The sequence below is a fragment of the Scleropages formosus genome, chromosome 7, assembly GCF_900964775.1.
Source record: "Scleropages formosus chromosome 7, fSclFor1.1, whole genome shotgun sequence".
Taxonomy (NCBI): Eukaryota; Metazoa; Chordata; class Actinopteri; order Osteoglossiformes; family Osteoglossidae; genus Scleropages; species Scleropages formosus.
Genome location: NC_041812.1, coordinates 27,428,371 through 27,555,309, shown reverse-complemented (window position 1 = coordinate 27,555,309; position 126,939 = coordinate 27,428,371). Strand labels below are relative to the sequence as shown.

General features: G+C 47.1%; 3 protein-coding genes and 1 pseudogene across 9 annotated transcripts; all 4 read right to left on the bottom strand.

Moving 5' to 3' along the window:
- Window positions 1-35,206: 35,206 nt before the first annotated feature.
- Window positions 35,207-78,145, bottom strand: LOC108931151 (immunoglobulin superfamily DCC subclass member 3-like). Its single transcript, XM_029253651.1, has 14 exons — window positions 78,027-78,145; window positions 73,117-73,422; window positions 51,369-51,513; window positions 51,071-51,201; window positions 50,772-50,909; window positions 47,352-47,510; window positions 44,391-44,556; window positions 40,611-40,858; window positions 39,581-39,745; window positions 38,997-39,185; window positions 38,170-38,274; window positions 37,917-38,052; window positions 37,539-37,746; window positions 35,207-37,071 (listed from the first exon to the last, which is right to left on the bottom strand). Exons 1-14 carry the CDS (start codon window positions 78,061-78,063, stop codon window positions 36,919-36,921), a joined length of 2,286 nt encoding a protein of 761 aa, XP_029109484.1. The 5' UTR covers window positions 78,064-78,145; the 3' UTR covers window positions 35,207-36,918.
- Window positions 78,146-81,652: 3,507 nt separating this feature from the next.
- Window positions 81,653-103,614, bottom strand: LOC108931152 (immunoglobulin superfamily DCC subclass member 4-like). The gene is made up of 19 exons (XM_018746761.2): window positions 103,359-103,614; window positions 96,849-97,142; window positions 96,616-96,757; window positions 93,643-93,776; window positions 92,009-92,146; window positions 91,752-91,904; window positions 91,209-91,619; window positions 89,638-89,802; window positions 89,373-89,510; window positions 88,852-89,025; window positions 86,310-86,501; window positions 85,958-86,065; window positions 85,676-85,862; window positions 85,052-85,179; window positions 84,122-84,292; window positions 83,895-84,029; window positions 83,504-83,606; window positions 82,991-83,210; window positions 81,653-82,114 (listed from the first exon to the last, which is right to left on the bottom strand). Exons 1-19 carry the CDS (start codon window positions 103,423-103,425, stop codon window positions 81,653-81,655), a joined length of 3,522 nt encoding a protein of 1,173 aa, XP_018602277.2. The 5' UTR covers window positions 103,426-103,614.
- A 4,733-nt stretch (window positions 103,615-108,347) lies between these two features.
- Window positions 108,348-119,260, bottom strand: LOC108931155 (dipeptidyl peptidase 8-like). 7 transcript variants are annotated; one of them, XM_018746769.2, is made up of 20 exons: window positions 119,232-119,260; window positions 118,146-118,413; window positions 117,652-117,764; window positions 117,095-117,265; window positions 116,773-116,941; window positions 116,294-116,404; window positions 115,806-115,934; window positions 115,648-115,709; window positions 115,329-115,429; window positions 114,448-114,610; window positions 113,598-113,757; window positions 113,239-113,318; window positions 112,756-112,908; window positions 112,276-112,411; window positions 111,993-112,138; window positions 111,707-111,853; window positions 111,291-111,443; window positions 110,786-110,928; window positions 109,776-109,887; window positions 108,348-109,393 (listed from the first exon to the last, which is right to left on the bottom strand). In XM_018746769.2, exons 2-20 carry the CDS (start codon window positions 118,399-118,401, stop codon window positions 109,268-109,270), a joined length of 2,631 nt encoding a protein of 876 aa, XP_018602285.1. In that variant the 5' UTR covers window positions 118,402-118,413; window positions 119,232-119,260; the 3' UTR covers window positions 108,348-109,267. The 7 variants fall into 7 exon arrangements, with proteins under 7 accessions (XP_018602285.1, XP_018602281.1, XP_018602286.1 ...); XM_018746765.2 differs by lacking the exon at window positions 119,232-119,260 and adding an exon at window positions 119,027-119,193; XM_018746770.2 differs by lacking the exon at window positions 119,232-119,260 and adding an exon at window positions 119,027-119,193 and having other exon boundaries at window positions 118,146-118,408.
- Window positions 119,261-123,093: 3,833 nt separating this feature from the next.
- On the bottom strand, window positions 123,094-124,581 carry LOC108931156 (UDP-glucuronosyltransferase 2A2 pseudogene; annotated as a pseudogene).
- Window positions 124,582-126,939: the final 2,358 nt, after the last annotated feature.

The window sequence follows — 126,939 nt, the reverse complement described above, 5'->3', positions numbered from 1 at the left end:
ACCTCCCTTCCCCTGTTTTTTAAAAAATTAAACATTACAAGAGCACTATTCAAATTTCTGTCTCCCAACACTGCAAGAACTGTGCTTCTGTTGACATCTTACCCTATGTTTGTGATTAATAAGTTTTTATTCATTCATTTATTTTTCTTTGTCATATTCCCTCTTATATAATTTGTTGTAATATCTGAATCTGGTTCCTTGTTCTGTTGAGGGTCATAACTTTTGAAAATTCCTGTTTAAAAAAGAGAAAAAAAAACAAAAAAAAACTGTTCCTAGAACTTTTGCAGAAGTTATGATCGATTAAGTTAAAGACATTTATCCAAACAACAATATAAGTTACTGCCCTGCCTTCAGAGTTCAGTTATTGGGGGGGGGGGAATTGCTTGTTTTATTCTTTGCCACGTTTGCGAATTTCTTGCAAGATATGGGTCTGAATGTAACAACTGACCCGAGCAAACTTTTTCCAGAGTGCATACCATTGTCTGCAATGCATGGACATCAGAATTAGTGAAAACAAATCATTAATCTGTAAACCTTCTTTGTGCTTCATCTGTGCCAAGTGATTTGTGGCCCAAGTGGTGGCATAGCTTAAGTCTGATTAAAGGGCGGCCACTTGCTAATACTGCACTGTACTGTCCAGTCCTGTCTTGTACTGCACTGTACTGTCTTGTTCTACACTGTTTACATTTACATTTATTCATTTAGCAGACGCTTTTCTCCAAAGTGATGTACATCTCAGCAAAAATACAATTTGTACATTACATTAAGAGAAAAAGACATGGCTGCAGACATGTGATTCTTAAGTAAACCTAGTTTGTTACCAGCCACTTGATGCACCGATGTTCATCGATCGAGTAGGTGCATAAAACGCAGGATAGATGAATCCTGATGACCTCCTACCAATTTTTTTTTGTTCTATCCTGTCCTGTACTGCACTGCACTGCACTGTACTTGTCCAGTCCTGCACGGCACTGTCAATAGCTGGAGAGCTGTAGTTGAAGCGACCCTCCGGTAGGGGGCGCTGCGTAACAGCAGTGAGAGGAGACAGTCGTCGCAGCCAATGAAGGTATAATGGTAAGTAGAGCCTGTGTAGCCAGTGAATTTAATGCCATTGTTTGATGACAACACATGAGTCTAAATAGAAGTTCCGTAAAAGCAGTTATGTGTGGAAGTAAATCACACAACCGAGAACAAATCATTTTAAAAAATAAACAGCATGTTCATAAACTGAACGCATTACACAAATCTGTCATTTAACCCCATTAACATGCATATTTTCCAAGGGCACAAAAACAGAACAATGCAATGCAATATCTACAACCGCTTGTCCCCCGCAGCACAGGGCGCAGGGCCGAAGAGGGAGGGGACACACCATGGGCGGAACACCAGTCCATCGCAAAGCACCCCAAGCAGGACTCGAACCCCAGACCTGCCACACAGCGGGTACAGGCGAAACCCACCGTACCCCGAAATACAGAACAGCCCTTGTTTAAATATCAGTTTTCCTAAATAACGGTACGCTATTTAGTGAGACCAGGTTTGGTTGGTAATTCAGTGCAAAAGCAGCTGTGTGCACATCCTCATACCAAAGGGAAGAGCCCAGCAAGCGTGGAAATGCTTCTGCTCTGGGTGATTCACCTGTGGAACAACAGACGGAGGAAGCTCGACACGTGTTTCTGCGTTTCTGACACAGGCATGTCAACTCAGAGGCCACCGAACCGACCCCAGGACCCAACGCCACATTCTGTGGAAATTTGTTTAGATGTTGTCAGGTTGACTAAAGTGGGACTGTTGAACTCAATTCTTCATGGACTGAAAGAGCTTATTGCTGTTGGGTAACCACGACAGCACTACCACTTACAGTTCGATCTCTCTAATAGAAGAAAATTAGAAGGAAGTGAATTCAATAACAACTTCATCTAGTAGTGAAACCTTCAGAAATATAGTGGCTGTAAAAAAAAAAAATCAATATGTGTAGAGTGTTATTACATTTGGTCTTCACATACACATTTTAAAATGACATTTCAATCTCTTAAAAACGGATGTGCACCATATTAAAAAAAGAATACATATTAGCTGCTAGTCATTTGGCTGTTTCAATGGTGAATTAGTGCTCCTTTATAATTTCTGGAAATGAAACAGAAATAAGATAGAGTATAATTTAAGAGCCTTTTGACTGATATTTAACACGCTGTGTGTATAACCTTCTCTCTAGTATCCTACATGGAAGTGCTTTTCTACTCTGACTTCTATGATGGAGATAACTAACAATAACTTACTTTCAATTTTGTGTGGCCACTGAACCTGCTGAGCAAAACTGCACTTAACACTCCAGCCATTTCAATGTGTTATTCCACCTTTTTGTACAGAGAGAGTGCAAGAAATGAGCAGTTTTATAAGATTTATGAGCTGTGATGTAGCACTAGTATGGGTGCCCTCTTCACGACAGCTTTCCACACCCATGTGGTTCCCACTTCAAATGGCATGGTCTCAATTGGCCTAATTACCCAATTAGCAGCACTTTAGCAGTTTTTGTGTCTTGCCCGTGGTCAAACAATGTGGCTTCTCTATAATGGCACTGGAGGACTGAAGTTGGACTGTACAGCAGAGCCCTGTGTCCCGCTGTGGTGATGGTGGTGCACTGCCTGACCCAAAAGGTATGAACGTGAGCCGGGGACAGGGACCACACCTGGGGCCGTGACAGCACACGCTCGAGTGGAGTGCACACAGGACCCGGGATGCCAGGCTTTGAATGTATGTGTGGGAGATCGAGAACCAGGGTTGCAGGCACATGATGGGCTCACCAAGGTCATCTACTCTGCTGCTATAAACCCAGTGAATGACAGTGCTGATGATGGTGTCGCAACAACAGCGGACCTTGGTTCATGCTAAAGATTTGGGAAATGTCAGTAAACGAGTCACAAACAGAGCACTACTGCATCCAAAAAAAGAGAAAAGGAAAGGAAAAAGAAAAGATGATGCAGTTAAAATTCCTCTCTAACAGAAACCAACACAACCCAGTGTGCAGCTGATCTATGCTTGCAACACAGGTTTGAGGTACACAGAAAAAAAACCACCAGCGTGTTAGAGATCAGTGCTGCTTTTTTGTCTACAGGGGAAGGAGGGAGCGCTTGGCCCTGCTGTGGCTATTGCCTGCAATCCAAGGCGCTGCATGTCGGAGATAATGAAACGATGGGCTGTAAGGGGGGTGCGGGCTCTCGCACCCCTGGCTTTCTCTCGAGATTTTCTGCAGGCGCATGAGATCGGATGCTACGGGGGGGTCGTCTTTCCTTGTTACAGCTGTATGTTTTCTGTGGGGAAAGGAAGCCAAGCGCACACTGGAGTGGCACGGGGTCTCCCCCCTCTCCTTAGTGCCCATCCCACTCCTGAAACCGTGCGCCAGTTTTACACAAACAAATAAAAAATACTCGGATAAGATGCCAAATGAAATTCTGGCTGACCCCACGCTGGATGGCTTTGCCTGCCCGCCTTGATAGACCCTCTCTTGCGCTTGCATTATTTATTAATTCTTTGATTTCCCCCTCCAGGCAGTGCCCGTCTCCAAAGGCGAGCGCCGGGAGCGTGGAGGAGCTGGAACACTGAGTGAAAAGGAGCCTTTTGTTTGCGTGAAAGCACGGCTTCTATTCCCGCGGATGGCAACACACTGTTAGGGAATGAAAGGAGGCGGTGCGCACAAACACGCGGCTCGGAAGCACACTCCTGTTAGCGTGCTGTGGCCCTCTGCTCCGAAGCGTGTCTTGCTGTGCTGCGGGGGCCAACTCAAACAGACCCTGAGAGCCGATCGGCTCGTCCTTTCCCGTCTGACTGAGAACGCAATGGGCCAAGTCACACTCAAGTGACGTTGCCCCAGTGATGGAAGTGCCAGGCTCCTCGTTTCCAGATTTTCATAGTGCCGAAAAAGCTGGTGCCCCTCTCTCACTCGCTCCTCTCCTTTCTCCTGTCCATCCATCAGCAGCAGAGGAAAAATGAAGAAGATGAAGATGCTTATGTGGAACAAGAATATCCAGATGGACGAGGCCCAACTCTGGACCCATGTTCAGTGCCTGTGACCCTGAGGGCCCGACTTCCTCCGTTGTGGCGACAGTACAGCGGTTCTGCACTGCTTTGAATTTTAAGACAGAAAGGAATGGTGGTGGAGATCCCCTTGTAAAGACAGATCAGGACCAGTGTTTGGAGCAGGTCCAAGTGTGGATAAAGAAGTCACCCACTGTTTGCCTGCTCTGTGGGGCTGGTTACTAATACTTATCAATACCCCTTCCTGGTTCAGATTGAACCATGGAAGGTGACCCATATGATGGAGGAAAGAGCTTCATCTTCTCAGTGCCACTCCTGCAGAGACAGGACTCTCACGCCACACAAAGGATGGCACTCTGTCCTGGTTGCTTTATTGGCAGGGCACGGTGTGCTGGGAGAGGATGCACTATGCGGGAAAGGCCTTCGTGGGGCGAGTGTAGCACTTCCACTGCACTCATTGTGGAGCACCTTGGTTCTCGGAAACGCTCTCTAGACGAGAGTCTTTCACATTGTTTGGCGCTGTTTTGGGTCGGAAGCGTTGACTCACTCAGGTCCGCAGTTGTGTCTTAGAGCCCTGAAACAAACCCAAGGCATATGAAGAGGGCGTTCTTTGAAAGATGAAGCTGTGAGCTGGAATTGGCTGCCTTGTCTCGGTCTGCCAGTGCTGTCTTCTTCACCGTATGCTTTGCGTAACAGGAGCTGGATCGTATGACGGACCACCACAGCTGATATGTGTTTTTAAATTTTTTTTCAAAAATAGTGTTTTCATTGATGGAGAGCACAGCGTGTTTGGCCTGTGCCTGCTCTCTGGTGGGTCTGGGGTTTGAGTCCTGCTTGGGGTGCCTTGCGACGGACTGGCGTCCCTTTCTGGGTATGTCCCTTGCGCCCTGTGTTGCCGGGTTAGGCTCCAGTTCACCGCGACCCCGCTCAGCATAAATGGTTTCAGACGGTGTGTGCGTGTGTTTGTGTGTGTGTGTTTTCACTGAAATCAGCTTCAGTTAATCCCTGTCTAGAACAGAAGTGCTGCTGGAGAATGAAGCGCCCGGGAGGGAATGCGAGGAACAGGCTGAGAAATGGAGAGAAGTGCCTGTGGACACTGATTGTCTTCACAGCTGACGCTCCTGCGGAATGTGTGTGTTTTCCAGCCGCAGACTCTCCTAACAGAGGGGGATTCGAAACCGCGTTCTCGTGGGAAGAGCCTCAGACAAAGCCCAGACCGTGCTCAACCCAGCGGCGAGCGGTGAGGTTCGCACCACGCTGGCCCTCACCGAGAAGCAGAGCGGCTGTTTGGCTTGCCCCTGGCGCCCCGCTCCGACACCCCTCAGCAACGCGCTCTCGGAGCTCTATTAAATCTGAAATGGCTTTTCATACCACTCCATTCTCTCCTCCTGGCTTTTAAACAGCCTGGGCACACGGGATAATTGAGTCCCTGCAGCTCATCGGCGTCGGGAGCGAGCCACCGTGCGAAACCCATGAAGAGTCTGTGCATCATCCTGCACACAAACCAGCTGCTCCTCATTCATCTCTCTTTCTCCCTCCAGCTCAGCCCACCGCTCACTGTATTCATCTGCATTGTACTCTTTTTTCCCTTCCGATTGCACACTGGCTTGCGTGAGACACCCTACTGAATGTTGCCGGGACCCCGCAGTGACGCACAGTCTCTCTTCAGTCCCAGAGGCCTGGCTGGCATCACACGCAATGACAGCGCACACGCACAAGGCTGCATACACAGCACGCTGCAGAGGATGGGACGGGAAGAGGAAGAGCTGTGTTCTCCCTATGCAGTAGTGCACTTGCCCCACTCCAGCCTCAGAGTTTGCTCATGAACTTAACATGCTTACCCATACAGCGCTTTCTCACCAGCAACAGCACCAGCATCCTCCTCTAACAGCTGCTGACGCAAATTGCGTCTCACTGGGGCTGATCACTGTGGGCAACAGCATCGGCAGAAACAACATGTGTGGGACTGTAGCTGTTCCCCATCCCCGTGCTCATGCCTCGCCTCCCCTCTCATGCGTGTGTTGGTTTTTAGGTTCAGAGCCCAAGAGAGAGAGCAGTGTTTTACCCTTGGGCAGGGTAAGACAGAAATAGCCAGCTGCATACGTGAGGAGAGTGCTAAACCCACAGATGCCACACGAGCCCCTCTGAGTGATGGCACTGGCAACGCAAATAAACAAGATAATAGATTCTGCTAAACGTAAACAGAGACAGAGACACTCATTCTCTTTGCTTCGCCTTTTTAGCACTTGAATATGTGGAGGATCCTCCTAACAGCAACTGAAATGAACAGGTAGGGAATAGGTAAAGCTGTGGTTTCATCAGGATCGCCGTCCTTTTCTCCCAGGAGTCCAGGAACTGACCTGTCATTAGCAGAATCTTTTGAATGAGCATGTGATTAATCCATTTACTCTTCCTTCCACTTTGGATGTTGCCTGTTATTTTTCTAATCGATGCATGTGTCATTTTGCAATAAAGCGAACCTAGTGTTCCCACAACAATGTTATTCCCCCCCCCCGTCAATTGTTGATCAATGGCGGGGTAAAGATCGATTGGTCGAGATGGATTTTCAGCACTGACACAAGCCCCTGTCGCTTTCCTTAATCTGGCCACAAATAGAGAATGTAAAATAATTAAACATGAACTTCATTGGATTACCCAGAATGCACTCCTTGCAGTCAATATTTCAGAAGAGCCGTCGTTTATTTGAAGACGACAGACGTCAGGTACACAACTGATCTGCTGTCAGTGAAGGTTATCGCTAGTGACATCTGAAACCTGATGAGGCCACTTTGGTGGAGCATCGAGTTGAGGAAAAGATAAAAAAAAATTCAAAATCTTCAGAAAAATGGATTTAAATACAGCAGTTCTGCACTTTGCTTCACAACATGTTTCAGACAATCCCAGACTGATTTTTTTTTTTTTATTCCTGGCCACCACACTGTGCTCTATTTTATTTAGATGTCTATAGGTTTGCACACGAGTTCCAAAAAATCATGTTTTTCATTTCATTGATGCGGACTGCATTTTTTCCTTAAATTGGTTTCATCAGATCATTATAGTTCCACGCTGCCAACGTTCTGAAAAAGTAAAAGATTTTTCTCATCTGGGAAATCGTACAATTATTTGTAAAACAATCACACAGTGAAATAATACATCCAAATCTTTTTCTCCTATAAATGAAGGAATAATTTTCAGCGTTCCACATACTGATGCTATGTTATTTTTTCTTTTTTTTTTTTTTAAATAAATCCCTCTGGAAAACGTACCGCAAAGCCCTTTTTGACGAGTTGCTTGTAAAAATGCGTTAAATGAAATAGCCTCGGCCGATGTGCAACTGCACGGTGGGGGCCTCTTCCACTGCAATCTGCATCTCTTTCATAGCAAGGTTCAGTTGCACCACTGGGCTACATGCTGTGCACAGAGCATAGAAGTCCACAGCCTCCATACCGCACGGCCAGGGAATGGTATCACTTGCGTCAAATCGTGTGTGGCACAGCACTTATTGCAATGCAAAGCAGAACGTAATAATGAAATTGCAGTCATCAAATGGTTTTCAATAGTAAACCAGGCTGGCGTGTTCTGCGATGCCTAAATGTATTATCTGCACATTATTGTTTGCTTGGGGGGGAGAAACGCAGAGAAAGATGAGTGACTTGAATAAGTACCAAGACCTGCAATGCTCTAACACACAGTCCCTGCGTGGGCGGTTCTGTGGTCTTATTATTGTTGTTGTTTTCTCAACAAACTGTCTGTTCCTCCTGCACATTATTGTGAATCCAAGTGTGTGTGTGTGTGTGTGATATAATAAATCTTCCACAGATGAGAGCCCTATCGGTGAAGCCTCTTCAGAAAGTAGTACCACAGCCACAGGGAACTGATATTAAGAGACCCCCCCAACTCACAAGTGCAGCTGCAAGAGAAGCACACTCACGAGAACATACACTGGCACCCAAGAACCCATTCACCCAACACCTTTAACCACTTGTCCAAGCCAGGCCATGGTCCGGAGCCTAACCCAGAAGCAGGTACCGCGAGGCAGGGTGCGCCCTGGACAGGATGCTTGCACACCTAAAAACACTGATCACACACCCACACATACTATTTCCAAAGTTACATGCAAATGTGCATTAAGCAGCAACTGCAGGATCACTTAGTCAGGGACCCAGAGAAGCAACTGCTTCAGTGCTGCAGTAGAAATAATAACTGCAGTAAACCGAATGGCTACAACATCGACTGCCAACGCACTTGCATGTTGTCCATGTCAGGTGGGTCACACCTCTTACAGACCTGGGGGAGGCGTCAGAGAGGACACGGCATGAGAAGGACATCATGAATATTCTCGGTGTGCAGGACATCAAATGGGGGGGGGGGGGAGCGCTGATCTGAATTCCACGCTTCCTTTTCTTCCCCATAAGCAATGAGTGAGATATGCATAATGAATAATTCAAGACAGCTGTCTGCAATTTAATGTAGATGGAAGTAATAATTGAATAAAGGTGCCGGGTCGTCATTATGATTGCTGCTGATTGAGGGGAGTGACAATTATTATTTTTATGGCGAATTCTGCTGTATTTCGTTTCATTAAAGGAACATTTTGAGCGAACAATTCTTCATGACTCAGGCAGAATTAACAGAGCGTTGGCTGGCTTCGCTGGGCTTTGTGGACTATTGGAAAGAGCAGAAAAAAGAGCCGGATTTGATTGGAAGAAGGGTGCAAGATTCACTTTGACCTCTGAGCAGCCAAACTTCTCATTAGCGGCACAATGACAACGACATCGCTTCTTGAGATGGCTGTCGGAGATCGAGGGAGGGGGTTGAAGGGGGTACAGAGGAGGGAAATCAGACACGAGCCGCTTGGGCTGTGTGTAAACAGAAAGGCCGAGGACCGCGTCTCCGCGGCAGTTTCCTCTCTAGGGAGACTCGAGCTCCAGGAAAGTGGATCACGGAGTATCGATCTGCCACTGGCGACAGAGAAGCGAGCGAACGTGTGACAGAAACAATTAAATGCAATGACTGAGGTGGGACAAGCTGCCACGCAAATGGATTTGACAGTGTGTGAGTGTGTGTGTGTGTATGTGTGACCTCTTACTAACAACTAAGCCAACTGCAGAATTCAAGAACCATGTCATCATAGAGACGAAATCCACTACTCCCAATGTACATGTATTTGTTTTATTTCAATACTGTTAGGGAATATGTTCCTAAGACATAATAAATAAAAATTATTATAATGACAACAGTGGTGGTGAAGTGTGTGGGGATTGTGGAGTGAGGGCCAGGGCAGTAAGGAGTATTGTGCGGAGTGTGTGTATATGTGAGAGAGAGAGAAAGGGAGAGAGCTGCTCCTGAAGGCAGCACTCCAGCTGCAGAGGAAGAGGAACCCACTCGTGTGCCTGGGAGCAGGTCCTCTCCAGAACAGCGAAACCTGGTTGTACAGAGGGTGGGGGGCAAGGAGCAGGGATGAGACGATGGGGAGGGAGGTCACTTATTGTTCGACTCATACCTGCCTGGAAGAATTCACTATAAATAAATCATGTGTACAAACAGGAGCACCCCCTCTCCCCCAGATCCTGCCATCTAGTGAACATCAGAAAATGGTTAGCGACCACATCCCCGACTTTTTGATGATGTGACTTGAGCAAGACTAGAGCTGCGTGAGGATAACTTTGCAAATATTCGAGTGGACATGGCAACACCAGTAGGATGGTCAGACATGAAGATGGACACAAATGACAAAGTTCAGCCAAGAAATGTCAAAGGAGAGAGAGCAGTGGCAAATGACGGTTCCCTTGACATTCATTCACGTAGCTGATGCTTTTCTACAAATATACTCACAATGGTAAGCTACCCACAACGATTTACCCATTTATACAACTGGGTATTTCTAAGGGAGCGCTTAAGGGTGAGGACCTTGCTCAGGGGTACTACAGCAGTAGGTGGGATTTGAACCTGTCACCGTCTGGTCTCTGCTGCCCCCAGTCTTCAAAGATACTGCAGTCTATACAAATTGAGAAGGGATCAATGGAAATGCTCAGCAGTGAAATATATCTATGGAATTCATGAGTAATGCTCAGTTAAGACACAGTAAAAACAATAGCAGAACTTTGGAGAGAAAAACAGGGGCCGAGCCCCATGAAGCTGGACAGCTCCAGGTGCCATGCCAGGAGCAGCCAGCAGAGGACAGTGTCTTTCTACCATGCCTCCAGGTGAAACAGGCGTACGAGTGCCGACCTCTGTCCTGCAACTGTGTCACCACGACATACACAAACATTCAGGAGGGACAGGGGAGGGGGCAGCTGGAGGGGAGAAAGTGCTACTGCCCATTCGTATGGGGGGTCTCACTGTGTAACCAGGTGGGGGGTTTAGCCAACATCAAAAAGGTGAAGGAAGGAAAAAAGGACTTCTTGACCACTGCAGCTCACACCTGTGCTGTCGGTGATCTGCAGGGCGGTTATTACATTTAATTCTCGTAAGGTCAATGCCACAGTGGGGCAAACAGGGCAGAGTAAGGGGATGAGGGACAGAAAGCAACTTGGAGGTGCCCGAGCAGGAGGGATAAGAGGAGCTCAGCTCGGTCAGTAGACCACCTAAGTCATGTGCCATGTGCCTCCTGTTGCAAAAAGACTCAGTTTTTTGCTCAGAAACTAGTGTCTAAAACATTTATCCATCTTATGATTTAGGGGTAGGTGTCTGCAGCCAGAGAGCCACCTCACTTGGCATGGACCATATGGAGAGCTCCACTCCACCGGCCTGGCCTCCAAATGCCCTTTGACCTCAGTCCTCAAAAGTCACGATGGAATGAGGTGAAGGAAATATCAGCAAGCAGCAAACTCACAGACACCTGTGAGCTTCCACTCCAACACAACGCAACCAGCTATTCCATGGATCCAACCCCACAGAGGCAGTCCTGTTAAATACACATCTACTGTTGTACTCCTTTTCTTCTTTACAGAATCCTCATTGAGTCCAGAGCTTGTCCAAGACTGGGTCAGCTGAACCCAAGGCAGCCCTGATACCGGTGGAGCACGGCCGATGGGGCCAAAGAGCCGCTCTGGTTTCTCAGTAGTAAACACACAGGCTCCTCCTTGAGCCCCCACTTTACCGCAAAACTTGGAAGATCAGGGCTCACCCACTATCCCCGAGAGCCAAAGGCCACACAAGAACCCTTGTTCGCAGAAACTCCTTCGCAGGAAAAGCAAGGTGTGTGAGCAGTTACTGAACTCCAGCTTGCTTAGAAACAGAGATGGCTGAGCAGTTAAGGCAATGAACTGCTGACCCATTGTGCTCTGCCCGCATGGATTCGAATCCCATTCTCGTCGTTTAGGAGCTGTCTGTACACCTACAAACAGCCTGTTTCAACAGTGCTGACTGTCCTTATGAGCAAAACAGCAGTCAAAATGTGCTGTGATTTGTCCCCGTGGCACCCACCAAGGTGGATTATTTAATTAAGTGCTCTCCGAGTAACAACTCAATAATAACTCAATAATAATTGAAAAGGTATATCGGAGAGGAGAGAGGCATTTAATAATTATTAGGGACAAAAACATTTTATGGAGGCTTTTTTGCAACCAGGAGGACTAAGTATATATTTATAAAATATAGTATACACTGTGGGTACATACACACACAGAGAGATAAGCATTGAAAAATTGAATCACCTAGAAATGTTCGTGTTTTTAAAAGAAGTGGAACTTTATCAAGGTACCATTAAACTGATTTAGAAATATAGCCAAGACATCATCACTAATGTTTCAGATGGCTATTACTGCTTGAAATGACTAATTTATAATTTATTATTTATATCTGACTGTAAAGTGGTGTTTTCAGCAGCCATTACTCCAATGTCCTAGTGCTAAACTCTACTGGTAATGGTCCTAATGGTGGAGAAACATTTGTAGTTGCATTAGCACAGCTGAAACCTGCCATTCTGTTCAAGAAATCAAGTAAAATGTCCTTACTTGGGTTGCAAGGTACTGGAATTCCTGAAATTCGTTTCTGGGTTCAAAAGATGGCCAAAATAAAAATTTTCTCATGGAACACACCAGGCTATTGTTGTTTTGCAAAATGAAGGTTATTCCATGCGTCAGAGTAGCAAGAAACCGAAGATTTCATACAAAGGTGTCCACTACTGTCTTGAGAAAAGAGGGCAAACTGGATCTAACCAAGATAGAAAAAGAAGTGGACAGCCCAGATGCACAACTACACAAGAGGATAAGTACATCATAGTCTAATTTGAGAAAGAAACACCTTACAGGTCCTCAGTTGGCTGCTTCCTTAAGTAGTACATACACCAATCAGCCAAAACATTAAAACCACCTGCCTAATATTGTGTAGGTCCCCCCCGTGCCACCAGAACAGCTCTGACCCGTCAAGGCATGGACTCCACAAGACCTCTGAAGGTGTTTTGTGGTATCTGGCACCAAGATGTTAGTAGCACATCCTTTAAATCCTGTAAGTTGCAAGATGGAGCCTCCATGGAGCGGACTTGTTTTTCCAGCACATCTCACAGATGCTCGATTGGATTGAGATCTGGGGAATTTGGAGGCCAAGTCAACACCTTGAACTTTTTAACAATTTTTGCAGTGTGGTAGGGCTCATTATCTTGCTGAAAGAGGCCACTGCCCTCAGGAAATACCGTTGCCATGAAGGGGTGTACATGGTCTGCAACAATCTTTAGGTAGGTGGTATGTGTCAAAGTAACATTCACATGAATGCCAGGACCAAAGGTTTCCCAGCAGAACATTGCCCAGAGCATTACACTGCCTCCGCCAGCTTGCCTTCCTCCCATAGTGCATCCTGCTGTCATCTCTTCCCCAGGTAAATGACGCACATGCACCCGGCCGTTCACATGATCTAAAAGGAAACATGATTCATCAGACCAGGCCACCTTCTTCCACTGCTCTGTGGTCCAGCTCTGACGCTCACGTGCCCATTGTAGGCGCTTTCGGCAATGGACAGGGGTCAGCATGGGCACTCTGACCGGTCTGTGGCTACGCAGCCCCATACACAGAAAGCTGCGATGCACTGTGTTTTGACACCTTTCTATCATGGCCAGCGTTAAGGTTTTCAGCAATTTGTGCTACAGTAGTTCTTCTGTGTGATCGGAACACATGGGCTAGCCTTCGCTCACCACACGCATCAGTGAGCCTTGGGTGCCCATGACCCTGCCGCTGGTTCATGGGTTGTCCTTCCTTAGACCACTTTTGGTAGGTACTAACCACTGCATACCAGGAAAACCCCACAAGACCAGCAGTTTTGGAGATGCCCTGACCCAGTCATCCACCCATCACAATCTGGCCCTGGTCAAAGTCACTCAGATCCTTACACTTGCCATTTTTCCTGCTTCCAACACATGAAATTCAAGAATTGACGGTTCACCTGCTGCCTAATATATCCCACCCCTTGACAGGTGCCATTGTATCAAGATAATCAATGTTATTCACTTCACCTGTCAGTGGTTCTAGTGTTCTGACTGATCGGTGTATAGTTAAAACATAACACTTATTTATAACAATATATTTTATAACAAGTTTATATTAAGCATAGAAAGTAAGACCATCAACATTTCAATGCATTATGGGTTTTCCCTCCCAGAACCCTGGGGTCCAGTGGCAAACGATCTCCCATCCCTGCCTAAGTGCTACAGACTTAAGGAGGGAATCAACAAAATGAGAAAGGCATGGACTGGGGAAGCAGCAGTCCCAAAGGGAGCTGGGAAGGTGGGGGGCAGCACTTTGAAGGGATTACCGTGTCGGTGGAAGAGGAAGGAATTAGAGGGAGGTGACAGCATAGCCAGCGGTGAGGTATGGTGCAGGATAATACAACTGATCCATGGATGTGTATTTCCAACACCAGTCAAACAGACTGCTGCACACCACATCCTTATTATAATTGCTATAAAAACTATACTGGTAATAGTATAATTATAATGTATGCATTTCGGTGATTTTATCTGCATTGATATTTAATGAAGCAATTAACTTCCCTTTGCTGGCTCAGAGACAGAAGAACCTTGGTCTACTTTGCAATCATACTCTTCCCAAAAACCCTTCAAGATTCAATTACATAATTATGTTATGCTAATATTTATGATAGTATCATATATATTTTTCTACTTTTAAAGGACAGCTTATGGTGATCAAGATGAATATGAAACACATTTAAATACAAGCAGAATTGAAGGGATGTGGGCGAGTTCCAGCAGAACCAGCAGCAGCACATGGGGAGAGAGACTGCATCGCCGAGGCAGTGCTCACTTCCTGCTCTGTGTTGAGGCACGGCACAGGGGAAGGTAACCGGGAGAGATCAGAGAGCGCAAACCTTCCCCGGAGCGGGACAATGACTCATTTCCATGAGAACGGCGCCTCCGCACGCGGCACAGCAGCACATCCTCTGCAGGCAGTGGGGGCAAAATGGAGAATGCTCCTTCTGGGGAATGGCAGGAACACAGTGGTGGAGAGCACCCCCACCTCACCTCACCCCACCCCACCCCACCGTCATCATTGCCTTTGCTCACTCCCTCTGTCTGCCTTGGGCAATAACCACCTCTATCTCCCTCTGCGTCGAGTCAGTGGGTTTAGTCATTTACTCTGGCATCTCAGCCCATCAAATGAGAGCCTGAAAAGAGACGGATGCTGTGTTACTGACTTCTTAAAGCACCTTAAGTGTGTTGTAGCCAGGGGCGTGACTATAACCCTAGAGGATTGGACTGATACAGTGAGGGAAAACACACACACACACATTCACAGCTGTCTGTCAAGTGACTGAACTCCTCTACCAGGCGTGGTGCTGACACAGCCTTTCCTACTCTGAGCAAACACCCTCATGCGTGATGCAGTTGGCTCTGTGCTGTTTCCCATAATGCTTTACACATTCAGGTGACCTGCCATGTATGGAGCCTGCTGCCCTTTGCAGTTTGCTTTGAACTCGACTTATGACTAGTCCCCTAACACTGCCACGCCCACACCTTCAGACCAACACGGAACACCTGTGACTCAACGCAGATCGCAGCATAAAAGGCTGCGTCGGACAGCCAGCTGATGCGGAACCTTGATCTGCCTCCTTGTTAGCGACCATCTCCAGCCCTTTACCTGTTCCTGAACGTCTTCCCCGAACCCGTACCTCGTTCCCCCAATCTACTGCCTCCTTTGGATTATCGACCTCTTGCCTGAACACTGACCTCGCCTTTTGGATCCTCCCTGTGACGACGTTCGCACCTCGAAGACCTTTTGCCCGTCCCCTGACCTCCGTTCTTGGATTTCCCCGGAGACACCACGATCAGCGCTCTGCACTTGGGTCCGCCGCCTCCCTCTGACGCGACCATGACAGAAGGTTCCGCCCTCTATACGGATCCAGCGGAGCTGAACTACCTCCAAGCAGAGTTGGACTCGCGTGAAGCGCGCTTGGCAGGTATGGAACAGACGCTGCACAACCTCATCACCTCTTACAACCAGGTGGTAAGCGTGCTGAAGACGTCGCGTGCGCCCACACAACCCATCGAGAAACGCGCAGCCGGTCCTGCAGCGCCTGACTCGTCGAACGCCACTCCTTCTCCTTCACGCGGTTTTCACTTGTCTCCCCCGACCCGCTTTGACGGGACCCCAGCACAATGTGACGGCTTCCTGCTTCAATGTGAGCTTGTTTTTTCCAGTATGCCCCTAGTTTTCAGCACAGAACAGAGCCGGATCACCTACGTCCTCTCTCTGCTCACGGGCAGAGCACTTGAATGGGCGACAGCAGTCTGGACAAATGGCCTCCCCAACACTTATGCACAGCTCAAGAGCCTGTTCCTCGCCGTGTTCGGACTGGCTCAACCGGAGGAACAGCTAAGTGAAAGACTCCTGAATCTTCAGCAAGGTAACCGACCCGTGGCAGATTACGCCCTAGAATTTCGTGTTCTCGCAGCACGCAGCGATTGGGGAGAGAAAGCTTTGTGGGCTAGTTTTCGCCGTGGTCTAAACTCACGCATCCGGAGTGAAATGGTGTTCCGAGGAGAAAGAGGCACCCTTGATCGGTACATAGAAACCGCGGTAACATTAGACAATCAGATCAGAACCCAGGGACCAGCCTCAGAACCGGCTCCAGAAAGATGCGGTCCCAAACAGGAGGAAGCAAAGCCGATGCAGCTGGGGCGCCTGTCCCTTCCCGAACGACAGCGAAGACTACAAAATCGCCTCTGTCTTTACTGTGGTGACCCTAGTCACTTCCGTCTCCAGTGCCCTGTCCGCCCCGAGATCAAGGTGAGTGGCACCCTCAGTTGTAACCGCCTCGCGGTACCTGTAATGTTATCCTGGGGAGATGGACAGGTACAGACGCAAGCACTGGTGGATTCAGGAGCAGCAGGGTGCTTCATGGACATTGGGTTTGCTCGGTCTCATGGCATACCCTCCAAACCCATTGGGGGGCGTCTTCGAGTGACCGCCCTAGATGGCCAGCCCCTCGGGAAGGGTTTTGTGGACCACCAGACAGCCCCTGTAACTGTGAGAGTAGGTGTATGTCACCAGGAAATGTTGAGTTTTTATTTAATTTCGTCTCCGGAGTTGCCCCTGATTCTCGGGTTCCCTTGGCTCTCCAAGCATGACCCAGTGTTCCAGTGGAGTACTGGGGAATTAGTGGCTTGGGGACCCCAATGTGAGAGAACCTGCTTACAGCTACCCTGTCGAGCTACGTCTATAGAAGGCTCAGAATCGGCACGGCCGGTGCCAGTTCCTCCCGAGTATCAGGATCTTGCGGAGGTTTTTAGCAAGAAACGCGCATCCGAGCTCCCACCGCATCGCTCATGGGACTGTGCTATTGATCTCTTGCCGGGTACCACCCTGGGTCATTACGAATACCTGGTTATGCCTTTTGGTCTTGCCAACGCACCCAGTGTATTCCAGGCGTTTGTGAATCATGTGCTCGGGGACCTGGTCCACAAGGGCGTCCTGGTCTATCTTGACGATATCCTGATTTATTCTGATACGTTGTCCAAGCATGTGTTGACTGTCCGACAGGTGCTCCAGAGACTGTTGCAGAACAGGTTATATGTGAAGTTGGAGAAATGTGAGTTCCACAAGCAGAAGGTCTCCTTCTTGGGGTTCATACTTACCCGAGACGGTCTTGCGATGGATCCGGGTAAGGTCCAGACCATCCAGCAATGGCCTCGGCCAACCACAACTAAGGCCCTCCAGCGATTTTTGGGGTTCTCCAATTTTTACCGCCGGTTCATCAGGAACTTCAGCACGATCGTCGCACCCTTGACAACACTTACAGTGAGTAAAACCCCTCGTCTCCCGTGGAACCCAGAAGCCCAACGAGCCTTCGAGAACCTCAAATCCAAGTTCTCTACAGCCCCCATTCTGCATCAACCCGACCCTGAGTTGCCATTCGTGGTGGAGGTTGACGCCTCTGAGTCAGGGGTGGGCGCTGTCCTTTCTCAGAGGCAAGGTAAGCCCATGAAATTATACCCTTGCGCATTCTTTTCTAGGAAACTGTCGGAGGCGGAACGAAACTACGACATAGGAAATAGAGAGCTCCTAGCAATTAAGTTAGCCCTAGAAGAGTGGAGGCATTGGCTAGAAGGGGCACAACACCCTTTTTTGGTATTCACAGATCATAAGAATTTACAATATCTGCAAACAGCCCGGCGCCTCAACGCGCGTCAGGCCAGGTGGGCACTGTTCTTTTCTCGGTTCCAGTTTACTGTCACTTACAGACCGGGTCCCAAGAATATCAAAGCGGACGCCCTTTCCCGGCTGCATGACGAAACGCAGGAGGTAACGGAAGCGGACTACGTCCTGCCCAGGTCCTGCTTTGTAGCACCCGTTCAGTGGGACTTCACCCAGGATCTGGCCCAAGCCCAACAAGGGGACCCCGAACCACCAGGTAAACCTTCTGGAAAACAATATGTTCCGCCAGGTTTGAGGACGACTCTCCTACAATGGGCCCATGACCATCCAGCAGCAGGGCACCCAGGGTTTGGGAAGACTCAGGCTAGGATCCAGCAGCTCTACTGGTGGCCGTCCCTCCGGGAGGATGTACAGGACTACATCCGGGCGTGTCCAGTCTGTGCACAGTCCAAGGCTTCAAATCAGAGTCCAGCCGGGCTCCTGGAACCCCTGCCGGTACCCAACCGTCCCTGGACGCACCTAGCGTTAGATTTCTTAGTGGACCTCCCACTGTCAGATGGTAAGACCACCATCTTGACCGTGATCGATCGTTTTTCCAAGGGCTGTCGCTTGATTCCTTTGCCCAAACTCCCCTCTGCCTTGGAGACAGCAGAGTTGCTGTTTCAACAGGTATTCCGACTCTACGGTATACCGGAAGACATAGTGTCCGATAGGGGTCCTCAGTTCACATCGCCTGTGTGGAGGGCCTTTTGGAAGAAACTTGGAGTCACAGTGAGTATGACATCGGGGTACCACCCGCAAGCCAATGGGCAGGTTGAACGGCTACAGCAAGACATCGGTCGGTACCTCAGAAGCTATTGCCTTGAACACCCAACTCACTGGGTTCGATACCTTCCGTGGGCAGAGTACGCCCACAATACGCTCACCCATACCTCTACAGGTGTCTCTCCTTTTCAGTGCATCTTGGGGTACCAGCCACCGTTGTTCCCATGGCAACCGGGATCCAGCGATGTGCCAGCTGTGGACTCTTGGTACCGAACCAGCGGCGAGGTATGGGCAGCTGTCAGACGACACCTCCAAGAATCACAAACCCGTATCAAACATCAAGCCGATCGGCATCGGCGACACCTCTCCCTTGCACCCGGTCAGAGGGTGTGGCTGTCCACCCGGGGTCTCCAAGGACCGTATATGTCTAAGAAACTCAGCCCCAGGTACTTAGGACCCTTTAAGATAATCCGCAGAGTTACCCCGGTCTCTTATCGCCTGCAACTGCCCCAACACCTTCGCGCACACCCGACGTTCCACGTATCCTTCCTCAAACCCTTGGCCACCTCCCTACACCAGCCCGCAAGCACGCCTCCGGACCCAATTCTCCTGCCGGACGGTGGTGCACCAGCGTATGCAGTACGGGCACTCCTGGATTCCCGCCGTCGTGGAGGGGTACTCCAGTATCTGGTGGATTGGGAAGGATACGGACCTGAGGAACGGTCCTGGGTAGCGGCACGGGACATCCTTGATCCAAGCCTCGTTTCCGACTTCCACAGCAGCCATCCGGATCGGCCCGCACCTCGGCCTCGAGGCCGTCCCCCTGGTCGCCCTCGAGTGTTCGGGACCGATCCTCGGGGGGGGGGGTACTGCCACGCCCACACCTTCAGACCAACACGGAACACCTGTGACTCAACGCAGATCGCAGCATAAAAGGCTGCGTCGGACAGCCAGCTGATGCGGAACCTTGATCTGCCTCCTTGTTAGCGACCATCTCCAGCCCTTTACCTGTTCCTGAACGCCTTCCCCGAACCCGTACCTCGTTCCCCCAATCTACTGCCTCCTTTGGATTATCGACCTCTTGCCTGAACACTGACCTCGCCTTTTGGATCCTCCCTGTGACGACGTTCGCACCTCGAAGACCTTTTGCCCGTCCCCTGACCTCCGTTCTTGGATTTCCCCGGAGACACCACGATCAGCGCTCTGCACTTGGGTCCGCCGCCTCCCTCTGACGCGACCATGACAAACACACTTGTGCACGTACAGAATGTGTTAGTTTTCACCAAACAAATTTAGACGAACAGCCGTAAACTAGCAATGAGGTCAAGTCCAGAACTGATCTTAGTGGTTTTACAGGGAAAGCGCTTGACTTTGTTGGGTTCTGCTCCCTCTTTTTGTACTTTACATCTTCAGACCAACATGCAGTCTGGAGTATTCTGTGCTATTTTAGGATTGATTCCATATTTCCTTTTTTCTTTTGTTATGACCATCACTGGGAAATTTACCGCAATTGCAGATGTAAGCAATATAATTTTGTTGCTGATAACACTGAACACTCTGTAGGGTCAAACAATGATCACCTGTATGACAGTCACTGCACCATATTCCATTTCTGCTGCTGCTGTTACCTGAGAATAACTGTGCTTGTGCAGCAGCCGCTCACATATCCTCCTGCCGTATGAAAGCGTGGCTTTGTTTCTAACTGTGCTAACACTTTCAGCTCCCGTCTTTCAAGACCGATACTTTTCACTGCTCCGTAAAGGGGGCCGAGCGTTCTGCGCACACATATTTTGACCTGTGACCATGTTTCAGGTTAGACCCTTTGGCTGTCTGATCACTGCACTGGAAGATGCTGCTCCCCCTCTGCACATGCAGGTCCATTCCTCTCCGAGCCTCTCCAGTCCCCTGGTCAGCATTGCGTGCTCATGCTCCCCTCCCCGCCCCTTTGCACCACTGAACAATAGCAGCAAACTCCCCCTGCGCCCCCAGGAACGAGACTGAGGGAGACCATGTGTGTGCAAGCATGAAGCTGTATCCTCTTCTGTTTACAGCGAAATCCCCTCTCTGCCAATGGAAGAGCCGCTAGATGGGTTTTAAGCCAATATGTCTAAATCTGTTTCTAGGTAAGCAGGTTTCGGTCAATCAGATCATTTCCCTCTATTACATTAGGTCTGTCTGCCGCAGAGGGAAGCACTAGCACCCAGTTAACCGTTTGAAAGCCACATCTCTGGCCACGGCTCCAAGTAAATACCCTTGTTTTGCATCTCGGTGTGCACAAAGGTTTCTGCACTTTTAGCCTTGGGTTCAAAGCACTACTCCCAATAGGAGCTGACAGGGTGTTGAGGATTGTTGCAATGTGTGAGGTGAAGAATTCCCCTACATTCACCACGGAAATGTGTGTTCACTGGAGACAGATGGCTAGGTAGGCTTGTATGAGAATTTTTTCCCTGCTGCTTTCATCCCACCATTGCTTAATGGACATGTCAGTATTGCAGAGCCAAATCACTGGCATCTCGATATGCTGGGCAGGGCTGGGGGAGCACTGATCCCCAGTTGCCCCTTTGACCCAGTCCCTCCGCTCTCAAACTGTGGTTGACTGAGTCCCACCTGAACTTTTGTTGAGCTCTTCACATCCACAGCATCAAGTCTGATGTCTCTCTGATGCGCTCATTCTTCTTTGGAGGCTGGTTTTCTCCACTTTCTCATTACACTTTGATTCATTTATTTGATGGAATATTTACCAACATTACCTAGGAAAAGAGCAGATTATGTGAGCCAAACCAATTTTGTCCAGTTCCTTAAACAAACTAAAATACCTGCTTCTTTGCCTTGTGTACTCAGGTGCAGCTGGTATCACAGTAAACATAGCTAAAGTCATTAGATCTGGTGGTTGCAGGTTTGAATGCTTACTACTGCTATAGTACCTTTGAGCAAGGTATTTACTTTAAATTACTCAAGTAAAAATTATCCAGCTGTCTGAATGGGTAAATAATTGTACCCATATCAAAACTGGAAGCTGTTTTGGAGAAAAGTGTCAGCTAAATGAATAAATGTCCTCTGGGACTGAAGGATGTGCCACCAGAAAGTGATCATTGGATTACATTTACAGGCTGGAAAAAAAGGCCAAGCGAGTCCCAAATGTCAATCCCTTCTACGTGATTACGTTGTTCCCTCCCTGCCACTCAAGAGAACGGCAGTGACGTGATTTTGACAGGACAGCAGAGATCAATTTGTGTGGACTTTAAAATATCACACTACCATATTTTTCTCATCACTTCAGTCATATGTGATTTTATATATTACACATGATATATGGACAGACACACACACATTAGGCAGAAATGCAGGGTGCAGTTTGTAGGGAAAGCAAATGGAAAGGGGTAATTGTGAACAAACGTGATAAACATCTCATTTCAAGATGTTCTGGACAAAGGGACACCGGCATTGCTGACAAAGCGCTATAAAGATACGTACTTAAGGGAATGTACAATTTACTTCTCCGCATGTGCAGCAGCTCCTGTCACTGCTGTGTGGGGAAAAGGCAGCTGGCAACACTAAACTCCATCACACACTTAAACGGACTATTCCACAGGTTGTGGTCTTCTGGTGGGGGTGTCCAACTGGGAACACATGACTCTGGAGATGGACATCATTCATGACTTGTGGAAACTCTCACACACCTCTGTGTCAAGGTTGAGTTTCTGAAGGCTCAAGGGAGGGAGTTCAGATAGCTATCGTCATGTTTCTATCTATCCACCAACATAGGATTAAAAAAAAAAAAAAAGAATCAAGAGAAGCATTCCCAAGGAAAGATATTTGAAAAGACTTTTTTTTCCCAAAACACACACACACACACACACACACACATTTTCAGAACCGCTTGTCCCATACAGGGTCACAGGGAACCGGAGCCTACCCGGTGACACAGGGCATAAGGCCAGAGAGGGAGGGGACACACCCAGGACGGGACGCCAGTCCGTCGCAGGGCACCCCAAGCGGGACTCGAACCCCAGACCCACCGGAGAGCAGGACTGTGGTTCAACCCACTGCGCCACCGCGCCCCCTTTCCCAAAACACATATCGTAAAATCAATTTAAAATGCAAATTTACATCCCATTGATATTGAAACATAGGAACTTTTTACTTTATTATGACTTTTAGATGTTTCTAGATTTACATTTCTGACGGGGAGATCTCAAGCAAACAAATACACTGTGAGCTTCTGTGCAGAGCTGTGATATGTTATCAACGAGCTCACACTCTCACTGGCCATTGTCACAGCTTCTTCACCAGGTTCATGTCACAAACACAACCACTGAAAGCAGAGACAGAAAAATAGTTTCATTTCAATTGCTATAACTACTTTATTATTATTATTGTTGTTGTCATATGTCTGCCTTAATGTCACACAATGAATGCTAAAATGATACACGCTACAAAAAGTGTGTTTTTATACACATTTACAAACATTAGCATGTACTGGTGGCACTTTATCTGCCTGGACTGTTTTAGTCTGGGATTTACCTCACTACTTGGTAACATCTGATAGTCAAGGCAGGTAATGATTAAAACTATGAAACCTGATGGCAACCTTCCTTCTACAGTCATTGCTTAGTCTGTTTCGTTTCCACCAAATATTGCATATTGCAAATGATTTTTCTGCTTATTGTGTCCTTCCTGAAAAGCAAATGACAGCAAAGTCAATGCAGCACTAAAGAACAAATGTTACCAACTAGGTATTACTAAGCATAAGGAGGCAAAATAGTTATCCTATGTATAATGGGAAAAGGGCGGTGTAGATACAATTAAGACAGAAAAAAGAACGTGGTGGAATGTTTCGGAATGTTGCCATTTGTTCTACTGCAGCTCAGGAAGCTCCCACTGCCCAGTATTCCATCCTTTCTGTTAGCATGAGTGTAGAAATGTGTTTTAATCCCTGTACCCCACAGATATAAGTGTGAAGACTACCAGTGCAGGACAAAAGCAGAGCTGAAGCAGGTGCTCTGCCCGACAGCCTGTGTGGGGGACCAAAGGTGGATGGCAAAGGAGAGCCCAGGGTAAGAGCACAGCTAAAGGCTGGGTTGTGATGGAAAAAATGCAGAGAGGAGGGCCCTGTCACTGTCATTGTTTGACAGCTCGGCTGAGAGGTGAAGCCCGAGATATACAGAAATGGAGTCTTTGGAGGGCCAATGGGTGCATCTACCTTAAACACACTCCACTCATGCCCTCCACAGGAAATGTAGGTCACTGGGTGAGTTCTGGCAGTAGCAGACCATTTAACACGCAGCCCTAAGGCAACCAGTTTCGAATGACCAGGATCAGGTACAGATGGAGGGAATCTTAATGGGGTTAATTGGTTACACTGGTATGCTTAATGGGCCTACCGCAAATCAGATCAAAACCCATCATCTGGGTTTCGCACAGTTAACCTTTAGCTGTACCAGTCATGTTGCTTGGGTAGTGCACACAGACAGATTGCCTTATGGGTATCAGTAATGGTACGAGACTACCTCCAAGGAGTTCATCATCTGTCATGCCCACAGCCATACGACCCACCTCCGCACCTGCGGATGATTAAAACCGCAGGTATAAAGGAGGCAACTCGACCGAAGCTGAACGTGGAACCTCATTCTGAGAAACGGCGAGAGCCACGTGCCTCATGATTGAGCTGCCTGTTCGTCCTCCTAACCCTTGTTCCTATTCCTCAGCAATCAACTTCCTTGGCTCCCTGACCTTCGCACCATCCCCAACTTTGATCTTTGGATTTCCCTCTCGGCATGACGTACGCCAATTGCCTGACCTCCGCCTGTCATGACAACGCTCACAGAATTTCCTTGTAAATAAAAGAGCACTGCACCTGAGTCCACTGAGTCCATCTCCTGAGTTCAGCATGACAGAAGGTTCTGCCTCTACCTTGGACTCAGCAGTGCTCAACTGCCTGCACCACGCTGTCTCCGCTCAAGACACCATGTTAGGTCCACACGAACAGTCCCTGCGCCGCATAGAGGAGTGTAGCACGCCGAGGCAGCACGGGAAGGGGGAGGAGACAGGGGCAAAGCAGCCACAGCTGGGGCTGATTTCACTCCCTATTGCTTCCCCGGTTCCCAGCAGTAGAGAGAAGAGACTGAGGAGGAGACCGAGACAGAGGCAAACCTGAACCCAATCCCTGAGACGACGCCTGTGTCCCAACCAACCCGACTCTCCCAGCCCCCCTGACCCACACAAAGCCTCTCCCTACCTGTTCCCTGGTCCCCCTTTCCCGTCTCCTTCCTTCTCCCCTCTCTAAGGGCAAATAAAAGCCCACAGCAACAGGCAACTGCATCTCTTGTCTCCTGCCTCGTCTCTTACAAGGAGACACTCCAGGGCCTCGCTATTGTCCTGGAGGAGAGCGGCATCGTGCGGACAACCACTACTTCAGGCTTTGCAGAAGCCCCTCAAGAAGAGGTGTCTGCTGCTCCGGAGCCCCTACCTGCATTGGAAAACACCCGTGATGGCCCCTGCCTGGCCACTCCAGAGAGGTATGATGGGTCCCCAGAAAACTGTCAGGGTTTCATTATGCAGTGTGAGTTGGTGTTCTCGTGTTCTCCTTGCCTGTTCCGCACTGACGAGAGCAAGGTGGCGTACCTCACCTGTCTGCTGATAGGCCAGGCACGGCAATGGGCAACCGTGGGATGAAAAAGTCGTTCCTCGACCACCTACGAGAACTTCAAAAAGAAGTTTAAGGCTGTCTTCGACCCCCCAATACCTCTTGTGTCGCCAGCGACTGCCTCATGAGCATCAGGCAATGTAACCAATCCGTCACTGACTATTCCCTGGAGTTCCGGACCCTAGCCGAGCAGAGTGATTGGAACTCCAATGCCCTGCTGGCCAGATTCCTATCCGGACTCAATCCCCAGATCCAAGGGGAACTGGCGTATCACAGAGAGGACTGGACCCTAGACTGGTTCATTGAGAACGTGGTCATGGTAGACAACCTGAAACCTGCCAGTGGTGCTCGTCTGGGAGGGGAAGCAGATACACACAGCCAACGGTTGATTTGGGAGCTGCAGGGTGTTTCATTGACGAAGGGGTTCGCGCAGTGTTTGGGCATCCCGGTGAAAACCTGTGACATGGCGTTGTGGTTCAGTGCCCTAAACGGCCAACCCTTAGTGTCCGGAGTAGTAGACTCCCGAACAGGAGTCCTGCGGCTCATGGTCGGAACCTGCTACCGCAAGGATCTGAGTTTTTACTTGCTGAAGTCCCCAGATGCTTCGGTGATTTTTGGGCTTTCCGTGGCTGCTTCAACACGACCTGGTCTTTTGCTGGAGTACCAGAGAATTGGTCTCCTGGGGGCCCCAGTGTGTCATGAGTTGCCTGACACTCTTGTGTCACGCTACCTCTGTGGAGAGCTCCAGGGAGGCCATCCCCGTGGTCATTGCCCCAGAGTATCAGGACCTCAGTGAGGTCTTCAGTAAAGGCAGGGCGGCTGAACTTCCCCCGCACTGCAGCTGGGATTGCGTGATCGATCTCCTTCCAGGCACCATGCCTCCTAGGGGACGCATTTACCCCGTCGCTGCCGGAACAAAAGGTGATGGAGATTTACACCTCGGAAGGCCTTGAAGCCAGCATCATCTGTGTCTTTACCTTGCCGGCCTCTGCTGGATTCTTTTTTGTTGGCAAGAAGAACTGGGGCTAATGGCCCTGTATTGACTACTGGGGCCTGAACGCCATTATGGTACACTATCCGCACCCACTCCCTCTCATTTCGGCAGCACTCCAATGGGTTCATGGCTCCACCTGGTTCACCAAACTGGACCTGAGGAGTGCATACAACCTCATCTGAATACGCGGGTCATTTTGGAGTGGCTGAGGCCCATGACCCTAAAGGACCTGCAACGGTTTCTAGGTTTCGTGAATTTTTACAGGCACTTCATCCGGGGCTACAGCTCGGTCACCACCCCCCTAACCTTGCTCACTGCCTGCAGTGGACGGCAGAGGCCCAACACACATTCGAAGAGCTCAAGGTGCGGTTCACCTTGCCTCCAATCCTCCGTCACCCAGACCTGTCACTCCCTTTCGTGGTATAGGTGGATATCTCCATTGTGGGGGTAGGGGCGGTCCTGTCCCAACAGCAGGGAAGTCCCACTAAGCTGCACCCCTGCACTTTCTTCTCCCCCAAGCTCAGTCCTGCCGAGCAGAACTATGACATTGGAAACTGGGAGCTGCTAGCCATCCAGGTAGCGTCTGAGGAGTTGCACCACTGGCTGGAAGGAGTGACACACCCCTTCCCAGTCCTCACTGACCACTGCAACTTGGAATACCTCCAGAGGGCCCAAAGACTGAACCCTTGACAGGCAAGGTGAGCCTTATTCGTTACCCTCTTCCATTTCACTGTCTCCTACAGACCTGGCTCCACGAATACCAAGGTGGATGCCCTGTCTCGTGTCTATGACCCTGAGCCAAACCCAGAGCAACCCGAGATCATCCTGATTCCTGGTGCATCGTAGCTCTGGTGCAGTGGTGCTTATTGGAGGAGCTCCAAGCTGTGCAGGTAACAGACTCGGGGCCTCCCAACCGACCGGCCGGGAAGGAATACGTGCTGCCCCGGTTCTGGCTGTCGGTCCTGCACTGGGCGCATGGAACGCTGGAGGCTGGACACCCAGGGGTGCGCAGAGCGCAGGCCCGCCTGAGAGGGCGGTTCTGGTGGCCGTCGATGACAGAGGATGTGCAGGAATACATCGAGGGTCTCCGCCTGTCTTGACAACGCTCACGGAATTTCGTTGTATATAAAGAGCACTGCCCCTGAGTCCACCGAGTCCGTTCAGCATGACACCGTCCCCGAGTCACAGCAAGTTCTAACAATAAGACACAATGTACAGTGAATATTCAGAAGAAGAGTGCTTGCCGTTTGAGCCGTTCCAAAAAATCCCAATGAACGAATTACATTTATTGAGCTTTTCTAAAATGTGACCCTACACATGGATGCAACATTTGCTCCAAGTAAACTACGAGAAACGTAGATGTCACACCCCGACCACATGCCCAGCCACCACACCTGCAACGAATCACAGAGGTTGGGTTTAAAGAGGCTGCCTGGACACCTCAGACTGCAGCAACCTCGTCTGAGCAACCACAACTTGGTGTTCTCCTTTGCACTCCTCCTGTCCCTGGATATGACTTCCCTGGCTCCTCGATCTATTGCTCATGTCCTCTCGACTCCAGCTCCTGCACGCTCCCTCTGACGACGATTGACCGACCCTTACCTGTCCCCGACTATTCTCTTGCCTATCCCTCAATAAAAACGCACGTGCGCTTGAGTCCCGCCTGTTAGGTCATTGTTGGGAACATGACAGTAGTTTTTGTAAGGCATTATTTGTGAAGTTATATCTAGTCCCTGATGAATTTCATGCCTCTCATTATGAAAGTTTAACAAGGTGTACAAACGCATCCTAGTGAAAAAACAGTTGCAAGTGTAAGAAACAGTGGTTCACGGAGATTTAGAAGAGCAACAGTAAATAGAAGATTCACTTAGCTGATAGCTCTTCTGGAGGAATCTCCTGCCGCTGTTGTACTTGACAGAGTGTAAAAATGTACAGTAACTTAGGTGACAGATTAACTGTAGCTAAGTAGCACAGCTTGGACTAACTGAAGTGGACATCTCACAAATGTTAGAGACCATGGATTTCACATTGTATCACACACAAGTTCAGTTTTCCTGAGCTAAATACCCAAAAAACATGACATTACTCTATAAATGTAATTCATTCACCGCCATCTGTGTACACCTGTCCCAGCTATGGAACTGACAGCATTTCACACCTGGAAGAGATTCTTCAGTCCTATTGACTTCCGAGAGAGACAGAGCGTGGACATGAGAACAAGATGGTGCCCGCAACATATGCCCATCCACACGGTGTAGTTGCAGGAGTTCAGCTGACACATAGTTCCAGGGAGACATCAGGAAGGTACTGTATAGCCTGGGCCTGTGAGAAATAACTCTGCCTGTCAAGCCAGTGTTTATTACCTACAGGTATCTTCTTTGTCTGCTTTGTGTTTGTACAGTATTTGTGCTTCTGCTAGATTTTCCACACTTTTGTAACAAAGATCCCGAAAACAGAATGGAAAAATTCAACAGCGTAAGGTGTGACACAGTTTAGGGGTCTTTAGGTTGAGGTTTGAAAGCCCTCAGTACCAACGAGACACCGAAGAACCCATCTCGGTTGATCATTGTCTTGACTTAACTGGTTTTCACTCTCTGTCTGAGTTCTCACTGCCACGCCCATGCCATCGCGAGGATAGGATGCACCTGGACCAAGCAAGATAAAAGGGAGAAGTCTAACCGAGACAAATGCGGAACCTTGATTCGCCGACCCGACCAGCGTCCGTGCTTGCACAAACCTGCTCCTTACTCTCCTCCTCATCCCCTGTCCATAACCCGACGTCCTCTCCCGTGACCCCTTCCTTCCTGTGGTTTCTCGATCTGTGTTTTGACCCCTCGCCTGACTTCTTGACTACGATTTTGGATTGTCCATTAAACGAAGTTTGCCGGAGAAGACCCACGCCTGTCCCTGACCACGGTTTCTGTTTCACCCCGCCGATTCCGGAGTGCTCCGCAATTGGGTCCGCCTCCTGCTCCCGGACGACATCATGGCAGAAGGTTCCGCCTCCGGAACGGACCTAGCGGAGATCCACCGCGTCAAGAAGGCGCTCGCCTCCCAAGGCCACCGTTTGGGATCGATGGAGCAAACCCTGAATAACCTCGCGGAAGCGTTCCAGTCCCTCGTCGGAATGATGCAGGAGCAAGGTATGCTCGTCGCGGCAAGTACCGCCCCCGCGGCCTCATCCAGACCAGAAAACCCATCCGTAAGACCTCCGTCCCCCTTGTCCCAGTACCCACCGTCCCAAGACCCGCGTCTCCCGCCGCCGGCCCGCTTTGAAGGTGACTCCACACGCTGCGCGGGATTTTTGATGCAGTGCGAACTCGTTTTTGCTAGCCTGCCTCAAGTTTATGGCACTAGCCTCAGCCGTATCACCTATATCACGTCCCTCCTTGCTGGCCGTGCGCTAGACTGGGCAACGGCCACTTGGGGGGTTAATTCACAGTCGACGTACGAAGAATTCAAGACACGGTTTCAAGCGGTGTTCGGGCTGCCCCCGTCAGATGACAGCCTGAATGAGAGTCTGTTCGAGATCAGACAGGGGGGAACGAACAGTCGCCGACTACGCCATCGAGTTCCGCACCTTAGCTGCACGCAGTGACTGGGGTGGCTCCGCACTACTGGCCAGTTTTCGCCGGGGCTTAGACCCGCGCATACAGAAGGAAATGGCCTTCCGAGGAGACAAGTGGAGTCTGGACCAATTTATTGAAACGGCAATGGCCGTCGACAACGCAGTCCATACCCACGAACCACGGCGCCGGGCCACTCCGGAACGAACCGGCCACGAGTACGGCCCTGCGGAGCCCATGCAGCTGGGTCGAGGACGACTGTCGCCCACGGAACGAAGGAGAAGGTTCCAAGAGGCCCTGTGCCTGTACTGCGGGGAACCCGGACACCGTCGTCTCCAGTGCCCTGTCCGTCCCAAGGCCCAGGTGAGTGGGTTTCTCCATTGTGACCGTTTGACGGTTCCCATTACCGTGTCATGGGGAGGAGGTAACCTGTCCATCCATGCTTTGGTCGACTCGGGGGCAGCAGGCAGTTTTCTAGACTTTAATTTCGCCCAGCACCACAAGATTCCGGTAGAGAAATGTCCCCAGCGCCTGAAAATTAATGCGTTAGATGGACAACCCCTAGGCAAGGGATATGTGGACTTCCGGACAGCCCCTGTTCAGCTGGGGATCGGGGTGTGTCATCAGGAAACAATACAATTTTATCTGATCGCCACCCCTGAGGTTCCAGTGATATTGGGATTTCCCTGGTTAGTGTCTCATAACCCCGTTTTCAATTGGAGCACCGGAGACCTCACTTCGTGGGGGGCACAATGTGAAGGGAAATGCCTGAGGTTGCCTTGCAGGGCTACCTCCATTGAAGGAAATGAGTCGGCACAACCGGCACCGGTGCCCCCTGAATACCGAGAACTGGCTACAGTTTTCAGCCGCAGTAGGGCTGCTGAATTGCCTCCGCACCGCCCTTGGGACTGCGCGATCGATCTTTTTCCAGGTACCACGCCACCCCGTAGTCGAGTGTATCCCCTGGCCAGGCCCGAGCAGCAGGCGCTTCAGCAGTATATCACAGAGGCGCTCACATCCGGCATCATCCGACCGTCTACTTCTCCTGCCTCTGCTGGGTTCTTTTTCATAGAGAAAAAGGATGGTGGACTGCGACCTTGCATCGATTATCGGGGCCTGAATAGCATCACGGTCAGGTATCCTCACCCTATGCCATTGATCACCGCGGCCCTAGAACAAGTCCGAGATGCAAGGTGGTTCACGAAATTAGACTTGAGGAGTGCATATAACCTGATCCGTATCCGGGAAGGGGATGAGTGGAAGACCGCGTTTAGCACTACCATGGGGCATTATGAGTACCGGGTCATGCCTTTTGGACTCGCCAATGCACCAAGTGTATTCCAGGCTTTCGTCAACCATGTGCTGGGGGACCTGGCGCTTTGTGGGGTGCTAGTATATCTGGATGATATTTTGATTTTTTCCAAAGAGTTTAACCCCCACGTTCAGTTGGTTAGACGGGTATTGCAGCGGTTGCTACATAACCGTTTGTACGTAAAGCTGGAAAAATGTGAGTTCCACCAGCAGCAGATATCTTTCCTTGGGTTCATACTGACCCCGGAGGGGGTCGCCATGGATCCGGGGAAGGTACGTGCATTGCTAGACTGGCCGTGCCCGACTACTACCAAGGCCTTACAGCGATTCCTAGGGTTTGCCAACTTTTACCGCCGGTTTATCAGGAATTTCAGCTCGATCGCGGCCCCGCTCACCGCCTTAACAGCCAACAGATCCCCCAGACTCCCATGGAATCCCGGGGCTCAACAGGCATTCGAGGAGCTCAAACGCCGCTTCACCTCTGCGCCCATCCTTCACCAACCGGATCCAGAGCTATCGTTCCTCGTGGAAGTGGACGCCTCAGAAACGGGGGTGGGCGCCGTGCTCTCCCAACGCCAGGGTAAGCCAGAAAAACTGTACCCGTGTGCCTTCTTTTCCAGGAAATTGTCGCCCACAGAACGAAATTATGAAATCGGGAATCGGGAGTTACTGGCTATGAAGCTGGCCTTGGACGAATGGCGACACTGGTTGGAAGGTGCAAAACACCCGTTTCTGGTACTGACCGATCATAAGAACCTCGAGTACCTGCAGAGCGCCAAACGTTTAAACTCCCGGCAGGCCAGGTGGGCGCTCTTTTTCGCTCGGTTTCACTTCACAGTGACCTACCGGCCGGGGACAAAGAACGCCAAAGCGGATGCTCTCTCGCGCCTACATGAAGAGAAACCAACCACCGATGAACCCGGGTACATCCTGCCCCGGACCTGCGTACTGGGGCCCGTGCTATGGGATGTCAACCGAGGGTTGCCCCCGGATCCATCAACCGCACCGCCAGGAGGACCGGAAGGTAAGCAATATGTTCCCCCAGAGAGACGAAGGACGTTGCTCCAATGGGCCCACGATCACCCAGCGGCAGGTCACCCCGGCTTCAGCCGCACCCAAGAACAGCTGCAGAAACGATACTGGTGGCCATCCCTCAAGGAGGACGTGCACGACTATGTCCGGGCGTGCCCGGTATGCGCCCAAACAAAGGTGCCAACCCAGAAACCTGCAGGACTCCTACAACCCTTGCCCATCCCAAGACGCCCCTGGACCCACATAGCCCTCGACTTCTTGGTCGAGCTCCCCAGTTCTGAGGGTAAGACAACCATCCTGACCATCCTTGATCGCTTTTCGAAGGGCTGTCGCCTGGTCCCTTTACCGAAGTTACCCACGGCTCTCGAGACCGCCGAACTCCTCTTCCACCACGTGTTCCGGCTTTACGGTCTGCCCGAGGACATCGTCTCTGACCGAGGACCGCAGTTCACCTCACGGGTCTGGAAGGCATTCTGGAAAAAGCTAGGGATAACGGTGAGTCTGACTTCTGGTTACCATCCCCAGGCCAACGGGCAAGTGGAGCGTCTACAACAAGACATTGGTAGATTCCTCCGTAGTTACTGTTTTGCCAATCCCCAGCTGTGGGTGAGGTACTTGCCCTGGGCAGAATACGCCCATAACGCCCTCACTCATTCGTCGACCGGACTCTCTCCCTTTCAGTGTATTTTAGGATACCAACCACCCTTATTCCCATGGCATCCGGAACCTAGTGACGTGCCTGCGGTGGAGGCCTGGCACAAGAACAGCCAGAAGGTATGGAAAACCGTACGCAAACATCTCCTCCATCGCCGGTTACAGTTGAAACGTCAGGAGGACAGACGACGACGACCGCTCTCCATCCTCCCTGGTCAGAGGGTCTGGTTATCCACCCGCGGCTTACAAGGGCCGTACATGTCCAAGAAACTTAGCCCTAGATACCTGGGACCCTTCAAAGTGCTAAAACGTGTTACTCCGGTCACCTATAAGCTGCAACTACCCCGGCACTTGCGTATACACCCCTCTTTTCATGTATCCTTCCTGAAGCCCGTGGCCACTGCCCTACATCAACCGCAGCCTGCACCTCCTCCGCCCATCGCCTTGCCCGACGGGAGGGGGCCAGCGTACATCGTAAAGGCACTCCTCGACTCCCGTCGCCGTGGGGGGACCCTTCAGTACCTTGTGGACTGGGAGGGCTATGGGCCGGAGGAGCGCAGTTGGGTGGCCGCCCGTGATGTATTGGACCCTGATCTTATCTCTGATTTCCACAGGGATCATCCTGGGCGGCCCGCTCCCCGGCCCCGAGGTCGCCCCCCGGGTCCCAGGGGAGCGTCTAGAGCCGCTCCTAGGAGGGGGGGTCATGCCACGCCCATGCCATCGCGAGGATAGGATGCACCTGGACCAAGCAAGATAAAAGGGAGAAGTCTAACCGAGACAAATGCGGAACCTTGATTCGCCGACCCGACCAGCGTCCGTGCTTGCACAAACCTGCTCCTTACTCTCCTCCTCATCCCCTGTCCATAACCCGACGTCCTCTCCCGTGACCCCTTCCTTCCTGTGGTTTCTCGATCTGTGTTTTGACCCCTCGCCTGACTTCTTGACTACGATTTTGGATTGTCCATTAAACGAAGTTTGCCGGAGAAGACCCACGCCTGTCCCTGACCACGGTTTCTGTTTCACCCCGCCGATTCCGGAGTGCTCCGCAATTGGGTCCGCCTTCTGCTCCCGGACGACATCATGGCACTCACAGAGTCATCTCTTCACAGAATGCTAAACCTGCTGGACCGAGGCTGTCCAGGACTGGAAAGCCATTTGCCTTTATGTAGTTAATTGTCCCAATTATGAAGAACAGCAATAAAAACCATGCTACCCCCATGGCTCCATGGACCACATGAGTAAGAAAACCTATTGAAATAGAAAAATGCATTAAATATTTCTTCAATAACCACTCTGTCTCCACACCAGAGCTGAACTAATACAACACAACAAGAACATGTTTTCTGAGAGAAGGTGTCTGCACGGCTGAGAGTCAACTCAGTGGGGCGGATGAGCAAGTGGGCCTTCCACAAGGTCATCAGTCCACGAGAAAAAGCCTGGATCAGTGTGCTTCTAAACAGTAACTCAGCTGAACACCCCTGAGGCCTTCTTGTAGTGTACTGAGGAGGGGAAAGATATGCACAATCACATAGGAACTTCTCTAATGACCATATCACAAAATTACTTACGTGACGGGCACAGTAATGATGTAAATAACCTGAGATAAGGACAAAGTGGTGGCAAACACTTAACGAGTATTGAAAAGTACTATAAATATAATACCACACTGTCAAAAGTTAAATACAAATCAGGGTTGTGTTACATCTGCTATTTCAATCACTGTCATTGCCCTTCAGCCTTAACAGAGGATATCAAACCGGTGAAACAAAACACAGTGGGACTAGACCAGAATACACAAGGCCATGTCGGAAACTTTAAACACTGTCTGAAACAGCTGAACATCTTGGAAAATAATACCTCGGAAATTTTAAAGAATGTTTGTAATAGTTTTCACGTGAAATGTTTGAACTGCAAAACTGCGCGGGGTAAAAAATTACACAGAACGGTCAGGATTTTTTCCACAGATGGCAAAACATGTACATTGCCCTGTCTGGAATGTGCATTAAAACTGTACAAAAATAGCTCAAACAGCATTCTATTAAGAAGTAACACAGTTTAACACAGCTGACCATATTTTAATCAGCGTCCTACAATGACTCTATGAAAGGACTGACCACTGTAAACACTTTGCTTATCTACATGTCAAAGATACATTCCTGATTCTTTCAAAGCACCAAGTGCCCTCACTGGGTTTATTCACTGTGTTTACTTACTCCGTTTACTCACTGGGATAAGCTGGGGGGATAATTTTACCATAAGGGACAGAACTGGAACATCAATTAAACTGAATTCAGACTACTGCTGCCGAGGAGAATAGAGGTTTCTCCTTCTAGACCAATTCTCATGTCGCCAGCAGAAAACAATACCGTACTGAAATCACTGAAGAAATTGTGACATTTCAGCACTGTTTACAGCATGTCTTTTGTTATTTACAAAGAAAGTGAACTTTGCCATTTCTACAGTCATAGTTTTTGAAGATAGTGGCCCCTGTAATTATTACAAGCAGATTTATCATCCAAAAACACAGAAAACAAAAAAACAGCAATGCAATAATAATATTTTGATCTCAAAGAAACAACTGGAATAAAATAACAACAAAAAAATGACCATGTTATTATACATTCATATCCATCCATGCTAAAGATGGAAACACAAAAGAACTGCACTCGCACAAATTTACTGGCCCTGAAGAGATGCTTCCTCACACCCAAGTGTTGGCATTATTGTATACATTTTTAACAATCTTCCATTTTTCAAAATCTTCCTGAAAAGAGTTGCCTGAGAACACAGGTGTTACATCGAGGTAGGTTAACATGGCAGTGTTTGCTAGGGAGTGTGTGTTTCTGGGAGCGCAAGCGTAAATTCGCACATCGTGTGCGCATGCGTGTGCATGCGATTTCTGCGTGTCTGCTCTGTGGGTGTTTGCTTACATCTGCGTGTCTCCGTTCATGCTTGTGTGTCGATGTTTCCGTCTGCTCGCACACGTGTGCTTCAGTGTGTTTTCTTTGCCACTGGACAGTAAGACCAAAGAATAGCAAATTCAGTCAGCGCTTAAATCTCCCTCTCTTTGTTGGTCTATAAGTACATAAATGAATGTACATGTACTGTATATACGAGCTGGAAGGTGGTGAATGTCCAGCACTCCTCCCCAGTATGTCTAACCCACTTCTATAGCTCATAGCTTGAGGTGATCAGAAGCAGTGCATCTCTCTACAATAAAGTGAACTAAAAACAGAATAAATGAAACATCCTCTGGATGTTTCTCCTCTTAGGAGAAAACTTGCTAAAAACACAATTTGAACACTGCCAAGTCTCTATAAAACAGACAGTATCACTGGTCACTTTTCCACAGGGAGCCGATCAACTCGTGAAAAGGTACAGAGTTTGGACCTCACCACTAAATCAGATGTTCCAGTGTGTAAAGAACGACGACGACAACAACAACAACAGCAACAACAACAACAACAGCAATAATGACAATGACAACATTGTCTTGAGGTAGAAGATGAATGTTAGAATTTGGAAGTACTTTTCGTTGGAATTTTACTTTAGATTTGCGTTGATGAGCAGGAGAGTGTTGTTTTTTGACACTGAGGTAGTGCAGAATTTGTTTTCCAACCTGCAAGTTAACAAAAACAGAGCACGTGGGAAGACGCAAACAGATGCTTCCCAGAAAACATTCATTCTGGCTGAGGTAGGTTTACTACTGTGTATCCTCGGGCTGCCCGAGTCCATAGCCAGCCTGTATCGGGGCAATAAAAGAAAACTTTTGATTTTACAAAGAAAAAAACTCCTGAGAAAGGGAATAGACACATAATCCCTGGAAGTAGATCCTCTTCAACTTCTATAGTCTTGTGACCTCGATGGCTGGCTTACAGTACACAGGGAAAATTGAAGGAGTTGAAAAATCCAAACAAAACCAGTTGTCGGGAAAGGACCAAAGTTGAAGCGTCAATGGGAAGATCGCTAGATAAGAACACAACTCCAGTAAGAGTCTAAAATGGGTTACTGCCAGTCTAGGTCTCTTATCTAGGTGCTGCTGGTGGCCAGTTCAGTGGAAAACTGCACAAAAAATGAAAACGCATCTTTCCTTTGCAGACACTGAAACGTAGCTGTAGCTCACAGAACTGCATGGAGCCTGAGGCTTGGAAGAGTGACTGAAAGTGGTGCTGACACTCCTTCACTGATTAGCCAACAAACTGGAAAAGGCTTATGAAGGTACAGGAAAAATGGAACCTGAGAGTGAGAAGAATCCGATTGGAAACACTGCCTGCGCTGTGGGCGCAAAGGTGCCAGAGGACTGGTCTATCACCCTTCATCTGAACACCTGCTAGAGGCATCGTCCTCCATGTGGGGCTGCTCAACTGCTGCTGCTCTCTCTTCTGCCAGGCTGAAGTTGTCCAAAGGCAGTACAGATATCTGTGTTTCGTCCAGAGCACTAGAAACTTGAGTTTCCTCCATCTGTGGAAGCAAACAAGCCCTGGAATATCAGCTGAGAATACAAGGCAAAACCACATGTGAGACACAGGTGAGATCTTGGCACTTGACTCAAGACCTTGAGAGAAGTACTACAGCGATTCCCATAGCCCCACGACAGCATCTAATTAAGCACCAGGAGCTGAAATCCCTGGGAAAGGTTGGAGGTCACTGTCCATGCGTTGCTCAAGGCTCGGGATTAAAAAAAAGACTTTCAAAGCCCAGAACCTTTTATGAAAATGTAAAGACTTATTTAATAGGTTCCGGAATGATGATTTATAAAAATGTAAGATGGTCTTCAGGGACTGACACAATGTTAACACTTGACTCTTATACTCAGTACTTGGAGATAAAAACACAAGCAGAAAAATGAGCTGAAGAGAGATCAAGCCCTCCCATCACTTTAAGAGATGCCCAGGAACTGATCCTTAGACACCTTTCAGCCAACTCACCACAAAGGGCTGATCTAGTCCACCTTCAGGGAAGAGTCTTTCCAACTCATTGGTGTCTGTACTGAGCTTCCCTGAGATGCCTCCGTTGCTCTGACCACTACTTCCATTCAGAGCCAGGGTATCGTGGAAGGTGGAGCAGTCCACAGGGCCGTTGTGTACCTCCTGAGCAGTGGTCAAGCGCTCCTGCATGTTCTTACACATCACCAGCCTGAAAAAGGCAGTGTGGATTGAGCTGAGTCAAAGGTTTACAACCTCGCCGAAGGATTCCTGTAATTCTCCTGACTGTTCAAATGTCACAAACAATAGCTAAACAAGGCTTCTGAAACTGGCATTTACTATTCAATTTAAACAGAATACGTCACATGGTGCAGAATATACCTCCCCCTGTAGCCAAACATGAGGAAGAGCACACAGAAGATAATGCAGGTGACCCCGATGTGGATTCCCACAATAATGCCGGTGATCGAGGACTTGCTCTGCTCATCTTTCACACAATTGCAGGGGGGCTCCAGCACTGTGGAAACAAACAGGGCAATAAGAAAACCCAAGGGCATAATGTCCCTAGAGGGAGTGCATAAGGCCACACTGTCACCCACTGCATGCTGGGATGCAGTGGTAGCCAGGACATCACCTGATCTCTGTATGGCATCCTTCAGGGAGACAAAGCGCATGGTGGCATTGCTGTCACCATGCTGGTTGAATGCCAATACCTTCACCTCGTACACCAATGAGGGATCTAGAAGCAAGACAGCAGTTACATTAAGGAGAAGCAAAAGTTGAAGTTAGTTGCAGCATCATTAACACCTATGCATCACACCATCAGTAGATAAAATAACAGTTATCTGTAATGATACTGCCTTTCAAGAGAGTGCCATGTGTTTTTTCACTTCATGTTTTAAACTGATTTATAAGGCTTTCAGCAGTTTGGACTTTCTTTAAATGTTTTTGCTTTTAGGTTTCATTTTTATTATAGATAATACTGTAAAAGGCCACAAGATTTCTGAGTTGCTTCTGTCTGAAGGCACCTGCTTATGAGAAAAGAGATGCATAGAAGAAGGCATGCCCACCATGGTGACTGCTCGCTTTGAGTAGTACTCAGTGTCACCAAGGTGTATATTTTGAATTGAAATTTCTGTTCTTGTAATGTGTTTCACGTTTATGAGTTTGTTACAGAAATGTACTGTACAAATTACATTTGCTAGTAAGTCTAAATTCTCAAAAACAGATTCTTCCTTATACATAGGAAGCCTGTATTATCACGCAATATACACTTTAACTGTTTTTAAAAAGATTTCAATGCTAAACAAATTCATTGTTTGCACAAGGTTAATACACCATGTAAATTAGGCTTTACACAAATTATGTGAAGTAGAAGTACCACCAGTTCTGTTATCCCCATTCACCACCTCATCCATCTCCCCTTGGCCAGGTCTTGTACATGTGGCAGTTCCTCCTTACCCAGTTGAGTGATGTTGCACTGGGTGACGTTGTGGGAGAAGGTGAGGGGTCCTGTGAACAGGTCTGAGTGCACCTTGCGGTAGAAGAGCTTGAAGCCCTGCGGCTGACCCTGCTTCCCAGAGGGCTCCCACAGGGCCTGCACTGTGCTTGCATTCACCACCCTGGTGTGAAGAGATGGGGGTGCTGGCACTGAAAAGACAGCAGATCCAACAGACTTGAACAGCCAAGTTGCACACACTCACAGCAACAGTACAGCAGGACAAGACCACATGTGGGCTACACAAGGGCCATCAGGTGCCTTGTGAGTGCAGAACTCAAGGTGTGTCTTCCACCACCACTGTGCTACAAACTCCAGTATTTAATAGCATTTTCATAAAAAACTTTCGTTATTCTTTAGTATATTTTGTTTCATAGTGTATAATTTTACATGGCTTGCCCTTTTCCCCTCTGTTTCTATGCACAGTCTGCAATTTAAATATTTGACATTACTTTGAGCTTTTGGACTCGAAGGGACTTATTACACAGGAGAAAATCCTGTACTTGTCCCTGTGCCCTCCTGAAAGGGAAGCTGCCCAGAGACTCACCTTCCCCCAAAGTGCTCTGTTTGGTTGACTCCGAGGGCTTGCTGGCTCCACGAGAGGTGTAGGCCTTCACGTAGAAGGTGTAGCTGGTGGATGGCTCCAGGTCATTGACTACCCGCTGCAGTGTGCTCTTACTGACAGCCTCCTGGTACTCCATCTCCACTGGATCTGTGTGTGTGTGTGTGTGTGTGTGTTTGTTTGTGGGGTGGCCGTGTGAATGGAATGGGATGATTGAAGAACAATGAAAACTGTTATTGTTAGTGCACAGAGCTGTCCTCTTGTCCGGGCTGCTTTTGTCCTGGCTACTTTATTATTTTAACAGCTGATCGCAGGCCCTGTAAATCAGTGTGACAAAACATTTAGGAATGGATCCCACCAAATAAATAAACTAAATAAATTAGGAAACTTGAGAGAAAAAGCGAGAGAGAGAGACTCAGTTCTCAGTTCAGAAGAGTTTTGAAATCTTGGACAGGAGCATGACCGATAGGACTGGCAAGAAGTGGAAATAATGTCAGACTCAGGGACAGAACAAGAGGAAGACTAGCACAGTGAGACCAAGCGCAGACTCCACCTGCCCACCTGCTACCAGCCTCGTTCTTTTGCTCCTCCCTTTGGTTGCTGCCCAAGGTTTTTAATTATCTATCTGACAGCATCACAGCCCTGGGTCAGGTTGTCAGAGCAGGTGGCACATAAGGACACAGCAGGCTCCATGTCAGCACACAGTCTAGTTAAAGACCTCAGAACTCTGGCTCTGCAGAGGCAGAAGGTTGTGTAGTGAAAACAACTGGCCCTGAGCCCTAAGCACTCCAGGTTCAACATGCCTAAAGGGGTCCTGGAGATGACTTTTGACTAAAATATGAGACCGACTACATATTTAAGCAGTGTATGGCCCTGCTAAGCTACCAAGTAAAAATATAAGCAATGAATCGGTGGAAAACAGAAGATCCCATGCTGGCTGTAATGAGTGATAACTGTGTGGTGCATGAAGGAGAGACCATCTTGAGCAATATATCAAACAGAACAGTTGTCTGACCTGCTGTTTTGCGGATGTGAAGCACGTATCCTATGATGTCTTGTATGCTCTGGGCTGGCTCTGCCCAGGACACCTGAATGGCAGTGGGTGACAGGGCAAGGGCGTGAACGTCGCGGGGTACCCCTGGGAGCCCATCGGCCCACAGCACGGTGAGCCGTGCACTGGCCTGCGTAGAGCCAGCGCTGTTCTCGGCGATACACTGGTAGATGGCTTCATCCTCCTGGCCAATGCCATAGATGGTCAATGTGCTGGACATGTGAAGTTGAGGGATGGGGTGGAAGAAAGGACAAACGTGGAATTAAAGTAACATTAGTTCCACCTCTAAAAACAGTGCATCACAATAACAAACTTGTGAAATTGAACTCTGAATGTGTGCTTGATAATGCCTTAGTTTCAACATATTTCAACCTGAGTGCGCATACATCCAACGCCATGTGTCATCTTGCACACTGTGACAATGTCATGCAGCTGGAATTACTGAGTGAAGTATAAAGTCACAGACAAGAAACAAACTGCTTAAAGGACATAAATGGAAAGCAAACAATTTCTCATATAGCAAAGCATAGACCTCAGTCCCAGACTTAGCCAGAAATACAGAAATATTTTATTAAGTACATAATAATTCAACCACTTTTATTTTGGCATTTCTTAAGTTAGGATAAAAGCTTCATATAGAGGAAAGTTAGGAGAAAGTTAGAGAAAGTTCTGGAATGATATTCTTTCAAAAGGGAATGAGTCTTAATCAATAATAACACATCTGCGGTGACATCAGAAATATACATGGGCTGGAAACGTGACTGAGGACAGGAAGGGGTTAAATGTCCAGCTTCAGCTACAGGCCAGAACCACTGTATGTGTACTGCTGCACATGCAGATAGACACGGACACACACACACATACACCGTCTCTGACTCTCTCTCCAGAAACCTGCTGCTGTAATCGAGCACGGGTCAGAGACGTTCCTAGCTTCCATCTCCTGTCAAGAGTTCATTGGTGTTTCATAAAGCTGTGGGCTCCCAGCAGTAACTCTAGCCCCCAAGTCCAGCAAGCGCCAGCAGGATGTCCTGGCAGCGTGGACATGTTTGCACCAGGCAACCATCTCAGAGAAAGCTATGTAATGAAGTCCATTTCTGCAGTCACACCTGAAAAGTTCCCTTCTAGCAATGAGTAGGTGGTTCGTTTTGTGATCAGCTTGGTTATGAATTCCAGCAGAAACTGCAATTTCAGCTTCCTGAAGAAAATATCAGTTGAGGCACAGAACACACCAGAAATCAGGTTTCGGTTGCTTGAGATAAAACCAGTGACGGCAAGCGTTTCGGCATATACATTTGACCTTGAACTTGACCTTAAACTCCCAGTGCTATAACCACAGCATAGCAGAACAGAAAAAAAAAAAAAATACCCTTGCCCTCCTTTTACTTCAGTTCAAATTGCTGCATTTGATATCACAGAAAACAGAGAAACAAAATGGCGACTTTTGGAAATCAGAGACGACATAAAGCGCACCCGTGCCACAGACATCAAGCGTGTTTCTTAGGAGATGAATAAGTGGGGTGGTCTGAGGACCATCTGCCTGGCCTTGCTCTCACTCCTGGTCAGAGGGAAAAGTGTGCGAGATACTCGTCAGCGTCCTTTCACAGACTTATGGTACCACATGGTGATGGACACCACACACTGATGGGTGACTGTATGTAAAGAAGCCAGTTCAACTCCACCCTCCTTTCAGACCCAAATGAAAGACAGGGGAGGTCTGTCAAGTTCTCACCGAGCTGACGGAAATAAAGAAAGAAAAAAGAACGAATGAAAGAAAGAAAGAAAGGGACAAGCAAGGCCCTGGGACACACAGGGGGTTGGGCGGAATGTGGGGGTCTTTGAAGAGGGACAGACAGAGGAGCTGTCCCACAACTCAGAGCAAGTCCATGGAGATGACTGATTGTGTGCAGAGCCGCAGGTCAGAGCTCAGAGGTCCCAGTGCTTGGAAATAAAAAAAAAAAACCGAGAGCCCCCTGAACTTGGCAGAGAGGAACAAAGGAAAGGAGAAAAGCCCAGTCCTTCAATGGCTTCAGATGCAGCAACAAGAGGACCGGCAGCCCCATGGGACAGCTCAGACAATGGGGGAGGAGTCTCATTCTCACCCCATCTTCATCTGACTTTCTCTGACTTTGCACTTGGAACCAGCACAGCTTCTGAAATGTCCAGAAAACAAAAACAAAGGAACTCCATAAGCATCCCTTAAAGGAATCCTGAGCTTTGACCCTTGGATAAGATTCCAAATTTCATAATCGCAGTGGGAGGGTGTACAAGAATTATAAAATTGTGTTTGTACAAAATAGCACTTTTGCTATATGTTTCACATTCACATGTGAACATATAAAATCTGTGTGTGTGTGTGTGTGTGTGTGTGTGTGTGTGTGTGTGTGAGTGCCACCATTGATTTACCCCTCTACACCCACCACCGATGTCCGAATCTCTGGAAGGTCGATGGCTTTGAGGGGGGCGGCCTCAGGCTGTAGGTGCTGACAGTGCAGAAATGTATTGACTGTAGTGTTAACTGCCTTCTCTTCTCCTCCTGCATGACTCCTGACTGCACAACATCCACCCAACCCGTTGAAGGCACAATAACAATTCCAGTGACTCTCACTGCCAGCTGGGTTGTTGTTCTTAAGTGCCACTAAGTTGACGTTGTCTCTTGGCAACCACATATACAGAGTGCCTCAAGAAACTTCTGTCCTTCATTTGTGAGCTTAGTGTTAAAAACTGTGTGTCCACTGTTGCTATGATTGAGCCCATCCTGACTGCTGGTTACCCTCTTATTTTTCCTTTAGCTTTCCCAAGCATGACTGTCTTTTCTAGAGAATCCAATCTTCACACAATGTGTCAATAACCTGTCTCATCGTTTGTGCTTGTAATAAGAGTTCCGGCTTGATTTGGTTTATTCTCCATCCGTTTTCTTTTCTGGGTGTCCATGGTATTTTTACAAGACTCCACTGGCAGAACACTTCAAAGCAATGACCTCCTTTTAAAATGAACCTTTAATATCCATAACACGAATAGAAAAAGCATTGCTCAAACAATTCCAACCTTCTTTCTTTTGGATCCATCAGCACGTCTGAGTACCTTCTCCAGATCTTTAACTGCAGCTCCTCTAAGTGCTCATCTTCAGTGCACCTCTTGACTGCTAAATCCCTGTTTGTTGAATATTGATTCCAAAAGGCAGTAGTTGTCAATGGAGTTTCGGTCTTCAAGATCAATACTAAAGTTTGACATTTTAGTTTTCTTCAGATTGAATTGTAGCCTGATTTTTTGGCTCATCACCTTGACTTTCTAAAAAGGATATTAAGGTGTTCTTCACTTCACTGCCATTTGTGTGGTGTTTTCAGTGTATCGGAAATTGTTTATGGACCTCTCACAATTTTTGAATTTACGTTTATCTTCTTTTAATCCGGCTTCTCTTTAGATCTCCAGTGTGCTAGTTAAATAGGTACGGAGATTGAGAAGGCTGAATAAATGTCAAACCTTTCACTTGTCTATATAAAAATTAAAATTACAAGTCAAACTTTTGGTTAAATACCTTATTTTAAGGGTGCATTACTAAGGGTCCTGTACTAAGACCAGAACCTTTGGATCCAGACGACGTTTGCCGATTACTGATATCTGTACTATCTAGTAAATATCCTTTTGTATAATGGTTGACTCTGTAAGAGGTCACAGAAACAGGGGTAAATCCCAGGTTGGCTCTCAATCTGATATACAATGTTGCAGGTTGCTGGAACCCCTCACCTGTTGTTGTTCCTGAGTTTGACGTGCCCACTTGGTTCCAGGATTTGACCGTTCTTCAGCCAGGTGAGCTGGGGTAGGGGCTCACCTTGGGCCAGGCAAGTGAAGATGGCCGTGGTACCCACTGGGCGGGCAATGGACTGAGGAGGCTGGACAAACTCTGCTGGAGCTGAAGGTGCAGGGAGACACAAAAAAAAGTACATGAGTACATGTGGGGTGGGGCCAGTGATATCACTGTAACATTAAGTACCCTTCTTTTACTTTGTCAGCATAGACAACAAAAATACTTTCTGTTCTAGAACGTTACATGAGAGGTACGTTCTATCAATTCTGAAAATATGCTATAATAAATAACGTCATTGGTTGTTTGAATTCAAAAGAACAGCAACAGGTCCTTCCTTGGGGTCTGAACTGACAACCCACAAGATCAGTTACTTAACCAATGAACTAACTTGCTAGCTGAATATTCCCTTCCAAATCTAGGACCTCACACTTGGAATTAAACCAAAAAAACTGTTAAAGAATCAACAGCTAATGGTTGAGTTCCATCTCCCACGCCCTTACTCCCATGTCAACATCAAGAAGCAAGGGTCCAGCAGGCTTTAATACCGGCAGATGTAATACATTACCAAGGCATTGTAAGACGGACATTAGCGGACAAGTAGGCATACAAAAACCCAGCTAAGAACCAGATTAACTTGATAATAGCTGTGAAAAACAGGCTTAGTGAAAAAAACATGACCGAACCAGAAAGAGTGTGAGAGCGAGGGGGAGAGAGAAATGGAGGATCCATTCAGAACGAAAACCGGAAAAAAACATAAACATTTGAAGGAAATGGAGAAAGGGGTTAGGGGTTAATGTCTAGTGGCACAACACCGAAGCATCGCCCCTCGCAGCCCTTCAGCGGTGTCCCTGAGGGAGTATTACCAGGCTCCTACTTTTCCGTGAATTGCTTCTTTGTCTAAGCCACGCTTTGTTAGCAGCCACTGCCGGGGCTCTCCGGACAAGGAACTGTGGGTAATCCAATACTCTATCGCCTCTCAAGTGGACAACATTTCATTCTGGTGAAAATTTATGATCACCCTGCCGATCAGAGTGGCTGCTGCCCCTTCAACTACCATCACAACTACAGACTTCCTTTCCCATCCATATCTGTACAACAGTCTGCATCAACTTCGGTACTAACAGCATAGTAATTGGGGGCATGGTGGTGGGTGTACAGCAGCATGGTGGCCAGCACCCTAAACAAGCTGGACTGAGCACAATCCCACTGGAGTTGTGTTCTGTCAGAACTCTTTTCACCAGTATGGATGGGTCCATGGCTAGCGAACAACTCGCCTTATGCATCTTCTGCCTTCTCTTTTCATGCTCAACTGGTTTCTGCTCCTTCTGTCTGCTAATGTCACTCCACTCCTCCTTTCTTCACCTTGCCTACCTAGTGTAAAATGAAGGAACTTCACAGAGTTATAACCCCAACAAAAGGGAGTGCTGCTTATTACTGACACTTCTTTACTAACAAAAACCTTCATTCTCCTCAAACTGTGACCTCTGGGTTACAGTAGTGCAGTGTGTAGGGGACCGCGACATGGTGACCTCAGTTCAACTGCTGTTAGGACAATGAGACGCCAGTTCAAGCATAAATATTATCCTGGTAAAAAGAAAAAAAAAAAAAACATTTCACAGAAACGATAACACTGATTTCACATGACCTTAAACTAGAACAATCTATGGTGGTGGAACAACAGCTAGCCTGTAGAGGTATATCAATGTCCTGCACCTACAACAGCTGAGCTTTGTCCCACAGGCTCATCTAACACCAAGAGCCAACAACAGGTTAATAACATCTCTTTCTCTCCTCTTTTCCTCTGTCCTCCACCACTCCATCTCTACACTCCCTCTTCTTCTCCGATATATTTGCCATCACTCCATATCTCCTTCACCACCTCCACTCTGCAGGTTAATTTCAAACTCGAACAGTAAGTGTCTCATGTTACTGTGGGCTCTCCCTCTCTCTCTCTCTCATTATATCTGTGTCTCCTTCAGTGTGTGCTGAAGTCACCAAGGGGCCCCTCATCTGCCATCTGCTACATAGCAGAGCACCCTGCTTGACACACAAACAAGGCACAACCCCTGGATGGCCTCCCTGGTCCACTCACTATGCTTTTTCCTTCCACCTAGAAACCAAAAACACACTTTAGCTCAGTCCAAGGGCTGCATGATTTAAAAATAACTGCTGTCACTGAAGCAAATTATTCACACAATATTCCAGGCTATTAGTTAATAAAAAATTGACACTTTTCTTCTCCAATGGAATAAAATCAAAAGAAGGGAATGATTAACATACTGGTTTTGTTTTGCTCATGTGCCTGTCAAACGCTAAGGATAGAGAGATTAATTGAAATATTGACTGAGAAAAGAACTCAAGACCTTCAAAAGGACTGCTATTGGCTTGACCTAAGCTGCACAGCTCCCGAGCCAATGAGACAGTGTGTCGGGGCAATGCCGCTTCCTGCTCAATGACAGTAATGCAGGTCCATATTGACAAAGGGCCCCTCTGGCCCAATCAGACACTGCTGCCGAAACCCCATGTCTGAGAGTTCAGATGTGAGAATAAAGACTGCTGAGCAGAAGGTGTTAGGTCTACTGGCAGAAAAAGCCTAACACGTGTCTATTAAAACCATACCTTCTTGTTATACTGATATTAAGGTCTCGAAATTCACATGGTTGCAACCGACACATTTGTCTGGCAGAGTCAATGACATGCTCTGTCTAGAGTTATTCATAAACACTATAGTTTAATTAAAGACCTGAAATAATAATCATCTACATGTGAAAGAAAAGGTGAAAGCTTTTTAGAACCTCTTGATTTATTTGGAGCTCACAAAAATTTGTCAGGCAGATCTTACTAATAATAAATTTTTGCCTCCCCCCCCCGTCCATCTGTATGTACTCAACTAGCCTCACCTTGTACCACCAGGCGTCCTTGTGCAGTTCTACGCACACGTGACCCAGGCTTGTTGGCCGCGCAAACGTAGATCCCAGAGTGCTGCACTCCAACGTCTGAGATCATCAAGTTCCCTGTGCCCAGCACCTGGATCCCCTCCACACCAATGGGCCGACCATCTAGATAGATCGATAGATAGAGAGAGAGAGAGAGAATTACCCTTCAAATACACAAACACTGTATGAAACCGCCTGTCCCGAGCAGGGTCGCAGCGAGCTGGAGCCTAATCCAGCAATACAGGGTAGAAGGCTGAAAGGGAAGGGGACAAACCCCAGATGGAATGCCAGTCTGCCGCAAGGTACCCCAAACAGGGCTTGAACCCCAGACCCAACACAGGGCAGGCCCCAGCAAAACCCGCTGCGCCACCGCGCCCCCCCATCCATCAATTACTTCCAGTTAAATCATTTAATCAGAAATAGCTTGAACACACCCCCCCCCTAGAGCATGATGCTGCCACCACCTCAGTGTTGAGCTGAATTAGATTTTTTTGGTTTGTACCAAACATAGCACTTTATATCAAATATACGTGCATGTACAGTGAAAAGTCGTAATATCGGCATACAGGCAATATGCGTATATTCTATGGGTCTTGTCTGCTTGACTGTGTGATACTGTATTTCAGTTCGAATTTCAAGGTTAGCATACAGTTCAGACAAATTTACAACTATAATGGCTCCTTTCAACCTCTATGAAAAAAGAAAATCTAACAAAATAAACAGTAACAGCATGAATTTGACAATGTTGGTCAAAGTGTGCTAAAAACAGACACATGAAAATGTGAGCAATGTGCAGTCTGATGTTTGTTTCAGTTTAATACCAGTTTAATGATGGCAAATGCACAAAGCCTGTTGTCAACGTGTAGTGGGAGCGAGTAGGAGTCTCGTGAAGAAAACACCAGCAGATGCCAGTGTGACGTGGGCCATTTCTGTTGCCATGGTTCCCGCGTGCATACATGAGTGACAGTGTGTGGCACTCCACCATAAAATAAATAAGATTGAGAAGCCTGTGAAAATATAGGCTGCAATTTTCTGATTGAATCAGAAGCTACATGTGAGACCTGGAATTGCAATTTCAAAAATCAAATGATGGCTATTTTTCCTAAATGAGCCATGCATGTCCCATCAATCACCATTAGTGGGGCCATCAGAATAGATCTTGTCTCTTAAAGGACACGAGACAGTTCAACATTCACGTGCTACCTTTTTGACCATCAAATATTTCGAAATATTTAGGATATGCAACTGCTTGTTCTTTTTTTTAAACTTATCTCCCTAAGAATGAAATGCTGGTGATCCAAACAGTTTGTGAAAATCTCCTGACGTGACCTCCCATCTCCTCAGTTAACATAGGTGACAGAGGCACTGAAACACCAGGTGAAGTTGGAGAATAGAGAAAGCAGATAGAGAATGTTTGAACTTCAGAAAAAAATCCTAAAATAAGGACTAATTGCTGTAAACAGGCTAGTTTAATTATAGAAATACACACACACACACACACACACACACACACACACACACACACACACACACACACACACACACATTTTCAGAACCGCTTGTCCTATACGGGGTCGCGGGGAACCGGAGCCTACCCGGCAACACAGGGCGTAAGGCCGGAGGGGGAGGGGACACACCCAGGACGGGACGCCAGTCCGTCGCAAGGCACCCCAAGTGGGACTCGAACCTCAGACCCACTGGAGAGCAAGACCTGGTCCAACCCACCATGCCACCGCACCCCCCTATATAGAAATACATCATATTCATTATGTGAACACACAAGATTCATTACATAACCAACCCCTGGCTTCCATTTGTAATCCACTCCGCTGAGATGGGAGCGTGTTTTCATCGAACTTAAGCAACATCTCACCAAGAAATATAACCTGATTGAAGATTACTGATGGGGAACATAGTGGCACAGTGCCTTGAAAAACAAAGAAAACAGTAAAACCAGTGAAAGAAAAGGTCTAGCACAAGCTGGGCAAGAATGTGGAGAGAACCAAACCATCACCACCAGCCTGTTACAATGAGCTGCTTCCACTCCTTGAACATCTCAGCAGGTAAAGCAGCTAAACACTCTCCTATATTGACACATACCTGAAAGAATTGCCCTGCACGCACGTGGACATGCGTGCGTGCGTGCGTGCGCGCACACACACACACACGCACATGCACGCACACACACACACAATAATGCCTTCCAAAATATTGCCGAAACAATACACAAATGCAAATGAACAGGTAGCTGCACGTATGCATCCAGACACACACACACACACACACACACACACACACACACACACACACACACACACACAAAAGCACTTAATCACCTGTGTCATTGCTCCCTTTCAGCAGTAACCATGCACCATTTTGTTCCATTTACTTACAGTAAGGCTGGCAAGACAAATGTGTGGTGAAGAACCCTTGGATGACCCCCATAATCTCTAACCACCTGAAGACAAATGACAGCTGTGTGCCATTCAGCGCCATTTGCCAGCAGACACAGTCTCTTCCCAGTAAAGCAGGCCATTTCCTCCTCCTTCTCTAATCGAGTGCATTACCACCCACATTATCACATACTGCATACTCTAGTTAATACGAGAGGAATATGAATACAGCCCGCGTTAGTGAAAAATATCACAGGAATGAAACCTCAACATAAAATATGGCAGCTGGTAATGAAGGTGAGAACTGCAGGGGATCTTGGAATAATAAAAATTATATTAAAAATTATGGTTTTAACTAAAAAAAAAAAAAAAAAAAAATACAAAAGTGTGAACATTTCCTTCTCCCATTTTACTTTGTGGTGAAAAAACTAAACGGAAAACGTGACAGAGAACAAAGCTCTTGCGATGTGCTGTAAGCTTTCGTTAAGAGCAGGAAAGACCAGACCAATTAACAGTTTCAGTTTGAACATGGGCTGCATCGATCTAGGCAACGGAGGTCTTTACAGAGTTTTCACACTGCTTCCCTCCAGTTACTATTCACTCCTGCTTCCCCCAGCTGAGAAAACACTGGTGTCCTAATAAAACTGCACAAAAACCATGGCGCTCTTTCACTGTGCTCCTGTCGCTCCTGAGGCAGCATGTGAGTATCCCATGGCAACAGCCAGGACCAAGTTCACGGCAACACAGAGTGACCTTCATGCCACTGCTTGCTCTCCTGTCTGCTTTGTAAACGGCACAAAACAGACGTCCTGAGAACCTGACCCTTAATGATGCATACTGAGCTCCTGATTCGTTCAAGCATCAGTCGATGCCTTAATTACAGTAGAAAAAATCCACTTGAGGCTGAACACATCTACCTGGTCAGTAGATAAGCACAAGCACAGGACATCTGCCATTCCCTGATTTGCAAACAAACAAATGGTCTCCTTACCCAGCCTGCTCCACGAGACTATGGGGCGTGGATAGCCAGTGGCCACGCACTCCAAGATGGCCGTCTGATGAACGGTGAGTGTGAGGTTCTCAGGCCCCACCAAGATCATGGGTTCCTTGTACACAGAGGATCTAGAACCTATAAGAGAGACAAACCAAACTGGTCTTCACAATTTTTTTTTCCCCACAGTAAAGTGTGCTACCCCTGTGCACAGCATCTGTATATGAGCGAATGGCCATGGACACTTTGGTACACCTCATTTGAAGAAGCTGGGTGGAGCTGGGCATATTGGGGTTCACCTGAAACACTGAGCCTGGCGCCAGCGCTGTGCTTGACCCCTGCGCTATTGTGAGCCACACAGCGGAACATGCCAGCATCCTCTGCACGCAGGCCAGTAATCTGCAGAACCCCTGTAGGAAGTAGGGTGTACCTAGAGAAGGGAGGAGAGGAGAAGTGTTCCAGTAAACAATCACACCAGACACAATAGGTTGAAGGGAGCATGGACACATGCTGTTTGAGATGCCATGCTTCCGCCGTGCTTCTGGTTACATGTGGATACATGTAGTACACTATATTGACTTTGCAGCCATGACGCACCTCTCATCCTGTGTGTCCACATGCAGGCCGTCCTTCTCCCAGCTGATGACAGGTTCTGGCAGGCCGTGAATCTGACACTGGAAGCGGGCCACCCCTGCCTCCTCGGCGTGCACTGGCTGGGGCTGAATGTGGAACTCCGCCATTGCTGAGGAAACGAGAGGGTTAAGTACTATCTATACCACCACTTACCACCAACTTGGGTGATGAAAACGAAAGCTGATTTACTACAGTCTGAAAGGGGAACTGATGAGTAGAGAGCTCCACTCACCAAGGCAGAGTGAGGAAGATTAAGAAAAAGAGCGAGAGAGAAAGGAGATGGGAGACATGTGGCACCGAGAATGGGGGGGGTGCGTGATGCAATCCGCTGAAGGGATGCAGCCTCATGAATGCACAGGCTGGGCGAACGAAGCGGGCATCCCCTGCCCCCGCTACCAAACGGCTGCCTCCAACAGGTGCCTATGACTCGTCTGAGGAAGCGTAGCATCTGGTTAACAGCTGACATACTACACTGAAATGCGCCACACCTTCGACAGCCACCTGCTCTGTGCTCTCTGCGAAATGCAGGTTGGCCTGAGAAGCTGCAGTGATAACATCATTAAAAAATTTTTTTTAAAAACTGATAAAGGTCATGAGTCTCGTCGGCAAGTAGCGTGACATTCAGTTATGCTATTTCCCAAAAACACCAGTGGGACGAGGGCACTGGAAAAGGGCGTGATTTAGACACACAACCAAATTACCCAGAGGTCTTTGCTTTTCACTGCCACCCATTCCCTTTTAAGCCTTCTAAATGTCAGCCATAATTAACCTGGGCCAGGCAGGACCTGTCAGAATGCTGCCTGCATGTCAATTGGGCGGAAACCAGTGCTCAACGTTCATCCCTGCTCCCTTTAGACTGACGTGTTTGCTTGCATCACAAGTCACTCAACTAGTCGGGTGTGGAGGGGCTGCCTGCTGGTGAGGATGAAGACAGCGTAGGAGCCTCTAAAATCTGAAGAGCCTTACTTGAAATTCTTTCAGCTGGATGGAATCTGTCAAAGGGCTACGGAGATGCAGCAAACAGGACAAAAATGAGATTTGCACACGTACAGAAAGTCAGACCTCTCTAGGGCCTGACACACTCTACAGGTACCATGAGGGGTCTACACAGAGTCTACGAGATGGAGCTTCCAGACTGGAGTGGGATGGGGTGGGATGGAAGGTCCACACAATCAAACACATTATATGCATCAAAGCAACCCTTCATATCCAGCCACATACCACCAAACCCAACCTCATGCAGTTTTACTCCCTAATGCCCCAGGAACACAGCGCTCAAGTGCAGAAAAGCACCATGGCAAATACGTGACCAACACACACTTGTAGAACCCACAAATGTACACAAAATACACAGAGGGGCTCACATTCAGAGATGCACACACACCAAGGCACTCTCACATTTCCTTTAACACATCAGTGGAGCTGATGCACTCAGAGGAGCTGGTTTGATGGTCCATGTCATCAGTCAGCAGTATCGCTCCACACAGTGTTCAGAGTCACTTCCCGGCACCCCAACCGTACCCAGTCAGAGAGGGAGCGGGTGCCGCAGGATCGGAAGGGCCTCTGAGCAACAATTACGAGGGTGCGAGAGGAGTGGAAATCACAGTCCTGACCCCCTGCTAATGGTAAATTACACATCAGGACCCTACGGCTGCTGTCACCTCTCTTATCAAGGGAAGGCTCTCATCAAAGTGCTGCAGCGAACACCTGGCAGGCGCAGACTCTCATTAAATGGGAACCCGGATTGTGCCATCCGAGAGCACTCTGGGAGCTTTGTGGAGCACACCAGGGTGTGCTAAAGGTGGACAGCACAGCCCTCGAGTGTATATGAGAACCACATGTACATCAGCAAGAAATAAGTTCCCCAGCATTGTACGTCGGCGCAGAGAGGTCGCGTTCTGTCGATCATCAGTGTTACTGCAAGACAGAAGGTTCCAAGTTGTGTAGCTTCAGTGCATCATCCACAGCTCGTGCCCATCCAGGAATGGTGACACCCTTCTTTATTAGGACTGGAAGTTGCCCTCTGCACATAGCAAGCATGTGTAATGAAGTGTGGGGCAATAAATAAGACGTTACAGGGCAGCTCTGAGGAGTGAAACCTCCAGCAAACAGCAAGGGCACACAACCAGGCAACACCAGTGCCAGGTCCACCCACAGCCGTGGCACCTCCACACATGGAGGATCGCTAAACTACGGAATCTGTGAGTGGGCACGGCGATCTCGGTGGACCACGCCAAAGCTGATCTGCCACGGTGCCTGTTGTGAGCATAGAGGGCAAAGGAACACGGACGCCTTGCTCAAGTCAAGAAAAAATATCCCTGCTTATCAAATTCACCTCTAGACCCCCTAATGGGAGCTCTGGTACTTTAATAATGGAGCTGTTTGGATGTGGTGGCAGCCACATTCTGGGGATTCCAGGAATGAGGGACAACGAGTGTGCCATTTGACACTCCTATGGTTACTGCCAACATTAACATTCAAACAGGCCTCTGGTGAAGCCTTCCTTCAAAATCACAGCGCTCCACTGGCTCTCCACATGACGGCCACCTGAATGCCGCCAAGGCCACAGGGCACAGTGCGAGTGAGCGGCACACTCCTCGCTGCGGGAAACAAGCAATTTACAGGAGCAGACAGCCCTGCTGGGGATGTTTACAGGGTGATGGCCAGAAATGGGGCTGCAGAATAAAATCCCGTGACCCCATGGACACGATGATGGCCCTCCGGGACACCCACAAACACCTGGCAGACAGCACAGTTCGGCCAAACCTGGGCCGAAGTAACGGAACTGATGTGGGATCAAATGCTCCGACTCCGCAGGAGCTTCCTTCAAACTGTGGTCAAGACAGTAAAGCAGTGTGAGCATCTCTATTACTGTGCCCCAGCACAAGCATGAACAGGCAACACGTGAACGGATGCTGCAGGGCCCTGACGGAGCGATGGCGGATGGGGACAAGCTCAAGAAAGCTTCCCTTCCATTGCAGTAATTCATATTGTAAACAGCACCCCTACGTGTGGTTTCAGTGCTTCGCCGGCTGTAAATAAATAAATAAATCAATACATATATCATAGAGAGTTAATTGGTGGATAAGCATGAAAGCTTTTTGATGAAGTGCGACCAGAGGGGGTCAGATGGCTGCCACTGGGAGGGCCAGGGAATGGTAGACTTTGAGACAGAGAGTGAGAGAAAGACAAGAAACTGCGAGGGGGGGGTGGGGTGGGAGTGTGTAGCGTTCCTTTTGAAATTAATTAGCAGGGTTTGTTTTGTTGATATTGCTTCGCGGTCAAGCTTAATGAAAGCACAGGGAGGGAGGTGGGCAAACGGATGCTCCACGTTGCCACACATTCCTCAATGAGTCTGAGCAAAAAAACAAGTGTGTGTGTGAGTGGGGGGGGTTGTTTGCGCTAATGATCGGCTGCCCAAAAAAGCTCAGCACTCATTAAGTGGCTTCAAAAGGAGCTGTTAGTAATGAGAGCGCAGTCGAGGAACAGCGACAGCGTTCGTTCCCACAGCCAGGCTTCTCCATGGAGACGCACATTCCCCAGGATGCACATCCCCAATCATCGTTATCTAAGCTGATGCCTGTATTCAGGAGCATCTGGGCCGCTGTCAGGTTTACTCTGAAAGAGTCACATGTTTCACAGTGCAGGTTAAGACCCCTGCTTGAAAGTATTTTCAGAAGGTAAAATTATATATATATATTTATTTAGCAGACACTTTTCTCCAAAGTGACTTCCAATGAACTCTATGTAGTGCCCATCAGCCCACAAACTGTATTCACCAAGGTGACTTACACTGGGTCACTCATCCATACATCAGTGGAACACACACACTCTCTGTCACTCACACACTATGGGGGAACCTGAACAGCATGTCTTTGGACTGTGGAAGGAAACCAGAGCACCCAGAAGAAACCCACAGAGACAGAGGGAGAACATGCAAACTCCACACAGACTGAATGGGGATCAAACCCACATCTTGTTGCACCACCCAGGCGCTGTGAGACACCAGCACTACTCACTGTGCCACCCACTGGTCTTCTGTACTGGGCTTCCATCCAGGTTGTACCCACCCTCATGCCCTATACTTCTGAGAAAGGCTTTGGGCAACCGTGACCCCACACTGGACCAGCCGTTATTGATAAAGGACTGGGTTGGAGGAATGGATGGAAGGATGGAAGGGGGTAATCCACTGGCTGCAGCTCAAAGCCAGGCCTTTGGTGCAATCTCACATCGTACCTCGGCAATCAAAAGCAACACAGCAATCCATGATCTCAGCAATCAATATCCAGCTGACTTGGCGGGGCCACCGATTGTTCTCTCTTGAAACTGGAAGAAAAAAAAACTCTAAACTGTTTGGTAAATACCAGCGTGTTACAGCGTTATATGTCTCAGTCTCAAAAGAGGTCTTGGCCACAAAACGTGGAGAAAAGGTCTGTTTAATATGTGTCGCTGTGTTTCAGCACCAACTGCAGACTGCACTTACTCAATGAGCGCGGTTGCACTGCAAATAAAGCACAGCTCCAGCCACATTGTTTCCCTGCCTCGGCCACACAGCCCATTGAGATGGGCCAAAAAGAGACACTTTATCTTCATTGTGAACTGTTACGTGGACGTGCGCCCATCATAAATAAAAGAAAACTACACACAATGACCCTGGGTATCGGGCGCCATCCTTTGCTTGCACAGCTCCCGTCCCCGAGAGCCCCGTTCCCCTCCTTTCAGCCAGAGTAATTCTCTTGATGAAAGGGTGCCAGTTTCTTCTAGAGCCCCCCTTCCCAAGCCCCACTCCCAACCCTACATCAGCTCGCAGCCTCGTCACGTGAATGCCCACGCTGGGGGGGGGAGGGGCGTTTGAAAGGCTGTTGGTACAAGCTGCAGGGCTGGTGCGGAGGCAAAGCGTAAATTGGGCTCTTCTGGCCTGTTTACTCCTTCGACTGTGGAGGGTGTGTGACGGGGCTTGGGGGCTGGCCTGCGAGCAGGGGGAGGGGTAGGTGGATCATTAATACTGGAGAAAATGCTCCCTCGTGGAGCTGCAACATCAATCAGCTGACAAATCGTCCATTACTTTACTGCTGCGAGTTGTAATTGTTATCATGATTTAGTTGCTTTAGCAGATGCTTTTATCTAAAGCAGCATACGTTGTTTGCAAATTCCGACCATTATTCATTCAAACAGCAGGGCACCGAGGCTCTTCGGGCTCAAGGGGACAAGAAAGGCTCCATTCAGCCTTTCTCAAACTGCAGCGGTTTTGGTCATAAAACCTTTTTCAAACAGCCAGCCACCTGTACGCGGTACTTTACAATCCCATCACAACAACGGTGCACACACCCAACGGACATGGCTGAGAAACTGCGCCCTTTGACATCTTTTTTCATTAAAAATATTTCCTTCAAAGGGGAACTTGGGTATTTCCCAACACATCGGCCACATATTTCATTTTTATATACATTGAGTTAACAGTATCAATATCAGACAACGGTAATGATAACAAATGTTTGTAAAAATGTGTGTGCGTTTGGAGTGTGTTTGTGTTCCGCTCATACATGCAGACTTGCAGTTGCGAGCGTAGCATTTTAGGCACAGCCTAAATCAACATCCTACCCTCCTAAAATCCCCCAAAAAAGGCATCCACCCTGTTTCACTCCTCTCTTCATGGCCATTATCCATCAAAAAAAAAAAGTGTAATAGTTCATATACATACCGCACACTGTAACTAATGTACCTCCAAGCAGATTCCCCAATGGCCCCATGTCATACAATGAGAAAATAATTTCAAGAGGCTGTTAAGACTACCATTATAAAGCTATCTTGGGTCCTGTATCTAAAAATATAACTTTAATGGCATTTAATACAGTGAGGCGCTTTAAGGAGGTTCCAGGGAAAGCGACGGAGCTCATATCTGTTCACACTGCCTGCGCTGGTACGAACAAAAGAACTTCCCCTGCTTTTCTTTTCACTGCCTCTTCTCAGATATTTAAATATTTAAAACGTCTAAAGGATGAGAGCTTTTGGAGGAAGAGCGTTCAAATTAATTTGGCATTTCATTTTCAGGGTGTTGATGACATGTAAAACTAGAAGACTGGTGACATCTGCTGAGGCCACAATCATTTCTTTCCAAGATATGATCTCCCATGCTGTAGATATTATAAATCTGTAATCATATGTTGGTCATTTCCGGGTCTCGGTCCCATACGTGTGGATGGGCCGTTGTTAGAAGGACCCTCCCTCCATTCTGACACCTTCCCTCGGCTGAGGAGCCCCACAGAACCCTGCCATTCGCACCTCAAGGTGCTTCCGAAACAGAATGCTGGAGGTGCAGCTGTTTGCTGACATTGGTCCAAAGCTCCATGCGGGACAGCTGGTAGCATGGTGGTTAGAGCTGCTGCCTTTGGATCCACAGGTTCAGATCCCGCTTCCAGCTACAGTACCCTTGAGCAAGGTATTCACCCCAAATTGCTCCAGTAAAATTACCCAGCTGTACAAATGAGTAAATATTTGTAAGGAGATTAACAATGTAAGCTGCTTTGGAGAAAAAGCTTCAGATACATGAATAAATGTAAATGTGTAAAATCCACTGAGTGCCTGAGGACCTGATCACGCCAGAGGACACAGTTCCTCCCACACGAGCCGTCAGAACGTGATACAAAAATCCGAGTCAGCTCACGCGTTTTAGTTTGTTGCTGTCCAGTTGCCCACAATGACAGCTGACACACATTATTCTTGGCAGAGCAGCAACTGTAAGCACCCAAATATTGGAAAACTGGAAATTCCCTTGTGATGTGAAAGGACGGTGGACGGAGCGCCACTGACACGAGCGGGACTGGTGGATTCTCTTCTGACATGTATCGCTCCTTGTAGCTGCTCTTCACTTCACCTGTCAGCCAGCCAGCTGGGCACCGCCCCCAAGCTCAGCTGATTGGCCAACTGCAGCCTGCACTTCAATTTATGCGTAGTGACCACTGGGCTGACCTCAGGCTGCCCTCTGTGCCAATGAGGCCTGATGCCAGGGCTTGGAAGCACTTGCCGCACAATGCCAGCAACACCTTTTTCGCAGCTTAATGGCTCCCTGCACAGTGGCTGGCTTTGGCACAGCAGAGCTCCGATGTCATGGTTGCCATATGCAGCCTGTGTTGCTCGGTGCCGCGACACCGCGGCGGCACGCTGGCGTCCGAAAGGCTCCACACCGGCCAGAAAGCCACACAAAGGACTGCTTGACAGAAAAATACCTGTTTGTCTTGTGTTGCCCCCCCCCGGAGAAAGCATGTGCCAAAAATTCCAGCTATTTATGAAAATGGATTGAGGTAATTGAAGGTTTTTGATGTAAACTGTCAGCCCAACAGAAACAGGCTCCCCTGTCGGGGGCAACTTCTCCAAGTGGAGCTATGCACATGAGAGCTGAGGAAGGAGGAATGGAACAAAGAGAAGGAAGCAGCCTTGAGAAGGAAGAGAGGTCATGGAAGTGCAGGGAACAAACTGCAAACAAGCTGTAGACAGGGATACATTTGAGTGTGAGTGCAGCATTCTGCAAAACTCTCTTTCCTGTAAGATGAGTTGCGAAGCACCAGTACTACCTGCTGCACCACTGTACTGCTGCCATGGCCATGATGGCTTTCTTTGTTATTTACAGTAAGTCAAAATGCTGTGAGATGTCGTGGTATCACACGTTGCACATATGGGGGGGGGGGGGGGGGGGGGGGGCGTGGTTTGAGGGTGAGTGTGTGTGAGGAGGAGGAGGGAAGAAAAAGCAATACCGCAAAATTCCCCGGGGAGCTCTCTCAGATTCAAACTGGTAAAAAGGAGCGCACGCAGAGTAAGAATGGAGTAAGAGCACCAAGAGTCACAAAGGCCAAAAGCCCACAGTCTAACGGCAAGCACTGCAGATGTGGATGAGAAACCCGCCCGCATCAGTCAAGAGGGAAGAAGCCAGGCAGTGGGGGGTGGGCGCACGGGTGGGGCTGTTTAATATTTCAATAAGACACCTCCTTAACACCACAAGTCCTCAAAGTGAGATGGGGAAAATGTGCTGGAGGAAGTCAGAGGCAAAAATGGAGACAAAATTACAAATGGCACATTTTACGCAAGAGCTGTTGAATGTGGGACGCATAAACATGCGTGCCAGAGAACAAGGCACACTTCAGGAACGAGACACACAAAGGGAATGCCATGGGTCGTCGGACAGGTCTGCCACATGGGTACGACCCACCGCTAGCCTCAGCGTTACTACTCGGGGCCCCGGAACGCAGCTGACGGCTCCAAGGCTGCTTTTGCTCTCATCTCTGCCGGGATGCAGGGTCAGCAGCTGGCTACGGTCACTGGGGAAATCCTGCCCACTGGCGCCAAGCCCCTTAAACACAGAGTCACACAATAATGCGCACAGACCAATGATAATAGACGCCACCTCCTAGCTGGTGCCTCGCTTCTCCATCGCTCAGTCAAGCATGCTCACACACACACGCACACACACACATGCACAGGCCACCCTACATCGCTGCTCACCCAGAGGCAAGAGCAAGGAAACTAATAAGAGAGAGGATAAAGCAGACCAAATGGTGGTGCTGCCGAGGAGCTCTGCACAGCCGAGTGGGGAGCACAAACAAAAGGAGGAGGCGCTGTGTAAAGGCCAAATTCGTGTGAATTCCAGGGCACTTTAATGAGGGGCTGCGCTCAGGGCCCAAGAAGTTTCTTTAGGGTTTCATTAGCCACGCTCGCTGATCCATGACTCCGCTATAATGTCCCATAATGCCCTGTGCCCGCAACCTGCTGCACGGTGTGGTAAATGAGGACAGGGCCGCTGCTGGGGTGCAGGGGTTACAACACACAGCACTCTGGTGCAGCCGGACAACACAGCCGTGTGGGGGGGTGTATGAGAGCAGCTCTATTAATGAGGCAACCCACCCAATGCCATTAAAACACGGCCAACCTCAGGAATGCTCCCTCGCAGTGGGCCACCAGCCATGTCGGATAGCGCTGTCGCGGGACTCCTCTCAGCTCAAGGTCACATGCTGCACCTTCGCTGCATCCAGCCCAGGTGTTCCACCATGGCATGACAAAGAAAACAATAAAGCGGAAGTACCAGCATGCAAAAACACACACACACACACACACACACACACACACACACACACACACACACACACACCTTTCCTTATTCCCTTCTGCTCCTTTATTGCTTTCCTTCTACACACTTAGATATCTTCCAGATCCTAAGCACCAGCACTGGTCTCTATCAACCTTGCATCTTCTTCCCTCTGGTTGAAATGAGAATGAATGAAGTCATTTAATGTGTATTCTTTTTAAACTTGAGCACGAGGTCAATATATGGCGAAGAGGCCATGTCAGGGAACTTGCATCGAAGTCAAGGTTAGCGTGACGGACCTTCGCCAAGGTCAAAGCTGCTGCCTGGGGGCCGGAGGAGAAGGGGCGCGGTAGAGGATTAAGGGACAGAGGGGAGGGGAGGGGACAGGGTGTAGGGAAAAGGGGTTGGGCATTCTGCCCCAATGCACTCCCAGGGGTCACTGTTCCCTAGCCAGCCTTCCCTCCCCCACACTATCTTCTGCTGACCTACGACCCCACCATCTGAGTCAACATAGGGAGACTGAGGGGAGGAGAGAGGGTGGTATGGCAAAAAAAAGTAAGGGGGGACACCCAGAAAGCCCAGAAAGAGACATGACAAAAGGGGGCCCGCTGACAGCGAGTCAACCAGTGCATCAACGGAGAACGGCACCCTGGCCATCAACACAAAGACACGCAGGCCGGCGTTCCCAGCCGCCGAGTGCAGTCTCCCACACACAGCACTCCAGTGATTACATCAGCTCTTTGTGTAGCCCCTCAAAATGGGAAGAGGGGGAGGGGAAGGCAGGGAAAGGCGGGGCTCAGCCGGCCGTCATACGGTAGCTCGCTGACTGCTGGGGTCTTGATTTCACGCAGCCAGATGCAAGGCACACTGGGAGTAAATTTCGAAACTGAAATTTTCAAGCTCTGCTCGCTCAGGGTGCTCCCTCCCTCTCTCTCTCCCTCTCTCTTTCTCTCACACATACACACGCACCCACAGACATACGCACACACTAAAATAACAGCACTCCGGACAGTAGGCGCCTACTGTTCAAACCTGCTGTTATTTCCAACCTCCCTGAAGGCTAGCCCCTTTGTGACCCCTGACCTCTGCAACTGAGAAATTTCCCCGATGAGACATTAAACCCAGGACGACTTCAGGCCCATTTTCCTAGTAGTTTTTGAAGAAATCCCGAGCTGCCAGAAGTAATTACACAACACCGGTCCTCTCCTGTCAAGCCCTGTGTCACAATCGTCATCCAAGCAGAAGGAGAGAGGAGAAACAAGCAAAGGCTCAAGGTTACAGTTGCTTACACCTCCATTTCAAAACTGCAGCAGTATCACAAAATCAATGATGCATAAATACACAATACCAATTCTGCAAAATCTAACCCACCCACAGAAAAATTACAATGGCTGAAAAACTACTTGCACAGCACCCAAAGTCATATTAGCAAGTCAGAATGTCACACACTAACCCTCACAAAGCATCAATAAAACACTGTGTGTGAAAACACTAACATCTCTGATCAAAACTGGAAATGCAACAGAGCCGAACCAAACCAAGCCAAGCCAGAGCCTAAGTCGGCAACACAGGGCACAAGGCAGGAGGGGATACACCCAGAACAGGACATCAGTCCGCCACAAGGCACCTCAAGCGGGACTCAAACCCCTGACCCGCCAGAGAGCAAGCACAGACCAAACACGCTGCGTCACCACACACCCCTGGAAAGGAAACCTCACCGTAAAAATGTTCAGATGACTTATGTTACTCACAAAATACGGTAAATGTAGAAAAATACACTGAACACAACTACGCCATAAAAGCAAAAAAAAAAAAAAAAAAGAAAAGCAGAAATTATAGTGTCTGTCTTATGGATTTGGCCACAGGTTTTCGTCTACATCACAGTTGGTGTTTTCCCTGGCCAAGCAATGGGACAACTTCATGAATTAGTGAAATTGGCGCTCGGAAATTCTGCAGAACTGGTTTACTGCTCCAGGAGTTCGGTATTGAGGTCCCATCACTCTGACGCTGCATCTTTGGTCTCAGTGCATCAGCAACCAGCGAACAGTGTATGAGCCCTGGCGTGTTGGCGGCAAGAACCAGCAAACATCCCTCTTCACATAAAGTCTCCTGCTTCCTAAAGTCTATGGCTTTCCAGTTTATTCAGTTGTCAGTTCACCCAGTTAAAGCCAAAATACAACACGGAAGCTAAGGACAGGATGCAGGATAACTTTATCCAATCCTGGTCCCCCAAACGACTCGACCAAGGATATCTGGGATGGAGAGCATGTCACTGTTATTCAGGCTCAGCACTCAAGCTGTTGACATAAGTAATTATTTTCCTAAATGAAATAATCTAGCCTCGCTAGACGTCTCCCTGCAAGTAAGGTGGGCTATTTAAAGAGCTAAGAAATCTCCCGACAGCGTGGACCCTCAGGGACCAGGTCTGAATTTTCTTCGGCGAAAAACAAATCTCCAGTTCTCTCTAAATCTCCGATCGAGAGCAAAATGCTGACACGCAAATTTCCCGTGGACAGAGATCGTTTTTGCAAGCGTACACAGGAGAGAGCTGGTAATGAGAGTGCCTTCACACACACCGCTCCCTGGACCTTAAATAGGACTTATACGTTGTGAGGTTTTTAACAGTTGCCTCTGGTAGCTTAACAGTGGAGACCTGTGCAACAAAAATACACTCTCTAAACATCACGCAGAGAACACAGTTTACATGCCAATCGTGCCATATCAGCTATTCTGTCTGGACAACAGACGGAGACGATGACACACTCATCCCAGAGTTCTGCACTGAAGAGCCATTCGTCCCCCTTTCACTTCTGGCCCTGCGCCCAGGAGGCTGAGGGGGGAGGAAGAAATTGAGCCCCAAGCGGAAACACACTGCCCAGGATCAGCTGGCACTTGAAAACAAACACCACTTGAGTGAAAGAGAGCGCAAGCCTTGCTGCACATGGTCACCGTGTGGCCAGTCACTGCCAGGCCTGAGCATGAAGACTGTGAAGAGGGTGTGAGACGCCACACCTTCTCACAAGGCTCCTGTCTGCTCTGCTTGGACTAAATTCACCGAGTGCTACCAGAGAGCTCAGCTGCCCACTTTCGGCAGGAAAGCAGAATGACCAATCACAAGGGGAACAAGAACAGGAGTCTGGCCCATTGGAAACCTCAAGGGGATCACTTATTGCCCGACCAAACTTGTGACTTCACCCATTTACATGACTACATATGTAACTGAAGCAGTTCAAGGGTATAACCTCTGACAGACTTGGGGTGCAGGTCTGTCCATCACCCATTTCTGCCTTTCTACTATGGCCTTCAAGTGTACATATCACTCTTTTGTCATCTCAATCCCCGTTAAGAAATATGGGATATATCTCTCTCACACACACACACACACACACACACACACACACACACACACACATTTTCAGAACCGCTTGTCCCATACGGGGTCACGGGGAACCGGAGCCTAACCCGGCAACACAGGGCGTAAGGCCGGAGGGGTAGGGGACACACCCAGGACGGGACGCCAGTCCGTCACAAGGCACCCCAAGCAGGACTCGAACCCCAGACCCACCAGAGAGCAGGACTGTGGTCCAACCCACTGCACCACCGCACCCCTGGGATATATCAATGATATTAATATTCACTATTTAAGTCTGGAGGATGAGAGGTCTCTGATTCAAGAGCTTTAGAAAGAGTAGAAATCCATCGGCTAAGGCAGCCTGGTGGCCCTGGACTAACCTTCAGCCCTTCAGCTAACTGATCAATACTGACAATTGGGTTCCTTCTTACGAACCTTGTTTTACATAGCGGAATGGCCATTACAGGTGGAGTCTGCAACCTTCTGCTCGTTGTCTGAGAAAACAGATATTAAAGCTCAGGAAGGGTCTTCGTTAGATCCCATTAGAATTTCTATCATCACTGTCACATTTTAAAATATGTAAACCCAAAATGTAGTGCAAAGTCATGTAAATGTACTAATGTGCAAGTCTGTAACTTTCGGGTTGCAAGGAATATTTTTACCTTGTAAAGGGAGAAACCAAGGAATAGGAGTTGAGAAGAGGGGACTCATATCTCATGAAATTTCATTTCTGCTTTGTGCCACCGTGAGATTGAAAAAACTCAAGAGAGCTTCAACAGCTCTGGAATCCTAAGGTTCCCTGTAGACAGACTTCTGAAATAAGACATTGCAACCCCATCAGCTGTGCAATCAGCATCAGCTATACCACATCTATCTCCCCGTTACTTCAGGCAGTTTTGGGCACAGACAGCTGAGCGCCGGCTCTTGTCTGCAGAATGCATGCGAGAAGAACACTATTCTTCCATTCCAGCACAACGACATGAACCCAACAGTAGCAGGACGACCCACAGCTAGGTGACAGATGCAGAGCGACTGGGGGGGGTTGGAACCTATGGCCAGGTGCCCTGAAGGCCCCTCCTGGAGTGTGTTCTTCCCACAACACGGAGCCACACCACAGTCACAATAATCCCTAAGTTGGCTCACAGCCCACTTATTAGTCTCACACTTCTTGGGGGTCTTGTATCCAAAAAGCTGGGATGTTCCAGCAGACAAAAATCTGTGATTCACCATAGCAGGATGCAATCAGGCAGGATGACCAGAGATTTTAGTAGTCCGGGCAGTGAGAAAGGCTTCTCCACACTCTTTATGGGCTGGGAACGATTGGCATGTGATGTGCACCTGTATATACAATATGAGCTGAGCTCTGTATTGAACCCTGATCTATACCTACAGCCCAGTGCAGTTCTCCTTCTTCTGATGGAGAGACTCCATCTGCTAAAATTTATTCCCAGTCTTTCCATTAATTTAGTTTCTGGTTTTATTTCTTACTGACTTTTGACATTTTTTAACCTTACCCCTGTTACTGGAGTCAAAGATCCCAAAATCCAACCAATGACCGTCTTTGTAAAAACTGCCTGTAAAACAATGCATTTTATAGGATCTGTCACTGCAATAAAATTCACGTCAGAAGAAACACCCGAAAAAACTGAACTCCAAAAGAAAGCACCTGACACACCACCGGCAGCTTTGCGGTTGCGTGTGAAAATGGAAGCCTCTTTGTGCTCTTGACTAAACGAGTCAGCAAAACCTCAGCCAGATACATTTTGTGCAATCATCGTTTTTTCACACTCTCCTCGGGAAAAGAAAGACAAACACGCACTGTTCTTCAAACACGGCAGCACGCAAACTCCCTCACTCGCCCCCCTCCTTCACAATTACACTCTCTCTCTCACTCATGTTTATACTCTTTGTTCAAGGTCAGCCTCATATGCTGAATGGCCAAAATGGAAAAAGGACACCCAAAAAAAAAAAAAACAAAAATAACTTAAGGCTTAAACTCTTTCCAATTAGTGCTTAAGAAAGGAACAAATCCTTGCCCTTGTGGTCCTCTGAAAACGCCGTTTTACCCAGGAGGCTTTTGTGATTGGTTGCCTGGTGACGGTCCCGCGGTGGGATAAAGCCGGGCGGCCCTCTCCGGTACCCAGCTCTCGCGATTCATCGAGACGATAAAAAGCTTCCTGAGCCCAAGCTAATGAGGAGCTCCACGTGAAGAGGGCTGAGGGGGAGGGAAGAGGGGCTGGGGATAGCCATGGCATCAAAGAGATAACACGTACCAAAACAAGTGTTTTTGAACAAGCGCTGGGCGATTGAGCTGGCCGACAGGGGGATTTGTGCCACACTGGCCCCCCGACGGCGCGCTCGCAGCTCCGCGGACAACTAAATAACAACCCCGATTTATGGGCAGGGGGGTGGGGGAGGCTCGGTTTAAGGAGCCTTCACTAATCGCACCCCTCTTTCTACAGCGTGGCTGTCAGTACAATGTGGCAGGGGGTCTGTAACAAGCGTAAATTACCTTAAAGTACAAATTGACCATGAGCACCGGCACTGACAAACAGAAGCACGCACAAAAAAGAAAGGACCTTTTGATCATTAGGAGTCCACAAGAAGACCTGTGTTTCCCCATCCAGGCCCTCCCCCCTCTTGAAGGGCTCTTTACTGCTAGCCCATGAACCAGGGATCTAATACAGTTAGAAAAGCTCTCAGTCCAGGCTTTTAGAGGGCTTGTGCCACATAAGCTCGGTGCACAAATGATAAAGGAAAACGCGAGCGGGGTCCTTTCACTTTTACTGGGACATGTGGAAGTCCATCCCCAGGGCGAATGACATGCTAATGGAGCACGTCTCCCCCCCCCCCCCCCTCGCTGTACCCAGTCTGTGAAACCATATTTAAGTAAACAACGGAAACGCTGCCCTTTCTGTTCTTCGCAAGGTACAACATCCGAGGGACAGAAACTGCTGTGATTTACTGGTGGCGGTGGGGGGGCTACCCGAATGGAGAGCTGCTGCAGAGATTCAGTGTGTATGCGTATACGCAAGGGTGTTTCATCAGCGTTCAGCATCAGTGTGACAGATGGGTACCACTACTGCATTACTCCTAGCTGGCATCTTTGCCACAACACACAGACACACACACAGAGAGCCTTTCCAGCGGCTCTCCAATTGGACAGGACACAATGAAGGTGCTGACTGCCAGCTGCCCAACTCATTTTGCAAGGCAGGAGCAACAATCACTTGAAATCAGGCTGAGAGGAAAGTGCTGTGTTAACAGAGCATTAGAGGCATCGATGCTTTCCTGTCCTTGGGTTCTCTGAGCCGTCGCCGTCTCTGTCGATTCAAATCAAGCCCAAAGAGCGGTCTTAGCAGGGTGTGATGTACAGGTGTGCGTGTGCGATATATTAAGGTGAGGGTTGTTGAGAGATGTCAAACAAACATAGACGGGGGAAGGAGAAAACAAGAGAGAGTGAGAGAGAAACGGAGAAAGGCATGGAGAAAGTGACATATCCCTCCATCCAGTGCCGACACCTCCCTCAAGAGCTGCTTGGCTGCAGGTTGACAGGTTTCCTTTACTCGTCTCACGTGAGGAGGGGGCCGAGGCAGACGCACCGGCGCAGACGAATGCCAGCCTTTGCCTCCTGAACGGACGACGCCGAGTCCACTGGAAGCTATTTCCCAGGAAACAGACACAAACCCATAACAAAGGAACTGGAGGTAGGGCAACATGCTGCCTGACAGGAAGCTGTTGAGGTAAGGATTCAGCCTCATGCGGTAATAATACCGGAGGCACGTTTTACCAGATCAAACTTAACTCTGGAGCAGCAGAGTGTCGGGTTACATTACAAGGCCATTGATTGTGGTAAAGAGCTGCAGGGGATCTCCAGCTGTGCGGCGGCACACTCCCGTACTCCTAGGGAATTCTAATACAGGGCATGTTTGGAGGAATCATGCAGGAAACTGCGTGTGTCTTGCAGCAAGAGTCACATGTTAATAATCGTGCTCTACTGACCTTTTAATGCAAATGGAGTGGCAAGAAGGCCTAGATGGTGCCGGATTAGGGTATCAACCTGTGACCCAAGCTGACGGAAATCAGTTCAAGTTCATTGGCACTCTAGGCAAGATGTTTAATTTCAATTACTTTATTAAAATACCAAGCCGTACTGTTGCAAAAAAAGGTTATTACGAAATAGGTTACACTGACCCTAGAATCTGCTCATGCTGTTCTTAGATACATACAAATCATCCTAGCAGACTCCAGAATTTTTAATTCTACTATTATGCCTGCAAACAGCACACACACAGAGAGCACTGTCTGGAGAAATGGAACTAGAATGCTGTTTGCATAATTAGGATCAGTTAGACATTATTTAAAAAAAAAAAAAAAAAAAAGGCCATATAGTCAGTGGTGGGGAGGACTGAGCCCACTGTGCAATCTACACTCCGTGAGAAACGATTAAGACCTAATCGATATAAGTCACAAGCTAAGGGTCATCAATTTAGCCACCAGTGGAAAAAGAAACAATACACACCATTATACTCCCAGGGGAGGACACAACTGAAAACAGTGGCCATGGCAGACAGGCTTAACTTGCAGAAAAATCCAATCAAGAGTTCTCTCAATATACAAGAAAAAGCACAAAAAGAAAAAAAAGAAAAGAAAAAAAAAACCTCTCCTTTCTCAAAAAGCCCTCCAAAAAAAAAAACAAAAAACATTTTCTTCCCAAAAAGTAAGGCTTGCACCATCATTTTTATAATGGGAAGGAGAATAAACGTTCAGCTCACGGTGAGTCCATTTCTATTTATAGGAATAAACACAAATTAGCTTCGTCAAAACTCCCAGAATGCTCAGGGTTTAGAGAGCCAAAAACATTGATGTGTTTATTTCAACAGAGATCGAGTACAGAGCATCACCAACCATCTCTCCAAAATTCTCATTCTCCAATGCTTTGTTTCTCAAAACTTAGCTGACAGCTTTGTCCAAGGTGACTTTCAAAGTGACAAAAGCAACTTCCACAGTTATTTACTCAATCATACACAGCAGGACACTCTCCCTTAACTCCACCTGGAGTTCTGTTTTGACTAGAAGCATCTGTAGATGTTGAAAAGACCTGTCTTAGGAGCACATCTCAACTCAGTTACCAGCTGCTGATCTCAAGAAGACATAATCTGAGTATAGACTGGCTCTATGACAGATGATTCACACTCGAAATAAAACAAATACAGAAGTCAAAGGGAAGAGGAAAGTTTGACCAAAATACACTTATGAACAGACACTTTTACATTTACTTATTTAACAGACACTTTTCTCCAAAGCGACTTCCAATGAACGCTATGTAGTGTTACCAGCCCACACACCTCATTCACCTTGGTGACTTACACTGCTAGATACATTACTTACACTGGGTCACTCATCCATACATCAGTGGAACACACTCTCTCAGTCACACACACACTCTGGATGGATCTGAACAGCATCTCTTTGGACTGTGGGAGGAAACCCATACAGACATGGGGAGAACATGCAAACTCCACACAGACTGAGCAGGGATCAAACCCACATCCTCTCTCACACCACCCAGGCGCTGTGAAACAGTAATGTTACTTGCTGTGCCACCGTGCCACCCCTCACTTTCATTACAGACATTCACTTGTCAGGACTTCAGTACCTCTGACCCTGGTGTAAAGAGTGTCCCCAGTTTGCTGGACTTTTCAATCCATGAGCGGTGGCAATGAATGCGTTTGTCCGTTTACCTTAAATAATGTGTTATATTCCTACGAGCACATCCTTACTTTCCTTACAATATGCCCACTGTCGGCTCTTTTGAGTGTATTTTCTTAGTCATTACATAAAATTGTTTACTATATATTAATTTCTTAAACAGCTGACAAGTAAGTTGTTAATTTCTGCCTTGAGTTAGTGCTTTAATGTAACTGTGAAAACGATCATGAAAGTGCAGCACTTCAGTCACACTAAACTACTCCGATACTAACTCCTTACGAAACCTGATTATAGGAACAGCTAGTTTGATAAGGAGGACCTTGCTTATAAAGATTAGAATAATGGTATTGCAGTGCACAGTGCTTTGGCTTCGGATGGGGTGAAGAAGGACGCATGGACAGTGTTCATAACTAGTATTTATAAGAACACCGGCACACAGCAAGAGGTATAGGTGCGAACCAATGGAAGTCTTGCTCTTGGTCCAAGGACCCCTTTTCCTCAAGGAACTGCACTTAAAGCCAGCCTTCCCAGCCCTTTATAGCCTTTCTGAAGCTTAAACGGATTCTCCAGCAGACAACCAATCAACGGCTAAAACCGCTTGTCCCGAGCGGGGTTGCAGCAAGCCGGAGCCTACCCGGCAACACCGGGCGCAAGGTCAAAGGGGGAAGGGGACACACCCTGGACAGGATGCCAGTCCGCCGCAAGGCACCCCAAGCAGGGCTTGAACCCCAGACCCACCACACAGCAGGCACTGGCCAAACCTGCTGCCCTACCCCTAAAAGACACTCACTCCTTTATAATCCTCATCAGCACCCACAGAGGATGAACAACTATTTCACATTTTTTACAATGCACATTTGTTCCCGCTCAAATGTCACGCTGGTGGTTACATTATAAGAGCTGTGTATGTATGCCACTTTTGAGTTAACTTGTGTTGGTCTAGGAAGGGATTAATTTTTTTCATTGTCTAAGGAAAAGTTTCTTTGGCATCCAGACCCCTGCCTCACAAACATATTTTCAGGAATGAAGAAGGTTCGGATACTGAGGGATATTGTACTCGGATACTGTTCTCTCACAAGCAAAGATCGATGCCTGCATATTCATTTGGGAATGAAATTAAGAATGTCAAACAGAATCCAAAATAATGTAACTCTGCCAAATTACATCTGAAGCACATTCTCTGCTGACGTGAAAAACAGCTGTTCTGATATTTCCAGATACTGCCATTATTTCCATAATAAATATAAATCAATAACAGAAGGCTCCTCCAAGGACAAGCACGCATCCATGTAATTTACAAGGAATTCATGCAAACAAACGGTCCATCGCCACACTTAAATCAAGAGCGTGCTTAAAATGTTGAGGGACACCTGAGAGAAGTTTTAAGGAGTCTGTGAGGAGCAGGAAACTAACGTTTTCCCACGACTCTACACACAGAACATACGGCGATCCACATCGGTGCAGCAAACAAGCGTGAATGCAGAGGAGACTTTCATACTTTGGCAGGGATTTGGAGCAAGTTACATCGCTCTTTTGGAATGCAACATCGCAACACACGCATACGGCCTGAAGATACGTAATGCTCTTCCAGAAGGAGAAGGTCTGAAGAGTGACAGTCTCTGTAGGGCTACTCTGCATAACCAAAGAAATAAGTAATAAGCATCTTCAGTCATCTGCACTGATTCGCAAGCCACAGCTGGAGGTGACCTACGCTTCCTACCCAAGTCCACATTCTGCTGTTGACCTTCAGACTACAGGAAGATTCCATAATATTTGATTTTTTTTGTCAACTTTGAGCTCTTTGACCAACTGATGAGAGCTTCGTGGCCAGCAGATGACTGTTCTGGATGATCCCACACAGCTCTGATTGCATTCAGAACCTGCCTGCTCAGCCAGACCCATCTCACAGTGTCATCTAAGGTCAACCGGCTATCGGTGACTACAGACTGAACCACAGACTGTGTCGTATTTCTAATTTTAGTCCATCCTACCTTCAGGCATCACTGTGAGAACAGTAAATTTGTACATCTACCAGGAAGGCTGTGCTCTGCGGTTTCAGTAGGAGACCACCAACACACACGACTGCACTTCACAGTTTCAGCTGGAGATCACAAAGCAGTGCAGACTAAGCTTTATGATGGCATGTGGAAACCGGCAGCGAGTACACTAGTCAGAGCTTCGAACTTGACGGGTCTGCCCAGCGTCAGTGCCACCCCGTTGGTAATTTCATTTCAACGAAATGAGGGAAACTGGTGTGAAAAGCTACCACAGTGAATCGACAGAAGAGCAGCTTCCCTGGAAGCTAATGAAGTTACCCTCCTTGGAGAGCACCATCTTTTATTACTTATGGAAGCAAGCACTGCTTGCCTTGTTTGGTTTGTATTTTTCCGTTTACAAACTGGAAGAATCCAGGCATCTAGCCAGTTATGATTAATCTCACTGTTGCGAAAACAATGCATTAAAGTTAATAAAATTTCTCATTGCTTTGTGGTACAGTGTCAGAGACATATAGTATTTATAAAAATATACACAGACAAAAAATCTGAAATTATTTAAAAGAATGTTAATGGTTGAAGATAAAGAAGAATACACAGCCCCCTTATAAAGGTAATGTATTCTTAAAAACCCTTTACAAAGTCAATTTATTTGACGATTGAATTACTGTTAATTTCAATGGCCAAAATTTTGAGCTCCATTTCTGGTAAAATATCACCAAATCCCATTAAAACGGACCCAATTGATTTGATCATTAACATTAATTATCAAAACAGAACCAGAGAGTTTCCCTTCATTAATTACTCTATAATACTGTACAGCTGTTTACTTGAGCTCCAGCTGTTTGGTAGCTTTTTGTAATTACCGTACATATTCAAGAAATACCCACAGATGAAACATATGTGCATGTAGCACTCAGCATTTACGCATCAATTCAGCCTTTAATGTAAGAAAACAGAAGAGTGAAGATAGAAGAACTCAAGGAAAACAATGGAGCAAATTTGCATTGACTGAGTAAGTCGAAGCAGTGTCTCCCAGCACCCAGGCTGTGCCCCTTGACGTTGGTCCGATCCCAGCTCAGTCTGTGCCGAGTCTGTTCTCCCTGTGTTTCTGTGCTTTTCTTCTCACAGTTAACAGTCAAAAGCGAATCATTGCTCGTTCGGTTTTATTCAAATCAACGCGCTTCGCCTGCCTGTACGCAACAAGTACTACAAATACTCAAAAGCGAGCAGGGGTTCAAGTTCTGCTTGGGGTGCGCGGCAGCTCCGTGTTTATCCCTGTGTTTGCCTCCCCCAACATGCAGAGGAAGGACCTGGCAACCCACCACCGTTCCTCATTGACTTGCCATGAAAACCAAGCAAGTGGTCGCTATGGGTCAGGATTGACTCGGTACCTTCCATGCATAATATCCTATACAAAAGGACCTTTTAAAACTAAGTTCAACACTGTCCATTTGAAATAGTTCCAATACACGCAACACAGGGGTGAAGTGACAGCTCAGAAGGATGCCCAGGGGTGTAAAGTAGGAAAAGCGGAAGGATCCGATCAGATCAGCAGACCATGAGCAAGACACTTACTTGCAGCCTGTACCCGGGCCTTGCGGCTCACCAACAGTCCTATGGGGTTCTCTGCCACGCATTCGTAGTCCCCCTCATCCGAGGAGCCATCCGGCTTGGTTCGCTGGAAGTGGCCGATCAGGAGCGAGCCATTGGTGAAGGTGGAGTGAGCCGGGCCGTCCACCACGAGCGCGCCGTTGCGCCTCCACTGCGTGGTGATTGGCGGGATCCCGTCCACTTGGCAGTGCAGCATGAGCGGCTGCCTCTGCACGGCGATGATGTCACTGGGCTCCAGGGTGAACGACAGCTCTGCCCCCAAAGTCACACCTGCGCGCGTACACACAGACACACACACACACAGATAAAACAAACTGCTCGCACACTTACAAAAGTATGGTTCTAAACAGCGAAAGATGTGTGCAGGAAAACCCAAGATTCCACAGTGAGACAAATCACCTCCATTTTTATCTCCTTTCAAGCGCTATAATCTGCTGCTATGAGTTTCCTCTGTTCCGCTGTGACTTTCCCCTCTCCGGATCCTGACTTTTAGATGCGATAATAAACGATTAAAGTGACTTGTCTAGTCTCTATGGCGCTTTTCAACCAGTAGTTGTGTGCTGCCAACAAAACACACACACACACACACACACACACACACACACACACACACACACACACACACACTTTCTGAACCGCTTGTCCCATTCGGGGTCACGGAGAGCTGGAGACTAAGCCGGCAACACAGGGCGTAAGGCTGGAGGGGGAGGGGACATACCCAGGACAGGACGCCAGTCTGTCACAAGGCAGCCCAAGCAGGACTCGAACCCCAGACCCACCGGAGAGCAGGACCCAGTCCAACCCAATGCACCACCATGCCCCCCTGCCAACAAAACAGCGTCACTAATATTTTGGGCCGATAATCCCACGTGTGGCAAAACAGGAAGGTGTTGGCAGTCAAGACAAGGAACGCTGCACCTTATACCCCAGTCAGTTGCAGTTCTCCTGTACATGCAGATCAATACCATCCAACCACATACATACTCTCTCACACATTCACTCTGTGGCCCATGTCCTCTTCTTAGCCACTCTCCTTTCCCAGTTCCAGCACCACCTGTCATCAAACACAAATATCCTCCCTTTGAGCCCATAAACAGGAAAGGCGAGAGGCTGGGGGATACCCGTTACCCAAGTGTCTCGGCTTCGCCTTGAACGCTGCTCTTCCAGATCTCACATAATTCAGAATTTTGCCACCGCTCATACAATCACAGGGCTGCGGTTGCTCGTCTTGAACTGACGGCACAACCCGAGCTGTTAAAACAGTGATGACATATGTTTCCCTTTTCTCAGGGAGTAACGCAGTAAAGCCAGACTTCACAACCAAAACAGAAGTGTTACTGGGGGGAGAAAAGTTTTTTCAGCTGCCTTAAGCCTTCTCAGTGGAGCACATTTTCACCTCTTTGTCTTGCTCTTTTCTTGTTCTCCGTTGATGCTGAAAGTGCTGAGAAAGCTGAAGTAGAGCAAATAGAAGATGATGAAGGACGGCTTACCAGCTGTCATCTCTTTTTGTCCCATTGTGTGCACAGTCACTAGAATTGGCCAGATTTGGCACAGCTCCTCCATATTGCAGAAATAGATCACTGCCAGAAAATAATTCTCAGAAAGGACACAGAGGAGGGGGAAATTACATCTGGGGGCACAGTTAGGGGAAAATAGCGGGAGCCCGAGTGGTGGGGCACTGCATGGATTGACAGCAGGGGCGGAGAAGAGGCACGGGGCTGAGAGTTCCTGCGTCATCCTGCGCATTCCGGCCTAGCAACCCCCCCGCCGTAGCTGCAACCCAGGAACGTGTTGGCTGCCACCGGGGGGCCACTCAGCGAGAAGGTCTCCCGTCTGCTCTTCCTCTTGCCCCGTGAGGCCATCGCTCTCTTCATGAAACGGTTTGTCTCAGAAGGGTCAAAGTTCAGCTCTCTCTCCTCCCCCCTGACCGGTGCAGCACGGAGCCCCCTATGCACTCTGCTCAGGTTCAAACACAAGAGACCACTCCCATTAGAGAAGCCATTAGCACACAAACAGCGCACTGTAGCCCTAGGGGGAAAGAAAAACAGTCATACTTTATGCTGAGAGCAATGGTGAAAAAAGGATTCTTATAAATACACAGCAGCACATGAACTGAATCAAAGGAAAAACAAACCGTGAACGGTTATGACAAGGTTACACACACATTTTCTGAACCGCTTGTCCCATATGGGGTCACGGGTAACCGGAGCCTAACCCGGCAACACAGGGCGTAAGGCCGGAGGGGGAGGGGACACACCCAGGACGGGACGCCAGTCCGTCGCAAGGCACCCCAAGCGGGACTCAAACCCCAGACCCACCGGAGAGCAGGACTGTGGTTCAACCCACTGCGCCACCGCACCCCCCTCGACAAGGTTACATGCTTCCTTTTAAAAGCCTCTGCGCTTTTTGTCAACGCTCCTTGACTTTTGTTTATTTCTGAGCAACTGCTGAAAACAGTCTTCAGTGTGTCACAGAAAGTCTCCGTGCAGCCAGTGTTCCTCGCACGCTGTTGTGTTGTTCACCCACACGATGTGTTGACAAACATAAGCTACCCAGACAAATCTTAGACATATCTGTCATGAGGACATTCTTGGCTGTGAAGTCAAAATGCCTTCAAGAGTTCCCAAAACTGGGATACGGCATGAAATCAGATTTTCACTTCTGTCCTTCACACCGCACAAAGATGCTTTGGAATGGATCAGTGCGGTAACCATAACCGTCGCTGCACTAACACAGCGCATCACTTGATTAACTGGTGTTGCCACTGTCCTTACAACCAGGCCAGTGGACAGGCCTTCCTATGACATTACAGGGACTGGGATGGGGGGGGAATACCTGATTACAAGTCCTCCTGCAATGGGAATCTTGAGAGAGAGCCAGGAATGCGCCATTCAAGGGCTACCCTTGACAACACACACACACAAGACTTTATCACAGGTGGCTGAACTGCTGAATATCTCTCGAAATGTCTTCTGAGCACGACTATTTGTAGTGGCGAACAGGTAGAAACAGCTGAATCGAAGCATAAAACATCCAGCAAACTGACTCAACGGTACTGGACAGCAGCAAAAACACAATCTCATGTTTGCACATTTATATTCATTTCTAAATGCTATTTACAGTCACCAGGAACATACATCTTTGGACTGCGGGGGGGATATCGGGGACACGGAGGAAAGCAGTGCGAACATGGGAAGAACACACTAACTGTCTTAACGCAGAGCTTAGAAGATCAGATGAGATATCATTTTTTTCCTAATGCTTGCTTTTTGACATTTACAAACAATAATCAACCATCCATCCATCATCTACAACCTCTTGTCCCGAATGGGATCGCGGCGAGCCGGAGCCTCACCCGCTAACATAGGGCGCAAAGCTGAAGGGGGAGGGGACACACCCAGGAGGGGACACAGCTCCGTCACTAGGCACCCCAAGCAAGGTTTGAACCCCAGACCTGATACAGCAGTCACCGGGTGAACCGACCATGCAGCCACGCCCCCCCAGCAAACAATAACCATGTAAATTTTTTAACAGCAATTCACCAGAAAATCAATGGTTGGTAAGGGAACCCTGACCGTGCTTCTTGATGCGGTGCCTTACTGCACTGGGAATCCAGGTACTGTATTGTACACTGTACACTGCTCTGTGCCAGAAGTGGGGTCCTTCGCTTTGGGACAAAAACTGTCAATCATGGCAGAACAAAGGATCAGTGATGGTGTAAAAATGACACCTTTACACTGTACTATTCCATTTCAGTGGGAGTGCAGTAGAGAATGAAGCAGCACATAAAACAAAAGAATGAAACAGGAAAAAAAACACAACTTCCCATCTTCAAGATCTTGATCTTCTTGGAAAGGTGTATTTTTAACAAGACAAATAATATTGTTCAGCCAGTAGGATCCACAAAACATGCGGACCATGTGATGTGCATCTGTGTATTTTAGGGGTTTAAAACGTTTAGCAAATTAACAGTTTCAATCAGAACAGACATGTGTTAAAACCCAAGTAAATCTAAATGTTCTGCCCGTCTCCGATGCTTTCAACGGTTGCCCGTTATCCTAATCAATGCTACTTGTCACGTCAAGTCTCACGCGTCCCTTGTAAATTCGTAATAAGATTAAAAGAGCTGCTCAAAGTCATTTGCCTTTTTTGTGCTTTGAAATAACATTTTAAAATGTTCGTCACGCGCTCGAAAAAAGCGACGAGCGGGAGGCGCGCCGAAAAAACCCAGCAAAACTGAGCACTATTAATACATATCATCAGACAACGGTAAAATGTAGCACGTGCACGAGCAAAACAGTGAGTGCGTGGAGTCAGACGCGCACTGCTGCACTCTGTTCTCTCTCTCTCTCGCACACACGAGCACCGTGCCGCTAGTAACCGTACAGGGAGGAAATATGAAGCTGCGTCCATAAATACTGTGTGTACACTGATTGTACACTACTGTTACAGACGTGGCATACGCAGTGTACGTACGTACACACATACACACACACACACACACACACACAGAGAGAGAAGACAGCGAGACCACTGCTGGGAAACGCAGATCGAAGTTGTTGTGTTTCCACAGAACGCACAGCGGTTTCTCTGTCAGACACCAGCATTTATTGTTAGGGACACAACGTACACACGACGACACAGTGATAATTTACAAGACCTCAATTAATGGGGAAACTAAAGCGTTTCTTCTCTACGGCGGCCGCTAAACGGACTCCCACGGTCAAGTTCACGACCGGAGCACGGAAACCTGAGCGGCACCGTGACCAACAGCGCTGACCGCGCGCGGAGCCGGGCGCGAGGACGCGGACTCCCGGAGTCCCGCACGAGCGCAGAGCGCGCAGTGCGAAGCGGCAGGATGAGGCGGGACTCACCGAAGAGCGCGAGCAGGCAGAGCGCTCCGCGGGCCATTCCGGCGCTGCAGGACACACAGCGGGACTCGGAGAGGAGAGCAACACAAGGCACCGCGAGGCGCGGCGAGCAGCAGAGAATATCGCCGTGCGCGTCTCGAGTCTGCGCGTGCGAGCGGCTCGCGGAGTTCTCAGCGCGCTCGCGCCATCGCGCACATGTGCCGGGAGCGTGCGGGCACTTCGCGCTCTACCTGCTCTGCCTCTATGACTGAGACACACACACACACACACACACACACACACACACACACACACACACACACACACACACACACACACACACACACACCGCTCCTCGATGTCCATCACCTTCTAACTTTCAGTAATTATACAGTCCAGCTTTGGGACAGAAACTTGTAGAAATATACTTTATTACTTTTTATTTAAAGTAGCGGAATACAGAAACGTGTCATATGATAATAATGATAAAAATAATAATAATCAACACTACTCTAATATCGGTAATATAGAGATCAAATTCTTTCAGAATATTGGAAAACAGCATAAATCTATTACAGTACTTCATAAACACAGTGCTCACAGTAATCATACATTTGATTTCAAATAAAACAATGAAACACCCAAGAACCGATGGCGGTGAGACTCGTTAATGGAAATGTCGAGCAGGGGCGCCACCTACAGGTAAAGAGTTGCAGTGCGAGTTACAAGGCGTCCAACTTTTTCAACGACAACGGTCGGCGGTTCGATGATGTTTCTCTCGCTTCGTAGGGCGTCGAAAGCGAGATAGACACACGTACATGGGGACCATTTAAAGCAAGTTTTTCCTCTGGACATGTTGAACTAAAAAGTTGTTTCGATGTTTTTAACTTAATGTTTTAATGTGGGGGGTGCGGTGGCGCAGTGGGTTGGACCACGGTCCTGCTCTCCGGTGGGTCTGGGGTTCGAGTCCCGCTTGGGGTGCCTTGCGACGGACTGGCGTCCCGTCCTGGGTGTGTCCCCTCCCCCTCCGGCCTTACGCCCTGTGTTGCCGGGTAGGCTCCGGTTCCCCGCGACCCCGTATGGGACGAGCGGTTCTGAAAGTGTGTGTGTGTGTGTGTTTTAATGTGGGCTGCACTCCGTGTGTCCGTTAAACGATTCATTCATTCGGTCCCGTCTCTGTTATGGGAGAGAAATCGTCAGAGCTGTGTAAAAGGCTGGATGGATATGGAAATGAGAAATTAAGTAGTCTTCGTGTAAATCTTTGTTTTTCTCCCAAATGATATGTGTGTGCCCTGTGTATTAAAATGTTTAACAGTTCACCTTCTGGCAGAAGTGGCCGCAGTGTCCTTGATGAGACACCATCAGAAATACTTTATGTTAGCATAAAATGGCTAAAAGGTGAGAGAAGCTGCTTTGAACAAGTAAGGTATAAGTAAAGGTAAGCATGGCCTTCAGATGGAGTGCCAGCCACAGTCCCCCCGTACAGGCCGCCCTGAGCACTCATCTCTGGGGTACTGACACGGGCACACATAATTCCTAAGTAGCAAAAAACATAGGCAAGCTCAGAATACTGGCGGACAGCAACAGAGGACGGACTTTTAAACATTTCTGTTCATAGCACTTGTTTATAAGTTTGAAGTCAGTTTTGAAACAAAGCTGCAGCACTGAAACACACCAAGTTTGCCAAGCTGAAAAGTTTTAGGAACTATATGATCGTATGGCTGCTTAAAATAAGCCACACACTTCTGCCACACTGGGACAAGCAACATGGGATAAAAACCCTTAAAATGTTTATTACTGTTTTGTAGCACGGCAGGGCCACGTACAGTACACTGGTAATCCCCCCCGTCCATATCTCCGAGGCTGGTGGCAAATGTCCCTCTTTGAAGGCGTTTTTTAAAGCATTCTTTCATAAAAGACACTGTACTCTTAAATGATACATAAAGAAAGACTGAAAACAATGTTCTTTTTGTAAATGAGGTAGTTTTGTTGACTTAGAACTACATATTGTACATAATCACAACATATATCACTTAAATTTATCTAGGTCATTTTTAAATTCTTTGGAAAGAACTTACATTTTCTTATTCTTTTTCAATTTTCTTTTCTTTAATTGCCTTTGCTATTCATATTTCTAGTTATATATAAATATATGAATACAGATCCTCACACACATACATACACTCTCACTCAGACTTACTGTACAAAGGACATAGAAATGCATTTATGTATTCAGGCAGCCGGCAGCCAAGACCACGTGTCCATGTGTGATCCCAAGACAGCAGGAGGCTGGAGGTGAGAGACAGGAGGTTTGCACACTCAGACTGTTTACTGACAAGGGCCAGCACTCCTGAGCAGCTCAGTCAAAGTGTTCCTCCGCAAGAAGGTCCAGGTTTGCTCATTAGAGCTCAGATTATAGCTCAGACCTGAGCCACACCATTGCTTGGATTTCAAAAGGAAGGAAAGCAACATGACTCCACTGCAGTAGAGCAGTTTTCATTTGACAAAAGTATCTCAGCTTCCCATTAAAGAGGAGTACAAAACCAACAAACACACAAACCTGTCCACTGGGAACCTCAGACTTCCTGGCTGAGAAGTTCTCTGAAACCCGACGGGGTAATGGTAGCACCTACGGGCGGTCAGCATGAGTGTGTGCGGAGGTGGAATGGCTCAACTGGTGTAAAGGGTGTACCATGGGTCCTCAAAGTATGAACACAGTTGCAGCCAGATGTCTGTAACTTATAAAAGCTCAACAATATAAACATCCCTCAATTTGTTCAGGGGCTATGTTCTGTATAAAAACTGTGTTCCAGAGCCTATGCTGGAAACACAGGGCATGGGCAGAGAACATTGTGGATGGGATGCCAGTCCATCACAGGATTTCTGTTTTCTTTTATTATCTTGCAACAATTTGCAACATTCAACGTGTGGCTGCCCTGAATTACAGTCTCTGCAATCAATAAAAGAGCAACAGAGCCATACCTCAATTTATACAGGCATGTTCTGTAGCAGTCCTGGATATAGCTATAATAAAGATGCTGCAAGACTAAACATTTTACGAGCTTCGAGGGACATTGAAATGAAAAGTAATGTAAGACGATTGAGAATACTTGTCTACACAAATTCCTGCTTAAAAATTAATATTTAATGTGTTATATTAAATAATTATTTATTCCACAAACATGTGCAACACCGCTCGTTATTGATCACCAAAACTCAAACACCGGACACGAGCTATAAACACTGGAAGTGAGTAGAATGAAGGGTTTAAATAAATTAGTGGAAAAAATATTTGAATCTGCAAAAATTCCTAAATCAAGTGTTCATAACACGAGGACCCAATGTACATGCATGAGTGTCTATTTGCTCACAGCACAGGTGTGAACATGGGAAACACTTGATTTATTCCCATGAAGGAAGAGGCAGAGGTGTGAAGGCCAGTTCAGGAGAATGTTCCATGCTGATGTACTCAGAGGAATTTCCACTTTTAAGCAGGCGAATGATAAATACACTATGCAACAGTGCAAAGGCAGAAGGGGAAGGACCTCAACGTGTAAGAAAACACATAATGTTCCCTGTTTCCTTTCACTACACTAGTCCCACTCCTCAACAGTCTTGGAAAGTCAATCAAGTGTGGTCCCTAGGTGTGGCTAGGGATAGCTATGTGGCGCTGGGTAGGTTTTTACAAGGCCTGGGCTGGAGGCAGGAGATCGGGGCAGGACCTTGATGAGGAAGTGTCCATTCCCATTCTGCAGGCAGTTCCTGGTTGCTAAAGTGCTTGAAGGCTGCTGCCTCCACCTGTCCAGGCCCTCTCTGCTGGGCCCTCCCTCCTGGTGTCTGGTGTGTTCCTTCATTATCTCCAGGCATGGGTCAGACTGTGTTGAGGGTGGTGGCTGGGCCACTTCCTGAAAATCTGCACCTTGATCAGGGGCGCAGGGCTGTGTGGAAGAGCTGCCATTTCTGAGACAGGTCCGCCGACAGCCCCAAGAATGTTCCTCTCCACAGTCCTCTTGCCATCCCTCCTTGGAATCTGACGATTTAGAGTGAATGATCACTTCTGCATCCATCTGCTTGCTGCTGGACGACGAGTACAGTTCCTCTCTCCCATCCTTCTGTAAGATGGGAACATTGAGTTAACTTCACCCATGACACAAGCCACACCCAACCGAACAAACCGGCCATGACCACATGATTGATGCGTGCGCTGTGGCCTTGTTCGTTTGTTAATCCATGAACATTTTTGTTGGTAAACCTCAGACCCCCTTTTCCTCTACTGACGGACCTGTAAGGTTTTACCATGCTGTACAGCTGGCATTAGAGCACCTTAGAAATGCCCAACACAGGTGCCTTAGAAATGGTGGCTTGAATTATTTCACAGAATCCATGTACGAATAAACTTTTTGCAGTATGTCGAGAAACTTTTTCCAATACATCCATTAGTTTTTTCTTTAAAATCCGAGGTCTGCCTTTACATTTTAATTGAGAGCATAACATCGGTGTGATGTCAGTCCTATCTAAAAGCCATGTGAAGAACAGTGTAACCCCATTGTCACCACCAGAATAAATCAGCTTTAAAAGGACAATGACAAACAATGAAAACCCCTTTTTTCCCCTCCTGTCATCTTTTCCATTGTTGTCGTCGTGTCATAAAAATGGTTAGCAATTTGTGATTCTGTGATGAGACACTTTAAAATCCCTCTTCCACGTCTTCGGGAAACACTTCTCATTAACTACGTTCTGAGCAAGTCCTGTCCCATCCACTGCATCATTTCCACAGTTTTTTCTGTTCATATTTTGTGTTCAGCTGCCAGGTCTTCCCAGCTCTTCTCTGTTCTATCCCATGAATAGTAAAAGAAGCAAATTCATTTACCCACACAAATATACAAAAGAACCAGTCGTGCACACACGGATATTCACGTACACACATTAGAACACACACACATTTATTTTGTCCTATTGCTTTGTTCTGGCATATGTTGGATGCTCACCTTGCCTTCCAAGTCCAGGCTGCCAATGTCTCCACCACTCCTCATAAGGCTTTGCTCCTCTGACTTGTCCTCCTTAGGCACAGCTACATTCTGCTCTTTTGTTGACATCAGTGCCTCCAGCTCCTGGTAACCCCTATCCATGGATGCTTGCAGGGCCACTGACTGACCCGGGTGATACTGGGAGGTCAGAGCAGTGGAGTCCAGGCCCCCAGGCACCTTTCTGCAATGAGAGGGAGGGATCAGCATCACGGACCAGGAAATTACTCACTGTTATGTCAGAGCACTCTTGTGTAACACAAAGGAGTTAGACACACACTACATGCATTCTTCCCACTTGGGCGTTCCAGGTCACAGAACACACTAAAGGGTTCAAGGAGGCTGTGGCGTGGGAGTCGGCAGATAAATCAAAGTGACAGGAAATTCTCAGATGTACTGTATGCAGTCTGAGGTTTTCTGGAGGCATGACTGGCAAGCTGGCATCGATTCTGGCTGGAGCATCAGGGCAGAGCTCACCTGGTCTTATTGCTGCGCAGGCTGAAGCACATGCAGAAGACGACACACAGGAGGCCCAAGCACACGCCCACAATGACGCCCGTCACCGTGGAAACATCCAGCTCTGCACCTCAAAAGAAAGTAGAAGGGTGGAGTGGATATGTAGGCATGTTCTCGGGGGGCATCGGAAGACTGAGCAGATGTCAGCATAGTAAGGGAGCAATATAAAGCCTCCATGAACACTGGGACATGAACCTTCAGTCCCCAACCTGGAACCAGGTGGAACAGCTCCATGTGACACCACTTCACAGACACTCCGTCACCATTAACATCCTCTCCTTCTGGTCATTTATACCAGGAAAGACAACTCGATGTCCTCAAACTTACAGAGGTTACCTTTGCATGGGCTCACCTTCCATCTCTGGGAGTGTGCGCACTTCCTTTGTGGGGGTAAAAGGCCCTGCCCCCACCTCAGTACATGCCCGCATCCTGAAGAAGTAGTGAGTAGCACTCCGGAGCCCCTGCACCTCTGTGCTGATGACGGTCCCTGGAAGAGACAGACAGACACAGACAGTGTCACCTGCACACAATACACACAGACCAGTACATGATACAGTAGACACATACACGTACACACACCATCCCGAGACAGCTTAGTCCACTGCCAGTCCAACTGCCTGCTGTCCTCACTGTACTGGATCCTGTACTCCACAATGATTCCATTAGGCTCCAGTGGGGGGCGCCAGCTGGCCAGCACTGAGGAGGAGTCCAGGGCCGTGAGCTGTAGCTCTGCTGGTGGTGAAGAGGGTCCTGTGGGGAAAGAGCAGGGCACACTGACTCCTACTGGGCAGCAGGAACGGTTCAATTATTGCAGTCTGATGTGGGAGAGGGTGGGTGTGGCAAGACTACAGCTGTGGCACAGAATCCAGGGGCAACTGCCTACTGTGATTACCTGGCTGTGAAAAGAGAAAGACTGACACACCTGGTTTTATGAAACTGAATGCTGAAAGGGAATCTCACTGCTGCAGAATGGAAACTGGATTTAAGATTATGCTGCAACTCCAAGCACACCCCTTCCATCACACAAATTGAGAAAGGCATAATATATCTGTATTCATTCAGCCGGCTTACACCTAGAAAGGACCTCTTTGTGTGCATCCAGACTCTTTTTTGGCCTATGGGAATTAAATTATAATAAATTGTTCTTGCAGATGGACATAGTTTGGACATTACATGATAAAACAAGGCCTCAGTGTATAACTTATGTTATCTTTGTATGGAAAGCTTTTTACATATATTTTCCCATTTATACAGCTAGGTAATTTTTACTGTATCAAGTTAGGGTAAGTACCTGGATCATTTGATTGTAAGATGAAAGCTTTAATCACTATGCTACCGTGTGCCCCTGCTACCCTAGCCTTAATACATCAGTGATTCATATTAAGGGAGTAACAGAGTCAAAAAAGGATATGCAATACATGAATGAATCTTAGCAATCTGCAAACAGCAGCAAACCTGGTTGTACTGCAGAGTTTGGAAGGGGTGTAAAAGGTGGGATTAGCTACTTACTGTCTGGAAGCGTGGACTCTTCTACTGTGCTGCTGAAAGGTCCTCCCACTCCAAGTCCATTGGTCTGCACTGCCAATTCGTAGCGGGTAAAAGGCTTTAGTGCACTCAGCAGGATCTCCTGGGTAGAGCTGCACAAGAAACCAAGCATAGATGGATCACTGGCAGAGTCAGATGTCCTATGTCAATGTTCCCCAGTCACAGTCCCTGTGAGTTACTCATTCCAGCGCTGCTTAAAATTATCTGATGTAACTGCTTTTCCCGCTTAGGTTCAGCGGGGGAGCTTATTATTTTAATCATATGGCATTCTGCATGGCTGGAACAAAAAATAAGTGGACTCTTTTCTCCAATACCTCTTTCCATTATTCATCATCATCATCATCATTATTATTACATAATAATCATTATTTGTAACAGCTCAATTTCTACCAGAGAAATTCGGGGTGAGGGTACTACAGCTAGAAGTGGCATTTGAACCTGGTTCCTTTGAGTCAAAGACAGCAGATTGAACGCTACCAGGTTCAAACACTACCTGCTCTTCCATGTGTACAGAAGGACCATGACTGAGGACCACTGCTATTTGTGTGTGTGTGTGTGTGTGTGGAGGATGGAAAGGGAAATGAAGACCTGGTGTAGTAGGAGACGAGTGAGGCATTGCGGAGGCCAGCTGGGCTGTAGCGCACCGTGTAGTAGATCTCGCCCACTGAGCCGCTCACACGGGGCCTCTCCCAACGTAGCCATATGGAGGTTGAGTTATTGGCAGAGGCCTGTACACTACTAGGGGGTGGAGGGGGCAGGAGGCCACCTGGCAAGCCTGGAACAACATCCAAGGCAGTGGTTAAATCTTACCGCACACAAACACACACACAGACTCGCCCTTGTGAAAATCGCAGACCCACAACCTGCTACCTCCGCTTGCGGCAGGCACTTTGTCCGTCCTACCCCTCCACACGGCAGCGTAGCCATCTGTCTGCTCGCTGTAGGCCAACACCTTGACCTCGTACAGCTGGTCAGGAGCTGGGAGACGCACACACACAAATACACCCAGTGAGGCCGTGTTCATCTGCACAGACATCCCTGCCATCAGTGGCCTACTGTCTCTCACACTTGTGGCTGAAACAGGACAGCTGTGTGGAGCGGACATGGATATTTCTTCATAATACAATTATTCACACATAGTGACTGCAAGAAATCCTTCTAACGCCACACTTAAAACACCTGTATAGAGCATTATCTGAAAGATGTTAGCAGCATCCCTCACCCAGAGCTGTGACTTCATACTGACTGACGGCCATCCCGAGCTTAGTGGGGGGGCTCTCCCTGCTGTCAGAGGACACCTCCCGGCAGTACAGCTTATATCCAGAGATGTGGGTGCGGTTGGGAGGAGGCTGCCACATCACGTACAGCGAGTGCTTTTGAGACCTTACTTTCAGCTCAGTGGGGGCAAAGATGACTGCAAAATGGGATCAGAAGAACAGAGGTAAAATATGCCATGGGGTTTAACATATTAAAACCTGTGGATTGTGAGTTAATATGAATACGAAAACAGAAATCACTGTGAATTAAACTTTACCTTGATGTTTTAACCAAGTTTACATGGAAATTTCCACCATTTACACACATAAATGCAACAAAAAGGGCCATTTTTATTTCCAGTACAATACTCACATTCAAAAATAATATAAATCGACTATGAAAGTGACTCATCTAATGAAGAAGGTTGGCTCCATCCTGGGAGTAAAGCTGTACTCCCAGGTGTTTGTCACATAGAGACAGACTCTGAATAAACTCCAGTCCATCGTGGAAAATGACTCCCATCCTCTGTATGCCACCGTAGTAAAACAGAGGGACACTTTCAGGAACAGGCTGCTCCAGCTGTGGTGTTCCAAGGAACTACAGGAGGCCATTAGGCTCTACAATGAGTCCTCACACTGCCAGGGGGGTGATCTTTTAATGACGGAGTAGGACTGAGTGTTTCCTGCGTCCCACCACACACTGCAGTACTTAACCTTCACCTTCATTCACTTCAGTCCTGCCTCTCTTGCATTTAAATAGCTGCCTATTCATTCACTCATTTATTTCTGTTTATTCCATTTATTTTTCTATATATTCATATGTTTGGTTACTTATGTATGTATGTATAAATGTACTAGCATTCAAAAGTTTGGAATCACCCAGAAATTTTCATGTTCTTGGTAGAAATTGATACGTTTATTCAGCAAGGGAGCTTTAAATTAATCAGAAATGATGTCATAACATTATTGTTTCATGCAACTGTTCTATGAATCAAACTTTCATTCATCAAGGAATCCTCTATTGTGCTGCCCAGTCCATCAAAGTCAGTACTTCGGAAGAATGCTTCAGATCATTCTTCTGCTGCATGATGAAATTTGCATTAATCAAGTGCTGACCACAGGGGATGGCAGAGAGGTAACTTTGGTTCATTATTTATTACACTGTGTGTGAACCTCCTACATTGTCAAAACCAATTGCCCCATACTATTTACATTTGTCCTCTACCATGCTTGACAGAACGCATAAAGCACTCCTCCAGCATCCTTTCATTTGCTCTGCCTTTTCATTTGTCCCACATATGTTCTCCTCCTTTATCCAAACACTTCAAATTTAGACTCATTTGTCTATAATACTCTTTTCCAGCCATCCACCATCCAGTGTCTGTGTTCTTTTGCCTATTTTAACCCTTCCTTTTTACTTGTCAGTTTCAGATATGGCTTTCTTTGAAACTCTTCCTCTAAGGCAAGCATCCTGGGGTGGTCTTTCCACTGTTGCAGATGACACTGGTATTTGGCATGTACTCTTTAAGGAAGCAGCCAACTGAGGACCTGTAAGGCGTCTCTTTCTCAAACTACAGACTCTGATGTACTTATCCTCTTGTGCAGTTGTGCATCTAGGCCGTCCACTTCTTTTTCTATCTTGGTTAGATCCAGTTTGCCCTCTTTTCTCAAGACAGTAGTGGACACCTTTGTATGAAATCTTCAGTTTCTTGCCACTCTGACGCATGGAATAACCTTCATTTTGCAAAACAACAATAGACTGGTGTGTTCCATGAGAAAACTTTTATTTTGGCCATTTTTTGAACCCAGAAACGAATTTCAGGAATTCCAGTACCTTGCAACCCAAGTAAGGACATTTTACTTGATTTCTTGAACAGAATGGCAGGTTTCAGCTGTGCTAATGCAACTACAAATGTTTCTCCACCATTAGGACCATTACCAGTAGAGTTTAGCACTAGGACACTGGAGTAATGGCTGCTGAAAATGCCACTTTGCAGTCAGATATAAATAATAAATTATAAATTAGTGAATTCAAGCAGTAATAGCCATCTGAACCATTAGTAATGATCTCTTGGCTATATTTCTAAATCAGTTGCAAACTTTTGAACCCTAGTACATGTTAAATGTATTTGTTTATGTTGTACACTGAATGCTGCTGGATACCGGATCAGGTGAATTGGTAACTCTAAATTGCAGTGTGTGTGTGTGGGTGGCTACCCCGTGATAGACTCGCATCCTGTCCAGGGTGTACCCCCCCCCAGTTTTGCAGCCAACGCTTCTGGAATAGGCTCCAGATCACCGCGACCCTGCTCAGGACAAGCGGTTATTGAAAATGGATGGATTCAATCAGATTGTATGCTGCTGCAACTAAAGTGAATTCCCTTGTAGGATTAATGAAGATTCCATCATTCCCTCATTCGGTGTTCAGTTATCCAGGTTTTATTCTTTGCTCCACTGACACAAAGGAAAATGTACAACCAATTACGGGGACCAATTTGGTGTGCTTACCCTCGCTATGGTTCAAATGCTCAGGTGTGCAATGCAAGGTCCACTCGGAAGGGGTGCCAAACCCAGCGCGGGTCTCTGCCATCCCACGGAGTTGGTACAGCCGATTAGGGAGCAGTCCTCTTATCGTAACCTGTGTCTCATTCCCCGCCACCTCCACGGAAGACACTTGATCAGCTGGGAGATCCACATGCACATGCACACACGCACGCACGCACGCACGCACACACACACACGCACATAATATGATCATGCATGGTACTAATAGCTTTCACATGTAATTTTCTGTACTACATGTCAGGAGAGTGAATTTTGACAGACCAATGCCTAAAAGCCAGTGTCTTGTCATCCAGTATTTTTCACTGGATTTCTACATGCAGATACCCAAATAAATGCTTTTGTCTACTCTGAGTTGGATGTTGCTTCAGAGAAAAGCAGCTGCTATATGAATAAATGTAAATGTACACATTGATACATCATAATAGGACAATGACAAAGCAGGGAAGCCCACAGGGGATGCTCACCCTGGTCCAAAGTGGTGTATTCAATGCGGTACCGTGTGACTGTTCCGCGGCTCTCCTGGCGTGAAAGGGGCAGCCACATCACATGGATGTCTGTGGGGGATATGCTGAGCAACGAGAGCTGTGGTGGGGCACTGGGAACTGACAGGAAAAGAAGGTCAAAGAAAGAATAAAATGCATGTCTTGCTCCTTTTTGAGCCTGCAAGAGGATTTTCATTCCAGCACTTTACTCGGCAAGTATGATTCCTGTTGCCTTTTCATCACTCACCATCCTGTAACATCTCCAGGGTAACGGGCAGGGATGGACGGCTTGCTCCCATGGGCGAGTAGGCCACTACATAGAACGTGTAGGTCGTGTGGGGTAGCAGCTCTCTGACACAGAACTCTGTGGTGTCGTTGTTCACGGCAAACTGGTACTCTGTGATGTCGGGTCCTGGTGAGATACAGAAAAAGGTTGCTCCTGTGACTGATGGTCCAGAAAAAAACAGCACCTCACAACACCACCCCCGTGGCAAAGGAAGGACCTGTTTGGATCTTTTTCAGGTCTACACTAATGGAATAATAATAAATTTCTCTTGCAGATTGTTACTGATATGGTCATACATTACATAATAAAATAAGGCCTGGGTGTATAACCAGCAATGAGGCATTATTTGTTGCCTTAGGGGAAGAGCAAGAATGTCAGTGGATTTACAGTATTTTTCACCGGATTGCAGACCGACCTACCTAAAACTAAATTAATTACACACCACATTAATACAAAAGACAGTTTTACTACTGCAGTTCACAAGAAGTAGCTTTGCTCAAAGGTTCAATAGCACAATATCACCTTCTTCAAAGGAATGTGCGTTGATTACAGTTTACCTGGTCATATAGCCTCATGACAAATTTCCTGCATTGATGACAGATTATGGTGAACTACAGAATTGCACCTTGCTCAGTTTTACAGGATTCAAAACATGCGATTAATGGATTTTGTGTGCTTTACAGTATTTCACCATAACAAATTTTGGACGTGAAATATTTTCTGATGGTGGTACAGTGTGAATGGTGTTACGGTGTGGGTTTTTCTCGACAGGTATCAACAGTATACAGGAACATTGTTCATTATGTGTTTAACAATCATTATAACACTATTTAATACACATTAAACACTACTTGGCTATCTTATTTTCATCACTGCTGCATAAGAGTTCTACATAGAAAATAGCTGTTTTATTTAATGTAATGCAGGGCGCGGTGGCACAGCGGGTTTGGCCAGGTCCCGCTCTCTGGCGGGTCTGGGGTTCGAGTCCTGCTTGGGGTGCCTTGCGACAGACTGGCGCCCTGTCCTGGGTGTGTGCCCTCCCCCTCCAGCCTTATACCCTGTGTTGCCGGGTTAGGCTCCAGTTTGCTATGACCCCGCTTGGGAGAAGTGGTTTCGGACAGTGTGTGTGTATTTAATGTATTATTTAATTGTCTCAGCAGTAAAATTATTTCCTCATAAGGTACAACATAGAAAATATGTTTATGACAATATTTTATGAGATGTACACTTCTGTGAATCCAATTAATAACGTTGAGATGGGTGCTAATACACTCATTGTACACTTACTATTAAAATAACTATAAATGCTTTTCTTTTTATTCCCCACATTTTGAGGCTGTTACTGCTAAGTAGCAGATCAATCACAGCAGCAACTCTCTGCCTTGCTGCAGTCACTCATTTTTTTGTGGCTTGACAGAAGTCTCAGGTCAGGGCAGAGTGATGGTCCACACTGCACAGTACACAGACTGTCCTAGGATAGAGGAGAGCACAAGATGGCACGGGTAACGCTCTTGCAGCACCTTGCAGCTCACCTGCCTCTTGCTGGTAGTGCACGGAGAACCCGATGATGTGCTCGCTGTTGTGTTCGGGCCGCTGCCAACTCAGCAACACCGTGGTGCTGGAGTGAGGCAGCGCGGACAGCAGCCGGGGGGGGCTGGGAAGACCTTCGCGCACCACCACCGACAACTTGGCTGTAGCGCAGGCCGTACCCAGGCTGTTGGAGGCCACACACTGGTAGTAGCCAGCATCCTCCACGCCCACCTGATTGATGAGCAGGATTCCAGTGCCCTGGGTTTTGATGCGGCCGCTGGTGCGCACAGGGGCACCATTTCGCAACCAGCGCAGCACTGGTGATGGCTCCCCTGTGCTGTTGCACACAAACCGGGCCGTGTTACCCCGAGATAGCGACACTGTTTCTGGGGGCTGCAGGATTACTGGGGGGGCTTTAAGAAGAGGGGAGGTGAGAGAAAATGAGTCACAATGAGTGGCTTTGATATTTACCTTACACAACACACACATACATACATACTTATAAACAGACCCACGCACACAGACAGACAGACACCCGCACTCACCCAACACGTGCAGTTCAGCAGCAGCCAGAACAAACTCTCGGGTCTTGGGCTTGTTGGCACGGCAGACGTAGACACCGGCATGGTGACGCCTTGTATCTGGGATCACCAGATTTGTCTGCAGTACCACCACATCTGTGGCAATGGGTTTGCCGTCTGTGCAGAGGGCGGAAGAGCAAAACGTGACAGCCTGAGCCAGCGGACAGCACTGGCTAGAGCAGAATGGACTGGGAGTGTTTGCAGCTTGGAGGGATACTTACCCTTGCGGCTCCAGGACACGTATGGTTTGGGCTCACCCTGTGCCATGCACTCCATGACGGCTGTGCGACCCAAAACCACAGTTGTGTTCCGAGGGCGTTCAACAATTACCACCTGGTGCGGTGAAGGCGACGGACCTGCTGGGGTCCACACACACACAGCAATCACCTACCTACTTCTGGCAATGAGGATCAAAAAACTCTTTGACGGCTGAAGGGTCTTGGGAGTAGGTTACACACCTTACCTCTTCGGGGGGGTGAGGACTTGGCTCACTATGGAATATACTGCTTGCAGGGTGGTGCACACATATATGTGAGTGTCAGCAGAGCGTGTTGTCTCATCCATACTGTACCACTTATTACCTTCATAAGGAGGAATGAACAGGTGGAGCGGAGCATAAGGTTGCAGACGCTCATCAACACACCTAGTCCCCACTTGAAGTGCAAATCATACCACAGTGTGTTCTGCTTGCCAAGTGAGAAAGCCTTTTAGTGCATGAGATGAGTGCCTTTCTAAGACCATCTCAAGTCTGAAATAGGAATCTGCAATCACACTCCTACGGAGGATGCACACTTCCCTCCCGCACTGCACACTTCCTTGCCCTGCCACACGATTAGCATTATTAAAGAGCCACGAGCGGGCTTTCTGGGAAAGAGTAAGCGTGCCATAAATTAATAATTGTGATTACATGCGGGGGAACTGGATTATGTATGAAGGCTCAGGGTTTTAAATGGGCCAGATGTCTATTTCTGTGAAGTCGAGATCCCACCCGCTGAGAGCTTTGTATGGTGTGTGTGTGTGTGTGTGAGTTCATGAATAATCCTGAGGGAGGAAGACTCCCAAGTTTGAGACGTATGCAGTTGCTCGTGTGCCACACACATACTGGAACACGTTTCAAAATAACCATTTTATTTAATAATAACCTCTTGTATTCGTGCATAAACTCTTTGACTGCCGTATATTTAAGATTCCACGATAAATATTTTGGAGGATTTTGCAGAGTTTGTGTAACACATTCTGTCTGTCGATGATTTTATCCATCTGCCCCCATGGCCACAGAACTGATGACTGCTCTTTCTGCTGTTAGCCTGCAGAACACAGTATTTATCCTGAAGTACATAGCTGCACAAGTGTGAAATTGAAAGTTCCGTAAGCTGATTTGGATGAAGGAGTACAAAAAGCCAATCTGCAAGCCTTATCCTAAGCTGCTCCAGTAAAATTACTCAGCTTTATAAATGGGTAAATAATTGCAAGGATGATCTTTACAGTATAAGTTGCTTTGGAGAAAAATTTCAGCTAGATTAATAAATGTAATGTCAATATATCAAACAAGAAACCTGAAAGAGGACATTTCCACTTGCTTTGGTCATGGGAGAGAAATGTATCACAAAGGGTTGAATGGCACCTTAATTTTTCCACAGTGAACACAATAAATGTAAAGACAAATGGACCACTTTTCCCCTCTCCAGGCAATTTATGCTGCTATGTATTTACCAAAGCAAGAGAACTTTAGCCCTTTTTTTATGCCACAATCAATTTGGTCACAAGCCCAGCTCCTCAGATACCATACAGGAAATGGGGAAGTGACAGAAGCCTGAAACATTGTTGGTGATAGGAGAGAGACGCTCATCCACACCTGGTGTGACCGTGAGTGTGGCCTTCTGGCTGAGGCCTTTGTGGGCAACACTGGAGGCCATGCAGTGGTAGATGCCTCCATCATCCTCCTGCACCTCCTGGATCTGCAGTATTCCATTAGGGAGGGCAATGTACCTGGTAGGTTGGTGGGGAGTAGGGAAAGACAAAACTTAGACCACACGGCATGTCACATTAGGTTACAGATCTATCTCGCTTCCCTTCCATCTGCATCTATTGTAGCTCCTGTCACTGATCCATGTAATGCTGTTTACGTCACTGAATGTGTGAGAAGCTGCCATTAAGGGCGAACGGCTACTTTGTTGAAATTCCACTGAAGGATTCGTGAAGCACGGGGGTGCGTGGTGGCACAGCACGTTTGGCCTATGCCTGGTCTCTGGTGGGTCTGAGGTTCGAGTCCCGCTGGGGGTACCCTGCGACAGACTGGCGTTCCGTCCTGTGTGTGTCCTCCCCCCCTCCAGCCTTGCACCCTGTGTTACTGGGTTAGGCTCCGGCTCACTGCGACCCTGCTTGGGACAAGTGGTTTCAGTCAGCGTGCGTGCGTGTGTTTGTGAAGCCACATACCAAGAAGTTGATTTTACGTAGATCTTCCCAGGATGCATAGGGACATGTTGTGCAATTACTGACGTTATTAATGTGCTTAGCTGACACTTTCACACAAAGTGACCTATGTGGCTTGCTGTACGCTGTCCCTCTGTTCAAAGATCAGAGGACAAACTGAGAAAAGGTGACCGAGATCCAGGAGAAAGGAACACATTAGATGCCACCTCCTATTGAGGATCGCTCATCACTGTTGCACAATATCCCCTGTGGGCCCTGAATGCTCTCTGGACCATAACTTGTCAATATTTATCTTTGTTTACCCCCCCACACACATTACCATGACTGAGAGAGGGTCAAGTTCCACCGTTATACTTTTTTTTGCTATGCCCTGGTTTCCCTACGAGGGTCTGGCCTTCACTAAAAGAAGTAGGGTGAATTAAGAAGATAAGAACCATTAACGCACAGGTGGCGAATATCGATGGTCTTCACCCCTTCTTCACATACACACAAGGTGTTTATCCCTCCTTCATGCCCTTAACCCTAACTGTAACCCTTTCCAACCCTCCTTCACACACAAAGACATACAAGTTGTCCAACACGCCTTTACAGACCCAGATGAACCCAAACCTCCTTCAAAGACGGAGAAGCTGCCTAACTTCACAGACACAGTGGATGGTCAACACTTCTTCATGGAATCTGCCAAAAGCAGGGGGATCGCTAATGAGATTAGCTGCTGACAAGTGAGTAATGGCAGCTCAGTTCAAACACAGCTCTGATTCATAGCTAACTGCTCTGTGATTATCTTTAAAATCCTCTTCCAAGAGGCACATTCTTGATTAATGATGCTGACATTTTATACTCATGGAGCTAGTCCTGCACCGCGCTTTTCCTTCACAGCAGCAGTAAATCACTTCTGCTACTGAGGGCTAGAACACACTATGGGTAGAGTCTGATGTGGTGGCCTTTCCAGTGACAGAGCTCAGACATACACACATCTGTTTTATGTGCTCTTTGGGGCATAACATGTGAACATGGTCAAACGTGATTAATTCTCCAAAAGCTAACGTTCAACAGAGGTCCGCGTTAAGGATGGGCAGCCTGAAAGAAACAACTATAGCAAAGTAGGAAAAAACAAGAAGACCACTAAAGACAACCAAAAATGTGAAGGAAGGAACTAGAGAGAGCTCTCCATCTTCCTTTACTTTTCCAAACCCTGGGGCAGTCACCCCCTTTACACATCTATAACTTCTGTCCGTATCTCATACCTACAGTATACTGAGCTCTGGGGCCAGGCTATGGTGATATTTCTCCAGGATGATCATACTTCCTTCCTGATTGGTCTTCTGGCTTCTACTATCAAGATTATCCAGAATGCCAAGGCGCTAGTTGGGTTCAACTTGCCAAAGCACTCCCATGTATTTGCCTTCCTTGCCTCTTTCTGTTGGCTTCCTATAGCTCCTCGTATCAGTCTCATGATTCTGGTTACAAGCTACAAGACCATCAGTGGATCTGCACCCTCATACCTGCAGGGCCTGATCACTCCCCAGCAAAACCACTAGGCTCTTGCAACTCTAGCCACTTGCTTGTCCTCCTCACAAAGGGTCCACACTTGAAAACTAGTCAGTTCTTGGTTTTTGCCCCTATGTGATGTAACAAGCTCTCTGTCTTTCCCCCTCATAACTGCTGAATCCTTTTCAGCGTTCTAGGAGGTCAGAACACATCTCTTTCAGACCCACTTTGCAAATCAGTCCAAGAACATCAGTTGGTACTACTATCCACGTACTCAAGATATGAATGTCACTTTTTGGCTTTGAGGTCTAAAATTGAGGTCTAAAATGGCTTTGTGTCTAAAATTCTTTGTTGCTGAATATACTTTTTGCATTGACTTGTAACTTACTTTGAAGAAGAGTGGCCCGAAATACGTAAATGTAAATATAACCTGCCGTTTCCAGGCCCTGTTTCTGTACGAATATGACTGTGAAGGTGGAAATCTGATAAGTAAATAAAAGAAAATGAAAACAGAGCCATGACCTTTAATCTCTATGCAGAACAAACCAGCTAATGGAGCACCAAATGCACATACACACAAACACAGGCTGCACAGGAATAAAGTTAATACCTAATCAGAACCTTATGTTTACAGAGACTTTTTTTTCTTACCAGCAAAGTTCATCATCATCCACTCATGTTTTCTTTGACAAGATTAACAAGGTATTTCCTCAATGGGATTCGCTTTGGATCTCTATTCGGATATGAAGCTCTACAAATGAGCAAGTCTCTTCTTCACTGCATCCTTGTTTTTTTTTTCCAGTCATTTGCTGGTAAACTAAGAGTTTATCAAGGGAAATTAATTGAGGCTAGGGGTTAATTGTTCACCTGCATCGCAGCTCTGTGAGAGGAGGCGTTTACTCACCTGTCCTTGAGGGGCAGGGGCTCCTGATCCCTCTCCCAAGTGATTCTGGGCACAGGTAAACCATCCACCTGGCACTGGAAGCGCACCATGCCCCCCACAGGCACTACCTGGGCCTGTGGGTGCTCAGTCACTCGAGGGGGACCTGTAATGTGAAGAAGGGGGTGTGATAGTGAACCCATAGCAGGCCATTTTCAGTCAGGTCAGGGACTGGCAAAGAAGCTCTTGATACTCACGAGCAAGATGCAAGCTGAGGGTGCGGCTAGCAAGGGCTCCAAAAGGGCCAGAAGACACACAGCTGTACTCCCCCTCCACACCTTCCACCTTATCAGGCCGAACCAGCAGCGAGCCATTGGGGAGTGCACTGACGGCCTCATTATCCAGGATTGGTGTCTCGCCCCGCATCCAGGTGACGTTGGTGGGTGCCTCGGTCGCCCCCAGGTGGCAGTCCAAAAGGAGGGGGTGCCCTGGCTCCAGCACCACGCTCAAAGGCCCCACTCCACAGCTCAACTCCAGTGACACCGGCCTCCCTGAATAGATGGAAAGGGGGAGGAGAACACGACATTCTTTTTTATTATTCACTTGTCAGTTCTTAAGTGTTTATAATCAAATGCTGTAACTTGTAATACAAAAAGTCCCCAAGACGACACTTTTTAAAAAGCACCATGTTCAGCAGAATTCAAACCAGCTGATTCAGTGGCAATTTGGGGGCTTGGGAATAAATACTCCATCAGTTGTAAAAGGCTGAGAATCTGAAAGCTGGTTCAAAACTGAAGGAATACATGGCCGTAAAATGATGACAGCTTCTATGCATGCACAAAAAAGTCCTGTAGCACGCCAAGGCTGCCCGGGGAGGGGGCGGAGACGGGATTAAAGCAGCCACAGCTGGGGTTAATTCATCCCCGATTTCATCCCCTATTTCTTCTCCGGTGCCTGGCAGTAGGGGGAAGAGACCAAGGAGGAAAACCACACCCCGAGATGACCGCCGACCCGTTCCCTGACATGAAGCCCTCGCCCCGATCGACCCTACTCTCCCACCCTGCACGAAGCCCTTCCCTACCTGTTCCCTGCTCCCCCTTTCCCATCTCCGTCCTTCTCCGCTGTCTAGCAAATAAAAGCCCACAGCTACGGGCGACTGCATCTCCTGTCTCCTGCTTCGTCTCTTACAAGTCCCTTTCATGGTTTTTGTTTGAGGCTCTTAATAAATTCATTAGGTCATGGGAAATGGGGCCATCCACTGGGTTAAACCTAACTGCACGGGCAAGACTCACTTAACACAGTACACTGGCTGGCCTCCTTTGCCACCACCCACTTCGCCCATCACCACAGTCAAAAAAGTAACCCAGTCGGAACTGGAGCAGCCAAAGTCAACAAAAAATAACCAGGAACCCTCTCACAGAAGTAGAGGAAGATCAGCATGCCTTTGTCCACCAATATCAATGATACGGACGATAACCTCACTTTGTAAATCTAACAGGCTGCTCAATAAACGAGACCTCTGGATCAGGGTTTAACAAAGTAAGAGGAGGATCTGGGTACCTGGGTCGGTTCCAAGAACAGCGGCCCTTTCTCAGAAGCTTTGCCATGGATTCAGAGCAATTCAAGGGACCTTTTAGCCCTGGGGATTAACATCCCTTTGGTATGAAGCAATGTGCAAATTCAGTACACGCTGGAAGGCACACACTTGGCTTCTTTTGGTCTTCTACCTTTAAGTCAGGTGCAGTTGATAGCACAGTGGGTAGAGCTGCTGCTTTTGGGGGCAAAAGGTTACAGGTTCAAATACTCTCTCCAGCTGTAGTACCCTTGAGCAAGGTAATTACCTTAAAATTGCTACAATAAAATTACCCAGCTGTATAAATAGGTAAGTAGCTTAACATTGTAGGGATGCTTTGGAGAAAGGTGTCAGCTAAATAAATGTAAGACTTTATTTGTAATGCACTCATTGTTTTTTTTTTTGGTGGGGGGGTGCAGCAGGTTTGGTTGGGTCCAGCATTCTGGTGGGTCTGGGGTTCAAGTCCTGCTTGGGGTGCCTTGCAACGGACTGGCATCCCGTCCTGGGTGTGTCTCCTCCCCCTCCAGCCTTGCGCCCTGTGTTGCCGGGTTAGGCTCCAGTTCGCCATGGCCCCACTTGGGACAAGCGGTTTCTGCCAGTGTGTGTGTGTTTGCCAAATGAATGAATGTAAATATAAGTTGCAGGTTAAACGCAAGCTACTCTTGAAAAACTGAGTAATGAAACTCATTTTGTCCAGCGTTTTCGTTTTTCAGTGTACATTTCACACTTAACATTTGTATTTATTTAGGTGATGCTTTTCTTCAAAATGATTTGTAATGCTGAAGTATATACAATGATTGACCCATTAATGAAGCTGGGTAATTTAGGTCAAGTACCTTGCTCAAGGGTACTAAGCAGGAGATGGAATTCAAAGGCAGGTCTTCATTCTGCTTCATGCGGTGCGTCACACAGACTGGAAAAGTCTTAAAAGGATGCAGCCATCTACATGGCAAGAGAACCATCCCTAAGCGGTCAGCTAGCACCAGGATTTCTGACTTTGCAGTGCTATAACTACCACGGTACCATCTTGTCAGTATAAGACCTTTACAAAAAATGGGGCTGGCATCGGCATAAGATAAATTAATTTCAGGAACTAGATATTTGCATGAATGATGAAAATGTTTACAGAATGTAAATTGCTCTGGATAAGAAAGTGCCTGCTCAGCAGCAGAGGGATGCAAAGTTCATGGACGAGGGCGAGTCAACACGTGAGTCAACAGCTAGCAGATTAATGGATGCGCACGGACACCAGGCTGACAAAACCGTAGCGTACCTTAGTGTGCGTTGAGGGAGGATCCCTCATGTAGCCACTGGATTCTCCTTCTCCCACTGATGATGTCGCTCTACCTAACAACTTTTCTGAACCAGCCGAGTTTTCACACTACCACAAAGACCACAAAAGCTCCTGTTTCTACTAGATCATTCTTACTCATAGTTGGATGGAGACGAAAAACACAACAAGGACCCAAATTCATGGAGTCTGTTACCAACACATTCCTGTGTGCTATTAAAAACAAAACCGTTTTTGGGTTCGCCCTAAGCAGATCAATGAGTTGAGGACACTGAGAACAGAGCAGCAGACAGACCAGTGTTTGAGTAGGAGTTATTACTCACTGGACAAATTTGGGGAAAACATGACCCCCCCACAAACACATATGTAAATCACAAGAAAAGACTAAATGCAATCAGGTCAGCAGGTGGCATAGTGGCTACACCTGCCTCCTATGGACTGGATGTTGCAGGATTGAATCACACCTCTTGCTGCAATACCTTTGATTAAGGTATTTACCTTATTTTGCTCCAGTAAAAATTACCCAGCTGTTGCAATGAGTAAATCACTGTAAATTACTCTGGGGGGAAAAGGGGGGGCAGTTAAATAAATAAATGTAAAAGATTCACAAATCCATGCATACCTGTAATTACACAATGTTTAAAGGTCACTGATGAACCCTTTACCCTATTTTTCCTAAAATGCACAGTACACTTACACTATACCCCACAGTGAAATTGGTATATAATGAAATAAATGTGACAAGAACGCTCTGCCTCACAAACAGATAACGGTTGTATGATGTTAATGAGCTTTTAGTCCAGAGCTGAGCCCTTTATGTAATGGTATTAGCATAATTATACCATTTACTGCACAGCTCCTTGAAGACAAAAATGCAATTTCATCTGTGAACAATCCAGTACGCTCAACTCAGATGAAAGTATTCTCCTGGAACCTGAGCAGATGTGACAAGACAGATGGATAGACAGGCAAAGCAGGCAAGCAGGCAGATAGACAAAGGCTACACATTCTTGTTGAGTCTTGTGACAAATTCAATCGAGCAACCATTATCCTGAAAAAAATCTCTCCCAATTAATTCCTCTCTTCATTTAAAATTTGGAAAAATCCTTTATCATCTACTGAGCATGGGTTCAGGGTTCACCTGTAAAATGATTTAAAAGCTTTTCAAAGATTATGGAAAGAAAGAGAGACACACATTGATATTTCAAACCCCTGGATTTGGATGATTCAACCCAAGTCTCCTTGTGAAACCCACCCCCGCAATCTGTACAACCCCTCTGATTCCTGCCTCATTAAAGCTCCCGCTATATCTATCGTTTGCCCATCAAACACTGCAAAACATGCACAAACAGAAAAAGGACTCTAGTTATGGACTCTTCTGACTGGTTTTATCAGAGTGGCCCAATTCTCTTTGTACAGATACCGATGGTCTAATTATGGACAATCATGAAAATGTAAAAGGGACATCTCTCTATTTCCAGTACTGACTGAAGTCCATCTACACAAACAAAAGACCATTATCCTAAAAATCTTACAAGTATTTTTCAGTAAGCCTACCAAGAACATGTTTTCCAAAAACTATTTTTGCTACAGTTTTTAAGAATTATAAGTCAGCATGGAGAAATGTTGACTTATAGACATACAGACAGACAGATAGACCCTCAAAATCGCCAATATACATTAATATATTAAAAGCTGGATGCCAGCAGTAAAATTGTGTTTTCTTTTCAGTGTTGTATGAATTACGATTTGCAATTCAGAGGCTGATAAGAGACCTTTCTTGAGGCGCATCTATCATAATACAGATACATACACAATCAGCCAAAACATTAAAAGCACTGACAGGTGAAGCGAATAACATTGATTATCTTGGTACAATGGCACCTGCCAAGTGGTGGGATATATTAGGCAGCAAGTGAACAGTCTGTTCTTGAATTTCATGTGTTGGAAGTAGGAAAAATGGGCAAGCGTAAGGATTTGAGCAACTTTGACAGGGGCCAAATTGTAAAAGCTAGATGACTTGGTCAGAGCATCTCCAAAACAGCAAGCCTTGTGGGGTTTTCCTGGTATGCAGTGGTTAGTACCTACCGAAAGTGGTCCAAGGAAGGACAACCGGGTGCTCAAGGCTCATTGATGTGCATGGGGAGCGAAGGCTAGCCTGTCTGGTCTGATCGCACAGAAGAACTACTGTAGCACAAATTGCTGAAAACCTTAATGGTGGCCACCATAGAAAGGTGTCAGAACACACAGTGTGTGCGTATGGGGCTGTGTAGCTGTGCATTGGTCAGAGTGCCCATGCTGACTGCTGTCCACTGCCGATAGCGGATTGAGATTGAGCATCTGTGGGATGTGCTGAAAAAACAAGTCTGATCCATGGAGGCCCCACCTCGCAAATTCCAGGACTTAAAGGATCTGCTGCTAATGTCTTGGTGCCAGATACTACAGGACACCTTCAGAGGTCTTGTGGAGTCTGTGCCTCGATGGGTCCGAGCTGTTCTGGCAGCATGAAGGGGACCTACACAATATTAGGAAGGTGGTTTTAATGTTTTGGCTTATTAGTGGATATAGGGTTAAAAGTTAGTGTTGTTAGGACCCTTGCCCTGAAAGTTGAAGCTTCCTGTTCAAATCTACCTGCTGTAGTGCCCTTAAGTGAGGTACTACCCTGGGCCAAACACCTGAGTTGTGTCAATTACACCTGATCAGTACCCTGCTTACTACTGACCTAATAACACCGTACATTCTGTGTTTGGTTGCCTTCCCTGAATACACCAGTTTATGTGTTACAGCACAAATTACCTTGTCCTTGGCATTAGTGTAATTTGCATTTCTTAGTGTGACATGATGTTGTAATAAAATGTCCCAGTGTCCACACCTTGAATGTGATTTATATTGCCACGGACTACCTTCAATAAATAACATGCACAGTGTGAGTTTCTTTACTGTATGTATCATGGGCCTTTGTCAAGACTGGGTGCCAACAAGTTCTGTTCTAAGAGCACCTTGTTGATTTCACAGCAACACTACTTTCAATTGCTTTGTTGGTGTCAGAGTGGAATTTAGCTTGAATCTGAGTCTCGCAATCACTTTCCCGAGTGATGAACGGAGGAAGTTTTGCTGAGAGTCACAGTGTGGGTCACCTGCTTCCTTCAGACTCTGAGGATTTATAACGTCCCTCATATGAAGATGGACACCTGTCACATACTGGCGCCTGTGAACAATGGTTAGAGGCCAATCCCAAGTGCAGCTGCCTCTGTTGGGGCAAAAAAAAGCCCACAAACTTGACATTGGTACAAAGACGTACTACTTGACCGCTTACAGGTCACTGGGATGTCTGAGCTTTGGCGGAAAGGCAACGCACCATCAATGGGAAGCTTGCATTCTACATTTGGTTGTTTTCCCACAATACACTTTTCTAAGTGCTGACAGTGAAGCCTCAATTGGTGAGGAATCCTTTGCGCCCCAAATCCAGTTAGTTTTTCTACTTCTGATGAAGGTGCCAAAAAACCTAAGTCAACTGCACCACCCGTTTTTCATAAGAGGAAGAAAACCTTAAAAATTTATAGTTTCAGAACAAGTTTCAGCAGGAGAAAACCTCGTGTCGCCTCGTCACACAGCTCTCAAAAGCGCAGTGCAGCTTCACGGCAGCGCGCCCGAGTCCCTCGCGCCACTCAGACTATCTGCCCACGCGACTCGCGAGCGGCAATGGCGGGAACCAGAGCCTCGGACTCCTCTAACTACTCCTCTAACTCGGCAGCGAAGCGAGCGAGGGAAACTGTCGCGAAATGCCGCAGACTCGCGATGTCCAAACTAAGCATTAAGCAAGGCGGCTTGCATCCGCGTGCACCTGCCGTGCGGACGAAGAAGAAGTCACTCGCGGTGGGTTTGCGCGAGGAAACCGTTTACCTGGCAGGGGTCGAGCACAGACGCAGAGGGAGAGCACGCACAGAAGGGAGCCGCTCTTCACCGCCATGGGCTCCTGTCACCGACGTCCGGTGCTGGACTCGCTCTCCGGCTCTGTGCGCCTACACTACAGCAGCGGGCAGTGCGGCGCTCTGAGGAAACGGCGGGCGGCTCGTGGCGGATCTCGCGGCCCTCTCAGCAGTGTCTCATGTGGTCGCCCGCCTTTCTGAGACACACACCTCAGAGAAGATCCGGCGATCACAACGCCGGGAGCCCTCGGGACTCCTCACGCTCCTTCGCCATGTTTCAAGCGAATGCGCACATACACACACACACTGAGTCCCCCCCACCCCCCAGGTGTCGTGCAGAGGGGCCCGAAGCGATGCCAGCGCTGAGCAGCGCACGGACACGCCCCCTTTCCCGCAACACCTCCGTCCGCATCGCGATCCACGACTGTACACACTGTACAGTACCGCACTTTTACACTTGGCAGACGCTTATCACCACGCTGATAACGGAGCTCGAGGCGACTAACAATGTAATGTTAAAATAAACAACTTGACAAAGAAAGACCGAGCCGTTTAAACAGCACGATATTCTTACGGCATGAGTTCAAGTATCTTGAACGAACCGTGTGGGATTAGAACTAAAAACCTTCCCAACTGCAAGAAAAGAGCACGCACTGCCCTGCACACGGTCTATTGCCCCCAAGCGAACATGTGCGGAATTTTCCAGCGCAGACCTCCGCAGTACAGCCGCAGGGGATGTAACCTGTAACATGAAGGGTGCCGATTCGTCTCCCTTGATCCAAAAACTTACCAACCAGTAGAAATACCTCGTTGTATAAACAAGGGTACAGTTTCAAAGTTGTTTGGTATAAAGTGTCAGCTAAATAATAAAAATAAAAGTTACAAAAGTAAAAAAAAATGTAAAAACATCTTCCCAGGAATGAAGTTCTGCCAAAAAAGTTATACATAAAACATATTTAGTTCTGCTTGTCTCATATTTAAAAATTAAATACATAAGCGCACAGCAGTTTAAGATTTTGTCAGGATTTTCATGTCACTTTGTTACATACATGTCCCTGGAGCCCTACACCATAATAAATAATGCTGTGTGACATAACCTGTTCACTTCGTACACTTCAGTTCGCTTCATGATTGCAAATCCTTGTTCCTGATTTTTCTCAGTATATTTTAATGGAACAGAAGAGTGTTAAATCACAGAACAAGAACATTTTTAATGCTACATCTCAAAAATGCCTAAAGAGGTCACATGTTAACTCTGTATTGTTTACGGAGGTTATACTTGAGTCAAGTGCAGGCATGGAAATGGCCAGGTGTGTCTTCCTGAATTTTCCTTTGTGAGGATGGAGTGAGAAAGTGCATGTTTTAGGCGGATCTGAATCAGTATCTTCCTTTATCGCCGTGTGCAGGTCACAGCCTATATTCAAGACTGCCGAGAGAAAGAATGTTAATTAGCAAAAGAGATGCATTGGGTATTATTTATCATTCCCTCCTCATCGCCCTTTGTCAGCCGTTGTCAATTACTCCTGACACTGATCAGCAAAAAATATTTTCCCCGAAGAACTGCTTAGTTCACAAGCAGCTCTTGGGTTTAGCGACCTGTCACAATACAGGCAGCAGAATGTGTGGGTGAGACTTAATGGGCTGGGGGAGCAACACAAAGCTTGCCATCGCACGCTCTGAACAACACTCCTTTTTTGAGTGTATTCTAAATGATGCAACAAAAGACGTATTTTACCACATAGAATGTGTCCCGCAGTATTCCTCCTATCCTTTTACTGGTTGGGTGACGGCACTCAATGTTGTAGTGTTCACACCACGGTGCTTCCAAAAGTTCACACAGTGAAGGGAGAGGGTTAGAGGGCAGCTGTCCTGAACAAATTTTCCCACATTTTTTTTTGTTGAAGCTCCCCCACTTGCCGGCACCCCGCAGCCTGTGTGAACAGAAACTGCTTAGGAGACAAACCCTTCGATTACGGTGCCGATCATGGCCCCTGTTTGCCAATGTTAATGAAGGCACTGTTACTTCTGCCCACTCATTGCTTCAACGCCTCCCCCCCCCCCCATCCAGCCCTTTTTGCTGGAGCAGGAGCCAGGAGATGCTTGGTATGAGAGAAGCAGTCTCCATGGAGATTAAGGCAGAGTGACACAGTGGCAAACAGGGACTGCTGGACAGGAGGCTGGCACTAGGGGCAGCTTACTCCAAACAAGGAGCACTGGGAATTACATTTATTTATTTCTTCATTTATCTGACACTTTTCTCCAAAATGACTTATGATGTTAAGCGATTTACAGTTATTCACCCCTTTATACAGTGGGGTAATTTTACTGGAGTAATTTAGGGTAAGTACCTTGCTCAAGGGCTTATAGCTGGAGGTGAGATTTGAACCTGCAAACCTTTCGGTCCAAAGGTGGCAGCTCTAAATGTTATGCTACCCGCTGCCCCTTTGAGTACTGAGTCGATTCTGTTCCCGGGACAGGGGGGGCGCCGAAGGGGCAGGGTGTGCAGGCAAAGGCGTGAAAGACAACTGAGGAGAGAAAAATACAGCATGTACACACACCTGTAAAGTATATCTCAGGAACCTCCCTTGGTGCTCTATAGCCAGGCTGAGCAGACGGGTGTGTTTGTCCCAGTAGACTATGTAGTGCTCCCCTTTGAAGAGTCACCTTCCCTCTCGGTACGAGATCCTGGTCCTGTGCTGAAAAGGGCGACTCCCGCAACACACGACGATGCAGGCCCGCTAAAGGTGCATCCAAACCAAGCACATCTAACAATCGCATACCCATTTCCTGTGGTCGCTTGTCTAATGAGGTCCACAGTGACCCAGAATATATCCTGGAGAGCACAAGGCAGCATGCACCATGTACATTAATGCCAGTCCAGATCTTAAACAAACACACAGCAAGGGCAAGGACAAGTGAGGAATTCACCATGAACAGCATTGTTTTTAGAATTCCGAAAGAAATCAGGGCAAATGTGGGGAGAATGTGACACAACACAGAAGCAGAACTCAGGTGACCTTAAACTCGCAGCGTCTCATCTGCAGTGCATCTGCCAAGACATACCAATAACACGCTGTATGAAAAATTATGCTTGATTTTTACATGTAGGGGGGAGTAAAAATAAAAAGTACGTAGTTGAAAAGGGGATGCTGTTTGTCATTGCTGCAAGTGTTTAATGTGTCCATAGTGTAATCCCGCACTCCACACCCTCATGTGGGCTGCAGAGTAGAGGGGTTGAGTCTGGGGTGGAGGGGGAGGGCACAGAGGGGCAGGCAGAGCCCATCTTTTGGCTGCTATAACCAATACTCCACGGGAGAGCCTACTCTCATCCTAATTAGCTTAAAAGTAGATTGTGAGTCCCAGTAAAATGCAGGCGCCTTGTGAATGGAGGGCTCCCGCACGCTCGTATACCATGGCAGCTCAAGTGTCCCATCAATGGGCGCCTTGTTAGCCAGGAAAGGGGAAGAGGAGGGCCCCCGCCAACACACACTCATCTGTGTTTTGCCTTTCTATTGAAGGTGCATGTTATTAGGACTGGTGTTAACAAGGGCCTGACCTAGGCTGTGTTCACTGAATATGCATGATGCTGAGTGTAGAAAAGAGGGAGAGGTGTGGAGGCAGCGGAGGTCCTGAATAGGTGAATAAAGCCGAGAAAATGGTAGCAGGACAGCTGCAGCAAAATTCATACTGAAATTCAGAGTCACAGTCCTGGATACCACATGTGGGAAAAGCCTAATAAAAAGTGAAAAATTTCCATTTGAGCTCATCCTGAATGACAGCCAGTGGCGATCCCTTTCTTAATCCCAAGCAGATGTTAAGTCTGCTTTGCAACAGCAAAGCCTGATGGGAAAAACAGACCCTTCGACTCAGTAAAAGAGAGCTGTTCCAGCCTGAGCGGACAGCAGAGCAGGACACAGTCCACACACAGTGTAGCAACTTTTCTGCAGGTCATTTGTTGGTACCAGATGAGTTGAAAATCCCAGAGAAGGTGCCCAGAAAATGTCCTATGACGATAATGTAACGAAAACTGCTCATTTGATCAATTTAAGGAATAAGATTCAGCGTTGCCTGCTTGCTGCTACTACTGCTGATAGACGTGGCGCTGCTGTGACCAGCAATGGTCTATGGATCTTGAGCCTCTTCGATCTTTGGTAATGTTTATAGGCAGGAAACTGCGCCATTGAAGCACCTTAGTTACAGTCTGAAGAAAATTTTGCCCCCAGAATGCAGGTGCGACTGAACGATCTAGAAACTTAAGCTCTGAGAGTTAAGCCATTTGGTGAGTGAAGTTTGTGAGAACACTGAAATCCAGATGTGTGATGGGTGCAAGGTGGAATATAAATGAAGGTCGGTCCCCGACACCGACACAAAACAGTCCTTCATGGGACAAAAGACAAACTGCAGTGTGTGATGGAAACCTGCCTGTCTCACCCCATCCAGCTTAGTTAAGTGACAGGGTCTTTCATGGACAATTCTACATGAAGGTTTGTAATGCAGGAGTGCTGGTGTGTCTTACTTCACATCACCATAATCTTGAGGACCTATTGTAAATGTGACTACAGCAACAGCTTTCCCAAAGACATCTTCACCTTCCAAGACAACACAACATATTATTAAATTCAACAAAATTACATCGGTTTTGTAATCTTAATTGTATGCATTGTTAATCATTGCTGAGATGGAATGTGGGCTTTTCGTGAAGATAGAGGACCTTAGAATGATGCTGTAATTGAGAAAACACTGGTGCTGAAGATGCAACCCGAGAAAGGTTCATTTTCCATGGAATGCATCTCAGCCAGACTGGAACTAAACTGGCTGTAAATCTGTGGTAAATGGGTAAATGGTCTCTCACCATGGGAAGCGAATAATTCGTTACTTAGTCACACAGAAGATCCACAAATTCTTTGTCAAAGGGACTCCATGACAGAACCACTTAATAAATACAAATTCTAGGCATTCAAAGTGTTTGCCTTTCTTTTTTTATTTAGAAACCAACCAAGTCAGCATGTATAGCAAAGACAACCACTACAGTTAAGATCTGATGAAGAGCAAAACACTGCCAAGGAGTTAGAGAGAAAAAATTTGACATCACATAAATAGAGGAAAGAAGTGATGAAAGAAACAACTGTTTCACATCCCTCTGTATGTATACTGCGTGTATGGATGACACTTTATCTTCCCCACATATGTGGAGGACTGTAAATCTGCGATCTGTGCAACTAAGCGGTATAACTGTAGGCACAAACTGTGATTATGTGGACACATCCCAAAACGTGCAGGTCCCTGGTAAGAATAAGAAAGCAGAGAGACAGAAGGGGTTTGCTGTGAGGATCCCAGTGGTCCAGGGGAACCCGAGACTGAGCCTTCTCCCAAGTGGACTGCTGATGTGGTTAGCCCACAGGTGCTGCCCCAGCAGCTCCAGATCCTCATGACATGCTGAGGAATAAGACTGCAGCCCATGTAGATCATCATCTGCAGTAATGGCCCTACTAGTGTTTTAAAGTTAAACTCATCTTATAGTGTCAGCGGAACTTGTCCAATTACATCAGTACAGGAATCATTTTATTCAGTGACAAATGATCTGGCTCTCTAATTAGGTAGTCCTGCAATATGGCCACAACTGATGTAAGCTCAAACCCTCCTGGTGTTTCTGTGTCACACCGAAATATAAACACTAGGTCCCCACCACTTGAACAGGAACACATATTTTGTTTACCCCTCCTTTAAAAAACCCGGAACTTCCTCTGTGAGGTCCCAAAGTCCTCATGCCCCATGCCAGTCCAGGGAAATTCTGAGGTCACTCCCGAGGACCTGTCGCATTACAACTCCAGTATGTGGAGTGTGTCTCCCCCTGCTGGTGAGCAGCTAGAAGTCCATGGAACTTCAGGAGGCCATGAGGCAGGTGGCGGTACGGGAGCCCAGGTTCTCCTGCAGGTAGTAGAGGAGGTGCAGCTCATAATGCTCTCCAGACTCAGGCAAGCGGATGCTGTGCCTCTCCTGTGGGTAAAGCTGCAGAGGTGTCCAGAGGATAATTCCATCAGGATAGCAGGCAGTGACTTTCTAAGAATGTTTTTTGGGGGTGGTGGCAATGTGAAAGCCATCTGAGTTCGAGAGAGATGCTACAAGCTGCAAGTCATTACAGAGGTGCTTCAGAACTCAAACCACACTGTTAAAAGTACCATTTATCTCTCAGGCTTCCTTCAACACTTAATGTTTTTGTGTCGCCATCTGGTCTCTTTCTCCTTATTTCATTGGTGCCTTGTGATGGTTCCTAACGCAAGCTTGGCCAGAAACAGCTTAGGATTTCTGTTCTGGGGAGGATGCCTACAAATAATTATATTAATATACTTTATTAATCGTACTTGTAGTCATGTGTGTATGAGAAGCTCACCTGTAGATGGTAGGGCTTGCCTGCACGTACAAGCAGACTCAGCAGCATGTTGGTGTGGGTGAAGTGCACGTTTTCATCCAGAACGCCGTGAAGAAGCAGCAGCCGGCCGGGCCTGGAGGACAGGGCAGATCCAAAGGCAGCTATCATTAGTGTTTGCATCTTCAGGATCCCAAATGATCATATTACAAACAGTGCAGTTATGAATTGTCAAAAATACAAACATTTTCCAGTTTCTTTACGTTAGTGTTTTATTCACTTAGTTGTTTTCTAAGATTTCTGTGTGCAGTACAGCAACTGCGACCTGTGTTCACCTGTCATGCGGATAAATGGCAGCAAACTGTCGCCAAACAGGAGTGTAGGATTGCCTTAATTCAACTTATTCCAGTGCTTACAGCTCCTGTCTGGTCTTCGTGAGTGCCGGTGATCACTAACAAGATGACAAGTTTATGGAATGAAACAATGAACAAATTAAAGACTGTAAAGGGATATTTTTCTAGTAATTTTTAAGCTTTTTTGACTTGCAATTCTAATGCAGATTAAAGTTAATAAAAAATACTGAAAGGTTTTACAAAGTTTTTTCAATTAAAGCAATATACGAGAACGAATGAATAAAATTAATGTACAGCTGAGCTCTTATCAAACATATATGGATCGTAACATAAGAAAAGTGGCAATGGTTAACGGCTGAAACAAACTGAGTTACGAACAGAATTCTGGTCCCAACTGTGTTCATAAACTGAGGAGCCAGGGTGTTATCATCAGATCCACAGGCTATGTTGTCATCAGTACTACTGTCAGGGCAGGAGGAATTACTGCATATAAAGTAGATGGTTGTACAAACAATGATGCTTCAGATCTTAGAAGTTGTTCTGCTGCTGCACTCTTCATCACATTTCTTCAGGGCACATACTACTCAAATGTATTTGTGTGTACGTGTGTGTTTATGAAATTGTGAATGAAACTTTGTACTGTGCCTGTTATTGCATGTGTGTAATGTGGAGTATACTCACTGGGAGGGGAAGCGGTGCGCCTGCAGGGCGATGGAGCCCAACTGGTAGCATTCCTGGTGGAGCTCTGGCAGACCCATGTAACGCTCCGTGTAGCCTGTGTCGTAGTGTGTCCACATGGTGACCGGTGCTCCTGCCACTGCCACCTGGAGAGGAACTCAAACACAATGCTCTACCAGCAGAAGCATAGCCCACAGCTAAGAACGCAAATCTGTGGAACAGTGGTCTGACACATCAGAGGTGCAGAACTTCAGTCCTTAGCAGTGGCACAGGTGATTGGTTTTCTTGTACCAATTTCAGAATTGTTCACGTCATAGTCTGGATGCTACTTGTGTTGTGTTTCAGGACAGAATGATTTACTAATTAAAAGGCCATGTGAAAATACATGGGGACAGCAGACTTCAAGAGCTGTACTAAGTCAAGGTCCTATCTCCTCTGTAGTGAAAGTACAAAGACACAATAGCAGTCTGGGGAAGACTTTTGCACTACGGATTATGGCCTGACTGACCTTGAAAATGTCAGGCCGTTGCAGGAGGCCCATGAGGGAAAGAAAGCCCCCGTAGGACCAACCATGAATGGCTACTCGCTCCATGTCCAAAAAAGAATAGCGTGAGGAAAGGAACTCCAGGCCCTCCACCTGATCCTCAATCTCCACCTGACCCTGGGGTGACAGACAGGAGGAACACAGTCATATGTACGCACACAAACTGGACTGGGACAAGGTATAAGAATGAGAACATGGACAGACACACAAAAACACATGTATGCTGTCTATGCTGGGAATCTGGACAGTAAAGACAGTATTGTTAGATTCTGAGGTATCAACCTACCATAACACTAGCGAAGTCTACTGACCACACAGTTCGTGCCCCAATACCCAGCTCAAACTCCAGCCCCACCCAATCCCAGACTAGTCTGGCTCACCATGCGATGTTTCAATGCGCTCTCAAAGGCCAGTCCACGGTGGCAGGAGCCACGGTTGTCCACGATGACCACGCAGTAGCCCAGCGAGGCCAGGGTGTACAATCGCATGTGCTTCAGCCCCTTGAAGCGCCGATTCACCAACTGCACCTTAAGTGACATAAAGGTCAGGTCAAAGGCCCCATCACGTAAGCACCACATCTTTGTGGCGCAACAATATAAAACTGAATTTCGATAGAAAACCATAATTTCAGGAAATCAGTGCTCTGCTCAAAAGATGGGGGGGTACCTGCGGACCCCCGTAGATGAAGACTACCACCGGGTGCTGTTTTCCAGGCTGTAGGTTATGGGGGCGATACAACATTCCATGCAGGGTGTGTCCTGACCGACTCTTGAAGGAGAAAAGTTCCGGGGGGATGTAGTCAGGGGGGCACACTGCAATTGTGACAACACAAAATAGCAAATGTTCTATTTGAAAATCTGCATACTTCTGTATTTATAGTCCTTAGACATGTACAGTATAATGCTGTATCACTATTGATTAAGGATGAATGAGAAGATATGAAGCACACCTGGGTACTCCATGAGAGAGGCCCAGAACTCGCCCTGTAGGTGCTCTGGCTCCCGTTCCTCCATGTTCAGCCGGAACAGATGAACACATGGTGGAGTTGTCTCATTGCTAAAGCGGCTCACGTATATGTCCATTAGCTGAAAGACAGGGAATGGACTGGGGTTGGCAGCAGAATAGGCACCCACCACACACCAGAGATAATGCAAGAGGGTGGACAGGCAGGGGGCAGAAAGGCTGAATGACAGAACAGGTGACATAACATTGCAGGAACCTTAAAAGTGAGCCTACACTTGGACTCTCTGCAGTGTGTAAGTGCTTTTGATGAAGAAGGCACAAAGAGGGGGCAAGAGTAGCAGTCATTCAAGGACACCAAACCGTCTTTGAAAAACCATGTATAACCTTAAAAAACCAAAGCCAAAGTTCAAACTCGTCAAGACGCCACTGAATGCTCGCACGCGTTGGCCAGGAAGTGTCAGCTCACCTGGCTAACGCGACAGGTGTGGGAGTAGCCAGGCTTGGTGATCCTCGAGGGCTCGACGGGCCACAGCCAGCTGGTCACATACAGGTGGTGCTCCAGAGGACTGTCGCGGGTACCTTGGAAGAAGAGGAGCCCCCTCTCCTCATCCACTGTGATCTGTGCAGGCGAGGACATGGGTGCAGAAAAACAAACACACCCACTGAAAAGTACTCTGTGAACACCAGGGACCCACTCAATACTTATTATATAGTTCATTATTTTTGCTCACTCATTACAAGGTTAATAATCCTGATCAACTTCATTCTGAGTCACTGATGCCTTCTGCCAAACCATGAAAATGTAAACATTGCTTTCACAGACCACACGGTATCTGCAATTTAGTCAGTGTTAACATTTTAGGAAACTAATAATGAAGGTCTGCACAGGTGCAAAACCTGAGAAGCTGGGGCTCATGGACTGTGTGTGGGCTTGGGTGGAAGTTCTTACATTGGAGCCATGTCTCCCTAGCACCTCCCAATCTCCCCAGGTGAGAGCAACCTGCTCCTTCACTGGACACAGGAAATCACCTGGGTGGAAGCACATGTACACCAGGCATAAACCCCAGAGACACCACACACTTGCATCCTAAACCACTAGTATATACAGCATTAATTAGAGGCTGCAGGTTCAAACCCCGCCTCCTGCTGTAATACCCTTGATCAAGGTACTTATTGCAATTTCTCTAGTAAAAACTACCCAGCTGTATGAATGGGTAAATAACCAAGTAGTTTTAACACTGTAAATCGCATTGGAGAAAAGTGTCAACTAAACAAATAAATGCAATTAAACTGCAAAGGCAGTGTTACCTGCAGTGGCTCCGCCCTCTCCATTGGCTTGGCTCCAGCTGCCCTGTAGCCGGGCTGTGACCCTGTATAGGTGCCTAAAGCCTGTGTGCACCTCTGAAGCCACGATAACGCTGATCTCGTCATCTTGTTTCTGTGACAGGAAGTGCAGGATGTCGTGGGTCTGTGAAGGGTGCCACAACAGGGATTCAGACACTTCCATGCTGCCGTTGCACAAAATACAATTTTTGAGTATTTAAAAATAAGTTCAAAAATCAAAGTCAACTTTATGGGCATTCTGCCTATAGGTGAGTTACGCATACAGAAGAACAAAATTTCATTTCTTTCTAGATCTCTGTGCCACACAAAACATACAGTGCAGTTTGTAAGTTAAAAAAAAGATAAATACAACAGAGAAGTGCAGAAACAAGACAAGACAGTGCAGTACACAGGCCAGAGTCTGGTGACAATGTACACAATATATAATATACACAGACAATGCGACAAAAAGATTTAAGTACAATGTAAATATATAAATACAAAAAGGCTATATGGGAAACAAGCAGTAATACATTAAATAGCTGTCTTAAGTATGTTGTTATTTTCTTAAAGTGACATATACCTTGTACAAAGTGCTTAGTTCAGGTAACCAGTGCAGATCTCTTTTATATGTGTGGGATAGAAAAATAGGTTTATATAATTTTATATTGATACAAAAATTAACCATATTGAGATCTGGTGCACAACACTGTTACATGACCTTAAGCCCACCACCATAACTGGTGTCTCTCAATCCACCATGCACATATCATCACACAGGCTGTCTGCAGCAGGACTATCAGAGAGCAGCCTTTCCCTGAAAGAAACTCCTCACATTGATCCAAATGTCAGTGCTCTCCTGGTAGATAATGAAAGGTGTGACGCTGCCAGGATCTGGGCAGACATCAGCTGGGGTGTCAACTGGGATGAAGAGTGGCGGAGGAAGCAGAACCAGCTGCTGCTGGGTTTGGGCCCGGTTCAGCAGCAATACCCAGGCACTGCAGAACACAGTAATCACAATGCAGACTAAGATCATTCCTACTGCTCATTCTCATACCTTATAGACTACCTGTACTGAGAACTCCATCTGCCCACACATTTGTGCAAACTTCTTTCCTGATGTTTATCTCCAGGCAAACCCTCCAATCATATTTGTCCCAGATACCCAAAAGCATGACACAGGACCCTTGTTTAATGAACATTTCAGCTATGAATTTTCAAAAACACAAAGATTTTTTCCAGTGTATAGTGATTTTAAATTGAATTTTCTTCACTCATCTATTTTCAAAAACTTCTACTGATTGTAGAGTGAATGCAACCTGTGTTTTCAAACTCAGCTGATGGTTGGCAGTAAAACACACAATCACTGTAGAAGTTTAGGACCAGCTCAGTTCAGCACACTTCCAGTGTTAAGTTCGTCTCCTTTGTTTCTGGGTATTGACGATCAATAACAAGACAATTACTATTGCACATGATATATCAGTCAGCAATCTAAATTAAACAGGAATTTGTGCATATCTTTATTTTCATTCATTGTAGCTATATCTGAGTTTTTACCAACAATCTGGGAATAAATTGAGGAATACCTAGACTAATATTTAGCTTTAACTTATTGTGACTTTGCGGTAAAAATGCTGTTGTCATTGTGGTCATAAGTTAAGGACCTAGTGTACAAGGTGAAGTGAGTTGGTAGTATCTGTCCATTGGTGTACTCACAATCGGCCATCCGATGTCCAGCCAGCCCTGGTGATATACTCAATACCAGGAAAAAGGACATCCATTGGCAGAACCAGCCTCTTGTCGACAACACTCACAACCTAGACACACATGGAAGCAGACATAAGAGCCCAACCATATCACAGCTACACAAAAAATCTTCTATTGAAGATAACTTTAAAGACCAAGTATTTATGTACATTCAAGGAATTTAACATGCAAGCTGCTCTTAAGACACATTCGAAAACACAAGAATGTGACCACCATGTCCAAGTCTATTACTGAGTAGAAAAAAGTACTGAGTAGAGACTTTACCCACCTTTCCATCAGCGCTGACCACCACCTCAGACATCTTGAGAGTGGATTTGGGGTTGCCAGTTCCTTGAAGAAAAAAACAATCATGTTTATTCACCTTTGCTGTACAAAACACTGAGGTGCCTGGTGGATATGTTTGGAGGGCAATCAGTCTGCACTCACCAGCCCTGGGATACCTGAAGGACTCAGTCAGTCGTGATTCCAACAAGGGGGAGGTCACGTTGATCACTTCCACATCGGATTCATCGTTCTCTTCATACAGGATCCTCAACATCTGGGAGCCACCTGGAACTGAGCCAAAAAAAAGGACATGTCATTGCGTCAACGAAAACCTAATCGCGTAAAATACAGAGGAACACTTAACTGAACAGAGCACAAGCTTCGTCACACTGGTCTGTCACACACCTTTTGCTTGTCTGATGTAAACGTCCTGCCCCCAAGGCATTTTACTCAAATTGTAAACTACAGTGTTCGGTAAGCTAAGTAAATTCAGGGTAAATAACCTTCTCAAAGGTAGAGGAACAATAACGCTTGAAAATTTAAATAGAATTTTTTCATTTTCATACTTGGTTCAATATCATAATAAACCATGTGATTGAATCAAATGTAGATGATGATAACAAGAGAAAGAAAATACCACATCAACGAACCTTCCTCTGCAACGGGGCACCACCAGTATCCTGTGTAACGATCAAACTCTTCCTGCAACAGGAAGGAGGCCACTCCTGCGGACTTTGGGTCATCCCTCAGATTGGGCAGACCTAGGAGATACCATTGTGGTCAATGGTACACTAATAGCTAGGAAAATCACATTTCCCAATCCTGAAAACTAAGAACACAGAAAAGCAGACTAAAAAGTTTTACTAAAGAGGAACAGCGGTAGTTCCAAAGGCCTCCAGAGTCTACTAAATGCCAATTATACTGAAAATACTAATCATTTAACACACGTCGGCCTGAACAGCAAGCCAATCACATAGGAAGCAGTAATCTGCAAAAGCACAACAAATAATGACAGCTGTTCCTCACTAGAGTCTTTTATCCAGAAGATGTAAGATACACTACACCATTTTGGCATAAAAAGATGTTTTCTGGCCCATGTCCGTTCTAAAATCGTGTGTAGTGAGATCACCTTTGTGGGCAAATGTGAGGCGCCTCTCTTCCCCAGTTTCCAAATTTCCAATCCAAATGTCACAGCTGTGAACAAAGCAGAACCAGGTGGGGTCCACGGGACACAGTTTTGGGTCCATTCGGATGTTGGGACATGAAGTTTCCACTTTCATAGGTCTTAGAGGTTGATTCTAAAGAAGGGAGAAGGTCTGAATGTTGAAAAAATTATTGTGCTCTGGTGTAAAAGTAGGCTTCTACTTGAACATGCATGCGCACAAATATGATTATATTTACATTTGATATATTTCTAATTATTGAAAACTCAGCAACAGTTATGGCCCCACCGTGAAACCGTGTGGGCCGCCATCCCTCACGGTGTAGATGGAGCCACCAGCCTGGAAGAGGAAGGTACCACTGGATCGGTGTAAATCATAGGTCATGATACCCTGTGTGCCAATTCGCTTCCTCTCTCGCAGAAGTTCATCTTCACGATAGTACTCTCCATAGTCTTGGCTCTAAGGGAGAGTGAGAAAGAAGGAAAGAGAAAGGGTATGAAAAGAGAAAGGGATGTTGAGGAAAAATGACTATAAGCAACAAATACTTCAGTCAGATTTCTGAAGGATACTTTGACTCGACTTTCATTCATGGTACCTGCGGCACCTGGATTTATTCTGTCCACCAGTAAGGCAATAATTAACTTGAGGAAGAGAGGCGTGTACAAAATTGCCACAGTGCCTGAAAGCTTCCACTCCTTAATGTGACATCAATATCATGGCTGCTTTGATCCAGTTAGAAACAAGGAGAATGGAAGAAGACCCAGGGAGGAGTGAGGCGAAGCACACAAAACAGCAGAGCCGATTGCTTACAGAGATATGGCTGTTTACCAGAGGGCTGAACTCACATGGAAGTGCAGCAGCAGGGGCTTCCAGCTGAGGAAGAGCAGGGCCTGTTTGTTGATCCGCTTGGGAATTTCTGCGTAGAACAGCGAGTTCTCCCTGCTCTCAGTGGACATGGCTGCACAAAAACACACAGTGACGCAATGCTCACTGTTACCATCCCTTACATATTTAGCTCATGATCTTATCTCACCTTTGTAACATTTGACTGAACTAGATGTTTTATGATTTCCTGCTCTCTTAAACAGGTAATGATTTAGTTAAAATTCTTGGTGTAGTGCAGATACGGACACATTCATATTGTAACGTGCAGCTTTGCTGACACACATAAAGCTCTTGATCAACCAGGAACCAATCGGAAAACAGACCGACATTAAATGGAAGAAATTATCCATCAACTTTAACGGTTGTATCTTCAAACAAACAAAGACCAGTCTAAAACACTATGTGTGTGATGGTTTCAACATACACAAACCCTAGTCTTCCTCATCTTCCTCACCCAGGAAGTATACTCGGTGGGAATGCGTCCCCTCTGGGTCATTCTTCCGTACGAACTGGAACTCGTGTGGAGGTTTGGGCACCATCTGGTTTTGAAAGCTGCGGGTCTCTGTCAGGATTTTCCTGAGCTCGCACCAGGAATGCTGCTCCACACAGAACTTCTCCAGTGCCTCCAGACCTCCGGGAGGGAGGCCGTCCTTCAGCTGTCCTCTGGCGCCTGCCTCACTGCCTCCCAGATCCACGACAGGCGACGACATAACTGCCCTGCACTTCCACACAAAAAGGGAAAAGTGCAGTTATAAGGAGGATGGCAAAAAATTCCAACACTTTACTTGTGCCAATATTTTCTTTTAAAATAGCTACCTTTGATCTTGCCCAAGAGAATTTAGCTTAGAGAGTTAAAAATCAGTTTATTTACTGACCTCATGGCAAACAGAGGTTATCTGCTTTTACTTAACAACAGGTCAGTTTCAAGAAATTGATTATTTTGAGTCCACACTTCTTCAACGAGGGGTTTGTGTACGTCAAAACATTCACTTAGGATTTATTAGGGTATGTTGTCAATTTTGAGGGGACTTAAGCCTTAGACATGTCATTTGTTTCGGATTTTTTTTTTTTTTTAATTTTCTGGTGGAAATCCAGTTAACTGAAACATTGACTGTTAGACAAGCGTTGAAAATACATAACATTTAAATCAAACGCCGTTCAAAACCATGTATCTACATCTGTCTGTACCCTCACATTCGAACCCTAAACATAGACAAAATCTGTACTGCACGAGGACGAGCCTGAATCCACTGACAGCTACTAGCACGACTCTCTGTGTTAACTATATACTAGCACTTTCGTTACTCAGCGACGAGACCATTCGGCGTTTAGTACCAAAGACATGAGGGGCTGTGTCTTACGTTGTGTCCGATGTCGCAGATGCTAAAACTAGAGACCCTAATCTCAAAAATTAATGCGTATTAATAAGTCAAATGTCAAAGTTTTCTATTCCTAGCTGCACTTCCTGACTCTGAACTTTGCCGTCAACGACTGCGGTGAAGTCGATGGGAAAAGGAATGAAGAGGCGCTCATAGCAAACCTGCGGCGGAGGCCTGACGTCAGATGTGAACGTAGAGCACCCCCAACGGCCGGGAGGAACACGACCATATTACAGTCAGTCTCAACCAAACCGACAAATAATCGCTTCCGGTTCGGACACAGCTCGCGAGGGTAGTAGTAGCCACGAGCGCGTTTTTTATTAACCCTGGAATTATTAGTGCAGTGCTAAATACCAGTGCGCTGTGATATTCTACCATAGGTACAGCCCCCTCCGGTGCCTCCTCGCACACTGTGTCTTCTAAATCTGCATAATTTTTGTAAACCCATCATTTGTATATTATATTAATTGAAATAAATCTTTGCGGTCCGTGGGCGACCTGTATGTTATGTATCGCTGACATGAATACACTCAGTCAGTGAACACGAAAATAAATCCCGACTTGTCTTGTCACTGAACCCGCCTGCAGCCTGCTCACTACTGCTTCATATTACTTTTACTTCACCAAGCTTTGAGTGTCGATTACATATTCACACAGTATTAAATAATCTTATTTTTTGTTTTTATTTTATTTCTTTTTTTTTTTTTTTGTAAAGGCTCATAGTACATAATCCGGCACTAATTGTGGGCCAATTTGGTAATGTATTGTAACAGCGCTGAGGGGAGTAAATGTGTAAATAGTTGGCATTAGTGTTTATGTGTGTGTACATACATAGTTGTGTGCGGTTTCTGATTGGTTGTCGTTCTATTTATGTTCAGTGTTTGTGCATTGTCTATCTGAACGACCTGCTGGTGCATTCCTCCTCCTTCAAGTCTGCGCTGGCGAATCTGAAGGAGGTGTTCACTGCCATCCGTGCGGCTGGGCTGAAGCTGCACCCCGTGAAGTGCAACCTCCTCCAGCGGCAGGTGAAATTCCTGGGCCACGTCGTGGACGCAAATGGAGTGTCCACGGACCCCGACAAGGTGCGGCAGGTGCGAGACTGGCCAACCCCAGAGAATGTGTCGGAATTGCAGAGTTTCCTGGAGCTGGTGTCGTATTATCGCTGCTTCGTACGTGGTTTTCAGACATCGCAGCACCGCTGCACCGCCTCACCGCTAAGGGCACCCCATTCGAGTCGACCCCTGAGTGCGCAGCCGCTTTTCATCGCCTGAGGGAGGCTCTGGCGTCTGATCCCATTCTGGCTCTCCCGATCCCTGGGATGGCTTTCATCGTAGACACGGACGCCAGTGATCGAGGCATTGGAGCTGTGTTTTCGCAGGCGGGAAATGGAGGCGAGAGGGTGGTTGCATTCTACAGCCGCCAGCTGAGTCGCCCAGAGAAGAACTACTGTGTCACACGGCGAGATCTCCTGCCGCGGTGGCAGGGATTAAACATTTCCGTCCCTATCTCTATGGGACCAGGTTCCTGTTGCGGACTGACCACGCCTCACTCACATGGCTCCTAAATTTCAAGGAGCCAGAGGGGCAGATAGCGCGGTGGCTGGAACTGCTGCAGGGGTATGACTTTGAGGTCCAACACCGGCCAGGATGCCTGCACGCCAACGCCAACGCCAACACACTTTCTCGGTACCCCTGCAACGCAGGCTTGTGCAAGCACTGCGTTCGGCTGGAGGAGCGGCGAGCGACTGCAGACGAGACCTGTGCTGTGCTGGCAGCGGATGCAGCGAGCGATAGGGTATCCGCTGACGACACAGAGCTGTTCTGTCAGGCCCAGGAAGCCGATCCGGAGCTGGCAGTGGTGCGGGGCTTCCTGCAGTCAGGGCAGCGCCCACCCTGGACTGCTGTGGCCCCACACGGACCCACCGTCAAGTCGTACTGCTCACAGTGGGACAGCCTTGCGGTGAGGGGGGGGGGCTGGTGCCCGGCCAAGTCCTGTGGCAGCTCCTTGTCCCCCGAAGCCTCAGGGAAGACGTGTTGCAGCGAGTGCACGGTCCCGCCGGCATTGAGCACTTCGGCGTGGCAAAGATGCTGCACCGGCTGCACCAGCGGTTTCACTGGGGGGGGGGTGTCTCCAAGGCGTGGGGCTGTTCGTGCACTGCTGCAATGCCTGCATGGCGCGTAAGGGCCCCAGTGACCGGTCGCATGCCCCCCTGCAACGACTTCAGTAGGGTGCCCCAATGGAGCGCGTGGGCGTGGACGTGCTGGGACCCTTTCCTCGCACTGATCGGGGGAACCACTACATGCCTGTGGCCATAGACCAGTTCACCAAGTGGCCTGAGGCGTATGCAGTGCTGGACCAGAGTGCACAGCGGAGCGGTTGATGGAGGAGATGTTCTGCTGTTTCGGGGCACCGGAGGAGCTGCACAGTGACCAGGCAGGAACTTTGAGTCACAAGTCATGAAAGAGGTGTGTGACCGGCTGGGGGTGCGGAAGACGCGCACCACGCCCCTTCATCCACAGAGCGACGGTCTGGTGGAGCGTTTCAACCGGACACTCACCACGTAGCTCTCTGTGCTCACCTCCCGACATCAGCGTGACTGGGACAGACACCTGCCCCTGGTCCTGTGGGTGTGCCTCTCTGCCGTGCAGGAGTCCACGGGCTGCACCCCTACCCTGCTCATGTTCGGACGCGAGCTGAGGACTCCGGTGGACTTAGCTTTCGGCAGCCCACTAGAGCCTGAGGTGGGGGGGTGAAGCGGGTCCGGAGTACCTTCAGCAACTGCGGCAGTGTTTGGAGTCCGTGCACACTTTTGCCAGGTGCCATCTAACGGAGGCGGGGGGGAGGCAGAAGCGCGCGTACGACACGCAGTGTTGCGGGTGCCCCCTGGACCCAGGAGACCGGGTGTGGGTATACAATCCCTGGAGGGAACGCGGGCTCTGCCCTAAGCTCGCGGACAGCTGGGTGGGTCCCTGCGTGATTCTAGATCGGCTGTCGGACGCCATTTACAGGGTGCAGATGGGGCCAGGGCGTCGACCGGTGGTTCTACATCGTGACAGACTCGCCCCTTACCATCCCAAGGAACCTGCGCCGGGGCCTCCCAGAGCAAGTCCACCAGGTCCAGCGGGCTCACCGTCTCCGCACAGACCCCGGAGGGCACGCAGATTGCCTCTGCTCTTCAGGGACTTTGTGCTTTCGGGGTCGACAGTCGCTGGGACAGACGACTGCTAAAGGGGGGGCAGTGTAACAGTGCTAAGGGGAGTAAATGTCTAAATAGTTGGCATTAGTGTTTGTGTGTGTGTACGGTTTCTGATTGGTTGTCGTTCTATTTACGTTCAGTGTTCGAGAGTGGAATTCTGGGGAGTCTCGAGGGGGACCCCTTAACCATGGGGTGCAGCAGGGGGGCTGGGAGTGACCCAGGGGGATTCTGAATTGTTCTGTGTCTTGTACTATCCGAAGCATCTTTGTTAAGACTGCTGTTAAGAGACATGTACGCTTCTAATAAAGAGCACGTTTTTTTTACCCCGTCTGCCGAGCGTGTTTCTAGTGGCTTCATGGGGGGACGCTACAGTATGTAATTTTATTTAGACACTTAAAGGAAAAAAACATGGATTACTCTGTAATGTTTTTTGACCTTGTTTAATTATGAACATATTCATGATGATTACAAAAAGATGACACATCACATCAGGGGCTAATTTCTTCATTTGTTGATTTAATGTAATATTTATAAGTACTGTATATTTATTGTAAAATGTGATTGAAAAATAACTGAAAACATCTGCCATGACGGTAAGATTACTTTTTCTGATTTTCTTTAACTATGATCTATTTGAAATATACTAATTCAATTATTGTTGAAATAACCCCTAGGGAGTGAAGTGTTTATCTTTCTCTCTCTATCTACATTATGTAAAACCTTGTGTATATTGTAAAATGTAACAGGATTTCCCTATTATACTAACGTTAGCTTTTAAAAAACATTTTCTTCAGCTATCCTCAATATATTTAAGAGGGTTTTCATATTTATTCTTTTTTCACTTTGATTCTCCACCCTATTTTATAACACATAAATCTTACAATTACAGTAGTACACAGTACGACAAGTGACACAAAAGCAAACAAAACCGCAATAACATCCACTGAATGATAAACGTACCATGGCATCTTGTACGATTCTGTCCGCAGGTGAGCGGCACCTTTGTGCCTCATGACAAACTCTATCCAGAACATGGCTCGGTCCAACGGTTTCATCGGCTGGTCCCGATGTAATCTGGACAGATGCTGCATTTTCATCCTATAGGACGGATCATGAAGCACTTCTTGTACAGCTTGAAGGAAGGTGTTTCTATCCATAGTAGCAATATCCACAATCTTGGCGACACCCTTTGCCTTCATCCTGGACAGGTTGTCAGGCTGATCAAAAACTAGAGGAAGCCCAACGATTGGAACACCATGGTAAATGGCCTCCTGAACTCCATTGGTCCCCCCATGTGCCACAAAGACCCTGGTCTTTGGATGTCCCAAAAGGTCATTCTGTGGCATCCATTTGACAAGAAGGGTGTTGTTGCCAAGACTGGCAGGTCTTTTTCCTATGTGCCTCCAGATCACCTTCTGAGGCAGTTGGGCAAATGCTGCTGCAATCTCCTCAGTAATGTCGTGTGGAAGTTCACCAAATAATGTGCCTAAAGACATGATAATGACACCATGTTCTCCAGAACTCTGAACAAATTCCTCAAGGTCTGTGGGGAGAGGTTTGGGTGGTTTGCACTGGAATCCACCCATGTAGACAACATTGGGCATAGTGGGGCGTGGGAATTCAAACACAAAATCATTCCTCATTAACCAAATATCAGCTCCTTGCAACAAGGTAAAAATATCAATATCATGACCAAAGTAACGCTGACATACTATTTTATAATTATGACTTATAACGACTGACACTTGGAACATCGCAAAGAGATAGGTAAAGACGTTTCGTAGTCTTTCAATAAAACTCATCTTGTCTGTTAACTGTGCTCCAGGGAAAGGAACGTAGGAGAGTGGAGAAGGAGCAATGGCAAAATGACCCTCTCCTTGCAAAGTCCATCTTACATTATAAACAAGAGGAAGGCCTAGTCGGTGCGCCAAGAGCATCCCACCACCAGTGACTGGGTCAGTCAGAACAAGGTCATATTTAGAATCTTGAAAGGACTTCATTAGGTTGGTGTCATCAAATATTCTTATGATCATACGACACATGTGATAGTGGAACTCTGAAAATCTGATGCTGATTTCCAGCTCCATTTTTATTATTTTCCAAAGAGATGCACCTTCCTTTTGGATCTGGATTAATTTAGACAAAAGGGATTCAAAAAAAAATTCGTCAAATCCATCTGTCATAGGGATGATAAGTGAGTTATAGTATGGGGATGTTTTGTTTATGTACCAGCTGTTTGAAGGGACAATAACTGTGACATTGTGACCCCTTGCATGTAACTCTTCAACCAACACTTTCATGTTGACCCAGTGACTTCCATCCAGTGGAAACACCAGAACCTTTCCACCACTGATGCCAGAAGAGCAAAACAAAAATGTGGTTAAAATGAAGACCAAGAGATGCATCTTCCCACAGAGCACCTGGAGAGAAAATAAGTTAAGAATTTAATAATAAGGGTTGATTTCAGAGCATGTTGTTCATATTAAAGTTTCTCTTATGAAATGAGAAACAGTACAGTAAATTCACTTTCTCACTTATGACTACATATACATATGTACATATGTATTGCTAAACATTAATGTAACCAGAAAACTACATGAAAGCTCACCATACACCCTGTTTTCAATTTGCAAACACTGGTGAGACTGGAAAACTGTACAAACATTGCAGATGCCAGCTTGGTTGCAACAGTCCCATTCTCCTTTTGAGATTAGTTACGCTTTACGGACATTTATTGATTTATATGTTTGGGAATGTAAAAGCTGACTGGAATGGTAAACCAGTCCAAAAATCCTGATATATGTGATTTGCCCCCAGTGCTTTTTTGTGTAACAACTCAAATTGTTGTCTCATGAAGTAATGAGAAAAAAGGTGAATAGGTAAATTAAAAATTAAACAATTATATATATAATTTATATTATATAAATTGTAGAAATACATGTTGCTTCTTGACTGACAAATTTTTTGAAGGAATATCATCATCCCCTCATCTTTTTTCTTGTTTTGCCATTTCTGTCCTTGAGCATATATTTAAAAGAATATAATTCTTTCTGGTATTAAGAATGATGCCAAAGTATTCACATATACAAATATTTCAGGTTTGCTGATATGTAACAACTGGAGTCACAGTTTACGCATTATGATTAGAGCATTTGATCAATACCTACAACAGACTTGACTATAGAAACATGTTCATATTACTATCAAAATATATAATGGTCAAAGGATTGTACAGCGATGGAGGTTACCAATACATTTCATAGGTTTTCTAGGTTTGGTTTTCTGAACAAAAAACAGACTTGTGTTCAGATTATACTCAAATCAAGGGAAATACTTGCAGTTTTTACTTCCTCTTCAAATGAGTTTTTAGGCCTTTACAGGTTTCTAGAAATATTTTTTTCCAGTACGGTATTTAACAGTTGTACAGTACTTGTGAACAAGAGGCTCGTTGTTGAAAGTAAGAGTAAGTGTAAAGGTTCTTCCTGAACTCACAAAATTTTGAAAGATCGACCATAAAAAAACATTAGTGAATTAACATAATGATCCAGCAGAAACATAATGTTTATTATATGAATTCTCACCTTTAAGCAGCCCAGTTCTCCCGTAGTATCCAGCAGAAAGTGTTTGAACTGATTGACATGGAACACAATTTTTTTTTTTGTGTACTATGTCAACAAAAAGGCATAGCTTACACAAAAAATGTTGAGCTACAGTAAAACAGTTACAGCTTCTGACACAGTAGTCACTGGTGCGACATCATAATTTCACTTTGATGCCAATTCACAGAATTTGCACAAAATGTACTGCACCCAAGGCAAACAGATGTTTGTCCCAGAAGTAAAGAGCTTTACCCATGTAAGAAACCTCAATCCAAGTGATCTGGTCTGAAGGTGACAGGGATTTTTTACACTGTTCTAGCATCTGTGAAGGTATAGTTTGCACTTCCATTGTTGTAACTATTGTCTAAAATATGCATGTGGTTCCCAGAAGCATATCTGTTCCAGGAAGTTATTAAGCATGTGGTGGCAACGGATGTATTTCAGGGGATTTTCCTTTGTACATTTTACGTTTTCATTTACAGCACATATAAAAAGTATTAACTTCACTTTGCCTTTTTCGCATTTTATTGTTATAAAATGGAACCATGATGTACAATATGTAACTGAGAATTTTTGCCACTCATCATCACAAAGTACTGTATAATGTCAAGTTAAAAATCCATTTTAGCAAAGTAAGTCAAATAAAAAGCCAAAATAATTTAATGCATTTTCCCCCTCAAAGTTAACCTACTGTGTCAACTGTGAGCACTCAAGCCTGAGAGGTAGGATAAGTCTGGGGATTCGCGATGATGACCTATGAGGTAACCTGCTGAAGGAAAATAGACTGACACTAAACCAGTGCACAGATATATGCAAACCCAGAGAGGCTGCAATGAATCACAAGTCATCTCTGATAGCTCACATGGTCAACAAAGTAAAGAGCACCAAAGCAAAGAAAAGAAGTGGCATGTGCAGATACTGTGGCACTGGACACATCTTTGAAAAGTTCTGTGTGCTGTAAAAATGCCGCAAAGACAAAAAGAGAACCCAGGTCTAAGGTGAACAAGGTGGAATATGACAGCTGTTTGTCACCCGAAGACCCAAAGGCTCTGGTGAGTGGGTCAATGTGGAAGA

Bases quoted from the DNA above. Each gene is read 5' to 3' on its own strand.
- LOC108931151 (XM_029253651.1), bottom strand. From the start codon at position 78,063: ATGGCCCGCGGAGCGCTCTGCCTGCTCGCGCTCTTCG. The intron at 51,202-51,368 runs GTGCGTCATGGC...TCCCTTCTCTAG, and splicing joins GTGGACACACAGGATGAGAG to GTACACCCTACTTCCTACAG. The intron at 38,275-38,996 runs GTAAGGAGGAAC...TCTTGCTTCTAG, and splicing joins GTGCAACATCACTCAACTGG to ATCCCTCATTGGTGTACGAG.
- LOC108931152 (XM_018746761.2), bottom strand. From the start codon at position 103,425: ATGGCGGTGAAGAGCGGCTCCCTTCTGTGCGTGCTCTCCCTCTGCGTC. The intron at 89,511-89,637 runs GTGAGTGATGAA...TTTTCCTGTCAG, and splicing joins CCTGGAGATGTTACAGGATG to TTCCCAGTGCCCCACCACAG. The intron at 84,030-84,121 runs GTGTGTGTACGT...TGTCTCTTCCAG, and splicing joins GACTAAGCTGTCTCGGGATG to GGACCGTCATCAGCACAGAG.
- LOC108931155 (XM_018746765.2), bottom strand. The intron at 117,765-118,145 runs GTGAGGAAGATG...GTTTTTGTGCAG, and splicing joins CCACCGAGTATACTTCCTGG to CCATGTCCACTGAGAGCAGG. The intron at 112,139-112,275 runs GTGTGCTTCATA...TCACAATTGCAG, and splicing joins CTCTCTCATGGAGTACCCAG to TGTGCCCCCCTGACTACATC.